Source organism: Rattus norvegicus, chromosome 18 (assembly GCF_021556685.1).
Source record: "Rattus norvegicus strain SHRSP/BbbUtx chromosome 18, alternate assembly SHRSP_T2T, whole genome shotgun sequence".
Taxonomy (NCBI): Eukaryota; Metazoa; Chordata; class Mammalia; order Rodentia; family Muridae; genus Rattus; species Rattus norvegicus.
This window is the reverse complement of record NC_141551.1, coordinates 36,301,198-36,445,376: the sequence shown is the minus strand read 5'-3', so window position 1 is coordinate 36,445,376 and position 144,179 is coordinate 36,301,198. Positions and strand designations below refer to the sequence as shown.

At 37.9% G+C, this 144,179-nt stretch overlaps 1 protein-coding gene and 1 non-coding gene across 5 annotated transcripts; both read right to left on the bottom strand.

Moving 5' to 3' along the window:
* Positions 1 to 30,593: 30,593 nt before the first annotated feature.
* On the bottom strand, positions 30,594 to 34,915 carry Spink14 (serine peptidase inhibitor, Kazal type 14). 3 transcript variants are annotated; one of them, XR_015642430.1, is made up of 5 exons: positions 34,629 to 34,915; positions 33,717 to 33,768; positions 33,026 to 33,069; positions 31,752 to 31,888; positions 30,594 to 30,763 (listed from the first exon to the last, which is right to left on the bottom strand). It is a non-coding gene; the product is annotated as a serine peptidase inhibitor, Kazal type 14 (transcript). The 3 variants fall into 3 exon arrangements; XR_015642429.1 differs by having other exon boundaries at positions 33,717 to 33,828; positions 34,629 to 34,895; NR_172952.1 differs by lacking the exons at positions 30,594 to 30,763; positions 34,629 to 34,915 and having other exon boundaries at positions 31,748 to 31,888; positions 33,717 to 33,786.
* Positions 34,916 to 39,864: 4,949 nt separating this feature from the next.
* Spink5 (serine peptidase inhibitor, Kazal type 5) lies at positions 39,865 to 112,338 on the bottom strand. Of its 2 annotated transcripts, XM_087593093.1 has the most exons (34): positions 112,172 to 112,338; positions 109,914 to 109,964; positions 108,449 to 108,600; positions 107,404 to 107,429; positions 103,203 to 103,330; positions 101,470 to 101,548; positions 94,127 to 94,254; positions 91,185 to 91,248; positions 90,037 to 90,164; positions 88,715 to 88,781; positions 85,866 to 85,993; positions 84,423 to 84,510; positions 82,854 to 82,981; positions 81,771 to 81,849; positions 80,180 to 80,307; positions 79,552 to 79,600; positions 67,056 to 67,183; positions 63,484 to 63,571; positions 62,408 to 62,535; positions 61,743 to 61,803; positions 58,828 to 58,955; positions 56,608 to 56,701; positions 55,319 to 55,446; positions 53,892 to 53,958; positions 53,093 to 53,220; positions 52,853 to 52,931; positions 49,735 to 49,862; positions 48,357 to 48,429; positions 47,527 to 47,616; positions 47,300 to 47,427; positions 46,636 to 46,732; positions 45,201 to 45,331; positions 42,835 to 42,925; positions 39,865 to 41,122 (listed from the first exon to the last, which is right to left on the bottom strand). In XM_087593093.1, the coding sequence occupies exons 3-34, from the start codon at positions 108,501 to 108,503 to the stop codon at positions 41,105 to 41,107; spliced, it is 3,060 nt and encodes a 1,019-aa protein (XP_087449219.1). In that variant the 5' UTR covers positions 108,504 to 108,600; positions 109,914 to 109,964; positions 112,172 to 112,338; the 3' UTR covers positions 39,865 to 41,104. The 2 variants fall into 2 exon arrangements, with proteins under 2 accessions (XP_087449219.1, NP_001164077.1); NM_001170606.1 differs by lacking the exons at positions 109,914 to 109,964; positions 112,172 to 112,338 and having other exon boundaries at positions 108,449 to 108,568.
* Positions 112,339 to 144,179: the final 31,841 nt, after the last annotated feature.

The window sequence follows — 144,179 nt, the reverse complement described above, 5'->3', positions numbered from 1 at the left end:
GTGCCCATGTGTTCAAGATGCTGCCCTAGTTTTTCTTCTATTAGTTTGAGTGTATCTGGTTTGATGTGGAGGTCCTTGATCCACTTGGACTCAAGCTTTCTACAGGGTGATGAGCATGGATCAATCTGCATTCTTCTACATGTTGACCTCCAGTTGAACCAGGACCATTTGCTGAAAATGCTATCTTTTTTTCCATTGGATGGTTTTGGCTCCTTTGTCAAAAATCACGTGACCATAGGTGTGTGGGTTCATTTCTGGGTCTTCAATTCTGTTCCATTGGTCTATCTGTCTGTCTCTGTACCAATACCATGCAGTTTTTATCACTATTGCTCTGTAATACTGATTGAGTTCAGGTATAGTGATTCCCACTGAAGTCCTTTTACTGTTGAGGATAGTTTTAGCTATCCTGGGTTTTTGTTATTCCAGATGAATTTGGAAATTGTTCTTTCTAACTCTTTGAAGAAATGGATTGGTATTTGATGGGGATTGCATTGAATCTGTAGATCGCTTTTGGTAAAATGGCCATTTTTACTATATTAATCCTGCCAATCCATGAGCATGGGAGATCTTTCCATCTTCTGAGGTCTTCTTCAATTCCTTTCTTCAGAGTCTTGAAGTACTTATTGTACAGATCGTTTACTTGCTTGGTTAAAGTCAAACCGAGGTACTTTATATTATTTGGGTCTATTATGAAGGGTGTAGTTTCCCTAATTTCTTTCTCGGCTTGTTTCTCTTTTGTGTAGAAGAAGGCTACTGATTCATTTGAGTTAATTTTATACCCAGCCACTTTGCTGAAGTTGTTTATCAGCTTTAGTAGTTCTCTGGTGGAACTTTTGGGATCACTTAAAAATACTATCATATCATCTGCAAATAGTGATATTTTGACTTCTTTTCTGATCTGTATCCCCTTGACCTCCTTTTGTTGTCTGATTGCTCTGGCTAGAAATTCAAGAACTATATTGAATAAATAGGGAGAGAGTGGGCAACCTTGTCTAGTCCCTGGTTTTAGTGGGATTGCTTCAAGTTTCTCTCCATTTAGTTTAATGTTAGCGACTGGTTTGCTCTATATGGCTTTTACTGTGTTTAGGTATGGGCCTTGAATTCCTATTCTTTCCAGGACTTTTATCATGAAGGGGTGTTGAATTTTGTCAAATGCTTTCTCAGCATCTAATGAAATGATCATGTGGTTCTGTTCTTTCAGTTTGTTTATATAATGGATCACGTTGATGGTTTTCCGTATATTAAACCATCCCTGCATGCCTGGGATGAAGCCTACTTGATCATGGTGGATGATTGTTTTGATGTGCTCTTGGATTCGGTTTGCCAGAATTTTATTGAGTATTTTTGCATTGATATTCATAAGGGAAATTGGTCTGAAGTTCTCTTTCTTTGTTGGGTCTTTGTGTGGTTTAGGTATAAGAGTAATTGTGGCTTCATAGAAGGAATTCGGTAGTGCTCCATCTGTTTCAATTTTGTGGAATAGTTTGGATAATATTGTTATGAGGTTTTCTATGAAGGTCTGATAGAATTCTGCACTAAACCCGTCTGGACCTGGGCTCTTTTTGGTTGGGAGACCTTTAATGACTGCTTCTATTTCCTTAGGAGTTATGGGGTTGTTTAAATGGTTTATCTGTTCCTGATTTAACTTCGGTACCTGGTATCTGTCTAGGAAATTGTCCATTTCCTGCAGATTTTCAATTTTGTTGAATATAGGCTTTTATAGTAAGATCTGATGATTTTTTGAATTTCTTCTGAATCTGTAGTTATGTCTCCCTTTTCATTTCTGATTTTGTTAATTTGGACACACTCTCTGTGTACTCTCGTTAGTCTGGCTAAGGGTTTATCTATCTTGTTGATTTTCTCAAAGAACCAACTTTTGGTTCTGTTGATTCTTTCTATGGTCCTTTTTGTTTCTACTTGGTTGATTTCAGCACTGAGTTTGATTATTTCCTGCCTTCTACTCCTCCTGGGTGTATTTGCTTCTTTTTGTTCTAGAGCTTTTAGGTGTGCTGTCAAGCTGGTGACATATGCTCTTTCCTGTTTCTTTCTGCAGGCACTCAGAGCTATGAGTTTTCCTCTTAGCACAGCTTTCATTGTGTCCCATAAGTTTGGGTATGTTGTACCTTCATTTTCATTAAATTCTAAAAAGTCTTTAATTTCTTTCTTTATTTCTTCCTTGACCAGGTTATTGTTGAGTAGAGCATTGTTCAACTTCCACGTATATGTGGGCGTTCTTCCCTTATTGTTATTGAAGACCAGCTTTAGGCCGTGGTGGTCTGATAGCATGCATGGGATTATTTCTATCTTTCTGTACCTGTTGAGGCCCATTTTTTGACCAATTATATGGTCAATTTTGGAGAAAGTACCATGAGGACCTGAGAAGAAGGTATATCCTTTTGCTTTAGGATAGAATGTTCTATAAATATCTGTTAAGTCCATTTGGCTCATGACTTCTCTTAGTCTGTTTACGTCTCTGTTTCCATAATCTGTCCATTGATGAAAGTGGGGTGTTGAAATCTCCTACTATTATTGTGTGAGGTGCAATGTGTGTTTTGAGCTTTAGTAAGGTTTCTTTTATGTATGTAGGTGCCCTTGTATTTGGGGCATGATATTTAGGATTGAGATTTCACCTTGGTGGATTTTTCCTTTGATGAATATGAAGTGTCCTTCCTTATCTTTTTTGATGACTTTTAGTTGAAAATTGACTTTATTTGATATTAAAATGGCTACTCCAGCTTGTTTCTTCTGACCATTTGCTTGGAAAGTTTTTTTCCAGCCTTTCACCCTGCGGTAGTGTCTGTCTTTGTCTCTGAGGTGTGTTTCCTGTAGGCAGCAGAATGCAGGGTCCTCGTTGCGTATCCAGTTTGTTAATCTATGTCTTTTTATTGGGGAGTTGAGTCCATTGATGTTGAGAGATATTAAGGAATAGTGATTATTGCTTCCTGTTATATTCATATTTGGATATGAGGTTATGTTTGTGTGCTTTTCTTCTCTTTGTTTTGTTGCCAAGACAATTAGTTTCTTGCTTCTTCTAGGGTGTAGCTTGCCTCCTTATGTTGGGCTTTACCATTTATTATACTTTTTAGTGCTGGATTTGTAGAAAGATATTGTGTAAATTTGGTTTTGTCATGGAATATCTTGGTTTCTCCATCTATGTTAATTGAGAGTTTTGCAGGCTACAGTAACCTGGGCTGGCAGTTGTGTTCTCTTAGGGTCTGTATGACATCTGTCCAGGATCTTCTGGCTTTCATAGTCTCTGGCGAAAAGTCTGTGTGATTCTGATAGGTCTGCCTTTATATGTTACTTGACCTTTTTCCCTTACTGCTTTTAATATTCTTTCTTTATTTTGTGCATTTGCTGTTTTGACGATTATATGACGGGAGGAGTTTCTTTTCTGGTCCAATCTATTTGGAGTTCTGTAGGCTTCTTGTATGCTTATGGGTATCTCTTTCTTTAGGTTAGGGAAGTTTTCTTCTATGATTTTGTTGAAGATATTTATTGGTCCTTTGAGCTGGGAGTCTTCACTCCCTTCTATACCTATTATCCTTATGTTTGATCTTCTCCTTGAGTCCTGGATTTCCTGTATGTTTTGGACCAGTGGCTTTTTCCGCTTTACATTATCTTTGACAGTTGAGTCGATGATTTCTATGGAATATTCTGCTCCAGCGATTCTCTCTTTTATCTCTTGTATTCTGTTGATGAAGCTTGTATCTACGGCTCCTTGTCTCTTCTCTTGGTTTTCTATATCCAGGGTTGTTTCCATGTGTTCTTTCTTGATTGCTTCTATTTCCATTTTTAATTCCTTCAACTGTTTGATTGTGTTTTCCTGGAATTCTTTCAGGGATTTCTGCGATTCTTTCAGGGATTTTTGTGATTCCTCTCTGTAGGCTTCTATTTGTTTATTTATGTTTTCCTGTGTTTCTCTAAGGGAGTTCTTCACGTCTTTCTTGAAGTCCTCCAGCATCATGATCAAATATGATTTTGAAACTAGATCTTGCTTTTCTGGTGTGTTTGGATATTCAGTGTTTGCTTTGGCGGGAGAACTGGGTCCGATGATGCCATGTAGTCTTGGTTTCTGTTGCTTGGATTCCTGCGTTTGCCTCTCGCCATCAGATTATCTCTAGTGTTACTTTGTTCTTCTATTTCTAACAGTGGCTGGACTGTCCTATAAACCTGTGTGTCAGGGGTGCTGTAGACCTGTTTTCCTGTTTTCTTTCAGCCAGCTATGGGAACAGAGTGTTTTGCTTTCGGGCGTGTAGTTTTTCCTATCTACAGGTCTTCAGCTGTTCCTGTGGGCCTGCCCTGAGTTCACTAGGCAGGTCACTTGGAGTAGCAAGGTTTGTCTTACCTGTGGTCCCGAGGCTCAAGTTTGCTGGTGGGGTGTTGCTTACGAGCTCTCCATGGGGGCAGCAACCAAGAAGATCTGCGCCGCCCTTTCAGGGAGCTTCCGTGCACCAGGGTTCCAGATGGCGTTTGGTGTTTTCCTCTGGAATCAGTAATGTGTGCAGAGTGCAATTTCTTCTGGTTTCCCAGGTGTGTCTGCCTCTCTGAAGGTTTAGCTCTCCCTCCCACGGGATTTGGGTGCAGAGAACTGTTTATCTGGTCGGTCCCTTCAGGTTCTGGCGGTGTCTCAGATGCAGCAGACCTGCTACTCCTGGGCCCTCCTCTAGGGGAACCTCTCCAGTCCATCTTCTTTCACCATTTTGTGGAATATCAGAACTTTCCTGCATATGTGAACATAATATTTTCAAGTATAGATAATTTTACTTCTTCCTCCATGATTCTTTTTTTTTTTCTTCTTTGAAGGATTTATTGCCCATTTTGTAGACTGGGTTTTTGTACATATTAAATAAAATATTGGCTTAGTGATTCTTATATTGATATAGCAGAACAGTAGCAAGAAGGAACATTCCCACCTGTACTCACAGGTAACCTAATCAATATCATATTTTATGTGAGGGCAGAGTCTGGATGTAGCATAAATAATTACACTTGCTAACTTACCCAGTGCTATGTTTCTCTACAACAACAGGTCAAACATTCAATCCTTTTGAAACAGCATACTAGTGATATATAAATAGTCCAAGGAATGAAGCAGAGACAAGAAACTATAAAGTCTCACAGGTTTGAATAAGCCAGGGTTTTCTTTTGGCTTAGCTACCTGTCTATTTGGTGTCAGATTCACTCATGCCATGTTACTTTAGTATACAGAGTGGTAGGGTGGGTTCGGTCTGTCACACTGCCCATCTTATTTTTTTTTAATTAACTTGAGTATTTCTTATATACATTTCGAGTGTTATTCCCTTTCCCGGTTTCCGGGCAAACATCCCCCTCCCCCCTCCCCTTCCTTATGGGTGTTCCCCTCCCAACCCTCCCCCCATTGCCGCCCTCCCCCCATAGACTAGTTCACTGGGGGTTCAGTCTTAGCAGGACCCAGGGCTTCCCCTTCCACTGGTGCTCTTACTAGGATATTCATTGCTACCTATGGGGTCAGAGTCCAGGGTCAGTCCATGTATAGTCTTTAGGTAGTGGCTTAGTCCCTGGAAGCTCTGGTTGCTTGGCATTGCTGTACTTTTGGGGTCTCGAGCCCCTTCAAGCTCTTCCAGTTCTTTCTCTGATTCCTTCAATAGGGGACCTATTCTCAGTTCCGTGGTTTGCTGCTGGCATTCGCCTCTATATTTGCTGTATTCTGGCTGTGTCTCTCAGGAGCGATCTACATCCGGCTCCTGTCGGTCTGCACTTCTTTGCTTCATCCATCTTGTCTAATTGGGTGGCTGTATATGTATGGGCCACATGTGGGGCAGGCTCTGAATGGGTGTTCCTTCAGTCTCTGTTTTAATCTTTGCCTCTCCCTTCCCTGCCAAGGGTATTCTTTTTCCTCATTTAAAGAAGGAGTGAAGCATTCACATTTTGATCATCCGTCTTGAGTTTCGTTTGTTCTAGGGATCTAGGGTAATTCAAGCATTTGGGCTAATATCCACTTATCAATGAGTGCATACCATGTATGTCTTTCTGTGATTGGGTTAGCTCACTCAGGATGATATTTTTCAGTTCCAACCATTTGCCTACGAATTTCATAAACTCGTTGTTTTTGATAGCAGAGTAATATTCCATTGTGTAGATGTACCACAATTTCTGTATCCATTCCTCTGTTGAAGGGCATCTGGGTTCTTTCCATTTTCTGGCTATTATAAATAAGGCTGCGATGAACATAGTGGAGCACGTGTCTCTTTTATATGTTGAGGCATCTTTTGGGTATATGCCCAAGAGAGGTATAGCTGGATCCTCAGGCAGTTCAATGTCCAATTTTCTGAGGAACCTCCAGACTGATTTCCAGAATGGTTTTACCAGTCTGCAATCCCACCAACAATGGAGGAGTGTTCCTCTTTCTCCACATCCTCGCCAGCATCTGCTGTCACCTGAGTTTTTGATCTTAGCCAATCGCACTGGTGTGAGGTGAAATCTCAGGGTTGTTTTGATTTGCATTTCCCTTATGACTAAAGATGTTGAACATTTCTTTAGGTGTTTCTCAGCCATTCGGCATTCCTCAGCTGTGAATTCTTTGTTTAGTTCTGAACCCCATTTTTTAATAGGGTTATTTGTCTCCCTGCGGTCTAACTTCTTGAGTTCTTTGTATATTTTGGATATAAGGCCTCTATCTGTTGTAGGATTGGTAAAGATCTTTTCCCAATCTGTTGGTTGCCGTTTTGTCCTAACCACAGTGTCCTTTGCCTTACAGAAGCTTTGCAGTTTTATGAGATCCCATTTGTCGATTCTTGATCTTAGAGCATAAGCCATTGGTGTTTTGTTCAGGAAATTTTTTCCAGTGCCCATGTGTTCCAGATGCTTCCCTAGTTTTTCTTCTATTAGTTTGAGTGTGTCTGGTTTGATGTGGAGGTCCTTGATCCACTTGGACTTAAGCTTTGTACAGGGTGATAAGCATGGATCGATCTGCATTCTTCTACATGTTGCCCTCCAGTTGAACCAGCACCATTTGCTGAAAATGCTATCTTTTTTCCATTGGATGGTTTTGGCTCCTTTGTCAAAAATCAAGTGATCATAGGTGTGTGGGTTCATTTCTGGGTCTTCAATTCTATTCCATTGGTCTATCTGTCTGTCTCTGTACCAATACCATGCAGTTTTTATCACTATTGCTCTGTAATACTGCTTAAGTTCAGGGATAGTGATTCCCCCTGAAGTCCTTTTATTGTTGAGGATAGCTTTAGCTATCCTGGGTTTTTTTGTTATTCCAGATGAATTTGCAAATTGTTCTGTCTAACTCTTTGAAGAATTGGATTGGTATTTTGATGGGGATTGCATTGAATCTGTAGATTGCTTTTGGTAAAATGGCCATTTTTACTATATTAATCCTGCCAATCCATGAGCATGGGAGATCTTTCCATCTTCTGAGGTCTTCTTCAATTTCTTTCCTCAGTGTCTTGAAGTTCTTATTGTACAGATATTTTACTTACTTGGTTAAAGTCACACCGAGGTACTTTATATTATTTGGGTCTATTATGAAGGGTGTCGTTTCCCTAATTTCTTTCTCGGCTTGTTTCTCTTTTGTATAGAGGAAGGCAACTGATTTATTTGAGTTAATTTTGTACCCAGCCACTTTGCTGAAGTTGTTTATCAGCTTTAGTAGTTCTCTGGTGGAACTTTTGGCATCACTTAAATATACTATCATGTCATCTGCAAATAGTGATATTTTGACATCTTCTTTTCCGATCTGTATCCCTTTGATCTCCTTTTGTTGTCTGATTGCTCTGGCTAGAACTTCAAGAACTATATTGAATAAGTAGGGAGAGAGTGGGCAGCCTTGTCTAGTCCCTGATTTTAGTGGGATTGCTTCAAGTTTCTCTCCATTTAGTTTAATGTTAGCAACTGGTTTGCTGTATATGGCTTTTACTATGTTTATGTATGGGCCTTGAATTCCTATTCTTTCCAGGACTTTTGTCATGAAGGGGTGTTGAATTTTGTCAAATGCTTTCTCAGCATCTAATGAAATTTCATGTGGTTCTGTTCTTTCAGTTTGTTTATATAATGGATCACGTTGATGGTTTTCCGTATATTAAACCATCCCTGCATGCCTGGGATGAAGCCTACTTGATCATGGTGGATGATTGTTTTGATGTGCTCTTGAATTCGGTTTGCCAGAATTTTATTGAGTATTTTTGCGTCGATATTCATAAGGGAAATTGGTCTGAAGTTCTCTTTCTTTGTTGTGTCTTTGTGTGGTTTAGGTATAAGAGTAATTGTGGCTTCGTAGAAGGAATTCGGTAGTGCTCCATCTGTTTCAATTTTGTGGAATAGTTTGGATAATATTGTTATGAGGTTTTCTATGAAGGTCTGATAGAATTCTGCACTAAACCCGTCTGGACCTGGGCTCTTTTTGGTTGGGAGACCTTTAATGACTGCTTCTATTTTCTTAGGAGTTATGGGGTTGTTTAAATGGTTTATCTGTTCCTGATTTAACTTCGGTACCTGGTATCTGTCTAGGAAATTGTCCATTTCCTGCAGATTTTCAATTTTGTTGAATATAGGCTTTTATAGTAAGATCTGATGATTTTTTGAATTTCTTCTGAATCTGTAGTTATGTCTCCCTTTTCATTTCTGATTTTGTTAATTTGGACACACTCTCTGTGTACTCTCGTTAGTCTGGCTAAGGGTTTATCTATCTTGTTGATTTTCTCAAAGAACCAACTTTTGGTTCTGTTGATTCTTTCTATGGTCCTTTTTGTTTCTACTTGGTTGATTTCAGCACTGAGTTTGATTATTTCCTGCCTTCTACTCCTCCTGGGTGTATTTGCTTCTTTTTGTTCTAGAGCTTTTAGGTGTGCTGTCAAGCTGGTGACATATGCTCTTTCCTGTTTCTTTCTGCAGGCACTCAGAGCTATGAGTTTTCCTCTTAGCACAGCTTTCATTGTGTCCCATAAGTTTGGGTATGTTGTACCTTCATTTTCATTAAATTCTAAAAAGTCTTTAATTTCTTTCTTTATTTCTTCCTTGACCAGGTTATTGTTGAGTAGAGCATTGTTCAACTTCCACGTATATGTGGGCGTTCTTCCCTTATTGTTATTGAAGACCAGCTTTAGGCCGTGGTGGTCTGATAGCATGCATGGGATTATTTCTATCTTTCTGTACCTGTTGAGGCCCATTTTTTGACCAATTATATGGTCAATTTTGGAGAAAGTACCATGAGGACCTGAGAAGAAGGTATATCCTTTTGCTTTAGGATAGAATGTTCTATAAATATCTGTTAAGTCCATTTGGCTCATGACTTCTCTTAGTCTGTTTACGTCTCTGTTTCCATAATCTGTCCATTGATGAAAGTGGGGTGTTGAAATCTCCTACTATTATTGTGTGAGGTGCAATGTGTGTTTTGAGCTTTAGTAAGGTTTCTTTTATGTATGTAGGTGCCCTTGTATTTGGGGCATGATATTTAGGATTGAGATTTCACCTTGGTGGATTTTTCCTTTGATGAATATGAAGTGTCCTTCCTTATCTTTTTTGATGACTTTTAGTTGAAAATTGACTTTATTTGATATTAAAATGGCTACTCCAGCTTGTTTCTTCTGACCATTTGCTTGGAAAGTTTTTTTCCAGCCTTTCACCCTGCGGTAGTGTCTGTCTTTGTCTCTGAGGTTTGTTTCCTGTAGGCAGCAGAATGCAGGGTCCTCGTTGCGTATCCAGTTTGTTAATCTATGTCTTTTTATTGGGGAGTTGAGTCCATTGATGTTGAGAGATATTAAGGAATAGTGATTATTGCTTCCTGTTATATTCATATTTGGATATGAGGTTATGTTTGTGTGCTTTTCTTCTCTTTGTTTTGTTGCCAAGACAATTAGTTTCTTGCTTCTTCTAGGGTGTAGCTTGCCTCCTTATGTTGGGCTTTACCATTTATTATACTTTTTAGTGCTGGATTTGTAGAAAGATATTGTGTAAATTTGGTTTTGTCATGGAATATCTTGGTTTCTCCATCTATGTTAATTGAGAGTTTTGCAGGCTACAGTAACCTGGGCTGGCAGTTGTGTTCTCTTAGGGTCTGTATGACATCTGTCCAGGATCTTCTGGCTTTCATAGTCTCTGGCGAAAAGTCTGTGTGATTCTGATAGGTCTGCCTTTATATGTTACTTGACCTTTTTCCCTTACTGCTTTTAATATTCTTTCTTTATTTTGTGCATTTGCTGTTTTGACGATTATATGACGGGAGGAGTTTCTTTTCTGGTCCAATCTATTTGGAGTTCTGTAGGCTTCTTGTATGCTTATGGGTATCTCTTTCTTTAGGTTAGGGAAGTTTTCTTCTATGATTTTGTTGAAGATATTTATTGGTCCTTTGAGCTGGGAGTCTTCACTCCCTTCTATACCTATTATCCTTATGTTTGATCTTCTCCTTGAGTCCTGGATTTCCTGTATGTTTTGGACCAGTGGCTTTTTCCGCTTTACATTATCTTTGACAGTTGAGTCGATGATTTCTATGGAATATTCTGCTCCAGCGATTCTCTCTTTTATCTCTTGTATTCTGTTGATGAAGCTTGTATCTACGGCTCCTTGTCTCTTCTCTTGGTTTTCTATATCCAGGGTTGTTTCCATGTGTTCTTTCTTGATTGCTTCTATTTCCATTTTTAATTCCTTCAACTGTTTGATTGTGTTTTCCTGGAATTCTTTCAGGGATTTCTGCGATTCTTTCAGGGATTTTTGTGATTCCTCTCTGTAGGCTTCTATTTGTTTATTTATGTTTTCCTGTGTTTCTCTAAGGGAGTTCTTCACGTCTTTCTTGAAGTCCTCCAGCATCATGATCAAATATGATTTTGAAACTAGATCTTGCTTTTCTGGTGTGTTTGGATATTCAGTGTTTGCTTTGGCGGGAGAACTGGGTCCGATGATGCCATGTAGTCTTGGTTTCTGTTGCTTGGATTCCTGCGTTTGCCTCTCGCCATCAGATTATCTCTAGTGTTACTTTGTTCTTCTATTTCTAACAGTGGCTGGACTGTCCTATAAACCTGTGTGTCAGGGGTGCTGTAGACCTGTTTTCCTGTTTTCTTTCAGCCAGCTATGGGAACAGAGTGTTTTGCTTTCGGGCGTGTAGTTTTTCCTATCTACAGGTCTTCAGCTGTTCCTGTGGGCCTGCCCTGAGTTCACTAGGCAGGTCACTTGGAGTAGCAAGGTTTGTCTTACCTGTGGTCCCGAGGCTCAAGTTTGCTGGTGGGGTGTTGCTTACGAGCTCTCCATGGGGGCAGCAACCAAGAAGATCTGCGCCGCCCTTTCAGGGAGCTTCCGTGCACCAGGGTTCCAGATGGCGTTTGGTGTTTTCCTCTGGAATCAGTAATGTGTGCAGAGTGCAATTTCTTCTGGTTTCCCAGGTGTGTCTGCCTCTCTGAAGGTTTAGCTCTCCCTCCCACGGGATTTGGGTGCAGAGAACTGTTTATCTGGTCGGTCCCTTCAGGTTCTGGCGGTGTCTCAGATGCAGCAGACCTGCTACTCCTGGGCCCTCCTCTAGGGGAACCTCTCCAGTCCATCTTCTTTCACCATTTTGTGGAATATCAGAACTTTCCTGCATATGTGAACATAATATTTTCAAGTATAGATAATTTTACTTCTTCCTCCATGATTCTTTTTTTTTTTCTTCTTTGAAGGATTTATTGCCCATTTTGTAGACTGGGTTTTTGTACATATTAAATAAAATATTGGCTTAGTGATTCTTATATTGATATAGCAGAACAGTAGCAAGAAGGAACATTCCCACCTGTACTCACAGGTAACCTAATCAATATCATATTTTATGTGAGGGCAGAGTCTGGATGTAGCATAAATAATTACACTTGCTAACTTACCCAGTGCTATGTTTCTCTACAACAACAGGTCAAACATTCAATCCTTTTGAAACAGCATACTAGTGATATATAAATAGTCCAAGGAATGAAGCAGAGACAAGAAACTATAAAGTCTCACAGGTTTGAATAAGCCAGGGTTTTCTTTTGGCTTAGCTACCTGTCTATTTGGTGTCAGATTCACTCATGCCATGTTACTTTAGTATACAGAGTGGTAGGGTGGGTTCGGTCTGTCACACTGCCCATCTTATTTTTTTTTTTAATTAACTTGAGTATTTCTTATATACATTTCGAGTGTTATTCCCTTTCCCGGTTTCCGGGCAAACATCCCCCTCCCCCCTCCCATTCCTTATGGGTGTTCCCCTCCCAACCCTCCCCCCATTGCCGCCCTCCCCCCATAGACTAGTTCACTGGGGGTTCAGTCTTAGCAGGACCCAGGGCTTCCCCTTCCACTGGTGCTCTTACTAGGGTATTCATTGCTACCTATGGGGTCAGAGTCCAGGGTCAGTCCATGTATAGTCTTTAGGTAGTGGCTTAGTCCCTGGAAGCTCTGGTTGCTTGGCATTGTTGTACTTTTGGGGTCTCGAGCCCCTTCAAGCTCTTCCAGTTCTTTCTCTGATTCCTTAAATAGGGGACCTATTCTCAGTTCCGTGGTTTGCTGCTGGCATTCGCCTCTATATTTGCTGTATTCTGGCTGTGTCTCTCAGGAGAGATCTACATCCGGCTCCTGTCGGTCTGCACTTCTTTGCTTCATCCATCTTGTCTAATTGGGTGGCTGTATATGTGTGGGCCACATGTGGGGCAGGCTCTGAATGGGTGTTCCTTCAGTCTCTGTTTTAATCTTTGCCTCTCCCTTCCCTGCCAAGGGTATTCTTTTTCCTCATTTAAAGAAGGAGTGAAGCATTCACATTTTGATCATCCGTCTTGAGTTTCGTTTGTTCTAGGGATCTAGGGTAATTCAAGCATTTGGGCTAATAGCCACTTATCAATGAGTGCATACCATGTATGTCTTTCTGCGATTGGGTTAGCTCACTCAGGATGATATTCTCCAGTTCCAACCATTTGCCTACGAATTTCATAAACTCGTTGTTTTTGATAGCTGAGTAATATTCCATTGTGTAGATGTACCACAATTTCTGTATCCATTCCTCTGTTGAAGGGCATCTGGGTTCTTTCCATTTTCTGGCTATTATAAATAAGGCTGCGATGAACATAGTGGAGCACGTGTCTCTTTTATATGTTGAGGCATCTTTTGGGTATATGCCCAAGAGAGGTATAGCTGGATCCTCAGGCAGTTCAATGTCCAATTTTCTGAGGAACCTCCAGACTGATTTCCAGAATGGTTTTACCAGTCTGCAATCCCACCAACAATGGAGGAGTGTTCCTCTTTCTCCACATCCTCGCCAGCATCTGCTGTCACCTGAGTTTTTGATCTTAGCCAATCGCACTTGTGTGAGGTGAAATCTCAGGGTTGTTTTGATTTGCATTTCCCTTATGACTAAAGATGTTGAACATTTCTTTATGTGTTTCTCAGCCATTCGGCATTCCTCAGCTGTGAATTCTTTTGTTTAGCTCTGAACCCCATTTTTTAATAGGGTTATTTGTCTCCCTGCGGTCTAACTTCTTGAGTTCTTTGTATATTTTGGATATAAGGCCTCTATCTGTTGTAGGATTGGTAAAGATCTTTTCCCAATCTGTTGGTTGCCGTTTTGTCCTAACCACAGTGTCCTTTGCCTTACAGAAGCTTTGCAGTTTTATGAGATCCCATTTGTCGATTCTTGATCTTAGAGCATAAGCCATTGGTGTTTTGTTCAGGAAATTTTTTCCAGTGCCCATGTGTTCCAGATGCTTCCCTAGTTTTTCTTCTATTAGTTTGAGTGTGTCTGGTTTGATGTGGAGGTCCTTGATCCACTTGGACTTAAGCTTTGTACAGGGTGATAAGCATGGATCGATCTGCATTCTTCTACATGTTGCCCTCCAGTTGAACCAGCACCATTTGCTGAAAATGCTATCTTTTTTCCATTGGATGGTTTTGGCTCCTTTGTCAAAAATCAAGTGACCATAGGTGTGTGGGTTCATTTCTGGGTCTTCAATTTTATTCCATTGGTCTATCTGTCTGTCTCTGTACCAATACCATGCAGTTTTTATCACTATTGCTCTGTAATACTGCTTGAGATCAGGGATAGTGATTCCCCCTGAAGTCCTTTTATTGTTGAGGATAGTTTTAGCTATCCTGGGTTTTTTGTTATTCCAGATGAATTTGCAAATTGTTCTGTCTAACTCTTTGAAGAATTGGATTGGTATTTTGATGGGGATTGCATTGAATCTGTAGATTGCTTTTGGTAAAATGGCCATTTTTACTATATTAATCCTGCCAATCCATGAGCATGGGAGATCTTTCCATCTTCTGAGGTCTTCTTCAATTTCTTTCCTCAGTGTCTTGAAGTTCTTATTGTACAGATCTTTTACTTGCTTGGTTAAAGTCACACCGAGGTACTTTATATTATTTGGGTCTATTATGAAGGGTGTCGTTTCCCTAATTTCTTTCTCGGCTTGTTTCTCTTTTGTATAGAGGAAGGCAACTGATTTATTTGAGTTAATTTTATACCCAGCCACGTTGCTGAAGTTGTTTATCAGCTTTAGTAGTTCTCTGGTGGAACTTTTGGGATCACTTAAATATACTATCATGTCATCTGCAAATAGTGATATTTTGACCTCTTCTTTTCCGATCTGTATCCCTTTGATCTCCTTTTGTTGTCTGATTGCTCTGGCTAGAACTTCAAGAACTATATTGAATAAGTAGGGAGAGAGTGGGCAGCCTTGTCTAGTCCCTGATTTTAGTGGGATTGCTTCAAGTTTCTCTCCATTTAGTTTAATGTTAGCAACTGGTTTGCTGTATATGGCTTTTACTATGTTTAGGTATGGGCCTTGAATTCCTATTCTTTCCAGGACTTTTATCATGAAGGGGTGTTGAATTCTGTCAAATGCTTTCTCAGCATCTAATGAAATGATCATGTGGTTCTGTTCTTTCAGTTTGTTTATATAATGGATCACGTTGATGGTTTTCCGTATATTAAACCATCCCTGCATGCCTGGGATGAAGCCTACTTGATCATGGTGGATGATTGTTTTGATGTGCTCTTGGATTCGGTTTGCCAGAATTTTATTGAGTATTTTTGCGTCGATATTCATAAGGGAAATTGGTCTGAAGTTCTCTTTCTTTGTTGTGTCTTTGTGTGGTTTAGGTATAAGAGTAATTGTGGCTTCGTAGAAGGAATTCGGTAGTGCTCCATCTGTTTCAATTTTGTGGAATAGTTTGGATAATATTGGTATGAGGTCTTCTATGAAGGTTTGATAGAATTCTGCACTAAACCCGTCTGGACCTGGGCTCTTTTTGGTTGGGAGACCTTTAATGACTGCTTCTATTTCCTTAGGAGTTATGGGGTTGTTTAACTGGTTTATCTGTTCCTGATTTAACTTCGATACCTGGTATCTGTCTAGAAAATTGTCCATTTCCTGAAGATTTTCAAATTTTGTTGAATATAGGTTTTTATAGTAAGATCTGATGATTTTTTGAATTTCCTCCGAATCTGTAGTTATGTCTCCCTTTTCATTTCTGATTTTGTTAATTTGGACACACTCTTTGTGTCCTCTCGTTAGTCTGGCTAAGGGTTTATCTATCTTGTTGATTTTCTCAAAGAACCAACTTTTGGTTCTGTTGATTCTTTCTATGGTCCTTTTTGTTTCTACTTGGTTGATTTCAGCTCTGAGTTTGATTATTTCCTGCCTTCTACTCCTCCTGGGTGTATTTGCTTCTTTTTGTTCTAGAGCTTTTAGGTGTGCTGTCAAGCTGCTGACATATGCTCTTTCCTGTTTCTTTCTGCAGGCACTCAGCGCTATGAGTTTTCCTCTTAGCACAGCTTTCATTTTGTCCCATAAGTTTGAGTATGTTGTATCTTCATTTTCATTAAATTCTAAAAAGTTTTTAATTTCTTTCTTTATTTCTTCCTTGACCAGGTTATCATTGAGTAGAGCATTGTTCAATTTCCACGTATATGTGGGCATTCTTCCCATATTGTTATTGAAGACCAGTTTTAGGCCGTGGTGGTCCGATAGCACGCATGGGATTATTTCTATCTTTCTGTACCTGTTGAGGCCCGTTTTTTGACCAATTATATGGTCAATTTTGGAGAAAGTACCATGAGGAGCTGAGAAGAAGGTATATCCTTTTGCTTTAGGATAGAATGTTCTATAAATATCCGTTAAGTCCATTTGGCTCATGACTTCTCTTAGTCTGTCGACATCACTGTTTAATTTCTGTTTCCATGATCTGTCCATTGATGAGAGTGGGGTGTTGAAATCTCCCACTATTATTGTGTGAGGTGCAATGTGTGTTTTGAGCTTTAGTAAGGTTTCTTTTACGTATGTAGGTGCCCTTGTATTTGGGGCATAGATATTTAGGATTGAGAGTTCATCTTGGTTGATTTTTCCTTTGATGAATATGAAGTGTCCTTCCTTATCTTTTTTGATGACTTTTAGTTGGAAATTGATTTTATTTGATATTAGAATGGCTACTCCAGCTTGCTTCTTCTGACCATTTGCTTGGAAAGTTGTTTTCCAGCCTTTCACTCTGAGGTAATGTCTGTCTTTGTCTCTGAGGTGTGTTTCCTGTAGGCAGCAGAATGCAGGGTCCTCGTTGCGTATCCAGTTTGTTAATCTATGTCTTTTTATTGGGGAGTTGAGGCCATTGATATTGAGAGATATTAAGGAATAGTGATTATTGCTTCCCGTTATATTCATATTTGGATGTGAGGTTATGTTTGTGTGCTTTCATTCTCTTTGTTTTGTTGCCAAGACGATTAGTTTCTTGCTTCTTCTAGGGTATAGCTTGCCTCCTTATGTTGGGCTTTACCATTTATTATCCTTTGTAGTGCTGGATTTGTAGAAAGATATTGTGTAAATTTGGTTTTGTCATGGAATATCTTGGTTTCTCCATCAATGTTAATTGAGAGTTTTGCTGGATACAGTAACCTGGGCTGGCATTTGTGTTCTCTTAGGGTCTGTATGACATCAGTCCAGGATCTTCTGGCCTTCATAGTTTCTGGCGAGAAGTCTGGTGTGATTCTGATAGGTCTCCCTTTATATGTTACTTGACCTTTTTCCCTTACTGCTTTTAATATTCTTTCTTTATTTTGTGCGTTTGGTGTTTTGACAATTATGTGACGGTAGGTGTTTCTTTTCTGGTCCAATCTATTTGGAGTTCTGTAGGCTTCTTGTATGTCTATGGGTATCTCTTTTTTTAGGTTAGGGAAGTTTTCTTATATGATTTTGTTGAAGATATTTACTGGTCCTTTGAGCTGGGAGTCTTCACTCTCTTCTATACCTATTATCCTTAGGTTTGATCTTCTCATTGAGTCCTGGATTTCCTGTATGTTTTGGACCAGTAGCTTTTTCCGCTTTACATTATCTTTGATAGTTGAGTCAATGATTTCTATGGAATCTTCTGCTCCTGAGATTCTCTCTTCCATCTCTTGTATTCTGTTGGTGAAGCTTGTATCTACAGCTCCTTGTCTCTTCTTTTGGTTTTCTATATCCAGGGTTGTTTCCATGTGTTCTTTCTTGATTGCTTCTATTTCCATTTTTAATTCCTTCAACTGTTTGATTGTGTTTTCCTGGAATTCTTTCAGGGATTTTTGCGATTCCTCTCTGTAGGCTTTTACTTGTTTATTAATGTTTTCCTGTGCTTCCCTAAGTGTGTTCATGTCTTTCTTGAAGTCCTCCAGCATCATGATCAAATATGATTTTGAAACTAGATCTTGCTTTTCTGGTGTGTTTGGATATTCCATGTTTGTTTTGGTGGGAGAATTGGGCTCCGATGATGGCATGTAGTCTTGGTTTCTGTTGCTTGTGTTCCTGCGCTTGCCTCTCGCCATCAGATTATCTCTAGTGTTACTTTGTTCTGCTATTTCTGACAGTGGCTAGACTGTCCTATAAGCCTGTGTGTCAGGAGTGCTGTAGACCTGTTTTCCTCTCTTTCAGTCAGTTATGGGGACAGAGTGTTCTGCTTTCGGGCGTGTAGTTTTTCCTCTCTACAGGTCTTCAGCTGTTCCTGTGGGCCTGTGTCTTGAGTTCACCAGGCAGCTTTCTTGCAGCAGAAAATTTGGTCTTACCTGTGGTCCCAAGGCTCAGGTTTGCTCGTGGGGTGCTGCCCAGGGGCTCTCTGCAGCGGCAGCAACCAGGAAGACCTGTGCCGCCCCTTCCGGGAGCTTCAGTGCACCAGGGTTCCAGATGGTCTTTGGCTTTTTCCTCTGGCGTCCGAGATGTGTGTGCAGGGAGCAGTCTCTTCTGGTTTCCCAGGCTTGTCTGCCTCTCTGAAGGTTTAGCTCTCCCTCCCATGGGATTTGGGTGCAGAGAACTGTTTATCCGGTCTGTTTCTTTCAGGTTCTGGCGGTGTCTCAGGCAGGTGTCCTGCCGCTCCTGGGCCCTCCCCCACGGGAGCCCAGAGGCCTTATACAGTTTCCTCTTGGGCCAGGGATGTGGGCAGGGGTGAGCAGTGTTGGTGGTCTCTTCCGCTCTGCAGCCTCAGGAGTGCCCACCTGACCAGGCGGTTGGGTCTCTCTCTCACCGGGTCTGGGAGCAGAGACTTCCTCCATGATTCTTAATCCTGTTTTGTTTCTTTTGTCAGATTGCTATTGCTAGTGCTTCTGTGCTATGATACTATGAAAATAAGAGTTTGCATCTTTGCCTTGTTTTGGAGTAAGACTTTTCGTATTTCTTTCTTGATTTAAATGTCAAGTTTCCATTGATGGTCGTTTTGTGATAAAATGTTTTTCTACTAATATTTAACTCTTCTGACATTCTGTCCAGAAAGAAAATTTTTATTTAAAAGTTTTTTTTATTGCACCAATGGACACAGCCATTTTATTTTCAGTTTTAAATTTTTAATATATAAAGTATATTGACATAATGTTAAAGGCTTACATGCTATAGGAAAAGAAACAACAATTTAGTCACAATGTATAATTTGTGATGTTTTGTTGAATTCCCTTATAGTATTTTATTCAATATTTTTACAACAACGTCTCTCAGACTTATTAACCTGCAATTTCTGGATCTTATATTATGTCTCTGCCTGACCTTTTTGTTACTTTACTGTACTAGTCTAGTACAATGTGTTTAGAAATAACTCCTCTGGTTCTATTTGGGGAGCAGAATTTAAGTTGTATTGATATTAACTCTTGTTTGGATATTTTGTAGACTTCAGTTTTAAAACAAACCCCTCTTGAGATTTTCTTTTTGGGTAATCCTAATTCAACTCTTTTTCTGATTGGCTGGATTTTTCTAGTTCTTCATAGGTCAATACTGACAGGTTGTAGTTTTCTATGAGTGTCATTGTATTTTAATTTTTTTGTCAACTGGATAGAGTTTAGGTATTCTTGCCACAGTTTTAACAAATAATTCTGAGTTTGCTCCACCAGGTTTTTATTTGAATTGTGCTTTTTGACTTATGGACTGCTTCAAAGTATATGAAACCACTCACTGTTGAAGATACACACTCATATATTTATTGTAAATTTAAAAAAGTAATCCAAGTTATGGGAACAATCTAAGAGTCTAACAGATAACAATTGGGTAAATAAACTAAGTTAAAAATAAAATGACACTCACCATAACATGGATGAGCTTGGAAGACATGTATCTCAATTGATATAAGCTAGAAATAGAAGGATAATATTGCACAGTCTGACATACAAGTGATCAAAAGAAAAAATACAAAAGGAAGAACTTTCAAACACTAAAGCTAGAAAAACAATATACAAGGTACTATGGGCAGGAGTGAGTGAAGGAAGTAAGGAGATGTAGGTCAGAACAGCAGATATGGTAAGGACTGTTGTTGAACACAGCACACACTAGGGTTAGAGGAGATAGAGAAATCAAGCTGACATTTACCTCCACGTGTCATTTTATCTGGTTAGCATTCATACTATCAGAAGTTATATCCTTTGCTACTGATGGCCAAAAAATCATCGAACATCTTACCCAGCTAAGAACACTACGATTCACAAGAACAAGCATTCTGGCAAGGTATGCCCATGGGTGCAATAGTGGCAAAGTCTTGGATGTGTTTGAAGGGGAAGGATTATAACCGTGATGTACTGTGGACACATATGGAAATCTCAAAAAATGAACTAAAGAAGACAACATGTGGTACACATACACAATATCTTACTCAGATATAAAGGGAAAATATGATCACTTAATATATCAATTGACCTCAAACTCATTACAATAACTGAAATAATTCAGAAATAGAATGAGATACTGCATGATATCATGCATATGTAGAAATGTCACACAAAAAACGTTGATTTCATGGAAGTTCAGAATAGAATAGTGGTTTATCAGAAAGCAGAGAGGCAGATACAGTGTTAGATAAGAAGAAAACATTTTCTGGCCTTATGTAAAAATAACTTAAAGGGTTGCCCATGAGACCTGATCATGGAAGCAGAGAAGAGACAAAGGAGAAAAGCTCTGTGCTATTGACCTGGGCCAAAGTAGTTTTGAATGGGAGCAAAAATCACAGGTAACAAAGCCAAAGGAGAAGAGGAGACCCCAGGCTCCAGAGAGACTGGGATGATAGGGAAATAGAAACATGCTTACTCTGAATGGAGTAGGGCATATGTGCATGTGTGTGAAATATGTATTTTCTATGAATGAATAAGAGTGCTAAATGTTTAAGGAGATAGCAACAGTCTTGTTCCTGTAACATTACTTACAAGGGATGAAGAGGAAATCAACATTAGAGATTGTTCACAGATAGATACAAAAGCCCTAAGCAATGATTTATTTGCTTGTCCTAAAAAGGAAATTCTGTCATTGGCAGTGGTGTGAATAAAGCTCTAAGAGTGAGTGAGATTGACTAGATAAAGACAAACTAAAGCTGTCAGTTCTTACTTCCATGTGGTACAAGCAGGTGAAACATGTAGAAGATAGGAATCCACAGGCTGGATTTTAGAGCGAGCATGAGATAGTCAGGAGACAATAATTTTTAGTTCCATAAGAAAATAAGAAGTTTATGGGAGCAATACAGGGGCAGAATTCCATTTACTGTTCTTTGAAACATATGAGATCAAATTCTAAATATCTTACCACAAAATGCTCAGAACATCATATTGTACCCTATAAGTGTATATGTTTATAAGTTATCGAACACTATAGAAAGAAATGTCAAATTAAAGAAAATTAACCGTTTTGTATGTTTTTCTTGTTGCTTGGATGTTATATTTGCAACAGTGGATGGTTTTATCTCTCTAAAAAAAGCCACATCTTAGTTATTCCTCGATTGCCTTTGGGAAATGCATGAGAAATGCTTGGAATTGACTTTCTAAACTTGTTGCCAACAGAGACTCATGACCAAACATTACATAAAGTTTTGAGAGTCTTAGGGGAGAGTTGGGACCCAAAGAGGACAGGGACTCCACAGGAAGACCAACAGAGTCAACTAACATGGACCCTTTGAAACATCCCGAGACTGAATCACCAACCCAAGAGCTGTCATGGGCTGGACCTAGGCGTCTCCACACATATGTAGCAGATGAGCAGCTTGGTCTTCAGGCTGGTCCCACTTCAACTGGAGCAGGGGCTGTCCCTGAGCCTGCTGCCTGCTTGTGGATCCTGTGCCCCCAAGTAAACCACCTTGTCTGACCTCAGTGGGAGAGGATACACCTAGTTCTACAGCAACTTCATGTGCTTGGAGGGGAGGGGCATGTGAGTGTGTGTGTCTGTGGGTGACACAGATTTGGCTTTCCTTTCTCAAAAGAGAAGGGGCAGGTGAATAGGGGGATATTTGGAGGAGAGGAACTGCTGATATTAGGTTGTAAAGTGAAAAAATAAATTAATTTAAAAGAACATAAACTAAAAGGAACCTCACAGATCCAGAGGAGGAACAATTTTAGAATTACATGCCTGCTATAGACCTTTCCCCATTATCCCATCCTTACTGTTAAATCTTAATGAAACCTAGGCCTGATGTATAAAAGATGTTTTCATCTTCCTGTAAAGAACTGCCCTGTGAAATTATGAGAAGTGTGTGGCTTACAGAGTGTGTACAACCAGACCTGCTCCAAGCCACTTTTATTGCACCAAGTCAAAGCAAATTTCCTCCAAGGTATTGGTCTAAACTACAGTACTTTACTGCCCCCTGATGGCAAGATGAAGGGTGGCCAGGTGAAGGTTGTTAAAAGTCTTTCAAGGGCTCATAACAGTTGATTATGCTTTTGTTGTTGTTATTACTGCATTTATGACTTTTAATTAATTAATTAATCTATTTATTTACTTTACATCCAAATATCAGCTTCCCATCTCCTCCACTCACTTCTCCCATTTCTCCCTCTCCTCCTCTTCTTTTAATTAATTAATTTATTTTCACACTCCAGATTTTATTTTCCTCCTGAGCCATCCCCCCAACAGTTTCACATCACATACCTCCTCCCAGGCCACCTATGACTCCAAAAGGATGTCCCTACCTAACACATCCCACCATACCTCTAAACTTCCTGGGGCCTCCAGTCTCTTGAGACTTAGGTGTATCTCCTCTGACTGAACCCAGACCCGGGAATCCTCTACTATATATATATATATATATATATATATATATATATATATATATATATATGTATGTATGTTGGAGGCCTCATCTCATCTGGTGTATGCTGCCTGGTTGGTGATCCAGGGACTGAGAGATCTCAGGGGTCCAGGTTAATTGAGACTGCTGGTCCTCCTACAGGGTTGCCCTCCTCCTCCTCACCTTCCTCCAGCTTTTCCCTAATTCAACCACAGGGGCCATCAGCTTCTGTTCATTAGTTGGGTGCAAATATCTGCATCTGACTCTTTAAGCTTCTTGTTCGGTCTTTTGGAGGGCAGTCATGATAGGTTCCTTTTTGTGAATGCTCCATAACCTCAGTAATGGTGTCAGGTCTTGGGGCCTTTCCTTGAGCTGGATCCCACTTTGGGCCTGTTGCTGGACTTTTTTTCCTCAGGCTCATCTCCATTTCTATCCCTGCATTTTTTTCAGACAGGAACAATTATGGGTCAGAGTTTTACTGTGGGATAGCAACCCCATCCCTCACTTGATGCCCGGTCTTTCTGCTGGAGGTGGATTCAATAAATTCCCTCTCCCCACTGTAGGGAATTTCATCTAGGGTCCCCCCTTTGAGTCCTGTGAGTCTTTCACTTCCTATGTCTCTAGTACATTCTAGAGGGTCCTCACAACCTCCTAGCCCCAAGGTCACCACGTGTTTCCATTCTTTCTGCTGGCCCTCAGGGCTTCAGTACTTTTCCCCCACCCAATACCAGATCATGCTCCCATCTTCCTCCACCCCCATCCCTTTTCCATCCTTTTTCTCTCCCTCCCCACTTATGTTTGCTTTCTTCTCCCTCCCAAGTATGATGGAGGCATCCTCACTGAGGCCATTCAGCTTGTTGGCAAAGAAGAAATAAAGCTATCACTACTTATCACTACAGTACTTATCACTACAGTACTGTATACTGACATAGTATACATCAATGACCCCAAAAATTCTACCAGAGAACTTCTTCAGCTGATCAACAACTTCAGCAAAGTGGCCAGATATAAAATTAACTCAAATAAATCAGTAGCCTTCCTTTATACAAATGATAAACAGGCTGAGAAAGAAATTAAGGAAACAACTTCATCACAATAGCCACAGATAATATAAAATATCTTGGGGTAACTCTAAACAAACAAGCAAAAGATCTTTATGATAAGAACCTCAAGTCTCTCAAGAAAGAAATTGAAGAAGATCTCATAAAATGGAGAGATCTCCTATGCTCATGAATTGGCTGAATTAACATATTAAAAATGGCCATCCTATCAAAGGCAATCTACAGATTCAATGTAATCCCCATCAAAATCCCAATACAATTCTTCAAAGACATGAAAAGAGCAATTATCAAATTATCTGGAATGGCAAAAAAAACCAACCAGAATAGCAGAAACAATTTTTTTTTCAGAAACAATTCTTAACAAGAAAAGAACGACCTGGGGAAATCACCATCCCTGACCTCAAGCTCTACTACAGAACAATAGTGATAAAAACTACATGATATTGGTGCAGAGACAGACAGGTTGATCAATGAAATAGAATTGAAGATCCATAAATAAAACCACACACTTATGCACAATTGACGTTTGACAAAGAAGCTAAAAATATACAATGGAAAAAAAGAAAGCATCTTCAATAAATGGTGCTGGTCTAAGTGGCTCTCTGTATGTAGAAAAATGAAAATAGACTCATATTTGTTACCATGCACAAAGCTCAAGTCCAAGTGGATCAAAGATCTCAACATAAACCCAGACACACTAAATCTAATAGAAGGGAAAGTGGTAAAGAGCCTTGAACTCCTTGGCACAGGGGGAAATTTCCTTAAACAGAACTCCAATGGCTCACAAGAATTGATAAATGGGACTTTATGAAACTGGAAAACTTCTATAAGGCAAAGGACATAGTCAAGACAAATCAGCATCTACAGATTGGGGAAAAAATCCTCATTAATCACACATCTGATAGAGGGCTAATACCCAAAATATATAAAGAGCTCAAGAAACTAGTCACCAAAATACTAAACAATCCAATCAAAAAATGGGGTATAGAACTAAACTGAAAATTCACAACAGAGGAATCTCGAATGGCTGAGAAAAGCCTAAAGAAATGTTCAAAGTCCTTAGTGGTCAGAGAAATGCAAATCAAAATGACCCTGAGATTCCACTTATATCAGTCAGAATGTCTAAGATCAAAACCTTAGGCATCAACACATGTTGGTGAGAATGTAGAGAAAAACGAACACTCCTCCACTGCTGGTGGGATTGCAAACTGGTACCACCACTCTAAAAATCAGTTTGGAGGTTCCTCAGAAAATTGGAAATAGACCTACCTAAAGGCCCAGAAATATCACTCTTGGGAATATACCCAAAAGATGCCCCACCATGCCACAGGAACACATGTTCCACTATCTATGTTCATAGCCTTATTTGTGATAGCTAGAAGCTGCAAACAACCCAGATATTCCATGACAGAAGAATGGATACAGAAAATCTGGTTCATTTACACAATGTAATACTACTCAGCTATTAAGAATGAGGACATCTTGAGTTTTGCAAGCAAATGGGTAGAACAAGAAAAATGTCATCTGGAGTGAGGTAATTCAGACCCAAAAAGACATGCATGGTATATTCTTACTAATAAGTGGATATTAGTCAAAAATGTACAGAATACCCAAGACACAGTTCACAGAACTCCAAAAGTTTAAGAACCTCCCCTCCTTCCTTAAGAAGACAGAGCCCCCCTCTAGGTATTACCCTCTGGCATTACCCCTCTAGGTATTACCCCCCCCCCCCAACTCCAGGACATCAGGTTGCTGCACTATTCACTTTTAGTGAGGCCAGTCAAAGTCTATTTAGGGAAACAGGATCCACGGACAAGCAGGCATCAGATTCAGGGAGAGCACTTGCTCCCATTCTTGGAGCCAAGCTGTTCATCTGCTACATATGAGCAGAGGGCTTAGGTCCAACCTGCGCTTGCTCTTTGGTTGGTGATTCAGTCTTCAGCAGCCCCCAAGAGTCCAGGTTAGTTGATTCTGTTAGTCTTCATGTGGAATCCTTGTTCTCTTCCAGTCTCTCAAACCTCCCAACGATTCTGTAAGACTCCCTGAGTTTAGCTGTGGTTCTCTGCATCTCTTTCCATTGGCTACTTGGTGGAGCATCTCAGAGGACAGTTATGCTAGGTTCCTGTCTGCAAACATAGCAGTGTATCATTAATAGTGTCAGGGATTGGTTCTTGCCCATGGGATAGATCTCAATTTTGAGAGGTCAATCGTTGGCTACTCCCTCCATCTCTGTTCTTTTTCCTTGCACATTTCTAGACAGGGCACATTTTGGACCGAAGGCTTTGTGGATGGGTTGCTATCCTTTATGCCTTCACTGGGAGTACTGCCTGGTTACAGAGAGTGGGAACATCAGGCACCATAACTCCCATTGCTAAGAGTCTCAGCTAGAGTCACTCCACAGATTTCATGGGGCTTCCACCACCACCACCCCCTGCCAAACTCCAGGTCTCTAGCAAGTGAAGAGATGCCCCACCCACCTCTGATCCTCTCTCCTCTTCTATCCCTACACCTGATCCCCCATTCCCTTCTCCATTATCCTCTCTTCCTCCCTGTTTCTTCCACCCATCCAACTCTGAAATCTATAAGCATCTTCCCTTGAATCCTCCTTGTTAATTGGTTTCTTTGTGTTTGTGGATTATAGGGTGATTATCCTATGCTTTATGGCTAACATCAACTTAGAGGTGATTACGTACCATGTGTGTGCTTTTGGGTCTGGGTTTCCTCACTCAGAATGATATTGTATAGTTCCATCTACTTGTCTGCATACTTCAGGATGTCATTGTTTGTAATAACTGAGTAGTATTACATTGAGAAAACAAACCACATTTTGTCTATCCATTCTTCAGTTGACAGACATCTGGGTTATTTCTAATCTCTGGCTATTAAGAATATAGCTTCTATTAATATTGTTGAGCTAGTATTATTTTAGGATGGTGGAGTATATTTTGGGCATATGCCCAGGAATGGTATAGTTGAGGTAGAACTCTTACCAATTTTCTGAGAAACTGTCAAATTGATTTCCAGAGTGATTGTACAAGTTTGCACTCCCATCAGCAATGAAGGAGTGTTCCCCCTTGCTCCAGAGCCTTGCCAGCATGTGCTGTTACTTGAGTTTTTGACCTTAGCCATCCTGACAGGTATAAGGTGGAGGCACATTTCTCTAATGACTAAGGACTTTAAACATTTCTTTAAGTGTGTCATGGCCGTCAGGGATTCCTGTGCTGAGAATTCTGTTTAGTTCTGTACCTCATTTTTAATTAGGTTCTTTTTCTGTTGGTGTCTAACTTCTTGAGTTCTTCATAAGTTTTGCATATGAGCCCCATTTGATTCACAATCTCTATTAGTTTCATCATGTCTCTGTTTAGTTTCTGTCCATTGGTGAGATGATGCTTTTGACAATTGCTATAGCGGAGCAAGCAATGTGTCTTATAGATTAGATTGAATGTTATAATTCACAGTGGGCAGGAATTTTAACAGGTTGTGTTCAACTGCTTAAGTAATGTTAAAAGAATGATAGCTTGAAGAAGAAGATTTAGAAAAGTTGTCATCTTAGCATCAGATGAGAGACAGGAGGGAACATAGAATATGAAGGAGCACAAAGAGGAGGGAAGGAAGGAGAAGAAGAGGAGGACGGGTGGAGAAATAGAAGGAAGGAGTCACTGTGGGAAGGGGAAGAAGGCAGAAGTAGATACTAGAGTTAATTCTGAAGGCAGACATCACATTCTGTGTTGCAGAGTTGAGAGATGAAGAGACATTTACTCTATGAGTTCCAGTAGGAGACAATATTGCATTTAGATGCATGCTGATCCCTCTTCAGAAATACATACACTCAAGTTACAGGAAAAAATATCATCAAAGTCATTACCAGTTATGTGTAGCATATTTTACATAAGTGTAATGTTCACTAGAATTATCTCTATTCTTTTTTTATCTTTATTAACTTGAGTATTTCTTATTTACATTTTGATAGTTATTCCCCTTCCCAGTTTCCGGGCCAACATCCCCCTAACTATCCCCTTCTATATGGGTGTTCCCCTTCCCATCCTCCCCTCATTACCGCCCTCCCCCCAACAATCATGTTCACTGGGGGTTCAGTCTTGTCAATACCAAGGGCTTCCCCTTCCACTGGTGCTCTTACTAGGCTATTCCTTGCTACCTATGAGGTTGGAGCCCAGGGTAGGTCCATGTATAGTCTTTGGGTAGTGGCTTAGTCCCTGGAAGCTCTGGTTGCTTGGCATTGTTGTACATATGGGGTCTCGAGCCCCTTCAAGCTCTTCCAGTCCTTTCTCTGATTCCTTCAACAGGGTCCCATTCTCAATTCAGTGGTTTGCTGCTGGCATTCGCCTATGTATTTGCTGTATTCTGGCTTTGTCTCTCAGGAGAGATCTACATCCGGTTCCTGTTGGCCTGCACTTCTTTGATTCATCCATCTTATCTAATTGGGTGGCTGTATATGTATGGGCCACATGTGGGGCAGGCTCTGAATGGGTGTTCCTTCTGCCTCTGTTCTAAACTTTGCCTCCCTATTCCCTGTCAAGGGTATTCTTGTTCCCCTTTTAAAGAAGGAGTGAAGCTAACCCAATCACAGAAAGACACACATGGTACGCACTCATTGATAAGTGGATATTAGCCCAAATGCTCAAATTACCCAAGATGCACAGAACACATGAAACTCAAGACGGATGATCAAAATGTGAATGCTTCACTCCTTCTTTAAAAGGGGAACAAGAATAACCTTGGCGGGGAATAGAGAGGCAAAGATTAAAACAGAGACTGAAGGAACACCCATTCAGAGCCTGCCCCACATGTGGCCCATACATATACAGCCACCCAATTAGACAAGATGGATGAAGCAAAGAAGTGCAGGCCGACAGGAGCCGGATGTAGATCTCTCCTGAGAGACACAGCCAGACTACAGCAAATACAGAGGCGAATGCCAGCAGCAAACCACTGAACTGAGAATAGGACCCCCGTTGAAGGAATCAGAGAAAGGACTGGAAGAGCTTGAAGGGGCTCGAGACCCCATATGTACAACAATACCAAGCAACCAGAGCTTCCAGGGACTAAGCCACTACCTAAAGACTATACATGGACTGACCCTGGACTCTGACCTCATAGGTAGCAATGAATATCCTAGTAAAAGCACCAGTGGAAGGGGAAGCCCTGGGTCCTGCTAAGACTGAACCCCCAGTGAACTAGACTGTTGGGGGGAGGGCGGCAATGGGGGGAGGGGAACACCCATAAGGAAGGGGAAGGGGGGAATGTTTGCCCGGAAACCGGGAAAGGGAATAACACTCGAAATGTATATAAGAAATACTCACGTTAATAAAAAAAAAAAAAGGAGTGAAGCATTTGCATTTTCGTCATCCCTCTTGAGTTTCATGTGGTGTGTGCATGTAGGGTAATTCAAGCATTTGGACTAATTGCCACTTATCAATGAGTGCATACCATGTGTGTTTTTCTGTGATTGGGTTACCTCACTCAGGATGATATTTTCCAGTTCCATCCATTTGCCTATGAATATCATAAAGTCATTGTTTTTGATAGCTGTATCTCTATTCTTAAAAACAGTTTTGTCATCTGGGATTCTCAAGAAAAAGTGTAACATTGTATTCTAATACAAACTGTATAAGATTCTAGAGGAAAAACAAATACAGTGGCATAATCAAGACAATTTCTCTTCCTTTCTGAGGACGTGTTCCCAGAGAACCTATGATATAGAACCTAAAAATTTACAAAACATTACACTAAATAACACAAGACATTGAAGGATATTGTTTTTCAGTTTCAAGTTATCTGCCTTAGCGTTCACATTATAGGCGATCATAGAAATAGGAAAGACACGGAAAAAAATTCTGAGCTAAGGACACAGAGCTGGAAGTAAGGAGAGATGAAATGTCTGCTTAGTACAACCATGCTATGGGAAAGGTTCAAGAGACTGCAGATTACTGCCCATAGAGGAACACAAATAAAAAAGATAACAGAGTCCAGATCTTACAAGGCTTCCAATAGTGCCTTATTAAGATAAAAAAGAAATTCACCGCGTGACATTAATGTGGGTTTAATAATCTTACAAAAACAGATCAATGAGTGTGATAATAAATCAGTAGCATTTGGAAACAACCCCTTCCCCAGAGTTCTTGATGTTCCTGTACCAAGTACGTGGAGTAATAAGAGTTGGCATGCTATGAAGGCCAAATACCTCCTTTCCCCCAAGGCTCTTTGCTTTTAAATTCTAAAGATGAGAGATCTAAGATGATTTCCTTTTCACTGTAGCTCTTTCTTTACACACTCTATAGTCATCAACCTGACCCAAGCTTACAGTGCACTGATAAGTAATAAAGTCATTTTTCTCCAAGGCCAGATGTAACCAAGTTACTGAAAGAAGACAGCAAACGAATGTGTATCAGTATTCTGAGTATTAGAAAACATGTGAGTGAATATGTGGCATGCACACAAATGAGGTATTATAACTGGGAGAAACATATATTCCTATATGTACCAGAGAATAAAAATGTATCTTTAGAATTTAAGAGAAATGACCCCTGAGACATTCATAGGTACAAATAATTTAATCTTTTTTTATTGAACAAAATTGGGGCCAGTGAAGACACAGAGCTATTTTAGACTCATATAAATGCCTCTGTATCGAGGCTTAGATAAAGATTGAAGATGGACACAGTGGAACACTAGTTATTGCTATTGCTTGGGAGGCTAAGGTAGGAGGATTTCAAGTTTGAGACCAATCTGTACAAAAGCCAAAAGGGGTAATAGTATAAGACTACATATGACAAAGACATAAATAGTAAAAGTGCAAATATTTAAGGAGAAATTTACAGAAACTATACAACAGGGCTTGACAGGAAGACAGCAATGCTCTCTAATTGGATTAATTTTTTAATGACAAAAAACATAGAAGAAATTGTTCTGAGAGGAGCCCTAGATGTTTTACCTAAAGAAGGTCACTGTTGATAATATTGGCTAGCTGACAAAACCTGCTTGGCTTTGGCCTATGATTTAAATGTTCCAATCTGTTCTACTACTAAGATATTAGACAGAGACCCAAGACACAAGATATTCAGGAAAGTTTGGTTTATTTGTACAGATTGGGATTGATCCCAGCATTCTTCAACCTGTGAGATGGTACTTTAAAAATGAGCTATGTCTCCAGGTCAGAATAGTTATTAATGAAAACACAGAACGACCATCCAGCCATCAGTTTCCAACAGGTCTTTGTCACCAGAAATCTGAGAATAAAAAAGGCAAAAGGAGAAATAAGGTATAATATGGAAGTGTCTATGCTGGAGACAAATGGGAAACACCCTCTTACCCATCCAAGTTCACTCGCCTAGCACCTTCCAGTGTGGTAATATCTAATCTGTCCCCCAGACTTCCGAAACAAAGGCATAATAAGCATTTCATTAAAACATCTTCCTTGGGGCAGTTAAGAAACAGACTATAAAGGTATCTAGTTAGGACAAGGGCCACACCTTTGCAACAGAACCTACAACCTCTTTAAAATAATCTCTCTGGGCCTGAGTTTGTGATGTGTGAGGTGGAGGAGCCATCAGTGATTCAGCCAACACTCTCAGCCTTTGGCTAAAACAGAAACTACTGTGAGGGACCAGGGTATATGCTGGTTTTTCTTTGCTCCTTGCACAAAATTACAAAGGATTATAGAGTAAGGGTTCCAATCTGACAGCACAAGGAACGATTTGCTTCTTGTGAAACATACTGCCTAACATAAACAAAAGCTAAAATCATGGTGGTATTGCAATCTGGGTTTTTAATGACTAATTTCCTGTCAGGTAAATCCAGAGATCTGAGTCACAGGCAGTGGACCAGTTGTGCTAGTGTGCTGTTGTACTAGTATAGTTCAAGGGTTTAGACATTGAGGCAACAGAAAATATCTAACAGAAGATAATGGTAAATTTTATTTTAAAATCAAAGTGGTGGGGATTGAAGAAGTTTTAGAATTTCTGTAGGTAATCCATTAATTATGGGAATATTGGGACTATGAGGAAGCACATAAGGGTCCCCATTCAGCCTAATGTGTCTACCTTATATGCCAGTAGAACCTTCTGTTATGATGACTCAACTAAGTACAGATTTCTGTTTCCCCAAATAGAAAAGACTTGCCTCATGGTTGTTGAACTTGGTTGGGGAAACATGGACAGAAATAGTCAATGAGCCTCTTCTCCTTTTTTTTTTCATTTCCCTCCAAAGAATACTCACAAGCTCTCAACACACAAGATGCAGGGATTATCATAGGTTACAAAATTGGTGCCACAGATGGGTTGTTTTAGGCCAGGGCAGGGATCCACTGTTTTATTGAACCAACTCAATTTTACTTTCTTATAAGGACATTTTATCTGAAATTGTGTGGGAACAAACAAGCAAAACAGGAGATAATTAGAACTGTGCTCAAATAACAGGAATCATGGATTGTATTAGGGGAATCCAGTCAAGTCAGAATCACATTCCATTATCACAGAATCTCACAGTATATCTATGTATAAAGCGAAGACACTAGATTCAATCTACACTCTGTCTGTTAAGCATCATTTCCTATGGCCAGGAACTCTTAGAGGCCTGGTAAGCTATAATGAGAGAAAAGAAAACATTTACATTCATGAAGCAAAGATAAAGTCACAAACACTGCAACGTTTTTTTGCTGCAAACATAATTTGAGCTTCTTCTCAGAGATTCCTCATTCCTTTACAGTTTCCTGCTTTCAGAATCCAAGAGATTGCTGCTTTCCATATTTTCAACCCAGAAGAATGTGATATGGTCAACTTGCTTTACAAAAGAAGAACTCCCTGACACTTTGTGAATGCTCAAGTTCATGGCCCTCTAAGAACCAAAAATTCCTCACACCTGGCAAGTGGAAATTGTCATTATGCAGAAAGTTTCCAAACACCATTGGGTACTCTTTTGTGTGTGTGTGTGTGTGTGTGTGTGTGTGTGTGTGTGTGTGTGTTAGTTCCCAGCTTAGATCACTTTATTTTAGATTCTAAACAACAGTAGGCCTGTAATTCTCATGTGTCAATGTACATATTGTCAGCTGCAGATTGAGTTAGTGAGTTCTGACAAGAAAACTGAAAGAAGACAGGAAATTGTTGGGGGAGCACGGGGAGTCTAAGAAGTTAGAGAGTGGAGTAGGCAAAATGAAGACACATTTTTGGCCTGTATGAAATTCTCAAAGAATAGGTAAATAAAACTTTTAAAATTAAAATATTATGTTCAGAGCCTGGAGAGATAAGTCAGTGGTTGAGAGCACTCCTTGCTCTTGCAGAGGCCCAGGATTTCATTCCTAGCAACTTCATGAAAGCTTATAACATTTGGGGACTCTAGTTCCAGAAGGTTCAGTGCCCTTTTCTGTCCCCTGTGATCACCAGACACATATGTAGTACACTTACACAGAAGCAGGCAAAACACTTGTACGATTAAAAATAATCTTTAAAAAATTGGATTCAAATTGAGTCATAGAAAATCTAGTAGGCGATTACCTTAATCAGTCCATGTGTAGGCCACCAAACTCTAGCACCTGGAGCTGTAGAATGCATAAATATATTGCAATAAATATATTTTAATCCCTGAGAAACCATAATCTAACCTGAGAGAACAAAAAAGCTCAAATTCCTTACAAAGTGACCTTGAAGTAATTGAAAGCATTGTTCCATTTATATATTGATTCATCCCTGTGTAAAATTCAGACTGTCATTCCTGCTTCTGTAAGCAATCAGCAGAGGGAATCATCATGGGGGGGAAGGGGGGGGACACTATGACAACATGACAACTGTGAGCCCAGAGTAACAAAGGGAGGCAAACAACACCTTGTTAAGGTGACATTCAGGAGTTCTCAGAAGATGTGTGAAAAACTGAGAACTCTGCTCTGTTTGGGATTCCCAGCATGATCTCTTCCCTAGGGGTCACAGAGATACCTTGGCACCAGGGAGATTACTGCAGGATATTTTCAAATATTTTTGAGAGACTATATAGGAAAATCAAAACTATGTCTCTGGATCTGACTTCACTGTCTCTCTAAGCATGTATATGGGAAAGCATGAAGGTAATTGTCTGTACCTACACTCATAGACTTTTTCACTAAAATCATTTTTAATTCAAACTATTTTCTTTACAGTACAGTGTAAACATCCACGAAGCATTATATTTTTAAAAGAAAAGCAAATTACTCACCAGCCAGGAGCATCGAATGAAGCATGATGGAGAACAAAAGTGACCACAGTACCTGGAAATATTTGACCATTTTTTCCTTCTGGTATAACTGTGGAGTGATGTCCTTGAGATGCTGTCTCAAGATATCACCCAGGGGAACATAATCAGAATGTTAAAACAACTTGTGAAAGTATAGCCCAGTGCAAACTCCACTTTAAAACTTATTCCATCCTGCTTCAAGAATAAATAGCTATGAAAAGTTAGACCTTTACTAATCACCTAAAAGATTAAAATTAATGAACTCAGTGACAAACTGAATGTGAATACTCAGAAGATAGATAGGGATCAGACATTTCTATTCTGTGTGCATCATTATACCATTTTAGTATGGAGGTGTTTTACATCCCCTGAAAAGGATACTTCATACCCTAAATTCCATTCACATTTATGTTTTGAAAAAGTTCAAAACCAAAATGGGTTACCTAGAGGTTTCTAGAAATTACTGGATCAATAGGGAGAAGGAAATCTATATTTTCTTATGACATAGAGATGGAATCTTTAAATCAAGAAAAAGGCAGTGACACTACAGGCAAACTTGGCTGTGCTAAGAATCTTCTGACTGAATATGAAAACTCTTTAGGGTATTCTGCGATCCTGGATAACCAAAGAAACCACCATATCACTGTCTCAGGGAAACTGTCTCTGGAGAATAACACTTTCCATGAAAATTGGATATTTTTGGCAGAATATCCAGGGCTCCTGTCTTTCCTCCTTCTGAGACAACCTTGTGCATCATGGTCTTGCTAAGAATATCACTATCTCATCTTGCCATCTTCCTCTAGATTCTTCAGGGATAGAGAAGCAGCAATAAAAGCCTTAAGTCTGCCCACATCAAATGAACTTTTTTTATCTTCTACGACAGAGTTGACCCACCTTAGAAGAAGGAGATGACGTTAATGGGCTCCTTTTGAGCTGCTCCTTCTTTTTAAAGCACACGTGTTGACTTCCTGAGAGGACAGTAGCTGTGTAGGAGAAGGCATTGGGACAGTGTGTGCCGGGCTGAGCAGGCCCTGGTAGGTCCATCATGATTCTAGTTAGGCCAAGGTCAGAACTCACTCGGCAGGGGATATTGAAAAGGACTTGTGGAGGGCAAGAACTATTCACTGGAAAGCGAAGCCAGGGCAGCATGTGAGCATATGTGCTGCAGTTGGAACACAGTAAGTGTCCCCTAGAATGAAGACTTCTCAGGCAAAATGAAAAAAAAAAACACAAAGAAACACCTAAGTTACTGGAGGCTGGAGCAGTGATTTGCAGTGGTACATGAGATCCACAGATATCATCTGTAGTGGTTATACCTTTGTCCCTTAGGCAACCTGAGCTTTTGCATTGTTAATGGAGGCAGTCTTAGCACGGTGGAGCTCTCTCTGTTGCAAGTTTTCTTTCTTTCTTCCTCTCTCTCTTCCTCTCTCTCCCTCTTTCTTTCTTTCTTTCTTTCTTTCTTTCTTTCTTTCTTTCTTTCCTTTTTTTGTGGTTTTGTATAAAAATTCTTTTATTTACATCTATGAAGAAAATACATAAGATAGACTTAAAAAAACCAAAATGACATGGAGGTAGGTGAGTGAGAAAGAAGTGTTAAAAATGTTTACCTTTTATTTTTTTATTGGATATTTTGTTTATTTGCATTTCGAATATTATCCCCTTTCCTGGTTTCCCCTCCAGAAACCCTCTATTCTATCTCCCATCCCCCTGCTTCTATGACGGTGTTCCCCCACCCAAATAATGACACATAATACACAGATTTTTTCAATATTCAATCATGTTTTGAGGTATACATTGTTTTTCCTTTGTTTTCAAATGAAACTGCCACATTTTCTTAGTTTCAAGTTGTCATTTAAAGCTTATATTTATGTTCTTTAAACCACAGCCCATCATATATGTGAATGGTAATTTATTAGTACTTTTAATTGTTATGGTGATTCTGATTTTAATTGTTACTAAAATTCTCTAATAACAAGTTTGTATCTGCATCTAATGATTTATCCCTTACTCCATTTTAATATTTTAATATGCTTACCTATAAGTGTACTGCAGAGTCTGTTAAGACTCTGGGCAATCTAAAATATGAAAGAGAATTCCATATGCAGAAGCTAGGTTAAAGAAATAAACATAGGAAAGTAGAGGAGAGACTATTGGTGAGAAGGGGGCTAGCAGGAAGACAACATGGGATGGCAATGGAGGGGATGTAAGTGCTCCAAACATACTATATGCCTAAGTGAAACTGTTGTAATGAAACCCATGGTTCTGTATAACCAGTGCATGCCAATGATCTTTTCCTCTTACTTGCATGTCATAGCAACAGTGCAGGCTATTTCGACAATAATATAATAATCTTAGATGAACAATGTATTTCTCAGTTCAGAAAGAAGAGGCATTCTACTGTTTAAGAAGGTTAACAGATATGGAAACAGATCTGGCAACAGTATTTTGTGAACATGAAAAATCATTAATTCCCCCGGCATTAGGGAAATTTCCCAGTGCTTTTATTTTGATGGCTTTTAACTATGGCTATTGATGTCGGTGTTATAGGGTCACAGTTACAAAATAACTCATTGTTGAAAAATAACAGTGAATGTGAAATTACTTTCCACTTGAAAGTAAACAACTCACATTTTCTGCTTTGATTTGCTGCAAAATTCATTAACAGATCATCATTGCTCTGGTGAGTTACAGAGGTCTTATGGAGTCAAGGATTCCGATTAGTCAAAATCAGTAAGGAAGACTGGCAACACAAGATGAAAGGAAATGGCCAACATCTTTCTCTAATATCATCAAAGCCACAGTCAGGCAAAGTCACTGAGAAATACTTATATAAGCTAAAGAATGTAACTGCTAGTACTCAAGTTTCCTGAATCTTGTGGTATTAGAGTATTAATAATGAGTACTTTATTTTCCACGTAAGCACTGGGAAATGAAAAATAAAACCCACAGATATGATGTGTCAATGGTGTAAAATTAAGTATCAACATTTTAAGATAAAGATGGTTTCATATTGCAACCTCACAATGTTAGTAAACAGTAGTCTGTAAACATTATTTAATCCTAAAGATCTTAGTAAAAAAAATAAATCCTATATAGAAAAAATCAAAATAATTTTAGCATTTTTAGACCCTTCCAAATCCCAGGAGAACTAATATTGAGATAAGAGACTAGATACTAATTAATAATCAGACCTTTCTCAGAGCACCCAAATCTTTGGTTCTTGTCACATTGCGTTAATGGACTACCTTTAAAGTAACAATATAAAAATGTCTGGAGGTATCACCATCCTTGATTTCAAGCTGTAGTATAGAGTGATAGTAATAAAAACTGCACAATACTGGCAAAAAAATAGGAAGGTTGATCAATGGACTCTAACTGAAGACCCAAAAGTAAATCCACAGGCCTATGGACCCTTCTTGATTTTTGACAAAGAAGCCAAAACTATAAAATGGAAAAAAGAAAGCATCAACAAATGATGCTGGTCTAACTAGATATCTGCATGCAGAAGAATGCAAATTAATCAATATCTACCATCATGCACAAAACTTAAGTTTAAGTGAATTGAAGACCTCAACATAAAACTGGATACTCAAAGTGATGGAAGAGAAAGTGAGGAATAGCCTTGAATGCATTTAGCACAGGAGACAGTTTCCTCAACAGAACACTAACAGCTCAGGAACTAAGATCAACAATTAATAAATGGGACCTCATGAAACTGAAAATATTCAGTAAGGTAAAAAACCATCAAAAGGACAAAATGGCAGCCTACAGAATGGAAAAATACCTTCATCAGGTCCACATTTGACAGAGGACTGTTGTACAAAATATGTAAAGAACACATGAAACCAAATGATTAAAATATAAGATAATCAACAAACTAAATAACCCAATTAAAAGTGGGTACAGATCTCAACAGAGGAATCTCTCATGACAATGAAGCGCTTCAATGTTCCATATCCTTAGTCATCAGGGAAATGCAAATCTTAAACTTTTCAGAATAGCTAAGATCAAGGACTCAAGTGTCAGCTTCTGCTGGTAAGGATGTAGAACAAGGGGAACATTCCTACATTGATGGCAGGAGTGCAAATTAGTGCAACCATTTTGGAAATAAATATGATGGTTTCTTAGAATATTGGGAATAGATCTACCACCTGGGCATAGACCAAACAGATGCTTTACCACAATGACACTTGCTCAACTATGTTTATAGGGGTTTTATTTGTAATGATCAGAAACTGGAAACAACCTATATGTCCCTCAACTGAAGAATGGATAAAGAATATGTTGTATATTTATACAATGAATTATTACTCAAGCATTAAAAACAGTGCCACCGGGGTTGGGGATTTAGCTCAGTGGTAGAGCGCTTGCCTAGTGAGCGCAAGGCCCTGGGTTCGGTCCCCAGCTCCGAAAAAAAAAAAAAAAAAAAACAAAACAGTGCCACCATAAAATTTGCAGGTAGATGGCTAGAACTAGAACAGATCATCCTGAGTGAAGCAACCCAGACACAGAAAAAAATTGTATGCATTCATTTATAAGTGGTTATTACTCATAAAGTACAAGATAGCTATGCTAGATCCCAAAGACCAAAAGAAGCTAAGCAGCAAAGATGGCCTAGGAGGAGATGTGTAAATATGCTAAGAAGCTGAAATATAGTAAACATTGATGGCCCAGGGGAGATGTGTAAATATGCTAAGAAGCTGAAATACAGTAAACACTGGAGAGGGTACATGGATGGAGGGAACTGGGTGGGGAAGGGGATAGGGTTGGAAAAGGGTAGGTGTATCTCTGGGGCATCTAGAAATGTAGTGTAGTGGAATCTCCAGGGAATCTATGAGGGTGACACTAGCTAAGACTTCTACCAATGGGGAATAGGCAGTCTGAACCAGCCATCTCTTGTTACCAGGCAAGACTTCCAATGGAGGGATGGTGACACTAATCCAAGCAGAAAACATTAGGTTCATGATTTGTCCTGCCTACAAAATGTGCAAGGGTAAGAGATGGAGCAGAATTTGAGAGATGGACCAACCAGTGATTGGCCCAGCTGGAGACACATGCAATGGGAAGGAGTCGAGCCCTGAAACTATATTATTCTATTGTACTTGCAGACAGGAGCCTAGTTTACGTGTCATCAAAAAGGTTTTACCCAGGAACTGATAGAAACAGATGCATAGCCAAACATTAAGCAGAGGTTGGGAAATCTTGTGAAAGATAGGGAGAAAGGATTGAAGGATCCACCTCTGGGTTTTAGTGTGCCTTCCATTCCAAATTCAGCTCACTTTCTAGGGCTGTAAATATAGGTCCTCTTTGTTTCTTTTCTTTTGTTATTGTGTATCATTTTCTTATAAAAGGAGACATCTTGGTAGTAAAGATTTAAATTTAAAAGTTGTTGGTGTGACTACAAGCTTGTGATACTGCTCTGGAAGTCAATCTGGTGTTTTATCAGAAAATTAGAAATAGTGCTACCTGAAGACCCAGTTTTATCTCTCCTGGGCATATATATACCCAAAAGGTGCTCCATCGTATCTCAAGGATATGTGTTTCTCTATGTTCATTTCAGCTTTATTTGTAATAATTAGAAACGTGAACCAACTTAAATGTCAGTCAACTGATGAGTGGATATGGAAAACATGGCTCATTTACACAATGGAATACCATTAAACTATTGAAAACAAAAAACAAAACAAAACAAAAAAAGTTAAACTCATCTGTGCCATCTGTGCCTCATATATTGCTTATAGGCCAATATTCTTAATACATTTGAATATGAGACAAAGCTTCATGATGAATATAATGGGTCAGCTAAATCAAGGAATTTTATGCATATTGTATTTAATATGAAATATTAAATTCCTGATTAGACATCAATAAAATATTCAAAATGACATGACATACAGTTCCCAAAAGCTCACAAAAGAGAGATATCCTACATATGAGCAAGAAAGAGATACATCAGATAATCCCTGTATCCATCCTGTTCATAGCAGAATTACCAGGAAAATACCCCACCATGCTTGACAAATGGATATAGTTCATCCATTCTTCGTTCTTGATGACAGGGAAAAATAGAGCATAAAGAATGACCAATTTTCATTCAGTTACAAAAGACAACAATCATAAAAATCCTATATTTAGTTTAGTGGAGATTTATTTATAAAAACAAAAGAGCAGAGAAAAAATACAAAAATAACTTCCTAGATCCAGATAGGTCAGTCTCACTCTGAACATGTTTTTTCTGTAGCTGAGAGTGGCTGGAGGTATGTAAGATTCTCTGAACTTTCTGGTGTGCATCTGGTACCTAAACCGCCACAGAAAACCAGCAACTAAACTCTGAGAGTAGCAGAGTTTCATCAGAGATCCTGAAGCCACAAGTTTGGTTTAATGTCATCCCTATCCAATACATGTATTCCTTCTCAGATTTCCCATCTCTGTTATTCCATGGTATCATGGTATAGCTACATTATCCACTATAGCCACCTCCATCTCCATGTGGCCAGTGAACACTTGAAATATGACTGGTCCACACTAGAGGTACTAATAGTGGAAAATACACATCAGTATCAAAGGTTTATTAAATAAAATAGTTGTATTAGTTGACTTAGTGAGTGATATATAGGGCTAGATAATATAATTATAATTATTTTTATCTAGTTGTTTTGTTAACAACTAAAAATTTAAATTATATATATATCATACAACATTTATGTTAGAGATTGACAATCTAGAGATTTACATATATTTGTAGATTCATTTCCTTTGTTTTTCCCACATTGTATGTAGAAAGCAATGGGATAATCTCAAAAATTAAAAAAAACAATTATGAATAGGTAAATAATTAGATATGAGATTATGTCAATTATATAATTGAGGTATGATGTTTATGGAAATACAGACACTAGTTAAGGGATATGCTAACAGGTAGCTTCACACATATATTGGCTGCCTGAGAGCCCATATTGCCCCACCTCTTCAATGATGGCAACAACTTGCCTACTACTGTGTTTCGTAAGACAAAGGGCACCATATATTCAGCTACTATTAAAAAATATTCCCATTTTCTAGCAGTGATAAACAAATCCCCAGAAGGATGTTCTGCTGAGTGTCTACTTTTATTAAACAGGCAGCTGGATAGACAATATTGTGATCAGATTTCCAGAGCATAGACTGAGTGGAGATTTCTGCACATCCTCAGATCACTGAGTCTAGAAGGAAAGAGATGGAAAGACTGAAAACCAGTTGAGTCCAGTACCAACAGCTCTGTATTATTGTCTATAGTAAAAAGATGAGTTTGAAGAATTCTTTATATACACAGTTGGTAAAGACAGGCAGTTCAGAATCGAAGCTTAGCTTTTTCTCTGTGATTTCACCAATCATTGCATCATTTTTTCCTAAAAGAGAAGATGGATAGGTTAGGTACTAGAACTCATTGAAACTGTAAGGATATGGTCAAACCATAAAACAGTGCATTAATTTGTGCCATGACCTAACGATATCAAATTCTGCTCACATTCCATGTGCTGTGATTGCTATTACCTGAGCATCTACTATACACCAAATATTGAGGTGAACACAAAACAAACATGGCTTAACTCTGCTGTTGATGTTCCCTCATGATAATAAACACTGTCATTACCAGTGTCCCACAGATAAGGATATGTGCGTCACAATTTAGTGACTTTCTAAATTGTCAAGTTAGATCATGCCTCTGGTGCAATCCTTCATTTAAAGAAATTTAGTTTTGTATAACCTGCAGATAAGTTTCACGTAAAGTAGTTTTTGTCAAGTGATCCACGCAGGATGAGAATTACAGAGAAGCATAGTCCAAGGCTATTCTATTAAATTGAACTTTCAGAAAATTACTGGAATCTCACTGTTCTCAGAAATGTATTTAAGTGGGATTACGAGGAGGAAGAAGAGTATTATTCTTTGGATACAATAGGAATCAAGCCACTAAGAATTAATATGCAATAAAATGCCAAACAATCAAAGATTAAAATTGGTTTAATTACTTTTATTTATGGGTATGTAAAGACTTACCATAGCTAAGTTAGATGCAAGTTCACGTGGAAAGGAGATAGAAGGTCCCAGTTCTCAGCCAATTACATTGTGTCTTCCCACTGTTGAACTGAGACCAGAAATCTCCCCACCTGTACTTTCCCACCTCAGGGAGCTGGCTTGGTTAAGGTTTGCAGATCAAGTGGATATTTACCGATTTTGTTATTTCTCAAGTTTTATGTGAAAGTATGACGGATTATAATAACTAATATTTCTGGTAAATATCAATATTAAATAGTATTTATTATATGTAAATAAATAATTTTCTTGAAATACAATTGGTTAAGCTAATTTATTTATTCATATTAAATAATATCTGTCCACTTTGTTTTTCTTCTAAGTTCATAGTTAAGACTTTTTCTTAAATTCCTTCTTCTTTGGGTTATTTATTCAGATAACAACAAAAACAACAACAACAATAATAATAAATGATAAATTACATTAATTTTAGGCACTGTGACAAATATTTTTAAGTCAATATATATTGAGTATTTTCAATACTTCATTGAGATATTAAGAGTTAAATGTGATTCACTAAAACTATCCTATATGAAAAACATCAAAAATGCAAAATCAAACTCATGTTTATCTAATTATAACACATTATTTTTGTTTAGCTGTTTCTACCTTATCAAGTTTTATGTCATCTGGCTTGGGAAAAGGAGACTTTAGATAGAGTAATCAGAGATAATTCCAAAGTAAATAATGTATTTTCAAATATACTGTTAGGTATTGAAATAAGAGGACATCTTCTAGCACCGAGGAAAATTAAATTCTTTGCAATATGGAGATTTGAGAATTGCAAAGAAAAAGTTTTGATCCAGCTGTTAATATCTGCCTCCCTTTGTCTCTGTCTCATTTTATGTTTATTACCACATGCCCCAATTAATATTTAATCATTCTGTAATAATGTGGCCAATTCTGGAGTCATATAACCTACTAGTGTGACTCCTCTAGTCAGACCAATTCTCATTTCCCAGTAAAATGGAACCAAAAGAGGACGCACAGCAACTACCACCTTAACCCTAAATGCCAGTGAACTCACAGAGGCAAGTGTGCCAGCAGACACTGCTTCCAGGTTACTGTTCTCCTCACATGTTCCTTGTTTATGTATGTGTGTATTAGTCTGACGCATCCTAAAAAAAGAAGAGATGTTTCAATGATAGGAAAATACACAGATATAATAAGAGACAAATGTAGGTAATATGGTAGGTAGTACCCTGCAAACTGAAATTAGGATAAAACCATTTCCCTGTTAGTACATCTACGTGTACTCTCTCTCTTTTCTGTTCCTAACATACCCTTGTACCTCAAAGCTTATTTCATCACATTTCAACCATGATAGAATCAATAGGTTCTTAATAAAAGATCTTTCATAAATGTTAATATCTTTAGACTTTGTGTGTGTCCCTGTGTATATGTGAATGTGTGTGTGTGTGTGTGTGTGTGTGTGTGTGTGTGTGTGTGTGTGTGTGTGTGTTTTGAGCACTGGCATTCATGTAGCCTGGCATAGATGTAAATATTAGAGGACAACTTTGGGGAACCAATTTGCGACTTTCACTGTAGGTTTTGGTGATTGAATTCAGGTAGGCAGGTGGAAACGACCAGCTGAACCATCTCACTTAGTCCATGTGACTGTATTCTTAGAAGAGAAGATTAGATCCTAGAGAGAAATTTGATTATATCATGTATTTATAATATCATTTTAGGGATAGACAATAGAACAAAATGATTATACAAGGTTATTTTTAGAACCTGGAATAATATTTGAGAGAATTTTACGATCCTTCAAAAGCCCTCACTTAAGAAATATTGTAAAGGAAGATTCCACATCTCATCTGTGACAATGGGGGCAGATCCATTGTCTATCGCAGAAGCAGAATTTGGTTTTGGACATTGCCTAATGTGAAGTTGCTCCACTATAGTTTCATCTAAACCCTTAGAAAAAAATTGGTCTCTCTTCTATGAGAAACATGTCTTCAAAACAAGCATCTCTTAGGTTCCTTAGCCACAGCATACACCTGAGGTGCACTAATTAACCTTATATTACATAAGTTTCTGTCCATGAAGCTTTCTTGATTAGAAGGTCACCCTGGGTTGGCATAGTTAATAAAAAGTTTGACTAAATAATATCAATGATAAAGGTCCTTAGGCTCATAATAAAAAGTCAATCAAGGATTTAGGGGTAGAATTCAGTATATATACTGAATTTCTGGAAAGGTCAATTCATTCCTTAAACAAATATTTAATTTCTATTGATGTATTCAGGAAACCCATGAACTGATAGATGTTGAATCCATACATTATGTCCCATTTTGATATTATCAAAGGAGGTTCCAGTCTCACAAATGGGAGTGGAATTACTACATTTGAGATGCCAATAATACACTAGGAAAATCACAATTATTTAGACTCAGAAAAGCAAGGGTATAATGAGTTTTGTGACATTTGATAAATCAGTTGAGCTCTCTATATCAGGCTCACCCATGTGCTAAGACAAACATGAATCCACATCAGGTTATAAAAACTTGATACAAGACATATCCCCATGGTGTATGTACAGGTACAATGGCATGTAAGCATAGAGTTCATATTCACACTTGATTATGAAGCATTGCCACCATACTTCCAAGGAAGACTGGTCACAGGAAAGCTGAGAGAATGTGAGTGATGTGTATAGGGACAATGAGAAGTTAATGTGTAGTCAGCATTTGAGAATAAAATTGACAAAGCTACAACAATTGGTGAAAGAATGAAACACTTTTTGGACTTAAACTATGCTTTCATATGCAAGTTCTGCTCAGTAGCCAGTGAACTAAGCAGCTTAAGGAATTGATCAAATTTCTTCAACAAATAAATTGATTCTCCAAGGGATGGGATAATCACCCAAGATCTACAGACAGTAATAAAGTTTAGAACAGACATGCTTTCTATTTCATGGTACTAGGTCCATTATGAGAAAGGTTTAGAGGCAATGGGAAAGCAATGACTGTCTTACAGTCATTGGTTTGTACAGTCATTGGTTTGCACAGTTATTGTAGATGCTGTAGGTGGTACAGAAACCATATGTGTGATGGCTCCCAAATGCTTTCTTCTTCACTGTGTTACACTCTCATGAATCTGCCTGAGTTTGAATGGGCTTATAGAGATGCTCTCCAACCATTATGATCTCATCACCATTCTGATCTCCTACTTTATAAAGGAATATATATAAAACAATAGTTCTAAAAGAAATACTATTATATACTTTGTTTTAAACATGAGAAGGATAAGTCACAAATTTTGAAATCTGGGCTGGTGGTTAATAGATACCTTTAAATAGATGTAGTTAATATCAGTGCATTATGTTGGCAGCATTATAGATAGAAATCCCTACTCAGGAAGTAGAGATAGTGCAATATGGGTACTTACAAGTTTTCATGACAGAGCATACAAGGGTTGGCATATGTTTGGCCATCATCACCACAGACAGGGTTTAGATTCTTTGGGCAAAGATATCCCACCCTGGGTAATATTCGGTAGTTTTTGCACATGTGAGAGTCCTGCACAGGTAAAACAGAGTATCTTTTTTATTGAATATTTTTTATTTACATTTCAAATGTCATCCCCTTTCCCAGTTTTCCATCCATAAACTCCCTATTCCATCCCTCTCCCCCTGCTTCTATGAGGGTGTTCCCCCTCCTCCCACCTCCACCCACTCCTTCACACCACCCTTCCCTGACATTCCCCTACACTGGGACATTGAGCCTTGGCAGGACCAAGGGCTTCTCTTCCCCGTGATACCCAACAAGGTCATCCTCTGCTACATAGGCAGCTGGAGCTATGCGTCTGTCGATGTGTACTCTTTGGATGGTGGTTTAGTCCCTGGGAGCTCTGGTTGGTTGGTATTGCTCTTATGGGGTTGCAAACCCCTTCAGCTCCTTCAATCCTTTCTCTAAATCCTCCACTGGGGACCCCATTCAAAGTACAATGATTGTCTGAAAGCATCTGCCTCTGTATTTGTCAGGCTCTGGCAGAGCCCCTCAAGAAGACAGCTATATCAGGCTCCTGTCAGCATGCACTTCTTGGCACCAGCAATATTGTCTGGGTTTGGTGGGTGTATGTGTAGGGGCTGGATCCCCAGATGGGGCAGTCTCTGGATGGCCTTTCCTTCAGTCTCTGAGAGCAGTTTCTTAAGAACTTTCAAGGGGTTGTTGGGATTAGAGAAGATTTGGTTTTCCTAATTGCCTCTGAGTCAATGATTAAGAAGACAGCTGTGATATATATTATTCGAATGCACATATTATTTGACATAATATTGGATGGACATAACTTACAAGCTTTGGTTTCTTTTAGCAAGAGAATATTAGAAGAATGCAAGAAGAAACCAAGAATGAATCAGTAAAAAGGACACTTTAACAATATGAGCTGGGGTATGGTTCTGGGAAGGATTCTAGAACATTAATCATGCTAGAATAATATTCACGTTTAAAAAATTAGTTACCTTCACAATGAACGTTTGTATTCTGTCTGCCACTTCAAGATACTGATTTCTCTAAGGGATCAGATTCAATACTCAAGGAATTAGGCCCTACTAACTCTGGCCTCTCTACCTCCCCAGGATCTACTCTGGTCTTTATCTTCTGTGATGACAAAAGAGATGTTTTTTTTTTTTAAGTGCTTCTTTCTCTCAGCCACACTACCTTCTATGCATATGGCAAAGACTTGTAAACAAAGGCTCTTTTTATGCTGCTCCAGTCAAATAACTATAATGCTTTCCCTCCAGCTGCTGTTGAGATACTGCCAGGCTTAAGGACCCCAGAGACAAAGGCAGCTGATGTGAGAAATCTAGGGAGAAGCTTCTTACCAGAGAGGAGCTGGAAAATTCTGGACCATCTTCTTTAGTAGATCTAATTTGTGATGACTTTTCTTGAAATCCTGACCTTTCTAAAGCTTTTTTTTCACTGGAGGAAGAAAGAAAAATATATTTAAAAAGAACATACAACTATTAGCTCTATATTCTCATGGAAAGATAGACAGTCTTGAGAAAAGATGAGGGAACATTCCTTCAGGATTTAACCAGAAATAGGTATTTTTAAAAAAAATGAAGGTGACTAATACTGAGCAACATTGATAATCCATCCTTACCTCCAAAGCCATTCTCTGTTGAATCCTAAGGAGTATTGATATTGTTCTCACAAGTGCTTCTAACCACCACAGTATCCACTTATCTTGAAATGTGTTTGTCCATCAATCAAATAATGTATCCCATGAGATCCTTATTATTAATATATTCTAAGGTATACAATTTAGTATTTTTAAATGGGTTTTCTTTTGGATCAAGGATTTGGAATGAGTGCCCTGGCAAGTACACACAACTTCATTTCCCATCTCCAGACTCTTTCTGCTGCATCAAGTATTCTCAACTTGTGGCTTTTGGTCCTGTTTTTGATTTCCTTGGACTCATGAATACACACAGTAAAAGTGTGTGTTCCCTGCTGTCTGGTTCAGAGGATAATGATACTACTTACAGGACATCTCTGCACATGTTGCACTTGTTCTGATAAAAGCTTCCATCAGCACCATGCAATGGATCATCCATTTCTGGACAGATAAGCTTTCCATTACTTATGAGATTTTGAAAATTGCTGCACTCATCCTAGTAAATGAGAAAGGGAATGGTGAGTATGAACTTTTCATTTGTTAATGGTGGTTTTCTCACTTTGGGAAATATCTGTGGGTCTGGGTTGCTACTCACTTCACTGATCCCACGTATGGAGGGCAAAGAACTCCTGGCCTGCCTGGGTTTGACATCCTGTGCTGTGTTATGAACTTCTCCACAGTTGTCCTGAAAGTCAAGGAAATATAAGACAAGACTTGATAGACACCCCTCATCTCTGACTGATTTTGCCCACCCATCATCCCTCCTCTGATAGTTCCACACTATTAAGCCAAAGAAACTCTCACAGCAGTTTATATTAAAAATGTGATGGTCACTGTGAATGATTGAACAAAGATGTCTATCTTCTTTTGAATATTGAGATGCAAAGAGAGAAAGCATTATAATACACATATACTGTTGATTCATAGATGCCTGGAAAGTCTTCTGGAGAAAACAGAGGAAGACATAAAAGAGAAGATGAACAGCAGGCTTAAGATGTCTGCTTGTTACATGAGTCATTAGAGTCAATATCAACAAGCTGTCTAGAGCCTCCTTACACATTTAAAGTGTCAAAGACAAGCATGCAGTTGTTGTGAAATAAATCTGGGTCCTTTGGTTTTCCAATCCACAATTCTGCTAAAACAGGAAGAAAATAATTCACATACACTATAGGAGAATTCTGTAAGAATTTTTACAAGGATAATTCATATGTATATGTACATACATATATATGCATGTATATATGTATACATACGTATATGTGTGTGTATGATCTTATATTAAGACAGAAAGTAAGAAATTCAAAACAAAAGTTTCAAGTAAAAAGTTAATATCTTTATTATTTAAAGACTATATGGAAAGGTAAAATTCTGAGGGTGAGTGATAAGGCCAACATTTTAGTATTGAAGGTTTAGTTAAAATACAACCTCTGCCTCATTTGTGGACTGGGAGCGTGAGTTTTCTTCATGTCTCATTTTTCTTTCACTGGCTTCATGCTCACTGCAGAATTAAAAAAGAAAACGAAGTAGTATTTCCAGGATTATATTGAATTATCTTTAAGCAAACATTTTTCTAATACTAAACATTAACCACTCTGTTATTGTCTCAGCCTTCAGAACATCTAGACATACATTATATATGTTGTTTCTTTTTTTTTATTAACTTGAGTATTTCTTATATACATTTCGAGTGTTATTCCCTTTCCCGGTATCCGGGCAAACATCCCCCTCCCCCCTCCCCTTCCTTATGGGTGTTCCCCTCCCGACCCTCCCCCCATTGCCGCCCTCCCCCCACCAGTCTAGTTCACTGGGGGTTCAGTCTTAGCAGGACCCAGGGCTTCTCCTTCCACTGGTGCTCTTACTAGGATATTCATTGCTACCTATGAGGTCAGAGTCCAGGGTCAGTCCATGTATAGTCTTTAGGTAGTGGCTTAGTCCCTGGAAGCTCTGGTTGCTTAGCATTGTTGTACATATGGGGTATATATATATATATATATATATATATATATATATATATATATATATATATATATATATGTTGTTTCTGATGGCTGGAACATTCATATTCTTTTGTGGCAACAGGCTCAACATTTACTGATTCCATTGCTTTACTATCGTCCCAAATCAAAGGGTTCTAAAGGACTTTGGCTTATTAAGAGAATATTGTGAGAGATAGAGATGGCTCAGCGGTTAAGACTGACTGCTCTTCCAGAGGTCCTGAGTTCAATTTCCAGTAACCACATGGTGGCCCATAGCCATCTGTAATGGGATCTGATGCCATCTTCTGGTGTGTGTGAAGACACCAACAGCATATTCATATTAAACAAAATAAATAAATCTTTAAAAGAGAATATTGTTTATTTTACCCTTTCATGTAGATACTTTTACAGTTGTATTCCACTCAAACCCCTAGTTTGGTTTGTTCTTCACATAGTTACAATGTTTCAAAATTTAAGAATGTTTTAGAGAATATTGTCTTTTTACATCTTCACCCATTGTAGTTCTTTCAACATTCAAGGTGAACTACAGTTCTATGAAATACATGGCTCTCATCAGTTGCTAAACTTTTTCTTTAAAGATCCTGATTTGGAAATGTATCACCATAGAAGCCTCAGGTATGATTATGTTTCTTGTTTAAAAGAATAGTTTCTCATTGAGTACATTGAAAACCTACTGAACTTTTCCTGAATGAGGATGTATTTATCTGTAATGTATGAAACCAAATGTCACAGGTTTTTAAATGAAACAGGTTGTTTCCTGGAAACAAGCTGTTTTATTAAACTCATTGGTAAGCTTCTCCACTTACAACATCATCTGACACATGGCACACTTGTTTACATGTGTCTTGCCATCTGGACCTCGAATGGGATCATTTTCTCGGGTGCAGATCAGCCTTCCATTTAGCTGCATGCTCCGGAATTCATGACACTGATCCTGACAAGAGGACAGGGAAACATATTACCAGTGTAGCCTAACATTTATCAACCAAAAGCATCAGGATAGTTAGAGAGGAAGAAGCCTATCACTGACTCACTCTAAACATTAACCATCTAAAGAACCATGATGTTGGGGCATGGACTCATAATAACTGGAAGAAAATTCAGAAAATGACATTTCATGGATTGACTTTGATTTACAGGTACTTTGTTCAATTTGTCTACTTCATTGGAATTCCCTTGCTGACTAATACAGCTCACCTCATTTGTACAAATTGTTTGTGAAGCTGTGTCCTGAATCTGCCTGTCTACAATTGTACTCACTGTTCCACATGTATAAAAGTCAAGTTCAAAGTACAGAGTTAAGCCAAGTGGTGGTAGTATATACTTGGAGGCAGCGGCAGGTGGATTGCTGTAACTGCCATGCCAGTCTGCTCTACAGAGCAAGTTCTAAGACATCCAGGGCTACACAGAGAAACACTGTCTCCAAAAACAAGCAAGCAAGCAAGCAAGCAAGCAATCAAGCAAGCAAGCAAGCAAGCAAGCAAGCAAAAATATAGAATAATCTAAAAATATTCACCTGGCTGGTTCTCTCATTTCACTATATGAATTCTGGGGATCCAAATCAGAGTTTCAATCATGGTGGCAAATACCATTACTTTATAATCTAGCTTGCCTACACAATCACATCTTAACATATTTTCTATCATGTGCATTGCATGTTGATTCATGCGATGTGCATCCATTATTCTTGTTTTACATTTTATAAAAGGCCCAAAGATTAAACCACTAGAAAGACATGGACTGACCCAGGGCTCCAACTGCATAGGTAGCAATGAATAAATAGCCTAGTAAGGGCACCAGTGGAAGGGGAAGCCCTTGGTCCTGCCAAGGTTGGACCCCCAGTGCAGGGGAATATGGGGGGCAGTAAGGGGGACAGATAGGGGGAATACCCATATAGGGGAGGGGGAGAGGGAGGGGATAGGGCTTATGGACAGGAAACCAGGAAAGAGATTAACATTTGAAATGTAAGTAAAGAAATATATCTAATAAAAAAGTAAAAGGCCCAGAAATATTAAATAATCAAAATAAATAGTGGATTTGTGACCAGGAGCCCACTGCCAGAGAGTTTCCTAATTTTTACTTCTTTCCTTTTACATGACAGAGAACAAAGTCATTAGTTTATAAGAATATAAAGCTGTTTTCTTCTGTAAATAAAAAATAACCTTAAGACATTGTCAAGGAAACTGATCCCATGAGATTTTACCTTGAACTTCCCTTAACTGCAAAGAGACTTTGGAGACACCATCTTTAAAATACTGACAGTGACTTAGAGTTACTTTTGTCTACCCACAGACAATCACATGCATTTTTAATACACTGAATTTTTAAAATTATCTCTGGAGTTGAACATCTATTCACTGTTTTTCGTGTCTCACAAACATTAGCTAGAATTATTTTCTTTTCTAGATGCTCACAGGACTGCATACATGAATATGAATATTAGCACCCACTTTTATTTTACTGCCAGCTTTCGGGAATTGATCTGATCTTGTTTGTGTCTAGTTTCTGTCTCTTGAGCTTTTCTTAGTTGTAATATTAAACAATGGGCAAGATATGGTTGTGTGTGTGTGTGTGTGTGTGTGTGTGTGTGTGTGTGTGTATCGGTTAGACATAGTCTTATTTTGATTGGCATACATGAAGAAATCCATTATTCTCCTTTAGCAAAATTAAAAGCTATATTTATATTTATGGAGAATTACAATTTCATCTTTCTGATGGGATTTCAGATTGGTGAGATAACGCTGTATAGTAATGAATATTCTGTGCTGTCCGTGTGAACAGGTGAGCACTAGTTACAAAACCCCAAACAGCACTACGTGGCAGTAAAGGGCCATACGGAGATGTTACCATGCACGCTCCAAATTTACTTGTTTTCTTGACTGAAATTTTTGGTGCTTTGTTTTTCCTCCCAGAATCCCAAGCCCAGCTCCTTCCCCTGGCCCAATTGAGTTTTAAAGCTTCAAATGATAGTCACTGTGTGGCTAGTCACAACACTTTGATAACTGTTGCTGGTCCAGTGGATTTAACGCAGTGTTGCTGTGTTAGTGTTGTTTTTAGGACTTCAAGTGACATGCTATATTCTTTTTTTTTTCGGAGCTGGGGGCCGAACCCAGGCCCTTACGCTTGTTAGGCAAGCACTCTGCCACTGAGCTAAATCCCCAACCCCGACATGCTATATTCTTGACAGAGCTAGTCATATCTTTTGTTTGTTTGTTTGTTTACTATCTAATACTGAAAAAGAATGGGGATTTCAAATAGCAGTTAAATGAATTCCCTTTACAACAAACCTTTGGGTGGTCCTGTGGTTTAAGATGGTCATTACCCTAAGTCATAGAGTCTAGGAGATCAGAGATTAGGCCATACCTCCCTCACTGGCTCTGGTATTTACCTCACATGAGGTTACTCTGGCCTTTTAACTTTTGTACAGGCAAATTAAATGTGTAAAATATGTGCTTCTTTGTTTCTGCATCTTGTCTCCTATGCATATGGCAAAAACTTTCCCATAAATGTGTGCCATTCCAACCAGACAACTCTGATACCTCTCCTGATATTGGCTTTGATAAGTGGCCAGGATTCCCAAACCTTAGAGCTGTCTCTACCTCTCTGGCTCCTATGGTCTCTTTCAGGTTCCTATCCTTAGTCAGCTAGCTCTCTCACGCTGTCTGATGTAGCAGGCTTCTTTGTAAGCTAATGGGTTGGTTTTAGAATGTCTGTAACTTTTTTCTACTTCACGGTCTGACATGAGGCATCCTCCCTCATAAGATTCACCTAGTTCATTGTGGCCTGACCGTGGCTCCCATAGGTGCATCTCTACTAATACAGATCATTTTCTGACAGATAATATCATGCCAGCTTCAAAGGCATCACCCATCTCTCCAAAGCACGAGCCACCCCAAATTCACATTAATATGTCTGAAATATTACCTTCTTATTGCTCTTGTTTGCTCCTGTGTTTCTCTTGTCTTCATCCTCTTTCTTTTTCTTTTCAGCAGCTTCTCTTTCCCTGAGAGAAAGGATTGGAAGAAACATTTCTACTAAAGTGAATAAATATCTCATTAGTTACAGGACTCACTTCTACAACAGTTGCTATTCTGCTCAACCTGCAGCAATGTGATTATTATTCTATCTGGATGCCCGGCACCCCTCTGTTGTAGAAAAACTTACAATCTCTCCTTGCACATGGCACACTTATTGCCATGGGTCTTGCCATCTGGACCCCGGGTAGGGTCGCTTTCCCGAGTGCACAGGAGTTTCCCATTTTTCATTTGGTTTCTAAACTGGTCGCATACATCCTGAAAATATATAAGGGACGATAATCAGACATACTGTGTTTATATAGTATTTTTACAAAGATTTCCATTCAAAGGTCTCACAGTCACTTAACCTTGCAGAGGTAGCCAGGACTATGTCAGGAGATCATTCATCTCCTGTAAATATGTTTGCTTTATCAGTTTGTAAATAGGTTGCTTTATCAGTTATGACTAACTGCAGAATTAAGAGTAAAAATCAGTAGTATTTGAAGTGGGGACACTTGTTAGGATTAACAGGGAGGACATATTGTAATCACAAAAGTTTGCGTTCAAGCAGAGGGATTGGTATCAGAAGGAAAATCAGATTGAGTAAGGATAGTGGCTGAAAGTCAGCCACAAATCAATGAAGGCAGATAGTTCCTGGAAGTCAGAGAGGGAGAAGAAACATCCTACCTGGGAGCTTCCACAAAGGAGCACCACTTAAACCTTGATTTTAGTGGGGTCATTTTAAACCTCTCATCTCCAGGAAGGAAGAGCAGTAGCTTGCGTTATTGTGAACCGTTATCTGTAGTAACTTTATAGCATCAACATAAAATCCTATGTTAGTCTGATATCCTAAATCGAAGATGTCCACTGACCATGTGGATAACTTCTTCCCATATTTTTGATGGCATAAACCACAAAGTCCCATCCAAACCTCAGCAATGACTGACCTTTCTTGTTTCAGTCCCATTTGACCTTGAGGCAGAATTTTTATTTTTTTCCTCCATTTCTCTCCGCCTATGAGAGAAAGGGTGGATAGTCATCTTGTTGGCACAAATGCAAGGATAAAGGGCCTGGGGCACTTTCTATAGCTATTCTTTGAGAGCTATAGCCTGTCCTATTACTAAGATTCTAGGGTAAGACTCCCTTCAACAAAAATTCAGTATCATATTCGGCTACAGTCTTTACAGTTAGTATCTAAACTCATCTCCAGCCTTAGTTCACATTCTTAGAGCAGTGTTCCATGATTTTGAGATAAAAAAATCATCATGTTATTATTTCTTAGAGCATGGCATCAAATAGATTTTACAAAAAAAAAGAAATCAGAAATTCAAACAAATGTAGGCCATAACTTTTAAACAAAATTAATCATTGAAAATAGAGAATACCTACAATGCCACAGCATGGAGCAATCCTAACTATCATTATACCTCTGGTCTGAAACCTTTAGTAATTCCCTAGAGAGTTGGCAAATTGTTGTATCACAGACACAAGACCAGAGTTCAAATCTCCAGCATTCATATCAAAAGGGAGGTGGCATATGTTTATAATCCCAGCAATGGGAAGACAGAGACAGGAGGATCTATGAAGGCCACTAGCCAGACAGCTCCAGGTCTCCCATCAACAATATATGTCACACATGATAATAACACAGAGTATGCTCTAAGCTGGTATACAGAAAAACTGGATTCTATGTTGAGCCCTCAAGTCCATTCTGCATGAGACTTTTAAGAAGGTAAATTCCACTTTTCTCATTAGAAGCATGTCAGCATTTGGGTAAGACTTCCTCACATAGTCCTGAGGAAAGTGAAGAATGCGTGAGTTATCCCTTGAGGATGGGAGAAACTACTTATTTATTAATCGCGTGTCAACTAAGTGCCACAACTCAAAATGTTCATGGTTACCTAGGATTATTTCAGTTTATACATTGGGCTAACCCTAAGAAGATGAATGAAAGTGGCTGAACTATGTCATAAAATAAAACCATTCACCAAGGGAAAATAGATAGCAGTAACCAACCCCTGTTTCTGTATTTAAGTATGTTTCATACACCTGACAAGAAACCAGCTCTCTTAAACACTGGTCAGCTATTCCAAACGATGATCATTAAATTTAACTAGGTTAAGGAAATAGACAACTTTCTATATTGATGGCATTTAGAGGTCACAGAATTATAATGGCAAACAGAGGACAATCAACAACTTAATTAACTGATCCCCTTAGGCTTATGCTTCTTAGGAAATATAAGAAACAAAAAGACCACCGAGGTTAATGCAAAGAATTTTCCTGTAGGGAACCATGGAAAAGAAGACATGTCTTTAATTCAGAAGAAATGTGTGGCTGTTTTTTAGACACACTTGCTCTGAAAAGCACTTACAGTAGTTCTTTACACATGACACATTTATTGTTGTATGGTTTCCCATCAGCACCACGTACAGGGTCACTCTCCCGAGTACAGCTAAGTTCTCCATTTTTCATGCTTTCCCAATATTGAGCACATTCATCCTGAAAAGGCAGAAGAAAACCGGCCACATAGTTATTCATTCTATTGTATTATTACTGAGTTCATAGAGTGACCAGCATCAGAAACACGCTTTCTCTCACTCTTGTAATTATTTCATCACCTAGTGTTCCTGTCCACAGAGAAAGGGGCAAAGCTGCACTCATTTATATTCTAATTGTAAGGGGCTGGTTTTCCTAGGTTTATTTACACAGGGAAAAGTGCTTAAGGTCTGATAGCACAGATCAAGTTTCAGAAAACTGTATACCAAAGACCAAGTCTGCTTGTTCACATATGTACGTTTCAATGAAACCGTCTTTCCTTTGTTTATTTAGGCATCATTTGTAACTCCTGCCCCAGAATAAGGCAACATGTTCATCAGACACATTCCACTGTCTGGGGAAGATACACAACCAGCCTGGACATGTTTACTTCCTAAGAGTGACAATTCATCGTCCTAAAGCAGAAGAGTTAGAAAGAAACAGAAAGGACAGATTTTATTACAGACAGTATATTTTATTACAGTAGTATACAGAGATGGCCTGGGTTTCTCCAAGGCCATAAAAAAGGCTAAATGGGCAGCAGAAATCTCATGAAATGGTGCTGTACCTCAGACAATTGTGTCATGCTGATGCTGTAAAATATCTCAAATGTGCTCATGGTACCTAAATTATTTTCTTCCATCTCTTTAAAAGAACATTGCGATAAGAGATATGTGGTAACTTCAAGTCTCACAAGTCCATATGGTAAAGGGGCCAATTGTACAAACTCTACAGTCTGCTCTGTTTTATCATACTGTCCTGCCTTGGAGAGTAGAAAAGTTAATTCAAAGACTTAGCTTCATCTACAACAATAAGAAATAGGTGAAAGAAAGTGAAGGTGTTGATGAACATGAATATTGTCACACGGATTAGAGTACTAACACAGGATCAGGAGACTGGGTAGGTTCATTGCCTTTAATTATTTCCAGATCTAAAGAAGCCAAGAGTCACACAGGAGCAGAAAGTGCTAATGTCTTGAGCCGGCAGGCGGAAGTGGAACACTGTTCTTCCAAGGACTTGTTTGGTCTCAGCACACCTGCCTTTCCCTTGACTTTGCGCTCTGGCACAGTCCCACTGTAATGAGTTTAGCCCACTCTGGCAGTGGAAGTCAGGACTAACTCTCACCTTAGCTTTCTGGTTCCCACCACCGGAACTCTGCCCTGCAGCAATTCTCTGGTTTTCCCCTTCTTTCCTCTTCCTTTCTTCATTTTCTTTCTCACTGAAAGTTAAAACGTTGAATGAACGAAAGTTTACTGAAGAAAGAACACATTTCTACCAACCTATCAAACACCTCAGTTGGGTCTAGGTGGGTTATCAGTGTTTATTTAACGTCTGTTAAAGGCTCTCTTCTCTGAAAACACCCCAGATGGATTGTGTGGAGTCCTGTGCTTGGCAGAGTTTTCATTGTACTTAGAAAAACATATTCTCAACTACTAGCTCATTGGTGTTTCCTAAATGTTTGCTCAGAACATTGAGCTTTATTTCTTAAAACCTTTTCTATGTACAAAAGGACTCAAATATAGTCAGGTTTTAGCAAGCAAGATCTTCCTATATTGTTAGCTTTTCAAAAACAAAACACTGAAGTCACCTGCAACTATATTCTTTCTTCCAGCTTGCATCGCTGTTGCCCATTAATATCTCCTTATCATCACCTGCCTTCACCTTGACCACTTGTGCCTTTTAGAAATCACTCTATGAGTTGCTGACTTGTATTTCATAAAATAATATTCAAATAAATTTTATCTTCAGATTAAAATATAATTTCCACCAATTCCAGAAATGACTACAAGTATACTTCTGCAATTTAATATTCAATATGCAAAACTACATTCTCAACATTTATGATTATAAAATCAAAATATTACCAACTTTGAAAGAAGTTTAAAATGTTTTGTGTCCTGCAATATGAACTCCTTATCCAAGATTTAATACTGAATTAACAGTCTAACAATATCGTCCATTTATTTGATTTTCTCTACTAAAAATGGTAACTAATTGTTCTATTTAAAGTTCTTTATGATAATTATAAGTGTTTGATTTACATATTTGTTTTCCATATCCAGAGACAAAATAAAATTTTCTCAGTAAAAAGAGGTTGTGAGTGGCAAAGGTTTAAGAAAACCAATTGTATGATTGCTGAAAAGAATAGATCTCATTCAGTTTTGTTTAATCATATGCACTGATTACTATAGGTGTTCAGTAAATGTCTCAAATGACTTACATATTTTAGATGGACTTCTAAACTTGGAGTGAAGAATCACTTATGTTTTCCTGACATGTGATATTTCTAAGAATATAGAGTGATCAATAAAACCTATGTATGTCTTTCCTCAATGGGATTGTAAGATAAATCATAGAAGAAATCTATTTGACAATAGATAAATGTTTTATCTGTAAAGATTGAATTATCTACTGAGAGAACTAATAAAAATTCAATAATCTAGTAGTATGCTATCTCTTTCTAGAATTATAAATATTGGAGATGAAGAAAAGAGATCCACCTGAATATACTTTATGAAAAGTCATTTCTTTCTCAAGTAATATCATGTACAGTATTACATATGTGTATGTTTACCTCAATTATTCCCTTTCCCACTTTTCTCACTCACAGTAGGAACTGCATTTGTGTGTTTCACATTATTACATATGTGTAAGTCCGAATACTTGTTGCCTTTCCCACTCTCTCAACTCATTGTAAGAACTGAATTAATTACATAACTCACACAATTATGTCTGAATGTTCTTTGTCTCTACTACTCTTCCAGCTCACAGTAGGGGCTGTCTTGTGTGTCTTTTATATACAATATTATAATATTGTATATACATATATACATATATATATGTATATGTAAGTAAGTCTGCAGGCTTGTTGCCTTTCCCACTCTCCTGACTCACAGTAGAAATCGCCTTAAGTATCTCTCATATATAAAATTATATATGTGTATTCTGCATGCCAGTTTCTCTCACTCTCTCAATGCACAATAGAAACAGCATTGTGTGTCTCTCATATACAATATAATATATGTGTAAGTCTGCAGGCATGTTGCCTCTCCCCATCTCTAGACTGCAGGAACTTCAATGTGTGTCTTGTGTGTAGTCTGCATGTTCGTTGCTCTCCCATTCTCCCAGCTCACAGTAGAGCTGCCTTGTGGGCCTATCATATACAATATTCTATGTGTGTAAGTCTATAGGTTTGTTGTCTCTCCCAATCTCCCAAATCACAGTTGGAACTGCACTGTGTATCTCTCACACACAGTATTATATATGCATAAGTCTGCATTTAGGCCAGTTGCCTCTTCGCCTCTCCTAATTCATAGTAGGATCTGCATTGTGTATTGTACTCACAAGACAGCCTTGCACATGGCACACTTGTTGCCATGGGTCTTGCCATCTGGGCCACGCACAGGGTCATTTTCTCGTGTGCAAAAGAGTTCTCCACCTCTTAAAAGAGTCAGAAATTCACTGCAATCAACCTAAAAGTAGACAAGAATTATAAGGGTCTATATATTTTCTTTGATAACATTTTGTTGGTTTCTTATTTGGCACTTCCTGGGAGAGGAAATAAAAATGACCAAAGGATTTTTTCCCTCTGTTGATTTTATTGTTTAATTCCTACCAAGCACACGGAACATATAAAAGGCTTTATTGGTTCATCCACTTTAAAATTGAGCCCTGGATCCACATGCATGTATGATTCTCTTAATAAACTGGATTTTTCTTTATATATTCTTTACATTTACTTCTTTAATGTGTATGCACATGTGTGTACATGGGAGATTTCAGAGGATAACGTAAAGGAGTCAGTTCTCCCCTTCTACCATACAGATTCTGAGAATTGGACTCCTTACAAAGCTAGGTGTCAACCACTTCTATTTGCTGAGTCATCTCATTATCCTTAAGCTACATTTTCTGAGCATTTGGGCATAATCCTTGCTCAGGGATCTATTGGTTATCTATATTCTCTCATAATGCAATTAAAGAGCATACATTATCATAAAGTCAAACACTTCATATTTCTAAAGAAAACCTCAAAGTTCCTCTGTCATTCCTATTTTCATGATTCTTTTGAAATAATATATGATAAAGATATTTTGAGATTTCTAGTATTTTAAGGCCTGCAGCCATTACATTACAATCCAGATGGTTCACCCGCAAAGGACATTTCTACCAGATAGTTGCAACAAGTCAGCTACAGAACTACTTTGAGATGTATTGGAAAAGAACCCTAACAAATCTTATAAGATTCCTATATTTTAGGTTTATTTTCCTAAATTGATAAAATAAGATGAGTAGGTTCCTTGAGACCAGCTTATGAAGATGAAATATTTTATTTCATTCAGAAAAATCAGGAGTATTTTTCTTCTTCCAAATTTGATTTTCTCAATATTTGGGAACAAAAAGCTTTTTCCCATTCAACTGTTTAAGTCCATTTATTAAAATAAATGACTTTGGAAACCTCTATAACTAGCTTAGGACTGAGGATATAATCTGCTTAACCATCTCAGAAGTACTGTGTAAGAGAAAGAGTCGCTCGTAGATTCTCATCTGGAAACAACTCCATATCTTAGACCTTGACACATTCCTAGTGGAGTTGGGGGAGTAGACAGGAATGCAACACCAAAGCATGTGCAACTGTATCTTAGAAAAGCAGGGTCTCCTATGACCCCCAATATTCTTTCTTAAGAGCCATGAATGTTCAGACACTGCAGTTTTTCTGTTTATGGCATGAGTTTGATATGATCTGTGGTGCTGATTGTCTGTCTTTCCTGAGGAGTGTATAAGACTGTCCCAAGTGTATTCTGACAAGTACTACTCTTGGCTACGCCATATTGTTAGAATTCCAGTTTCCAGGCAAGGAAGCTTAAATGATGGTTCTTGCCACAATTTTTTTGGTTGAAATGCCTCATTTATAGAATGGAAATAAGATTACCCTTCATGATTAAAATAATGGTCAGTATGAGGCAATATTTGTTTATAAATGCAGTTATGAGTGACTTTATTTTCCTCCTAAATCCTCATCTCAACTTGAAATGCAACAAGGATAAGAGAATATATTTTCCACCTAGCTTTTTCTTCTTCTGTGTTCACTGAATGTTCATTTAGTTGGTCATAACTAGAAACACAATAAGCAATACATCTTGTCTGCTGAAGTTAATGTGAAGGTGAGACCCACATTATACTGAAGGACTTTCTCTTGAAGACACTAGAAGCTTAAATCACTCACATTTTTTCAGTTTGGATTCACAGTTACTTGCAATTCAACTGTAAGCAAGTAATCCTATAGGTTGAAAGCTCAGTGGCTTTCAAGAGATTTGATTTTAGTTCTCGTGACCTTTGATGTAGGCAGAGAAATTAGCACTGACTGTAGTAAGTTAACTTGAGGTAGACATTCTGAACCAACAAAATATTTCTAAGGGATGCTGCATTTTAACCATTTTTCTACCAATCCTGACAAAAAGGGAAAAAAGTAAAGCAAAACTGTTTTAGGAAGAATGCTAGGTTTAGGATCAGGATCTCTACATTCAAATTCTTTTCCTTCTTTGTAAGAACTTTGAAATACAGGGGCTAATACCAATAAAACACCAATCTTGCAATCAAGATGTTCTTTCTCTCTACACTAAAACTTTTGTTGCAAATCTGAGAATGAAGTAAATATGAGGCTGTGTACTGTGATCAAAGTTTGGCCACCCATCTTCCATGACCCTGATATTTGTGAATAAAGATTCAAGAGAATCTAGACATACTAATGTGTTTGCAAACCTATGACTGTTTTTATAGCTACAACTGAGTAGATGGTAGTAGTGGCAGAGGTTACATGACCATGAAATGAACAGGATTTGGTGGCTAGATAGTTAGATAAAACTAAGGATGCGGGCTGGAGAGATGGCTCAGCGGTTAAGAGCACCCGACTACTCTTCCAGAAGTCCTGAGTTCAATTCCCAGCAACCACATGGTGGCTCACAACCATCTGTAAAGAGATCCGATGCCCTCTTCTTCTGAAGACAGCTACAGTGTACTTATATATAATAAATGAATAAATCTTAAAAAAAACTAAGGATGCATGGCTAACATCTTATGGAAACATACTGCTTCGTAAGCTAGTTTGAATATACAATTAGGTAAAAAGTCTTGTCAAGCTCTGAAATACAGAGCCTACATTTCCTTTAAGCCATAGCCTTCAATAAGTCTGTGTGTGACATTACAGCAAAATGGCAAAACTTGACCTTTCTCATGCATTTTGAGCATCCCAGGATAACTACCTTAACTTCTCTTTTAGCCTTTGCTCCGAAGCCAGCTTCATTTTTCTTCGCTTCTTGGTGGCTACAACAGAAGGGTGAATGAGAATTCATTCTAACATCAATGCATAATATCTTAAACAGAAAAAAATCTCATGTAGAATATCCTATTACTTCTGTGTCTCTACAGGCTTAGTTTGGTAATTGAAAGGTTAGTGAATACTCTATGTTGCTGTTCTTCCTCTTAACATGACTTAAAATTTAAAACATTAATGCCATCACAAATCAGCAAATGCATCTGCCACTATGTTCTGATGAATAAAGATTTATCTTTTTCCCAGAAAGAAATTAGAAAAATGATTAGTATTAACAAATTTCAACTCGTTAACATCTAATGACTCTGCTTTTGTGTTAATCATGGAAGTGACCTATAAACATGATGAAATCAAGACCCAGAAGTTTTCTGTCATAAACTCTAGGGATATCTGGTATTAGCACATGACACAACCATGATGATAATTAAGTATCTTTCAGAATACCGAAGCAGTAGAAGGAAAGTACTGTTAGTGTGTGGCTTCATGATAATATATCCCAAACCCAGCACAAAGAAAAACAGGCTGTGTTTTCAATATCCTGGAGCAAGCCACCTACATTTGACACTGAAGAGTAGTGGCCGCAGTTATACTCACAAGAAGGCCTCACACATGGAGCAGGTACTTGCATAGATCTTCCCATCCAGGCCCTCAATGGGGTCATTCTTTTTGGTGCAGGGGAGCCGCCCATTTTTTAGCAAGGTACGATATTTACTACATAGATTCTGTCAAATGAAGAAGGATTTGAGGAGCAAATCACTAAACACTCCAAAATTTCCCCCACCTCAGTCCTTTTGAAAACTATGATGTGATGCAAGAAAATAGCAAGAAAGTGATGTCAGATATCAGCGTTAGCTGATGTTCTGTGACAGGCTTAAGTACCATGTTATTTGGAACATAAGATTGCTGCTATTACAATGATTCAATTTAAACATGATTTTGACATAGTAACTATAAGAGACAAAGGAATGATAACAGTGTCTTATATGGTATAAGAGCTTGGGGTAGGCAGAATAATAGCACATTTTGACTTCTAGCTCTTGCATATAATGATAAGCATGTCTGTGTGTCTATAACTATAGTATTGGAAGAAGGGGTTAGGCTAATTCCCAGGATTTTCTGCCCAGCAAGCCTCCCTAACTGAAAGGGAAAGCATCAGGACAGCAAAAGGCATTGTCAAAGAGCAATGGGCACAGAGGAAGTGGTAACTGTCCTACTCAGCCTCCACTTCCCTGTACAGGAGATGCACAACCACACATTCATATGAGGGCCAACACACACACACACACACACACACACACACACACACACACACACACACACACACACACACACATACACAGAGAGAGAGAGAGAGAGAGAGAGCACTATCACCACCACCACCACCACCACCACCACCACCACCACCACCACCACCACAGCTACCACATTCACAAAAGAATGCTTCCAAATAAGGAAATGAGTATAGGAAAACCTGATGTCCAGCTTGCAGAACATCAGAAACTGAAATAAGAACAAATAAGTGCAACAAGAAAGACAGACAATTTGTTAGACCTGAGGATTCAAATATATGTTTTCACTTGGCAAAATCATTAAGGGTGTTGAGACTGGGGATCTAGCCCAGAAGACTGAAGACTGTGCATGTGTGAATCCTGATGACCTGAAGCAGTTACCTGCACTGCTTCTCTCTTCGTCTTTCCAGCCTCAGCCTTCTCCCTTTCCCCTTTGTCATCATTTTTCTTCTCTTCTTCTTCTAGTAGACTGCAATAGAAGACAAACTAAATTCAACTCTCCAATTTCTCTGATATGTATCCAGAAGAAAGAGAATGTCCTGCAAAAAAATTTGAGAAGTCTCCTGGACACTGGATGAGGAAGATGGCTCAGCAGGTAAACTGTTTTTTGTACAATCATGATGGCATGAGTTCAATCCCTAGAACTCATTATGGAAGAAGAGAAATAACTCCTGAATATTGTCCTTTTAGTCTATATGTGCACCATGGCACACATACGCATGCATGCATGCGCGCGCACACACACACACACACACACACACACACATACACGCACACACACAGACTACACACACATGATGATGATGACAATGATTCATGATAAAAATAAATATATAAAAGTTTTCAGAAATTTCCTGAACAAAACACCAATGGCTTATGCTCTAAGATCAAGAATAGGCAAATGGGATCTCATAAAACTGCAAAGCTTCTGTAAGGCAAAGGACAGAATTGCTAGGACAAAACCGCAACCAACAGATTGGGAAAAGATCTTTACCAATCCTACAACTGATAGAGGGCTTATATCCAATATATATATAAAGAACTCAAGAAATTAGACCGCAGGGAGACAAATAACGCTATTAAAACATGGAGTTCAGAGCTAAACAAAGAATTCACAACTGAGGAATGCCGAATGGCTGAGAAACACCTAAAGAAATGTTCAAAATCTTTAGTCATAAGGGAAATGCAAATCAAAACAACCCTGAGATTTCATCTCACACCAGTCAGAATGACTAAGTTAAAAAACTCAGGTGACAGCAAATGCTGGCAAGGATGTGGAGAAAAAGGAACACTCCTCCATTGTTGGTGGGATTGCAGACTGGTACAACCATTCTGGAAATCAGTCTGGAGGTTCCTCAGAAAATTGGACATTAAACTACATGCGGACCCAGCTATACCTCTCTTGGGAATATACCCAAAAGATGCCCCAACATATAACAAAGACACATGCTCCACTATGTTTATAGCAGCCTTATTTATAATAGCCAGAAGCTGGAAAGAACCCAGATGCCTTCAACAGAGGAATGGATAAAGAAAATGTGGTACATCTATACAGTGGAATATTACTCAGCTATCAAAAACAATGACTTTATGAAATTCATAGGCAAAGGGACGGAACTGGAAAATATCATCCTGAGTGAGGTAAACCCAATCACAGAAAAACACACATGGTATGTATTCATTGATACGTGGCTATTAACCCAAATGCTTGAATTACCCTAGATGCACAGAACGCATGAAACTCAAGAAGGATGACCAAAATGCAAATGCTTCACTCCTTCTTTAAAAGGGGAACAAGAATACCCTTGGCAGAGAATAGGGAGGCAAAGTTTATAATAGAGGCAGAAGGAACGCCCATTCAGAGCCTTCTCCACATGTGGCCCATACATCTACAGCCACCCAATTAGATAAGATTGATGAAGGAAAAAAGTGCAGGCTGACAGGAACCAGATGTTTCAGATCTCTCCTGAGAGACACAGTCAGAATACAGCAAATACATAGGCAAATGCCAGCAGCAAATCACTGAACTGAGAATGGGACCCCCATTGAAGGAATCAGACAAAGGAGTGAAAGAGCTTGAAGGGGCTCGAGACCCCATATGAACAACAATGCCAAGCAACCAGAGCTTCCAGGGACTAACCCACTACCCAAAGACTACCCAAAGACTATACATGGACTGACCCTGGGCTCCAACCTCATAGGTAGCAATGAATAGCCTAGTAAGAGCACCAGTGGAAGGGGAAGCCCTTGGTCCTGCCAAGACTGAACCCCCAGTGAATGTGATTGTTGGGGGGAGGGCAGTAATGGGGGGAGGATAGGGAGGGGAACACCCATATAGAAGAGGAAGGGTAGGGGTTAGGGGGATGTTGGCCCGGAAACCGGGAAGGGGAATAACAATCAAAATGTAAATAAGAAATACTCAAGTTAATAAAGATGGAAAAAGAATTTGTCTTAAGAGGTGTGATTATTTTGGACAATATTGCTAAGAAAGCAATCTATATTAAACTTCTCAAAAAGTAAAAATAATGGCAAAAGCACATATTTTCATCACTTTATAACCCTTCTGCTGATGATATTTTTGTAGGTCACTGGCTTCAATCTATAAAAAGCTATGATTATTTCAACACTTTTTCTAAATTATCGGATGTTTGTTTCCCTCCCAGAGAAACTATTATATCATTAATGATAACAAGATGGATATGGAGACATAATAACATAATAAGGCGGATATGGAGACATAATAACAAACAATCCACTATAAAACAATGACTCAAATATTTTAAGAGTTCATTATATTACAATTTAAATTTTAGTTGTAGCCAAGATAGATGCCCAATAAGATTCAACAGTGAACATTATGACATCTGTCACAAGCTGAATATTCTAGGTTTTGCTTTGGTTTGTGTTTGGTTTTGCTGTTGTTTTGAGATAATATTTTGCCATGTAGCCTAGGCTGGCCTCAAACTCATAATTTCCCTTCTATATCTGCCAACATGTTGAGATTCAAAGGAGCACCAGTAATTCCACCCCCTTTCTTGCCCTTTTCTACTGACATATAACATGTCAAAACTCATTGCTAGCCTCTACCATATCTGAGGATCACCAGCAACGAGAACAAATAATACAAAGCTGTTATTTCATGAACCTTAGGCTATTCCTTATTCTATGGATCTAAGTTACTCTTAGTCTCTCTTGTTAAGTAATTATAGGCATATTCTTAAGGACACTCCAATCTGTGAAGACTTAAATAATCAATAACTTTGTGTCTTATATAAATATACTTTGAAGATAAAGGGAGCAGAATGACACAGTGCAAAAATTCTAGGCCCATTACTCAAAGATAATCTTTCACCATTTATTTTGAAGTAATTCATGGGAGGATACTAGTTTTATGATCAATTCAAAAGGTAGCTCCTGAATCTTTGTGGGTTGTAATTATGCCTGTAATATAAAAGTGCAATAGGACACCTTTTATATTATCCCATGTAAGAGAACTCTGACAACAGGCTGATCCACAGCACTCGGCAAAAGAAAGTCCTATAAGGCCTAGAGTAGCTTGACTGACAGAAGTGTTTGTGCATAACTTCAGGAGCTTGTTTGTCTCTTAGGGGCTTTACTCTCCACCAAGTCATTTACCAAAGCATGCCTTTCACTGGTAGAGAGTAAAGATAGTCAAAAAAGGTTATTCAATTTACTGGTCAGGTATTGTAACAATTATGATATGATAGCCTCACAAAGTCTAACCACATGCCATAATTAGAAGGCAGAAGGATAAGTGAATAGAAAATTATGTCATCTTATTATTATTTTATAGCTTAGCATTATGTCCATCTGTTATGTTCATCTGCTTTTAAGATTTTCCTAGCATATAATCCATGGTGTACTTTGGAATCTCAAACCCAGGAAGGAATAATAGTGCATGATTAGGTGGAGATACAAGGGTGTATACTCACAACACACTTGCACACATTGCACACTTGTTTGCATGTGTTTTTCCATCTGGGCCAACAACAGGGTCATTTTCTCTGGTGCAAATGAGCATTCCATTCTTTGCTTGGTCCTGGAACTCACTGCACATTTCCTGGAAGTTAAAGAAAAATTGTAAAGTAGTCAAATGAATAGAACTAAAGAATAGTATCCCAAATAAGGTAACCCTAACCCAAAAGGACATGCATGGTATGTACTCATTGATATGTGGATATTAACCAAAATGTATAGAAAAACCCATGATATAATCCATAGACTGTAAGAAGTTTAAGAAAAAGGAAGGCTCAAGTGATGATGCTTAAATCCCACTTAGAAGGGGGATAAAATAATCACTGGGACACCCGCGGATCCCGGCCCGCAGCAGCTCTCTGCTCCCAGACCCAGTGAGAGAGAGACCCAACCGCCTGGTCAGGTGGGCACTCCTGAGGCTGCAGAGCGGAAGAGACCACTAACACTGCTCACCCCTGCCCACATCCCTGGCCCAAGAGGAAACTGTATAAGGCTTCTGGGCTCCCGTGCGGGAGGGCCCAGGAGCGGCAGGACACCTGCCTGAGACACCTCCGGAACCTGAAAGAAACAGACCGGATAAACAGTTCTCTGCACCCATATCCCGTGGGAGGGAGAGCTAAACCTTCAGAGAGGCAGACAAGCCTGGGAAACCAGAAGAGACTGCTCCCTGCACACACATCTCGGACGCCAGAGGAAAAAGCCAAAGACCATCTGGAACCCTGGTGCACTGAAGCTCCCGGAAGGGGCGGCACAGGTCTTCCTGGTTGCTGCCGCTGCAGAGAGCCCCTGGGCAGCACCCCACGAGCGAACCTGAGCCTCGGGACCACAGGTAAGACCAAATTTTCTGCTGCAAGAAAGCTGCCTGGTGAGCTTGGGACACACGGAGGCAGAATTTCTCTAGGACCGGCACGTTCTGTGTTTACCGGAAGTCCCACACCCGAGGATCCCGGCCCGCAGCAGCTCTCTGCTCCCAGACCCGGTGAGAGAGAGACCCAACCGCCTGGTCAGGTGGGCACTCCTGAGGCTGCAGAGCAGAAGAGACCACCAACACTGCTCACCCCTGCCCACATCCCTGGCCCACGAGGAAACTGTATAAGGCCTCTGGGCTCCCGTGGGGGAGGGCCCAGGAGTGGCAGGACACCTGCCTGAGACACTGCCGGAACCTGAAAGAAACAGACCAGATAAACAGTTCTCTGCACCCAAATCCCATGGGAGGGAGAGCTAAACCTTCAGAGAGGCAGACAAGCCTGGGAAACCAGAAGAGACTGCTCCCTGCACACACATCTCGGACGCCAGAGGAAAAAGCCAAAGACCATCTGGAACCCTGGTGCACTGAAGCTCCCGGAAGGGGCGGCACAGGTCTTCCTGGTTGCTGCCGCTGCAGAGAGCCCCTGGGCAGCACCCCACGAGCGAACCTGAGCCTCGGGACCACAGGTAAGACCAAATTTTCTGCTGCAAGAAAGCTGCCTGGTGAGCTTGGGACACACGGAGGCAGAATTTCTCTAGGACCGGGCACTTTCTGTGTTTACCGGAAGTCCCACACCCGAGGATCCCGGCCCGCAGCAGCTCTCTGCTCCCAGACCCGGTGAGAGAGAGACCCAACCGCCTGGTCAGGTGGGCACTCCTGAGGCTGCAGAGCGGAAGAGACCACTAACACTGCTCACCCCTGCCCACATCCCTGGCCCAAGAGGAAACTGTATAAGGCCTCTGGGCTCCCGTGGGGGAGGGCCCAGGAGTGGCAGGACACCTGCCTGAGACACCGCCGGAACCTGAAAGAAACAGACCTGATAAACAGTTCTCTGCACCCAAATCCCGTGGGAGGGAGAGCTAAACCTTCAGAGAGGCAGACAGGCCTGGGAAACCAGAAGAGACTGCTCCCTGCACACACATCTCGGACGCCAGAGGAAAAAGCCAAAGACCATCTGGAAGCCTGGTGCACTGAAGCTCCCGGAAGGGGCGGCACAGGTCTTCCTGGTTGCTGCCGCTGCAGAGAGCCCCTGGGCAGCACCCCACGAGCGAACTTGAGCCTCAGGACCACAGGTAAGACCAAATTTTCTGCTGCAAGAAAGCTGCCTGGTGAACTCAAGACACAGGCCCACAGGAACAGCTGAAGACCTGTAGAGAGGAAAAACTACACGCCCGAAAGCAGAACACACTGTCCCCATAACTGACTGAAAGAGAGGAAAACAGGTCTACAGCACTCCTGACACACAGGCTTATAGGACAGTCTAGCCACTGTCAGAAATAGCAGAACAAAGTAACACTAGAGATAATCTGATGGCGAGAGGCAAGCACAGGAACCCAAGGAACAGAAACCAAGACTACATGCCATCATCGGAGCCCAATTCTCCCACCAAAACAAACATGGAATATCCAAACACACCAGAAAAGCAAGATCTAGTTTCAAAATCATATTTGATCATGATGCTGGAGGACTTCAAGAAAGACATGAACACACTTAGGGAAACACAGGAAAACATTAATAAAAAAGTAGAAGCCTACAGAGAGGAATCGCAAAAATCCCTGAAAGAATTCCAGGAAAACACAATCAAACAGTTGAAGGAATTAAAAATGGAAATAGAAGCAATCAAGAAAGAACACATGGAAACAACCCTGGATATAGAAAACCAAAAGAAGAACAAGGAGCTGTAGATACAAGCTTCACCAACAGAATACAAGAGATGGAAGAGAGAATCTCAGGAGCAGAAGATTCCATAGAAATCATTGACTCAACTGTCAAAGATAATGTAAAGCGGAAAAAGCTACTGGTCCAAAACATACAGGAAATCCAGGACTCAATGAGAAGATCAAACCTAAGGATAATAGGTATAGAAGAGAGTGAAGACTCCCAGCTCAAAGGACCAGTAAATATCTTCAACAAAATCATAGAAGAAAACTTCCCTAACCTAAAAAAGAGATACCCATAGACATACAAGAAGCCTACAGAACTCCAAATAGATTGGACCAGAAAAGAAACACCTCCCGTCACATAATTGTCAAAACACCAAACGCACAAAATAAAGAAAGAATATTAAAAGCAGTAAGGGAAAAAGGTCAAGTAACATATAAAGGGAGACCTATCAGAATCACACCAGACTTCTCGCCAGAAACTATGAATGCCAGAAGATCCTGGACTGATATCATACAGACCCTAAGAGAACACAAATGCCAGCCCAGGTTACTGTATCCTGCAAAACTCTCAATTAACATTGATGGAGAAACCAAGATATTCCATGACAAAACCAAATTTACACAATATCTTTCTACAAATCCAGCACTACAAAGGATAATAAATTGTAAAGCCCAACATAAGGAGGCAAGCTATACCCTAGAAGAAGGAAGAAACTAATGGTCTTGGCAACAAAACAAAGAGAATGAAAGCACACAAACATAACCTCACATCCAAATATGAATATAAAGGGAAACAATAATCACTATTCCTTAATATCTCTCAATATCAATGGCCTCAACTCCCCAATAAAAAGACATAGATTAACAAACTGGATACGCAACGAGGACCCTGCATTCTGCTGCCTACAGGAAACACACCTCAGAGACAAAGACAGACACTACCTCAGAGTGAAAGGCTGGAAAACAACTTTCCAAGCAAATGGTCAGAAGAAGCAAGCTGGAGTAGCCATTCTAATATCAAATAAAATCAATTTCCAACTAAAAGTCATCAAAAAACATAAGGAAGGACACTTCATATTCATCAAAGGAAAAATCCACCAAGATGAACTCTCAATCCTAAATATCTATGCCTCAAATACAAGGGAACCTACATACGTAAAAGAAACCTTACTAAAGCTCAAAACACACATTGCACCTCACACAATAATAGTGGGAGATTTCAACACCCCACTCTCATCAATGGACAGATCATGGAAACAGAAATTAAACAGTGATGTCGACAGACTAAGAGAAGTCATGAGCCAAATGGACTTAACGGATATTTATAGAACATTCTATCCTAAAGCAAAAGGATATACCTTCTTCTCAGCTCCTCATGGTACTTTCTCCAAAATTGACCATATAATTGGTCAAAAAACGTGCCTCAACAGGTACAGAAAGATAGAAATAATCCCATGCGTGCTATCGGACCACCACGGCCTAAAACTGGTCTTCAATAACAATAAGGGAAGAATGCCCACATATACGTGGAAATTGAACAATGCTCTACTCAATGATAACCTGGTCAAGGAAGAAATAAAGAAAGAAATTAAAAACTTTTTAGAATTTAATGAAAATGAAGATACAACATACTCAAACTTATGGGACACAATGAAAGCTGTGCTAAGAGGAAAACTCATAGCGCTGAGTGCCTGCAGAAAGAAACAGGAAAGAGCATATGTCAGCAGCTTGACAGCACACCTAAAAGCTCTAGAACAAAAAGAAGCAAATACACCCAGGAGGAGTAGAAGGCAGGAAATAATCTAACTCAGAGCTGAAATCAACCAAGTAGAAACAAAAAGGACCATAGAAAGAATCAACAGAACCAAAAGTTGGTTCTTTGAGAAAATCAACAAGATAGATAAACCCTTAGCCAGACTAACGAGAGGACACAGAGAGTGCGTCCAAATTAACAAAATCAGAAATGAAAAGGGAGACATAACTACAGATTTAGAGGAAATTCAAAAAATCATCAGATCTTACTATAAAAATCTATATTCAACAAAATTTGAAAATCTTCAGGAAATGGACAATTTCCTAGACAGATACCAGGTATCGAAGTTAAATCAGGAACAGATAAACCAGTTAAACAACCCCATAACTCCTAAGGAAATAGAAGCAGTCATTAAAGGTCTCCCAACCAAAAAGAGCCCAGGTCCAGACGGGTTTAGTGCAGAATTCTATCAAACCTTCATAGAAGACCTCATACCAATATTATAAACTATTCCACAAAATTGAAACAGATGGAGCCCTACCGAATTCCTTCTACGAAGCCACAATTACGCTTATACCTAAACCACACAAAGACACAACAAAGAAAGAGAACTTCAGACCAATTTCCCTTATGAATATCGACGCAAAAATACTCAATAAAATTCTGGCAAACCGAATTCAAGAGCACATCAAAACAATCATCCACCATGATCAAGTAGGCTTCATCCCAGGCATGCAGGGATGGTTTAATATACAGAAAACCATCAACGTGATCCATTATATAAACAAACTGAAAGAACAGAACCACATGATCATTTCATTAGATGCTGAGAAAGCATTTGACAAAATTCAACACCCCTTCATGATAAAAGTCCTGGAAAGAATAGGAATTCAAGGCCCATACCTAAACATAATAAAAGCCATATACAGCAAACCAGTTGCTAACATTAAACTAAATGGAGAGAAACTTGAAGCAATCCCACTAAAATCCGGGACTAGACAAGGCTGCCCACTCTCTCCCTACTTATTCAATATAGTTCTTGAAGTTCTAGCCAGAGCAATCAGACAACAAAAGGAGATCAAAGGGATACAGATCGGAAAAGAACAGGTCAAAATATCACTATTTGCAGATGACATGATAGTATATTTAAGTGATGCCAAAAGTTCCACCAGAGAACTACTAAAGCTGATAAACAAATTCAGCAAAGTGGCTGGGTATAAAATTAACTCAAATAAATCAGTTGCCTTCCTCTATACAAAAGAGAAACAAGCCAAGAAAGAAATTAGGGAAATGACACCCTTCATAATAGACCCAAATAATATAAAGTACCTCGGTGTGACTTTAACCAAGTAAGTAAAAGATCTGTACAATAAGAACTTCAAGACTCTGAGGAAAGAAATTGAAGAAGACCTCAGAAGATGGAAAGATCTCCCATGCTCATGGATTGGCAGGATTAATATAGTAAAAATGGCCATGTTACCAAAAGCAATCTACAGATTCAATGCAATCCCCATCAAAATACCAATCCAATTCTTCCAAGAGTTAGACAGAACAATTTGCAAATTCATCTGGAATAACAAAAAACCCAGGATAGCTAAAGCTATCCTCAACAATAAAAGGACTTCAGGGGGAATCACTATCCCTGAACTCAAGCAGTATTACAGAGCAATAGTGATAAAAACTGCATGGTATTGGTACAGAGACAGACAGATAGACCAATGGAATAGAATTGAAGACCCAGAAATGAACCCACAGACCTATGGTCACTTGATTTTTTGACAAAGGAGCCAAAACCATCCAATGGAAAAAAGATAGCATTTTCAGCAAATGATGCTGGTTCAACTGGAGGGCAACATGTAGAAGAATGCAGATCGATCCATGCTTATCACCCTGTACAAAGCTTAAGTCCAAGTGGATCAAGGACCTCCACATCAAACCAGACACACTCAAACTAATAGAAGAAAAACTAGGGAAGCATCTGGAACACATGGGCACTGGAAAAAATTTCCTGAACAAAACACCAATGGCTTATGCTCTAAGATCAAGAATCGACAAATGGGATCTCATAAAACTGCAAAGCTTCTGTAAGGCAAAGGACACTGTGGTTAGGACAAAACGGCAACCAACAGATTGGGAAAAGATCTTTACCAATACTACAACAGACAGAGGCCTTATATCCAAAATATACAAAGAACTCAAGAAGTTAGACCGCAGGGAAACAAATAACCCTATTAAAAATGGGGTTCAGAGCTAAACAAAGAATTCACAGCTGAGGAATGCCGAATGGCTGAGAAACACCTAAAGAAATGTTCAACATCTTTAGTCATAAGGGAAATGCAAATCAAAACAACCCTGAGATTTCATCTCACGCCAGTGAGAATAGCTAAGATCAAAAACTCGGGTGACAGCAAATGCTGGCGAGGATGCGGAGAAAGAGGAACACTCCTCCATTGTTGGTGGGGTTGCAGACTGGTACAACCATTCTGGAAATCAGTCTGGAGGTTCCTCAGAAAATTGGACATTGAACTGCCTGAGGATCCAGCTATACCTCTCTTGGGCATATACCCAAAAGATGCCTCAACATATAAAAGAGACACGTGCTCCACCATGTTCATCGCAGCCTTATTTATAATAGCCAGAAAATGGAAAGAACCCAGATGCCCTTCAACAGAGGAATGGATACAGAAAATGTGGTACATCTACACAATGGAATATTACTCAGCTATCAAATACAACGAGTTTATGAAATTCGTAGGCAAATGGTTGGAACTGGAAAATATCATCCTGAGTGAGCTAACCCAATCACAGAAAGACATACATGGTATGCACTCATTGATAAGTGGCTATTAGCCCAAATGCTTGAATTACCCTAGATCCCTAGAAGAAACGAAACTCAAGACAGATGATCAAAATGTGAATGCTTCACTCCTTCTTTAAATGAGGAAAAAGAATACCCTTGGCAGGGAAGGGAGAGGCAAAGATTAAAACAGAGACTGAAGGAATACCCATTCAGAGCCTGCCCCACATTTGTCCCATACATATACAGCCACCCTATTAGACAAGATGGATGAAGCAAAGAAGTGCAGACCGACAGGAGCCGGATGTAGATCGCTCCTGAGAGACACAGCCAGAATACAGCAAATACAGAGGCGAATGCCAGCAGCAAACCACTGAACTGAGAATAGGTCCCCCGTTGAAGGAATCAGAGAAAGAACTGGAAGAGCTTGAAGGGGCTCGAGACCCCAAAAGTCCAACAATGCCAAGCAACCAGAGCTTCCAGGGACTAAGCCACTACCTAAAGACTATACATGGACTGACCCTGGACTCTGACCCCATAGGTAGCAATGAATATCCTAGTAAGAGCACCAGTGGAAGGGGAAGCCCTGGGTCCTGCTAAGACTGAACCCCCAGTGAACTAGTCTATGGGGGGAGGGTGGCAATGGGGGGAGGGTTGGGAGGGGAACACCCATAAGGAAGGGGAGGGGGGAGGGGGATGTTTGCCCGGAAACCGGGAAAGGGAATAACACTCGAAATGTATATAAGAAATACTCAAGTTAATAAAAAAAAAAAAAAAGAAAAAAAAATCACTGGAGGCAGAGTGAGGGAGTGACCTTGGTGGAAGAAAAGAGGGGGAGGGAGGGAACAGGTATAGGGGGCAGGAGAGAAGCCTAGAGGCCCAGGAGAATGAATGGAAATATGCAACTATTGGGGGGGGTATGAGAGACCTTCTAGAAGGTCCCAGAGATCTGAGATGGGAGAGGCTCTCAGGATTCCATGGAGATAACTGTAGCGGAAATGCCCAACAGTGAGGAGATGGAACCTGAAAAGACTATTTTCAGTAGTTAGAGAGGGTCCCCAGTGGAGAGATGGTATCATCAACACACGTTCAAAAATTTTGTCCCAGAATTGTTCCTGTCTATAAGAAATTCAGAGACAACAATGGAGCAGAGAGTGAAGGAAAGGCCATCCATTGACCAACCCAACTTGGTATCTATCTCATGGGCAGTCACCAAACTCTGACACTATTACTGTTGCTATGTTGCAGACAGAAACCTAGCATGGCTGTCCTCTAAGAGGCTATACCAGCAGCTGACTGAGACAGATGCAGATACTTACAGCCAACCATTGGACTGAGGTTGGGGAGCCCTATGGAAGAGTTAGGGGAAGGAATGAAGAAGCTGAAGGGGACTGCAATGCCATAGGATGGTCAACAGTGTCAACTGATTTGGACCCCTGGGACCTCCCAGAGACTGAGCCACAAACCAAAGAGCATACATGGTTTGTGGCCACTATCACCTATGTAGCAGAGGACTGTTTTGTCTGGCCTCAGTGGGAAAGGATGAGCCTAATCTTGCAGAGACTTGATACCCCAGGAAAGGGGGATGCCTGGGGTGGGATGGGATGGTGTAGGTGGATTGTAGAGCACCCTCTCAGAAACAAAAAAGAGGAGAATTGGGTAAAGAATTCTGATAGGGTGGCAACATTTTGAATGTAAATAAATAAAATAATTAATCAAAAAGCAGTTACTTCTTTTCTGGTATCCTTTATTACTATGAGTAATAAATAATGTTCAATGATTCAGAAAATCTTAGAGAGAAATAATATTGCAATAAATCATTAAGAACAAAGTGCTTTCAAGAGCACATACTCATGGTTTACACTACTGTAAAGAAAGCTGAAACCAGCTGGGTAAATGATGGAAGAAGAAAAATTATGTTGAATGAGGTAACTTGGGGCCTGAAAGACAAGTGCTGTATATTCTCTTTCATATGTGGATTATAGCATCAAGTCCATGATTCATACACAGACACAGACACAGACACAGACATAGACACACACACACATATGCACACGCACATGTGCACATGCATGCACACATATATGTTATATATATGTGTTATATATAACTTAATCATGTATCAAAAAAGAAACAAGGTAAACAGAAAGGGGCCTTTGGCAGGATTACACATTCAGGGAGGGAGGCAATATATTGTAGCAAAAGTAGAGTGGGTAAATACTGAGTGTTAAAGTGCTTTACCAGAAGGTCACAGGTGTATATGGGAAACTAGGGAATTGGGGAGTGCTAAATCCAAGGGAAGCTATGTGAAAAGTATATATAAGCCCACTACCTCACAACCCAATTAAACATACAATTTGAGCAATAATAGAATATATACAACAAGACAGAGAGGATGGATTACTTAGTGTTAATTAAGCATGCACAGGGGACTGAGGCTGAAGTTGGTGAGAAGGTGGAGTAGATAGGTTAAGCACAGAAAAATGTAAGACAGCATCACGGAAACCCAATTGTGAGTAAGCTAATTCAAAATACAACATTTTATAAAAGTAACTGGAATAGCATTACCTTGTATAACTAGACAATGTTGTTTCCATTATTATGTAAAAAATTTCAATTCAAAGCATGGGATACCTCTCTTTGAGTTATTGATTGGGGAGGCCTCACCTCAGACATCTCCAAATCAATACAGGCTATTGCCATTGTTCTTAGCTAAGTTTAACAACTTCATGGAAAGACTATTGCTAAAGATACCACTAAAAGAAACAGAAAATTAGTTTCAAGCTGACTTGGAAACTTCCTTCCTGTTGCTTGCTTTCATAGTACCAGAGGATGCTAAATGGTCTTTTGAAGAAAAATTTCAATAGTCTTACCCAGTGTTCAACTCACATGCTAGAATACACACCTGCCAGGCAAAATGGACCCATTGGTGCAAACAACAATGGCAAAACTATTATAGAATAACTAACTCCTTTCTGATTGGATTTGAAGCTTGCTCAACAGGAGGGAACTTTATGTTATTATCCTGGTCAAAAGCCAGTGGCTAAGGAAGTAACAGGATCTAGGTTAGAACTTGATTTGATACTTCATTAAGTGTCCATGCTGTTAAACTGGCCTCTAAACTGTTATGTTTATACTATAGTTCAAGCTAACTTCCATATTGGTAATAGAAGCTTCCTTTTGCAGCACACATACATAAATGTTCGAAGTGCCTACAGTAAAAGACTGAATGTTTGGCCCTAAATGAAACATCATCATTTAACTTCCTCCCTGCCACTGCTTGGGACACTCTACCAAAGAAGAAGTGGAAAAAAGTGTAAGAGCTCTCGAATGGGAAGGTCTACTGTGAAATGCTGTCTGCTGAATATACCAATGGTCCTCACATCCATGAATTCATAGCAGCTGTGGTTGCCTGCACAAGATCCAGTCAGTCAAAATTTCAGTATAGCTGTGCAAGGTTTTCTTTAGGCTCCACACTGAGTAAGGAGCAGTTACTGGCAATGGATAGTTCCTGAGGGAGAGATAATCATTCTTTGATGATCCAGCTACTGGTATATCTGTTCCTATGCACAGTCCCATACTCATGAATATATGGGCAGCCCCAACTGGATTTAGTGGATTATCAGAAAATGGAAAGGCATGAAGTTGCTAGAAGAATGTGCTATACAGCATACAAGGGGTGGTAGAGAGAGGAATAGAGGATGGGCAATATCATATTTCACTTTAAACTATATGAAATTCTCAAGAATAAAGGTAAATTATATTTTTAAAGAAGAAAGAGTTTGGGGTGGTCTTGGCCTTTGTAACAGTGTACCATCAGTGAGGATGCTTATAATTGGGCTTTAGAATAAAGGAGAACATTTAGATAGATACCAATAGCTACTCCTGTACTTTTGTTGTACTGTGTGTTACAACATATTAACCTGTAAGATCACAGGGGAAGAAATTCAGTGAGCTTCAGGATCAAGCTTTCGTACAGGAACTGAGGTCATTTGCTGAGCTAGCTTTTGTGTTCAGAATTATGAGAAAAAAATAACAAGTCTGACAACTGGAGATTCTGACACACCTTCAGGAGGAGCTCTTTATGTGGGCACGGAGCAAGTGGATGTGAACCAGAGCAACACATTCAGAGAAGAGAGGAGTGTATTCAGAGTAACAAGCATTGACCTAATCAAATACAATGTAGAGCCAAATTTTCAGACCTAAATTACTAATAAAATATAGTTTCAACTAGCATAACAGTTATTTTTAAAATGGATTAGTATAAAGGTAAACATTTAAACTATGCAACTTTCCCCAAATAATGATTTAGTTCATACATTCAGAGATGTTAGAAGCATACTAGGTCAATCTTGTAAGTGGCTATAGAAACTAGTCATAGAAAATATTTTCTATTATATATTATGTAATTATAACTATATAATATTGTTTTATATATACATTGATACAATATTAATACATATAAAATAAAATATATTACATTACATATTATGCATATAATTATATGATATTAACAAATACATAATAAAAGATATAATCATAATATAGATTATATATTATACAATATTATATAATTATATAATATCTAAGGAAAGTACTATTTTCTTTTATATTGGAAAATTGGAAAATCAAGGAAGTAGACTAAGAGTGATTATGATGTCAAAATAAACAATAGTGAAAATAGGGGTCAGGATTGCTAGGACTTCTCCATGACAAATATGGTAACACACATATATAATATTGCAAATTGTGATGATTGGAATCTTGTACTATCTATTTGATATGCTCTAAAGGTATAACTGATGTAAATTAATCCTTGTAGACATCACATTCTAAGTATCAACAATCTGTGGCCAACAAACTAAATCTAATAAAATACAAATGCATGAAAAAATCCTTACAGAGGATTTTTCACTCCAATTTTTCACTAAATGACCCTCAAATTTTGAACAGTCATGAAGTAAAATTGATACTTTGGAAGAATTTAATCAGGATCATTTTTGCATTAAGAGCTCTCTCTCATACACCTGCACTCTCTCCCACTTCCATCCACTAGCCACTAGTCTTACTTGTTTCTCAGACTAGTCTTTAACTTCTGTGCTAAAATTAGCCTTCTGAGAAGTGAAGCAAGGATATGTATTAATGTTTACAGCTGTGTTTGTTTCTATCAGGCATGAAAGTTAGAAAACAAACACACATGGTAGTGAGACAACTAGAATGTTATGCCATTTAACAGCCCAAAGATATGTCATGGGAGTGCAGAGAAAATTACCTTTGCAGCTTCTCTTTTAACCTTTGCTCTTGCTTTGTCTTCTTGAATACTATTGGAAAAAGGGGGATAGATGATGAAGAAACAAATATTGTCTTAGCAAAGATCCTTTACAGTTATGGGCTCATTGTTCAAAGCTTTGACTCTTTTCCAGTGACCACAAAGTCCTACAATATCAAACTTGTCATTTGTTTTCTTTTTAGATAATGAATTAGAAAGGCTCCAATCTCTCCAGAACATGTTAGGAAAGAGGAGCTTTTATACCTTTCAATTATACCCTCTACTCAGCATCTTCTCATTCACACTGTACACCTTCTAACACTCCAGGTATGAGCAACCACTTTTCTGTTGTGTACTGTAATTTGGATTATTTTGAAATTCTACATGCAAGTGACCTCACGTATTACTTCTTTCTGTGTTTCCTGATTAGTCCACACTGTTTCTATAATAATAATAACAATCCAAAACTCTCCATTTGTTTTTGTTTGTCTTTAACAAGTTAAATGTGACCTTCAAGGCTGAGAGATTCCTAAAAGAATATACATTGTTATCTTCACTCCCCTTGCATCTTCCAATGGTGATTTCCAAGCCTCATACCCTTCACAAGTCCAAAGGGTCCCACTATACTCACAAGAAAGACTGACACATGGAGCATATGTTCCCATGGATTTTCCCATCAGGACCCCTGACTGGGTCATTCTCTCTGGTGCAATATAGTTGTCCATTCTTTCTGACCTTCCGAAATTCATCACATAGCTTCTGTTTGACCAAAGAGAAAGTTGGAGCCAATGACCACATGATTGGCAAGATCATATAAGTCAAGGAAATACAAATATTTCTTTCTTAATATTCTCTTTAGTTTTAGGATATGTACTGGCTTACCCTAGAGTAATTCTAAACTTTGAAATATGCATAAACATTAAATGATAAAACTGGAAAAACTGGAAGGAAGGTAAGAATATTTAAATAGGGAGGTGAGGATATTTAAATACATCCTATAACCAATGAGGTGGTGTGTGTGTGTGTGACAGTCAAGCCACACATCATAGAAGTTAGAGGAAACTCTCGAGAGTTGATTCTTGCCTTTCTTCCACCTTGTCCAGGCAAGGTCTGTCTTAGATTCTATTGTGGCATCAAGGAGTACTCCAAACCATCTGATCAACAAGCCTCCAGGCATTTCTCCTGTCTCTCCATCCCATCTTGTATAGGAGTGTTGAGATAACGAAGGACCACATCTACCTTTAGATTTTATAAATGTAGTTTCCAGAGACAGAACTCAAGGTGTTAATTTTGACATCCAGTACTTGTTGCTGGGAATTATCTTCTCAGCCCGAAAGTGTGGGCTTTAAGAAAGACAGCTTTACACAGGTAGTTTCTATATTATCCTAATGGCAGTATAAGGGAAAGGACAGTCTAGAGGGAAAAATAGGAGACTTTCATCACCAAAAGAATAATAGGTGATGATAAAACATGTAAGTCTTTGAAAAAACCTTTGCAATATTTTAGACTTAAAAATTATGTTTTCTGACTTGAGAGAGTCTAAGTAGGTAAAAACAGTTGCCATTGAGCCTGGTGACCTGAGTTCAGTCCCCATAACCCACATGATAGAAGGAGAGAGCCAACTCTTCCATATTGTCCCCTTCAGATGTAAGCCTAGATACCTATGCACCTATACATACACAGGCACATGCATGGGTGCACAACACACACACACACACACACACACACACACACACACACACACTCGAGTGCAGCAGAGGGCAAATTCTAAGCTTTCTTTAAAATCGTGCTTTTATACATCTTGTTTTTATATAAATCAACTCAAATACTAAGTTTCAAGAATCCATAACAAACATGGACAGATTCCCCTGGAAAGTGATTTGCAAAGACTAAAATCTTTTTGTTGAAAGTAGTAGTAAAACTCAAATTCTTCCATCCTAGTAATTTTTTCCACTTTCCATTGTTGTCTCTTAAGAAGAATGAATCAGGGGTTGGGGATTTAGCTCAGTGGTAGAGCGCTTGCCTAGGAAGCGCAAGGCCCTGGGTTCGGTCCCCAGCTCCAAAAAAAAAAAAAAAAGAACCAAAAAAAAAAAAGAAGAATGAATCAGTTTCATATAATGTTCATTTCAATGTCATGCCAGACTGAAGGATTATGATTTGTTGCTAGGCTCTTGCAGATGTGTCCAGTTATAGTGACAGAGTTAAGGGTGAATCTCACTCACTGCATATGTTTCTGATTTTTCAGACCCTCTTCTGTTTCTGGTTCCAGCTTCAGCCTTCTTTTCTTCAGCTTCTGTTTTGCTGAAGAAATTAAAATGAAATGAAATTAAAGGAATCCACTGATTTCTACACATTGCTCATTTATGTCTTCTTCATTGTGTAATAACTAAAGGAAACTGCTTCCAATATGCTATCATCCTATACTATCTTCAGACTTTTCACATCAAAAGTTTAGAGTAGGTCTGTGAACTTGCTTGCTATTAATTATCTTTCTGCCCGTGGTGAGAAAATGATGGCCAAAGACCTGTCAAACTGGAATCACAGTGACCTCACACCTAAATAATGATAAAACCTTAAGAAAACACACTGACACATTTTGAGTGTCAGGAAAGATGAGAGGCAGAAGTGCTTCAGCCAAGATCAGAGTTCACCAATGCCTCTGTCCACACTTCTGGTCTATCTCCTACATCATGTACCCCTTGCTTTAATTTACACTTAAACATAGTACTCATACATATCTGTTTTATCTAAATGACAAAAGTGAGTCAGATGGGTAAAACCCAATGATTCCATACACTGATTAAACTAACAGAATCCAAATGTGCTTTGTAAACAAATTATATTGCATCTACAGTTAATTGATGGTATTTCAAACATAAAGGCTGTGAGTGAAAACAAAATGTTAAATATTTTAATATTATAAGCACAGACAAATACTTATTTTGAGTTCAGTAAAAGTAATATTACTCCCATTAGTCTAAATAGTAAAGGAGAAATAGTAATTCTAACTTTCTAAAACAAATTTATGGCATGTAAAGTAACATTTAAGGTAATTCCATAGGTGTTTGTGGTTCTGTATGGTATTTTTGTTTGTGGGCAACTTAACTCAGTTCAAGCCTAGTTACTGGGCCCTAATCATATTAGAGATGCCTATAAGGCATAGCATTTCAAATATTTATACAGGTTCACTTCATAACAAGATTCCAGATTGAAGAAATAGAAACTCATAGAAAATAAGGGATCTTAAAGCAGGTGCCGTGAGGCACCCACCCTAGCTCTGGACTACCTCCAAACTCTGTACTCACAAGAAAGCTTGGCACATGGAACACAAGTTGCCATGTGTTTTTCCATCTAGACCACGAATAGGATCATTTTCTCTGGTACAGAACAGTGTTCCATTCTTTGCACGATCCTGGAATTCACTGCATCGTTTCTGGACGAGGAAAATGAGGTATTTTAAGTTTAAGATTATGTTGTACATTTGTGAGTCTCAGCATTGCATATCCAAAAAGCTGGGCCAGAGGAATCAAAGGTGAAAAGCAATACTTTAAAGATTTTGCACTATTGAAAACATTATAATTCTGTCCTTGCAATGTTCATATGCGATAAGTGTATTCATAGGCATACATATTCAACAAGCATATTCATAGTTATCTAGATGATTACATTTCCTTTGCTAGACAAGGGGGAAGAGTAAGTAACTGCCTTATAAATGTTTAATGGGTGTAGCTAGGTCTGAGTTAAGTACATGCTAATACAAAGAAAAAAGTGATACAGAAAAGTTTCAAGAACTTTTGATTAAGCTCTGCTTTGAGGATATACTCAGGAAAATTGTATTGTTAAAAAAAATCATCCAGAAGACATTAACATCGTCATGGTCATGGAGGCAGTGACTAGCATAAAATCATGAGAAACCTACTATTTCAACGGATATGGCCACGTAAGAATTAGTTGTGTAAAGATAGGAAGGCTCTGAAAGTAGTTAAAAATGAGGTGAACTCTAAAACCACCTACAGTATACAGACACTGAGAGGAATTTAGGCTTTATTCTTAAATAAAACCAGAGCACAACAGATCTTTATAATAATGGATAACAGAATCAAATCTTTGTCATTGACAACCAGGTCTGTGGTGGATTTCAGTGACTAGAGATTAAATTTAAAGAAATTATTAGGTTATTAAAAGGCAATGAAGGGGTAAGGAAAGGAGAAAGGAAGGTAGGGAGAGATCATGAAGAGTTCAAGCATATATGTAAATTAGAATGTTAGAAGAATATGATGATCTAGAATTAAGAGCAAAATAGAAGGTGAAAATTAAGCCAAGCAGATAGTTACACAGAGATGGGAGGCATCTTAATGTAGTGGGTTGCCTCCTAGAACTGTGATCTCTGCAGCATAAAAGATCAAAAATTGCAGGAATCAGATTAAGAGGGATTACCACCAATTAATAATCATTCCTATTGCTGTGATAATACACCATGACCAAAAACATCTTGGGGAACAAAGGATTTATTTCAGCTTGCAACTCTCAGGTCACAAGTCACCACAGAAGGAAGTTAGGGCAGGGATTTGCAGCAGGAACCTGGAGGCAGGCACTGAAACAAAGCCCTGGAGGAGCACTGCTTTCAGGTAATATCTCACAGCTTCTGGAGAATACTTTCTCATGTAATCAGGACCAGGAGCTCAAGGGTAGTACCATCTACAGAGAGCTGGGCCTTTTCACATCAGCTTAGAACAGACCCCATAGACTTGCCCACAGCCAGTTTCATTATTGGGGATAATGTTAACCAGTATTGAAAATGCGTTCAGAAATGCTATGCTTACACACATCTCAGTCCATGAAGGGCACAGCTATATTGATTAGCTAATCCTTACCCTAATTTCCATTTTAGCTTTAGCCCTTTCTTCAGCATCTCTCTGTTTTGTCTCTGCTTTATCTTTTCCTTCTGTAAAACGCTTCATGCTAGAGAAAAAAATAATAAAAAGATTATTTTGAATCTTCATCTTGCACAGTATTAATTAGGCACAGACAGAGAACATGTTTTCCTGGTGCTTTTTAAAGTACCTCATATTTCTAAGAAGGCCCTTTCATTTTGCATGCACATACATGCATATATGCACACAAGTACATGCTTATGTGTATAAATATCTTTCTTTTAAATGTCCTCTTTTTAAACCATTCCTTTAAAAGGAGACTTTCCAGACTCTAAATAGAAATGATGCTTTTTATCAGTCAACTATTTTATTGTTTATTTTTTCTTATTGAACAGTTTTTTTTAGTATGTAAGTAAGTGTACATAGGCCCATGTGTTGCTTCACTGTTAGTTTTAAGCTCAAGAAAAGTAGCAGCATCTTCATCATGTACCCTTCTATGCACTCATTCATCATTCAGTTACTACCTACTTTTTGGGTCAACATTGAACTCAACCTGGAAGTACATTATAAAACAAAACAAGCCTATCCATTATTGTCTTAGTATTTATAGCCTGGGAGCGAACAGAAATATTCAACTGGTGATCATAGAAATAATTATATAATTACCAATTGTGACAATGGTTAATGAAGACCATAACTAAGGATTATGAAGATTGATTTTCAACTAGGAAATAGGAGGATTTTTCCTAAGGAGGGTATTCTTAGTGGGCAATCTACAAGAAGAAGGGATATCATCTATCCAAAATCCAGAAATGCATTTATTAGGACAATGGGTAGTAAAGAGTTTGTGGAGTTCTGGTCAATGGGATTGTTTACACTGGTAAGCTCAGAAGTTTGGAGGATAAGGCTGGAGGTTTGCTACAAGTTTGAAAGCAGTCTGAGCTAGATAATAAGTTCCAGTCTAACCTCATCTCAAAAGAGCAAACAGCAAAACACAAGTTCATAACTCAAAGCATCTGACAATGTAATGAAACCTGTCTGATTTTTGTTGTGGAGTCAGTCTTTTCCTGTGGCTTATTTTGCCAGATGATAACGTAAATGTAGAGAACCTTTGAAAGTGTCCTATCAACACTGCTACAAGAGTTAATTACTGAAAAAGCCATTCCACATATCATTCTGTTCTGTGACTACTTCACTAAAAGGTCACAAAACCATAGGACTCCCAAGTCCTACTGAGGATGTTGTAAGTCTGCCTTCCAACTTGAAAATAAATTTAGTTTATACTCAGACACAGGCACAAAACATTGACTAGGTGGGCTTATGGTTTTAGGAGGACATAAAACTGCTCAAATGCATCATAGTGGCCAAAGCCTCCCTGACTACTCTGTCATTCATCCATCAGTCTGCATCCCTGCCTTCTCAGTGGGCTGAGGGATAGCTCACAATATCTCAGCACAGAGGGCACACTTGTTCCCATGCATCTTGCCATCAGGGCCACGGATTGGGTCACTTTCTCGGGTACAAAAGAGTCTTCCACTCCTCACTTGGTTTTCAAATTCCTTGCAAAGTTCCTTTGGGAAAAGAAAAACAAATACAACCATTTGTCTTTGACATTTTCTGGTCTTTAATTTTGGCACTTTGCATAATAGACTTATAATCACAGAATGACACATCAGGGAATGATGGTAAACATAAATACTATCTAATTGAGAATTATCTAAACACCAATTATTTTACCATGTTCTTTGGCATTCTGAACATCTGTGTACTATAATTGTTGAAGGAAGAGAGCTGAGGAAACAGTAAGGCTTAGCAAGCATTTCCTAAAACTAGAAGTAATTCTTATTTTTCACATACTCAGGGGTGAGAGGAGGTATGTCATGACATCCCCACATAAACCCAACAGAATGAAAATATTGAACTTGCGGAAATAAGTATTTTAATGCTACACAATATGGATCAATTTAATGTCATTTATAAAGAGACAGGAGCAAGATAGTATTCAGCTACCATGTGTACTCTGCTTTTGTTGACTCTGTTCATTTCTGACTCTATAGATGAAAACTTCAGAGTGAAGGTAGCTCCCTTTACCTTGACCTACCTTGTGAACCCTACTTATCTAGAAATTCTAAAAAAAAATGATATACAGAAGTGGAAAGGAGATTTGGTGCCAAGCTTCTTGATAATTTTGTTCTAGTCTTTCAGAATGCTAGTATTTGATATAGAATAAACTTTATATATATATGTATATATATATATATTTGAGGACTTCATATGAACAAACATACAATGTTTTATTGCAGCTTAGTCTATAAAAACAACCACTAACTGTGTGACCTTAATCTTTGCACTTCTGACAAGATGGTGGCAAAGAGCAAGAGTCAGGAGACCTTGGTGACTGCACTGTGGCTCTACTCAGTGGGTGACTCACACAAAGTCACAGGACCTTGATGTTGCCACCTATGCAGTGAGACTTTTCTAGATAAGTGTGTATTGTGATTTGTATTTGAAGTTCAAATTTCATTCCAAGATGCTTTTTAAAAAGAACCATTTCTGCACGGCAATAAAAGATATCAGTTTTGAGAGGGGGAATGGGCATGTTCTACACTTTCTGCGTAACAAATTGGAATAAGATGTAGAAAGCAGACACTTTATAACAACCTGGCCATAAAAAGCAATGCTCCATGATTTCCAGAACACCAACAATGATAATTTCAGTGTATAGCTCATGATTCATCCAAGAAGATTCTGAAGAAGCACTTTTGTGAGCAACCCACTGACAGGTTAATTACAGGGCACACATTGAGCCATCATTGAAAAGTAGTCCTTCTTAGCCCAGTTGTGCCTAATGACCCTGGCCACAAAGAGGAAGAAGTTAGCGTGCTTGACACTTGCTGGAAAACAGCCCTGTTTACGCAAAATATATGAGAAATGTAACAGGCTAGCCCAGAGTGTCAGGCTGAAACATCCAAACTCCACAAAATGTGTTGTTTTCCATCTTTGTTTGGTGTTAAACAGCCCCTGGGTAAACTATGGCTAAACTCAAACTACTCAATTTAGTTTGGGAGTTTTGCTTCATTTTTATAGAATTGTTAAGAGAAAAGTCAACTCTTGATTACCAAAAACTCATCTTTCACTCCTATGGGAAAGCGTCACCAAACAATTCACAAACTGTGTGTCTGTATTATTCAAAAAGAACATTGGAGGTGAAAACACAACACGGAAAGAAGATAAGATTGAGTTCTTGTGTCTAATGTCCTTATGACATGAAAATTGGGGCCCACTCACAATAGCATGACCCGATAAAGACCAAAATCCACGTGTCTTTGCTTCCTCACAAAAGACCAATCATGTCCGCTAAGTCACTGTTATTCTTCTCTGTGTGATAAAGGTTTAATAACCTTAGTGTTTTAATACATCAAGGCTGCATTACTTACTTCAACACAAGAAAGAAATTTTTGTAATAAATTGAAATTTTATAAGATCAACAAGGTATGACAAAACTTAATTTTAGGAGTATTTTTAAAGCTACTACCTCAATATTTGTAATCTTCATTAGGGAGAAGCAAGAATTTTAAAAAGAAGAGTCTTATTAAATGAAATAAACACATAGAAAAGTGAAGCACTCCAATTGTATGAGCAGAATTTTAGAGTAAAGCACCACTAGCTATACCGCTTAAGAGACTAGAGAATTTGGAAATTTTCCTATCTAATTTATACTATGCCAAAATGTTTTTTTAAATGTATTCAAAGCAAACTGATTACACCATGTGAGAAAGAGGGCTAATAGAAATGGGCTGAGTGAACAAAACCAAAACATAATGATATATATATATATATATATGTCATCATCATCATCGATCATGCAACCCATTTCTTTGTATGCTAACCTGAAAAATTAATAAAAGGATAAAAGATCAACAGAATTTTGTGTGCATAATTTTTTCTTTCTCTTGTGAGGGAAGAAAATCAAGGGTAGAAATGGTATATTTGAAACCTTGGCTATGAGTGATTGTTTCAAAAGACTGTACTGATAGTTATACTAAGAATAATATATTTCAGGAACTTTAAGCAATATAAAGTAAATATAGTAGTATGGAACAATCACATTGTGTTTCCTCAAAGGTGCAAATATATATTTTTTTTTGGTTCTTTTTTTCGGAGCTGGGGACCGAACCCAGGGCCTTGTGCTTCCTAGGCAAGCGCTCTACCACTGAGCTAAATCCCCAACCCCATAATTTTTATTCATGACTATAGGCCCAACTGCTATACTGTGGCAGTGATCCATTTACCTCCTCGGCATCTCTCCGAATTCTGCTTTCTCTGTCACGTGTGGCATTTACTTGAGCTTCTTTTAAACTGTCAAGGAAACAGAATCCACATGGTCAAGTCATGTTTTCAGTGTCCACCCTGTTCTGAGCACTAAACGCTTTCCTATCCTTTGCAACAACCTGTTGAAACTGATCCACTCACAGGAGACAAGCACTTCCCTGTCTTGAATTCTCAAGACCAAGACATTACCAAAGATAAGGAAGGGTGTGAACCTGACTCAACTGCCACTCAATTAGAAGCTTTGTTCTACAGAGCCAGATGGGTGTGCCACCTAGAGTGACAAACAGAAGATTGTCAGGAAAATTCTCTCTAACAGGCAGAACCAAGAGCCTTGAAACAATGCTATGACAAGGGTGAAACCAAACTGAGCCATTCAGGTATTGCAATACACACCCTTCTATGCAACCTTTTAAACCATGGAAGATATTGGTTTGCCTTCATGTCAAAACAGGGTTATTCCTAAATGATAAATGATTTGCACCTAGGTTCTTAACCCCATCAATGATCAATTATAGCCTTATCCTGGTGTCTCAGGCTCATCCTGCAGGAAATCAATTTGGAAAACTCAGATTCTTTTTTTCTTTCAGGGCATAAAATAATGAGTAAATAAAGCAGAAAAGCTGCAGAAGTTGGGGCAGTTTGAACATTGAAGACTCATGCCTCTTAGATAAGAAAGCTCCTTACCAGGCACTCAGAGAAAAATGAAGCCAATAGTTCATCCTTTAAATGACACACATCTTCCATACTGAATCCAGACATTATATTATCTTTATTAATCTTCATTATTATTGGTATCTCTTTATACCACTATTTAAAATTAGATGACATTACTCAGGGAGGGTCGCTATAAGTCCCCAGAGAAAGCATTGCATGTCAAATGACTAGTTTGGATTATTCAGTGTTTAAGTGTTTTACTAGTTTGTCTTTATTCTTTCAATTAGCATTCAAGTTATTAGATACAATACATTAAACAAAGTTTTAGTCAATTCTTCCTCCCCTTCAGCTGCTCAAACCCATATCCCCAAGTCTTAAACTATTATATAATAAAACATTGAGCAATTTTTGAGGCATTATACATTTTTAAATAAAGTTTCAAATTTTTCTCTTATAAATATTATAGTAAAGTGAAGGAAAAAAAAAAGAAGCCCAGCTTGTAGCTAGATCTGTCTCACATTATAAAGGCAAAAGGTCACATGCATCATAAGGAAGACATTGTAACTCTAGGGCTCTGAGGGCAGGAAATACGGGCCTCCTCATAAATGCATCCAGAGACACTACTTACAAGAGCTCAGCACACATGGCACACCTATTGCCATGTGTCCTCCCATCAGGACCACGGATTGGATCATTTTCCCTTGTACATCCGAGTCTTCCATCTTGCACGTAGGCCCGAAAATCACTGCACATATCCTAAAGAAGAGAGAAACGAATACAGCAAACAGTGGTAGGAATGAATGATTGAACAACACTTTGAGGAAATATTGGTCACAAAGCAGAAACAGCTTTGTGAGTTTGGGTAATTCACCTTTAAGTTCAGAACTGTTTACTTTTTTATGCATGTATTCAAGAAACAGTGACAATTATATTAGTGGATCACTGTCCTCATAGCTCTCAACCTGCTCCCAATGTCATATCTGATGTAAAGAGGTCCTTAAAACACTATGTATGCTAAACCGTGATAGAGGCTAGCAACTTCAGGGATGAAAGTATCAAATCACTGAAATTAGGATCAGTTCTCCACTAGATAATTATGTGTGATATTCATGGTGTTTCTTGTCTTTCCCTAACATCAAAAACTCACAGAATCTTAGGTAGAAAGTAACAGCTTCATCTAAATCTTATTTCCTTAATCTATTGGTTCAGGGTTTCCTAACAGTGAGTGCCCAAGCTGAGGTTTCAACTTTAAGGTAATGGTTGACCTTAGTTCCCATTTACTTCTGAAATGATTGATTTATTTTTCTGTTTCTCTTCTTCATTATTAATTAATTATATTAACTTTATCAATAATGAATATTATTAAGAGAGCCTACTGGTCTTACGACCAAAGTAAACAAATCTGGTTTTAAGATCTTAACTGCTTTTTCCATGTGAACAAAAAGGATGCAGAATTTTAGTCAAGTAAAAATTACTCCTTTAGAGCATCCCAACCTATGGTGGAAAAACATGGCTACTTTTGCCTTTACTCAGTGGTTCTCAACCTATGGGTCGCGACCCCTCCAGGGGCTGACATTTCAGATATCCTACCTATCAGATATTCACAATAGGATTCATAATAGTAGCAAAGTTACAGCTATGAAGTAGCAAGGAAATACTTTTATGGTTCGGTTGCCACAACTTGAGGAACTGTATTAAAGTGTCCCAGCATTAGGAAGGTTGAGAACCACTGCTTTACACTGTTACCAGTGTCCCCACATTGGCATTTGTCCTTACCGTCTCTAGGTGGCTGCTGCCACATTCACCTTCACTTTTTACTTCAACATGGCTCTGGCTTTTCCTGGAATCAAAAAGTTCATTGACACAGAGATTAGCATGGTACAATTGCCAGTATGGCAACCTTCTGCCATTATTCTAACTGCTTATACACCTAAAAACAGTGTTACATTTTAGTCTTTACTTAGCTGGTATAATGAAAGCCCCTGTTTACAACCTTAAAGAATAGCAAAGAAATGTAGTCACATTGGGGGCTAAATTTCGAGTTTACAGTAGATGTTACTGCCTCTCCAAGACCTTAGTTGTTTGTGGTACTATTGTTAGTTTTTATAAAAAATTCATTTTTAATGTCTGTACTTTATATTATGAGATCCTTCTAGACTAGCTTATATTTTATTGTTCATAAAAGTACATAAAGCCTTATTATTAACTTTGTTCAATCTAATAGAACTTTAGAGAATATTTAGAACCATAAATGTAAATAAATGTTATTTACAGAAGCAGCTTATAATTTAGCATGTACATAACAATAGAAACAAATCTAAGAATGGAGGAGTAAGAGGACAAACAGATTTTCAGGATATATAGGCTGACAGAAAGTCATTTGGAATATTGTAATTTTTCTAGAAGTCAGAGCAATGAGTCACAATAGCACGATGAGTCATATGATATTCTGGGAGAAAATATCACATTGATCAGAGACTTAAAATTTAAACTATTAGCCTTCACTTATGATGTAGTACAGTCCAGTATATTTAAAGTAGCTTCGTAAAAATGCATGCCTTAGAGAACAGAATGTTCCTTATTCGTCTATTTAGCTTTTCTATTTAAAATCATATCGCATTATTTTATTTATTATTTATTTATTTAGTGTGAGGGGTAGGAAGGGGGGTTCTTGTCAAAACATGTAACTGGAAGCCAAAGTATAATCTACTAGAGTTAGTTCTCTCTTTCCGTAATGTGGGTCTCAGGAATGGAACTCAGGTTGTCATGCCTCATGGCCACCATACTGTCCCTGGGTTTTCTAGTTTTTAATTCTCACTCTCAGTGGCTGCTCTCTGAAATTACAGTCATGAATAGATCAGAAAGGTGAATTGGAATTCTGTTTATTGAGACCTCTATTATAAGAAAGGACAAAAGAAGGTCCAGTGAAGATCCCTGTACAACCCTGTGTGATACTCTCTGAAAACTGACAGTGAAGCCCCACACATACAATTGGAGAACCAGCAGTCTCAGTTTAAACTGGACCCCTTTTATCTTTCAGACACTGGATCACCAACCAGGTAGCATACCCCAGCTGATTAGAGGCCCCCAAAACATATACAGCAGAGGACTACCTGGTCTGGGTTCAGTCAGAGAAGCTGCACTCAATCCTCAAGAGACTGGAGGCCCCAGGGAGTTTAGAGGTCTGGTGGGGTGAGAGTGTGGAGTGGGGCCATCCTCATAAAGACAGGGATTGGTATGAGATGTGGAACAGTTGGAGGGTAAACCAAGAGGGAGATAAAATTTGGAGAGGTAAAAAAAAAGATTTGCTGGAACTTGTGAGAGTGACCAACCAATGTCTGATTTAACTTGAGGTTCACTCCACAAGAGGAAGTCCATCATGTCCTACACTGCTTGGATGTTCAGGGTAGAACCAAACAAAACTGGTCTAAAAAATTTTTAATGAAATGTTTTCTAGTAATATTCTGCTATACTCAGAGATCAGTGCCAGACATCATCAGGGAGGAGTAGATGAGAGCAGGCACAGAGACCCACAGCCAGAGTTTAAAAAGTCTAAACTCAATGTCTTCATCTGGTCTCACCCCTTGGAGATTGGTGAACCTCACAGATGGAGAGAAAAGACTGAAGGAGTCAGAGGGGATATAGGACACCAGGAGAACAGGCCCCACCAAATCAATTAAGCAGGGTTCACATGGGCTAACAGAGGTAGAAATGGAAAAACACAGAGCAGAGCTGGCATGGATCTGTTGTGGCTGTGAGCTTGAGGTTTTTATGGGACACCTAACAGTGGGAGTGGATAGTCTCTGACTCGTTTGCCTGCTCTTGAGACTGTTTTCCTCCTATTGGGTTGCCTTGTCCAGCCTTGACATGAGGGGTTTTTGCCTTGTCTCACTGTATCTTGTTTTATCCTGCTTGGCTATCATGCTCTTTTCTGAAGAGAAAATGGAGGGGGAGTGGATCTGGGGAAGAGAGGAAGTGGAGAGGGCTCCAAGAAGAGGAGAGAGAGAGTGGAAACTGTGGTTGGGATACATTGTGTGAGAGAAAAATCTCAAAAAGAAAATGTTCAGAATTTCAAACACTAACTATTGCCCTATTACCTTCTCAAACATTGGCTATTGTGTTTCCAGAAACAAAAGACCAGTTCATTCAAGTTTGAGGTCATAAACAGGCTGCAGAGCAGGTGTGCATCTTGTTGGTTAAAGAAAATTAACAACCAGAACAAGCTCTGAGGGTGGAGGAAGAACACAAGGAACAATGTAGGCCAGTGAGATGTGATATCTACTTGGCAAAGAAGTTCAAAATTCATACTTCCATTTACATACTACATAATATTATAATTTCTTGAGCATTTAAATATTATTTGATATGATAACATTCTATGCATGAAAGAATATAATCAGAAACTACATTGATAGATGAGAGAAGATAGTCATCCTTGTGTGTGTCTATGTAGCATCTGTTTATGTGTCTGCATTTGTATCTACATGTCCTGTTTACTTAACAGAGATTGTGATAACAACCCAAAACAATCGCACTCAGTAGAATTTCGTAATATATAAAATGTTTTACTGTGTACATTTTCCCCAAAAAATAGTAAAAGAAACAGTGTATAAAGTTTGTTGGAGATTAGCTGGTAGCAAATGAATTATAAATACTGTGGGGAAGAAAACATATCATTTAGTTGCATAGACACTATGTCTGCTTTATAGAGTACTCACGCATTCTCAGCACACAGGTGACATCTGCTGGGGTACGTTTTCCCATCTGTGCCACAAACTGCAGAAGCATCAGATGGACAGATGAAATCCCCATCTTTTCTTCTTTGCTTGAAGTTCTCACAATTCAACTGCAAGAGATATAATTAAAGAATATCAAAATGTCAAACTCCTTATTAGAAAAATAAGTAGGTTAGTATTTCAAGCACTGAACAGAACACTGCAGGAAAAACGAATGTAGATATGGATGAGCTAACAAAATAACAGACAATGAAATGTGGTCTGGAGGCAGAGACAGGGTTAGAGTTGAAAAAAAAAGATTTTGGTATGGTTTCAGCAACTTTCAGTCTGGGTGAGATAGGCCAAGCCCTCCTCAGTGAAACTGAGCACACTGTATCTCAGCCAAATTCTGCCTGTAATCTCAACAGAATGGTCAATAGCCCTTGCAGATAATAAACATAGAAACCCTTTGTAAACTATGAACCATAAGAAATGTTTCATTATGTCATATTAGGATTAGGACAGATTTCCAGCTTCTTAATTTTACTGTTTTTGACCAGATAATTTAACCTATCTATGCTAAACTGTCCTCATTTGAAAAATGGGTATAATTTTACCGATTACTGATGCCATGGGGATCTTAAGTTTTTAATGTAGGTGCAGTAACTAGAAAAGTCTGATCACAAAATGGTTTGTGACATTGTGGTTACTTAAAATGCTTTCCTGGTCTGAAGAGATGGCTTGGCTGTTAGGAGCACTGGCTATTCTCTCAGGGAACCCAGTTCCTTTCCAGCACACCACTGTTGTTTAAGTCTGTTGGAGCTCTGACACCTTCACACAGATACACAAGTAGGTGAAAAACATCAGGGCACATACAAAAATGCTTTCTCTAATGACAGCCAGGACAAGAAAACTAAATATCTTTCAAAGATGATGGCAGAAATCTCCAGGTCACCGCTGTCATCAAATGACATATGTTTAAGGACAAACCAGAATGTTGACAAAACAAGTCTGTCTGTCAGTAACTGAAGACAAGTGTTCTGACGTTGGATCTGCTATCTACTCACTTTACCTCTTTGAACCCCACTTTTTTCGTGTGAAAAATTGGAAGTCAAAGCCAGCCCACATTCTACATTCATGGTAAGGATCAAAGAAATAATTATGAAACATGATTTGGCAATAACTATTATGGTGTAAGTTAACAAAGAATATGTAGTGTAATTTGAGTTTAATGTCCAACTGAAAGCAAGCACTTCTAACTAGAGTCCCCCACTTTCTATAGCACATGGAAAGTCAAAGTTTGGTGCCTTTTAAATGTTTCAGTAGTGTATATGGAACATATGCTATGTGCCAGTAATGATTAATATGTCACCACAACATAAAAAGCATAACTGTTTATAAGTATACAGTAAATTTATCAAAGAATTACATCAGAGAATTGTCTTAGAGGGAAAAAGATTGAAGTGGTAAGAAAAACTATATCATAGTCCCACGAGCAGAATGAAAATAAATAAAGTAACATCTTACTTCACTCACATTCTCATTTATTACAGAAGATTCATTACTTATTTCAAAGACTTTGAATAGCCTACAGTTTGTGAACTGCATTGTAAACAGAGCTAGAATACTGTATATTCTAACAAGGTCAAACATAAACAACAGTTTTAGATCATGATTCCGCAACAGAAATTAATCAAAGACATCAACACAGCTGTAATGGACTTCAGTGTTTATCAATATGCCAGAAATATCCTTTTGCAAAGAGTATCTTTGTGGGGAGATGTCATTAGTGAGAAGGAGCCAACCCTTCCAGAGCTGACAGAAAAGCTAGAATAGTAAGATTGTGGTTGCTGGACAATGCTTTTCAAAAAGCAGAAGAAAGTGTGCTTGTAGCATAAAGAAACAAGCAGGTGAGTTGCTATTTTTCTTTAAGATGTCATTTATAGAGGGTGTGGAAACATCCATAGGAAATTATGAATCAAAGTGAACAGCCAAGGTCATTGCCCTTCACCTGAAATACCAAGGGCAGCATACTAGGTCACAGGTGTTGGCTGGGTGATGGCAGGGTGAATCAAAAGGCCAGCTGGGAGGTGACAGGACAGGTGCAGGCATTTTCTATCCCACCACCTTGTCCTCCAGACTCCAAGGTTGGTGAATCACATCCTACAGGAAAATACCTCTTCCCAAGGCTGACACCTAAGAGCTCACAGATGGACCATGACCTGGAAGAAAGGCAGCCAACTGGGCTAGGTTCCAGAACTTTCAGCTCTTGCCCTCATTTCTTGTCCTGGCAATCCATTCACCAGAAACTTGATCATGAACATTAGTTCATTAGGAAGAAAATAAGTCAGGGCTGCTATGGAATTTAATGTTTAAAATGTGTACATATCTCAGTACTAAGACAACATTAAAAAATGCTATCTACTGAAAACCATAAATCAAGTTAATTGAAACTGTTTGAAGAGAATTATTTATCAAAAGTGCAATATTCTTCAGAAAAATAAAGATACTTTCAATATGAAACAGGGTAAAATTCATATGGAAACAAACAATAGATAATAGAATGTTCTCACTAAATAGTAACAAAAATATAAAGAATAAAAGTGGGATATGTACAAATAAGGATTTTGAACTGAAGTTCAGGCAAAGGAACCTCCTCAAAGGTAATAGCAATGGAAACTTTTTAAACACAAAAGCGAAAGGAAAACAAAGAAGAAATTTCACAAAATGGGAGGAAGAAGTGGAAGTACAAATGTCTGAATAATAAAGGCAAATTCATAGAGTTTATGAAATAATGGAAGATAGGAACAGCTGTAACAACAGAAATTTGAATCTAGTTAATCTCAAAAGTGTGGGGCATAGCATACTTTCAGAATATAAACAGAAAAAAAGTTTACAATCTGAAGAAAGACAGAGAGATGCAGCTATTATCTATTATTATAAATATTTGAATATACAGATTTTAAGTTCAGGACAATCATGACAACATCAATGGTGAGTATATTACACTTAAATGATCACTATTGGGAAATTAAAAACAATGAACTAATTTGAAAATAATTTTTAAAACTGAAGATAAATGATAAGAAAATGTTAAGAAATGATAAGATAAATGTTAAGAAAAATGGTAAAATCAAGTTGTATTGGGGGAGAAGTACAGAGAGTAGCGAATAAACCCACAAGGGAAGATACAGGGATTGAGTCATTTAAAAATAATACTGAACCACATAATGATCTCAGGGAAAGAGTAAAATTAAAACTTTACTATGGTTAAACTCAGTGGGTCACAAATCAGGAGAAGTATAGGTGTGAGGAGAAATAGAGGTAAACATGGATGAGAGAGATCTGAGTGCATTATATAAACACACAGATTAAGCTCATTTAAAAAATAAAATTATAGGAAGCATTTTGCTAATAGGCTACTTCACTAAAAGATGTAGTATCAATTCAATTACATAAGTCAATTTCATGCTTCTTTTGCAAAATTTGGTAAATAGGAAAGAGATATAAAGATGTAAAAAATGAATAAGGTATACAAATATTTAAAATTAAATAAGAAATCACTCAAGAAAATAGGTATAGGCAGAAAGTAGATGTAATAATATTAATACTTAGAAAGTAGGCTACAGTCTGGACATATTATTAGTGACAAATTAGTTCATTATATAAAGCAGAATTAGGAGGAGAAGAATGTGTGTTCACTCACCTAACATAGGCCCACAGTCTCCCAAATAATTCACAATGTGTAATAACTTTAGATAAACCAACTAGAATGACAGACTTTAGAAAAGACTAAGAGAACTGCTTATTAAGAAAAAATAAAATGATTAGTGTTGTAGATATTTTGAAAAATATCACACAAACAAAATACAAACATTACTATTTTATGTAGCATATGAGACAAGTATCAAGGTAAATTCTACATGAGATTGGAAAAAAGCCAATAATTACTAAATAACTGATATCAGATGTTCTATATTTCTAACAAAATATTATTAAACCTTAAGCCTAATATAACAGCACTCATTCTAGTAGATAAATAATGAAATATGGTATTATGGTGAAGTAGATTGTATAATGGACCATTTAGTTAATAATGGCAAAATAAAATGCCTGAGGTAAGAAGCCTAAGACTGCCCATCACTAATGTTTTATATATACTTGCCTGCCAACAAATGTTAGCACAGTTAGAGGAACATTTTTTACATTCTTAGTAGAATGTAAATTAATACAACTATTATGGAAGTCATGATGTAGGTTTCTCAACAAACTAAAACTAGAGTACCATATAGACCCAGCTGTAATGACTCTGTTCATATACCTGAAGAACTTCAGCTCAATGGACAATGGGAATATTTGTACAGCCATATTTGTTGTTGCACTATTCACAGTGATTAAGAGACAGGATCACCCTAGATGTACATCAACAGATGAACGTGTAAAGAAAATGTATATATGCACAATGATATTTTATTAAGCTATAACAATGAAATTATCACATTTTCCAAAAATAAGAATGCAACTGGGCACCATTATGTTAAATGCTGTATGTATGAGTATATTATGTGTGTGTGTGTGTGTCTGGTGTTTATGTGCATGAGTCTCGTGTGTATATACATGTAGTGTCTGTATGCATGTGTATGTCTATATCTATGCCTGTATATATACATGTGTAAGTGTGTACCTGTGTGTGTTTCTGAGTGTGTATATATGTGTATCTGTGTCTATAGATGTCTGTGTATATCTCTGTGTGTGTCTGTTGGCATGTCTGTGTCTGTTTGTATACGTGTCTCTGTTTATATATTTGTGTCTGTGTGTGTGTGTTGGTGTGTGCCTGTGCATATGTGTGTCTCTGTATGCTGTATCTCTGTGTCTGTACAAAATTAAGGAATAAATATAATCAAGGTATAACAAATCTATATGTTAATATATGCAAAAACTAAAATGGATGTATTAGTAAAAATATCAAATGCTAATAATGATGCAATAAATATATGAGTTGATAAATAAACATAATTCTAATTGATATATTAATCTGTGAGAGAGACAGGCACACAGGTGAAGGTCAGAGCACTTTAACTGCCTTAGATCTATTTTGACTATGTATCTACTCATATATCTATTTCTTTGCTTTTTTTGTATTTTGTTTTGTGTGTGTGTGTGTGTGTGTGTGTATGCAGGTATACATGTGAGGGTCAAATCACATTTCATGAGCTATTTTAGGTCACAGTCCATCCAAGAATATTTCTTTTGTTGTTTTTGTCTGCCATTCCTATTACACATTTCTTGTCCCAGAAAACCTGCAAGTCTCAAAGCAGCTTCTCCCTGTTTCCGTTAATTTTATTTCTTTATAATTCAATAATAAATTTGCTTTTTGTTATATTCTATTTGCATTTTTAGGTGAGTCCTCAAATATCAAGTTTTTTATTTTAAAAATAATTTATTTTTAGTGAAACTGGGCTTGTTTCTTTTTATTCTTTCCTTTAAAGTTTTAACATAGTTATTTCAATATTTTGTGTACATTTTAAAAAACTATTTTAACTACAGTTGCCAAATTGAACAACTGAATACATTCAGAGACATTCTCATTCATGAATTTTTATGTATCTTAAATTCATACTTTGATTTTCCTCATTTAAATTTTAAAACTGTACATAGTATACGATATATTACACAGACAAATGATTGCCATACTCCTTTAAAGTTTATATTTGTTCTACTTTTTCTTACTTTAAATGCACTAAAGTTTTGAGATCTTGATTCATATGATGGGAGGCTGAGACGCCTGTTTTGAAAACACAGGTAGATGTTATTTGCAAGCCTGATGATCAAGCTAAAAGAATTAACATAGCAGGCACAATTACATAATTTTATATCTTAAGATATCTACTTAACATTTAGCAAATTTCACTTTACAGATGTGAACACAAATTCATAAATAAATTTGTGAAGATTGGTGTGTGCGTGTGTGTGTGTGTGTGTGTGTGTGTGTGTGTGTGTGTGAACACACTTTGCTCATTTTTTCTCATTTACTTGAGTCTTATATTTTTGAACACTGTTGATGATGTCAGAGTTTTAGTCAAGGAGACAAAAGGAACAGAAGAAAGGATATTTCAGAGTGGCCCTGTCTCAGAAGAGAAACTTGGATTTCAATGTAATGATCAGACCTTTTCAGTCCTCCTACGTCAAAAAGTAAGTCCTTTAATTATAGACAAAAGATGCACAGGTATTGGCTAGCTGTGTGACTGATCTGGCATTGTTTTAAAAGTGAGACTGACTGAGCCCAGGGAAAGAATTTAGTCAACTATGTTTATGGCGGAGGCTGAGTTTCTCAGACATTCTTGAGTTGCACTGCCAAGAAAGATGGTAGCTGGACTAGACCATGTATGATACAAGTAATTAGGGTGTGCCTACCTTGACTGATCATTTTAATTATATGTCAGGGCCAAAGGAGAAGGAAGAGAAGGAAGAAATTAAAGAAAAAGCAACACAGGAGACTTGGAGGTGATGTGGCTGTCAGCTTAGCTGCTAACAGACCAAGTCTTGCCAACTAAAATTATGTGATTTGGTTAAGACAGACATTTCCATCAATATGGAATGCTTTTATTTCATTTTTATAATATTTTAAATTTTATTTTTGGATATTTTTCTATAATAAAATGCACTGGTCGAGTGAAATAGTTGTGTGATGCTTCTTACCTGTTCAGTCATTTTTTACCACCTTTTATTTTATGATTTGCCTTTCTTTTAACCATTAGATACTTAGCTCATGCAAAATATTAAGTTGAATCTCAACCCACAAAATAGACATAAATGAGCCCAGTTGAATTATGAGAACACTCCAGGTGTCATACAAGAAAAATTGGAAGAAAAAAGAAACCCAGGAAAATAAAAGGTAAAGAGAATAGATTCGAGACCTGTTGACACATGTTAAACAGTGTGGCTAGCTTTTAAAATTTTAGTTGATAAAATAAAGACACCCAGAGACACACAGATTGCCCAGATTACACAGACAATAAGAGTTCTGAAGTGTGTTATTATCTCTATTGTCCAAGAAAGGTTCTTACAGGAACTAGACAGACTGGAGGTAAGAGAAGTAGTCCGGGAAAGCTCACACCACGTGGCTTGCTCCACCTCTCAACACCTCACATGTTTTCAGAGTAGGGTCATGGGCTGGGCCTATGGACAAGCTGTACTCGATACTTAGCCCACCCTTGAACTAAGCCACATTCCCTCCCTTCTAAGTGGTTGGCTTCATAACAGGTAATTAGGAAACAAACAGATAATTTTAGAGTCTAGCGTCATCTTAGCAGCAAACATGATTGGTTAACTCCAGATAGTCTCACCTTTGCTGGGGCAGTGGCCCTGGTGGCTCTTGACAAAAACCTCACCATCACCATGTCCTTGGTATTTGTTTCTTGTTCTCTGAGCAAGAGAAAGGAATAGTATAAATTAAAATTAAAATTGCTTGCCAACCTTTATGAATAAAATCCTCATCTTGAAGGTTTTTTTTTCCTATTCTGACATACCAAAGTGAAAATAGGCCCTTTATTGCATGGGAAATTCTGTAATCTCCACAACACTGGGGAAAAAGTCTCAAATATAGACTAGAAGAGGGAAGACACTTGGTGTTTAGCCACATACCTGACTTTTAATACTTCCTGTAGCAAGATAACTATCTTGCTACTCTAAACACTGTCTGTGTCATTATTTGCAACATTTGAAAGACTACACTGAATTACACAGCCCATTCTCAATGGGAATGTAAGCAGACTATAGACCGTTCTTCCCAGCTAAGCCAATTACTTTATCAATAGGTAAAAAACAAAAATAACAATTTAGCAAGTGGCCCTATTAATAAACTATCTTGTAAGTCTTAGATCATTTCATTCTTGTTTAAAATTATCAGTAATATTATTCTATTCATAGATTTGGCTTCACATATATAAAAAAGGATTAAAATAGTTGATGGTTCTCATGTAGCTTTCAAATGAATGAGAAAATGTAATTGCCCATGTATGTTCTTCCCTCATCCATAGTCCTTTCCTGTCATTTTTCTTTATCCCTCAGTCTCTTCAGTAGAAATAAAACATACTTTCAGTGTTTTTTCTATCAATATTATTGAATATGTCACATTAAAACCTTGACATATACCATCATGACTTTTGAAAAAAGTTATAGGATAATTACCTTAAATGAGTAAGTTTAGCATTGTCTTGGTACCTGTGATAATATTCGGAAATTGAAGATGGGATACCTGTTAAAATCACATGAGAGGCCTGACAATGTATGTCAGTCATGCCTAGCATTCAGGAAGCCCTAGGTTCAATCCCTAATAGCAGGAAAATATCCAAAAAGAAACCCAAAAAGAATTGTAATACGCTGGTTTGCGAATTTAGAATCGACAACTCAAACCTTCTACTGCCTTCTGCTTGCCACTGAAGAGAAAGAAATCAAGTTAGGGAACATTGGGTAAATGCCAAAGCATTGAGTAACATCCTGGTAAATTTCCAGTATACTTACTCTTTCTGAGCATGGCAATGAAAGCTACAGGCAGATCTTTAGTCCACCGCACCCTTGTGTAATCCTAGCGGATTCTCTCCTGGCACCCCAAGTAGTCTAAAAGCACTCTGCATAAATCTCTCTGCTAGCTGGCGACCACCAGGCACGCATGTCAGTTTCTTGGTAGGGAATCTTCTTAGGCTCTCCGAAAGAGCAGAATCAAGTCTTAACAGGCCCAAAGGAATCTGACTTTCTTAAGTTCTTTTTATCTTAGAAGCAGGAAGCTCAAAGTGGAATCACATTCTGAGAAGACTACAGAGAGTGCTGGTTAAGATATTAACAGAGAGCTCCCTGAAAGGCCTTTGAAATCCCATTGAGTGATCGTTTAAATCATTCTATGTGGGCGGCAATTATCAAATTTTATGTTATGGTATGTGGCACAATGGCCTGCTCAACATGTATATTTACTCTTTCAGGTTTGGAAAAATATTGAGTTAAAAGAGAAATTAAAAAACAGGCTCTCAGAGACTAGTTAGCTGGTAATTTGGACATGTGCAAGGAAATGGATTTTACTCACAGTGTTTTTTTGCACAAGATGCATTCACTTTGGAAAATAATGTCATTGAGACTTTGAGAAGAATTGTTGCCTTGTGGACATGACAGTGTCCCATTTTTCATCAGTGCTCGAAATTTCATGCATGGGTCCTGGAAGAAATACAGTTATATCATCGAAGCACTACAAACAACTTTGTTTAATAAAAGAAGAAGGTATACAGCCAGTTCAAACAACACAAAAATAATGACTTTGGCTTGTGTGTTCAAAGCAGGAAACTCACCTAATAAGTGTTTATCTGATACAAAAGGTATGGAAACAAAGGATACTTGATGATTTCCCATGGTGATACCAGTGACCTCAAAGAATCTTTGACATTTCATTTACTACCCTTGTTATGGTGACAGCATTTTTAACACCAACAACAGTAAGCTAAACTGATACATTAAATTGTAGCACATAGTAAAACAATAGTAATAGCTAACTAGACTGGGAGAAGAGAGCTAAAATGTATTAACTCCGGACACTGCCAGGGAGCCGACTATATGTTCTGGAATGTGAGCTCCTTTTCATAGAGCAATATTGACAGTTATTAAATATTTACAAAGAGCTCCTAAATACTAAGAAAACAAGTTTTTTATAATGATTCATTCTCTGGGCAAGTTACAGCTCCTTTGGCACACCATTAGCCTTATATCAGGCACTTCGGATCTAAAAAAGCTGAAGATTCAGGGCTCTTTCCCAAAGGCTTAGAACAGGCCAAGGCATGATGACTTCCAGTTTAACCTTTGGTCTACTACTATAATCTGTGTAACATCCTCAAAGACATATTATGATCCTCGTGATTTGGACTTCTTTTTTAGTAAATGCCAATGGTCGTTCCTTTCTCAAGTTTACAAAGGAGTGCAGAGATCATTTTTAATATTACAATCAACAGGAACAGCGTCTGAAGTGCGAAGAATCTGTGTATTCGTTCCTATGCTGAGCATGACAACCTGTTCTCTCTGTCCCTGTGTGTTTCTGAGGACTGAAGTTCATCTTAAAGTGATGTGCAGTAGAAGCAGGTAGTGATTCAAAATGCTATCTTCACTACCAACCGAGAAAGTTTTCTAGGCCCTAGATCAACCCTGCCAAATTTATGGTTAATACTTTCTTTTGATTTTTCACTAAACAACAACAACACCCTATTTCTTACATGCTTCAACCAGAATATAAGTAATAAAGCATTTGTTCCAGCTATCAAATGCACCTCTTCCAAGGAATTGACCATAGGAATCTACAGACTCTTAAAAAAGCTGTATAATAACTCAGTCTATCAACAATCATTCATTGTGATTCAATACCATAATGAGTTAGTAAAGTAGCAGAAGAAGGACAGCTTGAGTAGCTCCTAGAGACTAATGAGTTTCACTGTGTCTAACCCACCTTCTTAAATGAGTTTGGAAGTTGAAACTACCAACAGAATGACTAGTATCAGGGACCAGACGATCCCTAGGAAATTTTGCTAACATAAATATCTTTGATTGTTATCACTGCTCAGTGATCTTCTCTCAGAGAGAAGTAGCAATTTTACAGATTATCAGCTGGTCTCTAGATCTGGTATCTGGTTCTGTGTTTTCTTTTCTTTTCTTTTCTTTCCTTTTCTTTTCTTTTCTTTTCTTTTCTTTTCTTTATGCCAGTTTAGAAACTTACTTCCTAGGTTGACAAATGTAAATGATTCCTCAGGACTTTCAAAGCCTTCTAAGAGAAAGGCTACATAATCTAGGGTTTTTGCAGTAAAATCATAACGCTTGTGAGGTAGATATTAGACAACATGTTTAGGAAAAAGAATCATGACAATACTAGAATAAACCTAAATACTTCTGATCGTTAAATCATAAAAGAACAACATCAATCCAGAGCAGTTTTGACTAGACTCCATAATGTCACAGTACAACTCCACAATGCCACAATTAGATGTGATTCATTAAAAGATCCAGTCTTTTTTAAAGAAAACACTAGTAGTTTAGAGAGTGAGTTAAGAAACTTGCTCACAGTGCTCAGTATGCTCTAACATGGGTCACTCACTAGTGTTTTTCTGTGGTTTAAATAACAAAGCAAGTTTCCTGAGATGCAGTGAAAAACAATAGAGAGCACTAGATATGTTTCTCTTTGGGGAACACCTAGCACCCCTGATTATTCACCTATAGGAGGCAGACTCAGGGAGCACAGCTAGACTTAGTTGTCATCCATTAGAGACATGGGCGGTTGATTACTCCAAGCCCTCAGCTTGCTTTTGTTTCTCCAAGGTTGCTCTTCTTGCTTTGTGCTCATCTCATCTCAGAGAACACTAGATCCACCTCAGGTCAAGTGTTCCTTAGCCCTCCTCAAGGACGTCCTGTTGTTATCTTTTGTCCATCCACATCACTTGCCATTCAATGCCCTGGGAGATAGCATTGCTCTTTTTTCTTTTCTTTTCTTTCTTTCTCTTTATTTTTTTTGTATTAGAATGCTAACAAATTTGTTTGGGTTTTATAATAACCCTTCTCTAATGACAAATTTCAGCCTGTACAGAAGATCCTTTCTGGTAGCAGCAGTGTCAGTCCATGGTGTTCAGGCTCATGTTTAAAATACTCAGCAAGATTCTATGGTGCTAGGAAGACATGAAGCTTTGTGGGACAATATTCAAAGAGTGTTCTTGGAAACCTTTTCAGAATGATGACTGCTTCCTTGTGGGCCTTTGCCTTTCATGACAATGTAAGAAAGTAGCTAAACCTGTGCTTTTCAAGAAAACTTTCAATGCGATCAAAATTTCTGATATGAAAGAAATTCAGTGCAATGCTCTGAGATTTCAACACGTGTCCAGTGCTCTAAAAGTCAGACTCTACCATATTTTCTTGAATTCTCATTTAGTAGTCAAAATTGGGTGAAATAATAGAGACTATACTTAAATAAGTCCTGTTGACATATTTAAGAATATATATATATATATATATTATATAAGAATATATAACAATGTTTCTTTTAAAGAACTTGTTACACTAAGATACAATAAAATATTTTAATCATTTTAAAAGAAGTTTGGTAGAAAGAAAAAGCTGTTTCATTTCTTTCTTTATTGAATGTTCATGACCTTTGAGAGATAGAGCAAATTTTTCTACACACGCAGTATTGCTTTACATGATAACCAATAATATGCACAGCAGCCTGAGACCAAAAAATAAAATAAGTACTTTACAAAGACACAGCTTTTTAATTATCTTTCAAATGCATATAACATGTATTTCTATACAAAATTGTTCTTTGATTTCTCAGTACCAGGCTTATCAGAAATGGCTGGATACCTTCTGGAATCCAGGGCTCTGCCCTCATAGTTGCTTCTACATGGGCTGCTATAAGATGCAAATATCTCTTTTGGTTTTTTTTTTGTTCATCTTTCCATGTTTTCTCACCATATAAAACTTTGTGTATTTAATTAGTTTAGAAATAAAGACAAACTTTAGTTCCTGGAATATTCTGTATCTTACTCCTTTTCTTCCTAGTACTATTATTTAATGTACCACATATTGATTTCTTTGTTTACTGTTGCAAAAATTAATGTTTCAGAGAGGCATGGGTTTGATGTCTTTTGTTTACTTTAGAATACTCTGGTACTTTAAAATAAAATTAGAGGGGGTTGGGGATTTAGCTCAGCAGTAGAGCGCTTGCCTAGCAAGTGCAAGGCCCTAGGTTTGGTCCCCAGCTCCAGAAAAAAAATTAGAAATATATTAGCAATTAAACATTTATTTAATTTTGTGTATGCATGCACATACATGTGCACATGTGTATGCTATGTGCTGTCTACAGACACATCTTTCTTTGCATAATAATTACCAGAAAATATGTGTTATATCTTTTTTAACTGCTGAAAGGAACAAGAGTAATTATTTTAGTTAATTTTTTTGTGCTTGTCTATGGTGTTTTAAAGCATCATTTTAGCATGATAGATTGCCTCTTGAGAACACCTTATATCAATAATATAGAGAGAGGAAGGGGGGACAGAATTACAGAGAAGGAGACAAAAAGACAGAGAAACATAGAGAGAAATACTCATGCTTGATCCATAAAGACTTGTTTCTTTGTTTTTAACAGAAGCTATTAGTGCCTGTCAGTATGCTGTCTGTGTAATTAATATGAAGGTGTTGGCCACAAATCAGTTTTCTTTAGGAAACTTGGAATGAATTCAATGAGAAGAAGCAGGACTGACCTGATTTCCTTTCCAACTGGAGGCATCTAGAACAAAAATGCAGAAACCAAAGTTAAAAGAGTATAAAATATATAATAAGCTAGACATATGATTCACATAATGGAAGGATCTTATTGCTTTACTGACAGTATACTCTAAAACCACAAATTATCTTGAATTTATTAAGATTCGTGGTGGCCTATCAAATGAATGCAGTGTGCAAGGAGTCATAGAGGCTCAATATCTTAGGAAGGTTCATCTACTTTGGAAAATAATACTATAGTATAATCCCACTCCTACCAGATTATCTACTTCCTCTAAAACCTTATTGTATAATAAAACATGTCATTCTCCTTTGAAAGGTGATTAGCATGAAATACTTTATACTAAATTGAATATAATTTAAAACACTCAGACAATATGAAGGTAAAAATATTTGTGTATAAGTATAGTCTTGTACCAAGGTTCTGTGTTTTAAAATGCACTTGTCAGAGAAAGGTAAATCTGTGTAGCCCATGTCATCCAAACAACCAAAGTTAGAAAACTCATTTTCTAGCTCTCACAAAATTACTTCATCCTCAGCTACAATATTTCTGATTCATTTTTAAGATATTTTAGCAAGCTGCATATTTAAAATTTTTAAGATAAAAATATAAGAAAATATATCTTATAGATCTTAAAAAGGAAGTCAATATAATTTGTTATATTTTATTAATTAATTTTTAATATTCTTTTATACATGTATTATCAAAGTACATGTATTATTTAATACATGTCAGTTTTAAATATCTCATATCTAGAAGTAGTAAAAACTGGATGCTTAGTGAAGGGAAAGTACAAAATAAACTACTGGCTTTTCAGAACTAATGTAAAGTTGTTAGGAGGGACTCTCAGAGAAAAAAGTCCTAACACCTTTCATTTTTTAAAGATGATTTAAGACTTTAAAACACACACACACACACACACACACACACACACATTTTCTAAGTGGAATTGAGGAAGAAAAGTCCCTTTCCCAGGCTCTGAGCTGTGTGATAAGAAACTTCAGTTTATTCAAATTGCTCACCTTGTGTGAGATAAAATGCCAGGGTGAGAAGCATTGGCACCGTGGCTGTCTTCATGCTGAAGATGATGTAAGTTGGTTACAGGACTGCTCTGTGCATTGCTCAGCTGGTGCTCTAAGACTGACCTCATGAGATGCAGCTCACTTTTATACATCTGGTGACACACAGAAGAACCAGTTGTTCAGGATCATGTTAGATAGACTCCTTAGACGACACCAGTTTAGTTTCCATTTTGTGAGATCCTGCCAAGGTATCAGATTTAAGTAGATAATGTCTATTTCTAGAAGAGTAATGAATTTTTATAAAACTCATTCTCAAAAGCCTATAGAAAGAACCCTACCTAAAGTTGATCATTTCTAATTCTATGTGATTAGAAATCCTATGTGATACCAAGTACCTCCTAGTCAAATATGCCTCTCTCTAATTGACCTCCCTTCATAAGTGAGAGGGGGAAGGGGAAGCAGACAGATTGATTGCCCTACACAGCAGGGAAAAAAAGTAAAGATTTCTACATCTGGGAAAAGTTGTGTGTAATGAGAACCTAGGCTTCCCACTGATGTTATCTACAGTACTTCTGAAGTGTGCGGTTTAATTGCGACTACAAAGTTGGCATCCTTTTCGGTGCACACACAGGTAAGGGCAGAAACTTTGTGAAAATATGCCTTGTACATAACTACTTATAAACCTTCTCTTAGGGTTGCTGAAGTCGTCAAGCAATGAAACACTTGCCTAACATGGGAGATACTGATCTTCTTCCCTACCTAGAACTACAGAAATAAATCTCAATCAAAACAATATGCTATCCTAACCAAATACCACACAAGCATTAGAGACTCAAGATTGAACTTTCTATAATCCGTGATATAAAAATCACACTCTATGCCAAATAAATTTATTCTTTTATTACTTGGCCTTCCTTCAATAAAAAATATAATTAAAAGTTACAAATACATGAGTATAACCTTTTTCTAGTATTGTTGTTTCTTTGTTTCATTCTACAAGTAGCACATTATGGATGTCAGCACACCTTCCAGTGTTGGCTTAGGTCTCTCAGCTAAAGGACATTTTAAAAAGTAACTGAAGCCAGAACCAAGTAGTTTGATTTCAGTAATTCTTGGAGTCCCTCCACATACAGAAAAGCAGTCCTGAAACGAAAGGTCTTTTTATAATATCTGCACTATCAAAATCCAAATAATCAGATTTTTCTCCCATTTCTCTCATGAAATAACTTATCAGTTACAAAACAACTGTTGACTACTAATTTTGTAATAGTTTTATTAAAATTCCATTCTTTAGTAAAATAGTGACCTTGGAGAGCAAAGAAAACCAAGGTCTTTCATAACTTAGTTGAAGGAATACGGGCAGGGAGGCTGGCAGTCTGTTTCTATTCCTGTCCATGTGACGACAGCATAATGGAAATGAACCAGCTTTGGAACAAGATCTCACTGGGTCCAACATTTGACTCACCAATTGCTCTGCTGCCTTGGGCAAATCACTTCTTTCCTCTGAGACTGTTTCCTAACATGTAAAGCAGAGTAAATAATGCAATCATTTTACACTTGTTGTAAGGCTCAAATGTTACCTGCATATTGTGATTGTGTGTTTGCATAACTTTACTACTTTTATCAATATCAAGAATAAATGGTGAGTTTTATAGCTAGTGATATCTTGTCTCCCAGTAGGTTCTCAAGAACCTACATTTTAAAGTCAACCTACTTGAACCTGGACCTCGACAACAGTTGCAAGTTTCCTGAGCATCCACATTCCAAAGCTTAATTGAAATCAAAAGTGTCCTTTTCATTTCATGATTGTGTTCATAAGGGTACCCTTGTTTCTGTAAAAGCTTTCTTTAATTGAATTATTTTATTTATTTACATTCCAAATAATGCACCCTCCCAGTTCCCCCCCTCCTTTTACCTCTTCCCCTCTCCTTTGCCTTGAGAGGATGTTTCCCCACACTCCCAAACCCTCATCTCTTCCCCCCCACCAATCTTATCCTTCCCCCAGGATCCTCCTTTTCTGCAACATCAAGTCTTTACAGGATTAGACACACATGCTCTCCACTGAGACCAGGGCTGCCTTGCCTGTAAAGTATTTTAAATATTGGTGTAAAAATATTAATATTTTATTTTGTATATGCCAACTCAGACCACATGAAACCTGTGTGTGTTGGTAAGCAAATTAATCTGCACAATAGAAGCAGTGACTGTGTAAAAGCTCTGATGATCCCAACACTAGATCAGATGAATACTATTCCCAGGGTTGGATTTAGAACCAGGCAGGAAAAAACAAAAGAGCCAACAGGTGAGTCTCTCTTTGAAGAATCTCTGCTATGAGGAAACATGAAGGAGGTGGACTCCTCCCTCCTGGCCACATGCTCATCACTGACAGCCAGAGCCTCCACTCCCAGGAGGAGAACACCCAGTTCCCCAAATACTGAAAGATCCCAATAGCTGCCCCTGCCATCAAGGCTTTCTCTCCAGTTCACTTCAGGAACCTTGCAAATCTGGAGGTGATTAATCCCATGTTCTGTCAATCATTCCTTGTTTCTTTTTTTTCTTCAGGGTTTTTTCTTTCAAGTTTGTGAAATTTAACATTTGTGAGTTACATAGGCACCCTAACCATTTTTTTGAAGGATTCGTAAAGTATTAAGAGGAAGAGAGAAACATACGAAAGTAGTTTTCTGGGGAACAGATGTTTTGGAAATAGACATGCACCTATATGTAAATGCCTACGGGAGAAAGAAGAGGAGCATGAAAGACCCTTCCTGCACAGCACAGCATAGCTCTATTCTGTAGTGCTCACCGAGGCAGAGCACACCTCCTTGTTTCTTAAAACCATAATTATTAAATTAAAATGAATGAGGTTGAAGCCAGGCTCAGATCACTGCTAGGCTTCCAGAGAATATTTCCCAAATTCACAATTCCATCCTTGTCTTCTGAACATTTAGTTTACTCATCACAGACATAGAACTATTTCCTTCCTCTTTCTAGAAAGGAAAAGGATTGGATGAGAAAAGGTGTGAGCTTTCTAATCCTGTTCATTTGTCAGCCAGATTCAAATTTGAACCCACATGATAGGTACTAACAAGGAGAGAAAAAGGGATAGAATATGCAGCATTTTATAGAACAGCAATATCCCCAGAAACAAAAAATATTTCTCAACATCAAAATTAGTTTTCTCTTTTACTATGCATTGAGCTCCTCGATGTTTTTAGTGATTAATTAATAGCTATGATATCTTATAACTCCCCAGCTTTCACCATGATTTTTAATTTAATACTCCATTGGTTTGATTTCTTTGTTGGTTCTCTATGATTTTCTCTCTTCACACACACACGCACACACACACACACACACACACACACACACACAATTATAAGTCTCAATATTCAAATAGACAATGATGAAAATTCTTTTGTTGGTATTGCTTTTGTCACTATGAGAAAACACTAAATCAACTTGGACAGAAACGAGATTATTCAGCTTACATGTTCTATTATGGACCACTGTGAAGGAAAGTGAAAGTTGGAATGCGGAAGGAGGAACTGAAGGAGAGGTCATGCAAGAATGTTGCTTACCGATTTGTTGTCCAAAACCTCCTCGACTTGCTTCCACATACAACCCTCGACACCTGCCTAGCAGTAGTATTATTTCCCATAGTAGATTGCCCTCCCCCTCCCCCATCCATCATTAATCAAGTAAATTCCCAATGGCCTTACTCACAGACAATCTGGTACAGGCAATCCCTAAATTAAGGTTCCTTTTTATTCCACCAGTGAGTGTAGCATATGTCATGTAGGGAAAAAAAACTGAACCAAATTAAAAAGCAGTACAAGTATAAAGGTCTTCCTTCAACTTGAGTGTGCACTTGCAGTCTTCAACTGTAAATCAGACTATAATCCTGTAGCCACTCAGCTTTCACCTTCAGTACATGAATTGCTCAATAGACTCCTGGGAATACTCACTGCTTCATTGCCAAATGGATTGTTGTTAGTTTAGTTTTCCCCTAATACTATAATGGAAGGACTCTGGGCACATTTAAGATAGATTAGACTAATGACGTCCAGTAGGTTAGAAGTATTAAGTGCAATTTTGGTGGTAATGTATGCATAGCAAAATAACTAGTGGAGAGTTAGGTGACATCTGCGTTCTCTTATACAATCTTTACCATTTTCTATCTTCTGTAGTTTCATTAATTCTTTGAGAATTTCATACAATGTAATTTGATCCTATTTATCTCCTCTCCTAAATCATCCTGCATTCTACCCACCTCTTCACTCATCTACCTTCATCCCCACCACCCTATATCCTTTTGAAGCTAATTGAGTCCCATTTCTTCTAGACATACAGCCTTCCCTGGAATGTAGGCCATATACCTGTTGTCTCACCACTAATAAAAACGGACTTTCCTTCTCCTAACAGCTATCAAACATGAACAGTTACTGAGGTATGAATAGGAGTTCTTTCCCTCTCCCTGCCTCCACGCTAGGATTCTGTCTTGCTTGAATTTGTGCAGATGTTGTGCATGCTGTCACAATATCTCAGTGTTCATATGCTCACCCTGTTGTGTCTGGAAATCATTGTTTCCTTGAAGTCATCCAGAACATCTGGATTTTACCATCTTTGTACCACCTCTTTGATATAAATCCCTGAGCATTAAGGGTGTGGTGTTATATTTAGACATCTCATTTATGTTTGAACATTCAAAGTCTCTTATTCTCTGCAGATTGTCCAGTTGTCAGTCTCTTCATTAGTTGTCCACTGTGGGGGGGGTTCTCTGATGAGGGTTGACTAATGCACTAATAGATGGTATAGTGATACATCATCATGAGTTGATTTAATGCTATGTATCAAGGAGGAGGATAGCAGCAGGTTCTTTTCTAGGGTCCATAACCTGTGACCTATCTCGTTAGAGTTTCTTGGCTTTCTTGACAGAATTTGCCTGAGTTCCATTTTTGGAGTACAGTAGTGTCAAATTTTATGGATTTCTTGGGACCCCAAAAATTATTAGTTGAGGAGTATCTACATTTCTTAATAAATCTTTAAAGACATAATAAAGCGGTTATCTTCTTACTTCTTAATTCCTTTATCATATAATTCTATTATTTCCTCTATGTATTTTATTTTTTGATACTTCTTTGGGAAAGATATCAACTCCAAGTGGAAGACAGCCTTTATTTAACTTCTTATCTAGAATGCTTAATTAGCAAACCACCTCACTCCCTGTTTGAGAATTCCTTTCTGTTTACATGGAAAGACTAAGAATGAGAGAGATAAGAATCTATTTGTATCTGAGAATAGAACAAATTGTTTGTTTAGTAAATATATAGACTGCTATTTATAGGTCTGATTATTGCTTCCATTAGATTATGGTTAAGAAAACAGGGAAGACTCATGTCTAATTTGTATGTATTAAATATGTGAGGTTGCAATGCATTGCTCTTAAATACAATATCCATCTTCTCCCTACAGTTACTATTGGTAGAATCCCTTCATTGTCCATCATGTGAAAATTTATAAATTCCAATGAATCTTAGAATTTATTCCTATAATCTAGACACGAAGGTTTGGGGAACTATCTTCCTTAAGACAAACAATTACCACAAAACATAATACATTAACTCAGGAACACTACATAAGTAGTGAGTAGTGGTAAAAGAAATTGAATAGTGTGTGTGTGTGTGTGTGTGTGTGTGTGTGTGTGTGTGTGTGTGTGTGCATGTGGGTGCTGTGAGCAAGAAAAATATTAGGATGCCTGGAGAGCACTAGCTGCTCATACAATTTTGTTCTTTTTTAGTAGAAATTATAGTTTGCTATGGTCCTGTAACTTTCCTGAGATCATTCTTTTTATAAGTAGTTCTCTTTGTACATGGCATCATGCACTCAAGACAAACTCCCAGAATCCATCCTCCTAAGCACTATTGACATCACTATTATCTTTTACAAAACTGAGTATCCACTGTAACTGGTCCTATACAAATAGTTATAAAATGTTTGGAAGTAATATACTATCAGCATCTGAAAATCCATGAATGCTGGGCCCAGCATGGCTTAAAAAGGGGAGTTTCTGCCCCTCAAGTGTTACCAGGTCATTGATTCCAGGCTGTGCCGATGGTTGCTGTTGCCCTGAGGCTGATTTGCTGTCTCTTTTATTCTAGTTTCTTTGGTTCTTTTTTTTTTTCCGGAGCTGGGGACCGAACCCAGGGCCTTGCGCTTCCTAGGTAAGCGCTCTACCACTGAGCTAAATCCCCAGCCCCTTATTCTAGTTTCTATCCCCTTCTGGTGAATATACTTTCCCCCATTACACAGAGCTAATCACTCCATTATAAATGAAACAGATGCAGTTCTTGGGAATGAGAAATATAGGTGGTCATAAGGCTGTGGAGGACAAGTTACAGGCCTCCTCCTTGGTCTTTAGGGGCATAGGAAAGGATCTAGACGCCATAACCACAGAGGCCATAAAAGCCTACACAGTCCTTTGTTGAAATTGTTCATTGTGCTACTTAGCCTTGATCTTGGAATTATTAGGAGATGCATGTACTCTCTGGTTCAGTGACTGCTGCATTAATTAGCCAGGGTGAACTTGAGGACATCAAGGATAGACAGTTAATGTTGTCTCAAGGAAAAGAAGAAATCAATAAAAACCAAGCAAATGATAGATGGGTTTATCTTGTAGGAAGAAGGTTTGTATACAATCAAGAAACAAATAGAATTAGATGTAGAGTACCTGAGGCTATGGAATTGCTAGAGTGTGCAAATAGGCTAGAGAATAAAAAATGGTGTATAAGTGTATAAATGGTTAGTACTTCATTCTGGCTACTTCGGGAATTGGAGATGACAGTGCCTAGAAAGATATTAGAGAGAGCTAGCTGCTTTACTTGCATACATTTTAAAACTTTCTAAGGAAACATTTTAACTTTACTGTTCTTCACCTTTGTATTGTTTAGATAAAGCTACCAATGGTACCCAGCTACCTGTGAAGAACAAGCTGTGTAAAAACTATAAGAAAATGGACTTTTGCTTTGTGTTTAGTTTCTTTTTTTAAGGAAGTAGGGGTTGGAACTAATGATCTGGGGTTCATAAAATTTATATAAATTTAAAAATTTTTTAAAAAATATTAACAATATTCAAAGCCTTGATGGTAAAACTTTAGTAAACTTCAGGCTTTCTAGTCAGAAGAGGGAAAAGAATGGGAAGGAAGAAGGCAAAAGAATGAGAATGAAAGGGAAGAAAGGAGAAGGAAGAGTGATGAGAATTTTTGGACAAAGAGAGAGCCTTGAACTGACAGCTTACATCCACTATGAATATATATATTGAGCATAGTTAAGGTGTTGTTCATTCTCCGTATCCTTTAGTGACAGTGAAACATGCACATGATGTGCTTTGTAAAAATTATGGTCATCTCTCAATTATATTATATTATCTTTCCTCACTTCTTGTAAAAAAAAAAGAATTAATGGGAAAAATACAATTTAATACAATCCTGAAAATTAAATTCTGCTTTATAATAACAAGCTTCTATAAATAATAGTTTATTTAATCTCAGTTGCTTTTAGAAAGAAGATCTCATTTTTTGGTTCATGACTATGATTCAAGACCTCAGAAGACCAGGGAATGAGAGTCATAAGTCTGAGGACAATGTGGGGCTTTGCAGTGTGAGTCAGTGATATGTTACCACAAATTTTAATAAAATAAAATAAAATCTGGCCTAAAGGAAGTGTGACCAGTGACAGATAACACCTCCATGACTCATATGTGTTGACTATGAAGCTCGTTTATAGAGCTTTAGGCTTTAAAATTAAGAATGAAGGCCTGAAATTAGTAATTAGTGCCTGTTTAAAATAAACTGGTGGTTGTAGGTTCTCCTCCAAGATCTATGACTTCACTAATCCTGAGGCATGATATCCTTCCTGTTGAATGGGTTTCAAGGCCAATCTAGAGTTGTTGGATACAATCAAGATATAGGTGCCACTATGGCACCTTTATGGTTTTCTTGACATTCTGGTAGTAATTGCTGAAGTTCATAGACATCATAACTGGGTAGGACTTTTGGTTGTTTCCCTTGTTTGGAATCTTACATAGAACCTTTTGGTACCATGAAAGTTAATCCTCAGGGAGAAGCCATTCAGGTCAATTCCAACACAGAGGTCAGGAGACCCTGTTTCTAAAGACCATGGCATCTTCAATAATAGGAACCTGATTTCCACCCCTTGGAGGAACCAAGGATGATATCAATAGACTATAATATTTTGAGCATCTTGTGGACATCCCTGACCAAAAACATAAAAGAGGTCATGATGTTGCTTTTGTTGGATATGCTTTGGCTTTTGTAGAAAGTATTTTCCACCCAGATAGAAAATTTTTTTAAATTACATAAGTATACTTAATAACAGACTCACATGTATTATGTGAGTTTTTAGGCAGTTAATAGTATTATTTCTTATGACATTTTCAGACATCTTTACTAAAATCTATGACTCTGCATTTTTAAACTTTTTATTGATTCTTTTTAATTTCATATCATGCATCCAAGTCCCACTTATCTCCCCATCCCCTCATCATATCTGCCCTTTGCCTTTGCAACCTCCTTCCAAAGTAAAATTAAAAACAAAAACAAAGCATAGAAAACATCTTGTCATGGATGCTGTAGTATGTCATGGTGTGTCCTACAGTATATCCCTTTATCCACACTTCTTCACTTGCAAATGTTTATTGCAATGAGTTATTGGTTTGGTTCAAGGTCTATGGCTTCTGTGACTCCATCATTATTGGATTCTCATTGAGATACCTCCAGTTATCCTGTTGTTTCCCTGTATCATGGAGATCCTGCAGCTCTCTTTCAGTTGGACTGGCCCTTTCATTTTTAAATCCCTATTGTAAAACCACATGATTGAAGAAAGCACTTTCTAGAAAGTAATATATTTTCTTGTCTAAAATTCTATATCAAGGAAGTGTAGTTTCCATCTTTAAATAGCCTTGGAATGGAAGACCCAGGACAAGTCAAAAGTATAAAATATGCATGTTTTTATTTTTCTCTTAGGAAAATAGAAAAATTATCTAACGAAGGAAAGTAATTTAAAGATAGATGTATACTGGATAATTTAAGTTCTCTTTATAGTTACTAGAATTAATAGGATATTCATCAATTTATTTTTATCTATTATGCATATATTTTGTTACAGAGCAATATGTGATCATAGAATAACTTATTGAACAAAACAGTTATTTTATTTTTCAATTTTAAAATTATTTGACCACTTAATACATTTGTATAATGAAGTTAAATATTTTAAACAAGATTGAGTAATTTTCCTCATAATGATGGTTTTTTATTTCTATTTCCTGGGAAAAGGAATAAAAAATGGTGCTCTCTTATAATCAACAGAACAGTTGAATCCATCCAAAGATACTCAGTGTTATATAGCTTGTCCTAAGGAGACTTTTTTAAAGCTTTATTTTTAAACTTAAAGTAGCAACAACCGACTAAAAAAATCATTCCATTCAAGTCTAGTTTAGTGAACTTATGAGTTTACCAGGAAAAAAGAATAAACTGTAGTTATTTACAGGAGCATGGATAACCCAAGTAGTTCTCTGTCCCTCAAAGCCCCCACTCTGGGGTTCACTGTGTAATTCAAAGACAGCTCCAATGAAGATTCTCTTCTACTGTAGAAAAGTTTTAATCCTTCTGCAACTCTGGGGTGAGGATCATGAGTGTTCAACACTCATCTTTTGAGCTTCTTGAGTCTCAGAAGTCATCTTGCTCCTTGCAGGAGAAAATGTCTCAGTTTGGAAGACACAAATACAGCACGTACCACTTTTTTGCTCCTACATTCTACTGCCATTTTTTCCTGTTTCCTTGAGTTTGAAAAGTGTGATAAAGATGGATGATTATTTTCTCTTCTTATGGAGAGACCTTAGTCACCCTGCCCCTCCATAATCATATATTCTCAGCAGCTTCTATGAGTTCCTGTAATAACTACCACCTACTCCAAATAAGAATTTTCTCTTCATGACCAAGGATGATAGAAACTATAATCTATGGGCACATACTTGAATACTTAGAAGATGTTTTGATAGACAACAGTAAAAAAATCCTCCAGCTACATTGTTTGTCCTGTTACAGTATCAAATATGAGTCCCATCCTAGAATTATGCTATCTGCTCTCCTCAGGATTAAAGAGATAGAAGAACCAGCAATAAAATAAAAACCAAAGAGGATAAATGGGAGAATCCAGTTATCAAAAGTATACATACCAGTTTCTCAAAACGAAGTTAAACGAAGTTATCCAGTCCCCTAGTGACTGGATAAACCACACAGTGTGCTAATATTGCTCCAGGCTTCTGGCATGAGAGTATCTTCTAGTTGCAGGGTGTGGAGGAAAAACCCAAGGCCAGCTACTCAATGTTTTGGAGTAGCCTGGCTTGCAGGAAGAATAAGGTTTCAAGAAGTGAGAATTCCCAGGATAAGAGAGACAGGAAGTAAGAACTCCAGAGACCTGAGTATCACCCAAGTATTCAGCAGCATGCTTACTGTTGACTTGGAGGGCAGATCTGGAGACCTGGATCTGCAGTTAAAAACTCTTCCACAAGACCAGGGTTCAATTCCTAGCACCTACACGGTGGCTTGTAACCATCTGTAACCCCAATTCTGAGGGAATCCAGTGCCTTCCTCTGGCCCCTGAGTGCACCAGTCACAAACAATGTGCACAGACACACAGGCAGGCAAAGTGCCATACATACAAAATCCACAAAATATGATAAAAATTTAAAAAGAATATAGGGAAGCAAATTAATATTAAGGAAAGGCCTGTTCTACTTGAAAAGACAGAGAAAGCAGCGTTTATTTCCTCACATGGTCAGTAACGGCGCTTTCCTCACCTCTGGGGTGAACAGCTAGCAAGACCTTGGACTAAGTATTCAAAGGGGCTTTGCATTAGTGGAAGATAAGTTGCCATAGACTGGATACTTATCCCCCTAATCCCACCCAACAGAACTTACTAATAAATGATAAAATCATTACATGGTCCTGGAGAACAAAACAAACAACAGGCACACACACACACACACACACACACACACACACACACACACACACACAAATTCACCAACCAAGAATGATGCATTGATGGTGTCTGCTGTTAATCTAATTTTCCAAAGGCCTGTTAACAAACAAAAATCTATGTCCCAAGGGAAGGAAAGGTCAGTCAGAATATTTTCAAACCAGTTGTGCAAATGTGAGGGGTGTTACAATGCTAAGAAAATAAAATTAAAACGATTACTAGGAATATGCTTTACATACTCAACCATATAAAATGTATACATAAAAGATTAAAGTTTTTTGAAAAGAATAGAAGTTAAACTTTGACCTTAAGGTGAGGATGGTTTAAGTGTAATTAACATTGAATTCGACAATTTAAAAGAAAAAGTAGTGAGTTTCAAAGTACAGAATATGGGAACCAGGCAAAATTTTTAAAAAAAGGCTGAAGGAGAACTAGAAAAGGTTAACTGAATGCAGCTGTGATCTCCCAGTTTACGGTTTGGGAACCAGAAAAAAAAAATCATGAGACGGAAACATCACAGATGTTTCCACACTGGTGGGTCCAAGAACCTCCAGAAATTACCAGCAGTAAAATGCAAACAAAAGCTGAGAAGCTGTGGTAAGGTTCTGTTCCCATAAAAATCAGAATTTTCCAGATTGCTCTTTGGAAGTAAGGTCATCAAAGAGGCAGTATACAAACTTCCTTAAAATGACAAAAGGAAAAGCTGTCAACCCAGACAATTCTATGTTGAAAAAAATTGCCTCTTAAGGTGAAGGTTAAATACAAAACATTAGGGAAAGTTATCATAGGGAAGTTAAAAGAATGTATTAATTGTTAGGATTTGTACTACAATAAATATTGAGTCTTCTGGACAGAAAGTATACACCATAAAGAAATATAAATCTCCATAAAGAAAAAAAACACTAGAACAGGAAACTTTCTAGTTAAATTTTCTAGATAAACTTTCAAGTTAACTCACCTGTGTTATTATGTAAAACCACATTTACAATGACCTGGCTATTTCATTCTCTGGAGAGAGGAGAAAACAATTGCACAGTTGTGGTTCATGTAAATAAGTACCCACCTACCGGGCCACCAGAGAAATGAGTAGATTTAAACTGTAGAATGTAAGTGCTACATAGAAATTAACCAGAAGTAAAGTGTTGTAGTTAAGAACACAATTAATGTAGATATTAGGAACTTAACATTTTCCTCTTCTTTAATTCTATATATTTATCTGAATAAATTTAGGTAATCTTAATATTGATATGTAGGAAACATGTTGAATATCATTAGTGAAGATGAGAACCTGGCACATGTACATGTTTTTTTCAGAATATGTGAACAGACTTCTGTTTACATCAGATGACGTACCAATGACAGATGATACTGATGACATACCAGAGAATCAATGTGACCTAGTCGAGCTTGCTAGGTCAATGGATGCACTGAGTTACTTACAGGAACCTGAGTAAGGGGTTTCTTACAGGAATATGTGTGACTCAGAGATAGATGCAGCATCAGAAGTTCTACCTCAGCAAGCATAACGACTCACAAAATCTGCACCTCTCCTGCTTCCTGCCATCTTGCATACAGCTCCACTAAAGAGTCAAGTGTCCCTCAGCAAGAGTTTATTCCTTTTATTACATTGAGGGGTAGAGGGACTTGAGAACCTTCTAACTTTCTGACTCTATGGTTCATTAGCCTCTCTCTCTCTCTCTCTCTCTCTCCCTCTCTCTCTCTCTCTCTCTCTCCCCCCTCTCAAACAAATAACCCTATTAAAAAATTGGGTAAGGCTTCTGGTTTCTGCCTGTGTCCAGAGCAGACCCAGTCCACAGATCTCAGATCCCATGGGGGAGAGAGCTGAACTCTCAGAAGTGAGCTAATCCAGAGAGCACAGGGGAGACCACCACTTCTGCTAACACTCCTGGCTCAAGAGGAGCCTGCCTGGACCCTCTAGCACAGGAACTGAGGAGCAGTCTGGGACAGGATGCTTCCAGTTTCCACCTGTGTCTGGAGATGACCCTGTGACATAGACTCTGTACCCATATCCTGCTGGGAGAAAACTGGTCTCCAGGAGTGCTGTCACAAAGGCTTGCAGGAGGGTCAAGCCACTGTGAGAGATAGCAAGACAAGCTAACAACAGAGACAACCAGATGGCAAGAGGCAAGCACAGGAACCTAAGCAACAGAAACTAAGATTACTAGGCATCATCAGAGAGCCCAGTTGTCCCACCAAAGCAAATATTGGATATCCCAACATGCTGAAAAAGCCAGATTTGGATTTAAAAATCATACCTCATGATTATGATAGAGGACTTTAATTTGGACATAAATAAATACCTTTTAAAAGTACAGAATACTTTTTAAAAAAGTAGAAGTCCTTAGAGAGGAAACAAAAATCCCTTAAAGAATTCCAGAAACACAACAAAACAGGTAAAGGAATTGAATGAAATGATCCAGGATCTAAAAATGGAAATAGAAACAATAAAGAAATCACAAAGGGAGACAACCCTGGAGATAGAAAAACCTAGAAAAAAGATCAGGAGTCATAGATGTAAGCATCACCAATAGAATACAAGAGACAGAAGAGAGACTCTCAGGAGCAGAAGATACCATAGAAAACATTAGCACAACCATCAAAGAAAATGCAAAACACAAAAAGCTCCTAGCCCAAAACATCCAGGAATTCCAGGACACAGTAAGAAGATCAAAACTAAGGAAAATAGGTATGGAAGACAGCAAAGATTCCCAACTTAAAGGGCCAGTAAATATCTTCATCAAACTTCCCTAACCTCAAGAAAGAGATGCCCATAAACATACAAGAAGCCTACAGAATTCCAAATAGATTGGACCAGAAAAGAAATTCCTCCTGTCACGTAATAGTCAAAATACCAAATGCACGAAACGAAGAAAGAGTATTAAAAGCAGTAAAGGGTAAATGTCAAGTAACATATAAAGGCAGACCTATAAGAATTATACCAGACTTCTCACCAGAGACTATGAAAGCCAGAAGATGCTAGTCTGATGTTATACAGTCCCTAAGAGAACACAAATGTCAGCTCTGACTACCATATCCAGCAAAACTCTCAATTAACATAGATCTAGAAAACAAGCTATTCCATGACAAAACCAAATTTACACACATGGAAAATGGCCCCAAGAAACAAGCTGGAGTAGCCATTCTAATATCAAATAAAATCGACTTTCATCCAAAAGTCATCAAAAAAGATAAGGAAGGACACTTCATATTCATCAGAGGAAAAATCCACCAAGAACTCTCAAACCTGAATAGCAATGCTCCAAATGCAATGGCACCTGCATTCATAAAAGAAACCTTATTAAAGCTCAAAGCACACATTGCATCTCACAGTAATAGTGGTAGACTTCAACACCCCACTCTCATCAATGGAAACAGAAACTAAACAGAGACACAGAGAAACGAAGAGAAGTTATGAACCAAATGGATTTAACAGATACCTATAGAACATTCTATCCTAAAACAAAAGAATATACCTTCTTCTCAGCACTTCATGGTGCCTTTCTCCAAAATTGACCATATAATCAGTCATAAAACAGGCCTCAACAGATACAAGAAGATTGAAATAATCCTACGCATCCTACTCAGATCACCACGAACTAAGGCTGGTCTTCAACAACAACAGAAATGACAGAAATCCCCCACATACACATGGAAGCTGAACAAAATTCTACTCAATAATAATTTTGTCAAAGAAGAAATAAAGAAAGAAATTAAAGACTTTATAGAATTTAATGAAAATGAAGGCACAACATACCCGTACTTAAGGGACAGAATGAAAGCAGTGCTAAGAGGAAAACTCATAGCTCTGAGTGCCTCTAAAAAGAAAATAGAGAGAGAGCAAATAAGCAACTTGACAGCACACATAAAGCTCTAAAACAGAAGGAAGAAATACACCCAAGATGGCCGGAAATAATCAAACTCAGGGCTGAAATCAACCAAGTAGAAACAAAAACCACTATAAAGAATCAACAAAACCAGGAGTTGGTTCATTGAGAAAATCAACAAGATAGCTAAAGCTTTAGCCAGACAAACCAGATGGCACACAGAGAGAGTATCCAAATTAACAAAATCAGAAATGAAAAGGGAGACATAACAACAGAATCTGAGGAAATTAAAAAATCATCAGATCCTATTACAAAAGCCTATATTCAACAAAATTTGAAAATCTGGATGAAATGAACAATTTTCTAGACAGATACCAGGTACAAAATTTAAATTAGGATCAGGTAAACCATCTAAATAGTCCCATAATGCCTAAAGAAATAGAAGCAGTTATTAAAAGTCTCCCAACCAAAAAAAAAAAAAAAAAAAAAAGCCCAGGACCAGATGGGTTTAGTGGAGATTCTATCAGATCTTCAGAGAAGATCTAATACCAATACAGTACAAACAGTTCCACAAAATGAAAACAAAAGGAACACTACCCAATTCCTTCTAAGCCACAATTCTGCTTATGCCTAAATCACCCAGAGACCCAACAAAGAAAGAGAACTTTAGACCAATTTCCATTATGAATATCTATGCAAAAATACTCAATAAAATTCTCACAAACTGAATCCAAGATCACATCAAAATGATCATCCATTAAGACCAAGTAGGCTTTACCCCAGGTAAACAAGGATGGTTCAATATACATAATCCATTATATAAACAAGCTCAAAAAAATAAAAACCACATGTTCATCTCATTAGATGACAAAGAAACATTTGACAAAATTCAACACTCCTTAATGTTAAGTCTTGGAAAGATCAGGAAATCAAGGTCCATATACCTAAACATTGTAAAAAGCACTATACAGCAAATCAGTAGTCAATATCAAACTAAATGGAGAGAAACTTGAAGCAATCCTACTAAAATCAGTGACTAGACAAGGCTGCCCACTCTCTCCCTACGTATTCAATATAGTACTTGAAGCAATCAGACAACAAAAGGAGGTCAAAGGGATACAAATTGGAAAGGAAGAAGTCAAAATATCAGTACTTGCAGATGGTATAATAGTATATTTAAGTGACCCCAAAAGTTCCACCAGAGAACTACTATGCCTGATAAGCCACTTCAGCAAAGTACTTGGATATAAAATTTACTCAAACCTTCCTTTACACAAAGGATAAACAGGCTGAGAAAAAAATTAGGGAAATGACACCCTTCATAACAGTCACAAATAATATAAATTACCTTGGTGTGGCTCTAACCAAGCAAGTGAACAATCTGTTTAACAAGAATTTCAAGTCTCTGAAGGAAGAAATTGAAGGAGATCTCAAAAGATGGAAAGATCTCCCATGCTCATGGATTGGCAATATTAATATTGTAAAAACGACCATCTTGCCAAAAGCAATCTACAGATTCAATGCAATCCCTATCAAAATTCCAACTCAATTCTTCATAGAGTTAGAAAGAGCAATTTGCAAATTCATTTGGAAAAACAAAAAACCCAGGATAGTGAAAACTATCCTCAACAATAAAAGAAGTTCTGGGGAATCACCATCCTTGGCCTCAAGCTTTATTATAGAGAAATAGTGATTTAAAAAAACTGCATGGTGTTGGTACAGAGAGAGGCAGATAGAACAGTGGAATAGAATTGAAGACCCAGAAATGAGCCTACATACCTATGGTTACTTTGACAAAGAGCTAAAACCATCCAGTGGAAAAAGGATAGCATTCCCAGCAAATGGTGCTGGTTCAACTGGTTATCATTGTGTAGAAAGAATGCAAATCAATCCATTCTTATCACCCTGTGCGAAACTCAAGTCCAAGTGGATCAAGGACCTCCACATAGAACCAGATACACTGAAACTAATAGAAGAAAAAGTGGAGAAGAGCCTCAAACACATAGGCACAGGAGAGCAGCTAATACCAATACCTCTCAAACTATTCAAAGTATTTCACAAAATAGATACAAAAGAAATGCTGCCTAATTCATTCTATGAAGTCATAGTCACAGTTACTCTGATACCACAGAAAGATCCAACACAGAGAACTTTAGAGCAATCTCACTTATGAAATTGCCCAAATACTCAATAAAATTCTCACAAACTGAATTTCAGAACATATCAAGAACATCATTCATCCTGATCAATAGTAGACTTTATCCCAGTAATGTAGGGATGGTTCAATATATTAAAATACGTTAACATAATTTAGTATAGATACAAACTCAAAACAGTTACATGATCATCTCATTAGATATTGAAAAAGTATTTTATGTAATCCAATGCCCCTTCATATTTAATGTCATGGAGAAATCAGGAATTCATGGCACATACTTAAACATAATAACAGCATTATACAACAAATTGACTGCCAACATCAAATTAAATGGAAATAAATTGGAATCAACTCCACTAAAATCAGGGACAAGATGGGGCTGCCCCTTTCTCCCTATCTATTCAATATAGTACTTGAAGTTCTAGCTAGAACAATAAGAAAACAAAAGTAGATCAATTGGAAAGGAAGAAGTAAAGGTATCACTACTTGGGGTTGATAGGATAGCATATATAAGTAACCCCCAAAACTCTACCAGAGAACTCCTACAGCTGATAAAAAAACTTCAGCAAAGTGGCTGGATATAAAATTAACTCAAATAAATCAGTAGCCTTCCTTATACAAGTGATAAACAGGCTGAGACAGAAATAGGGAAACAATACCCTTCATTATATCCACAAATGATATAAAATATTTTGGTGTAACTCTAATCAAGCAAGTGAAAGAGCTATATGGCAAGAACTTACAGTTCCTGCATAAAGAAATCAAAGAAGACCTCAGAAGATAGAAAGATTTCCCATACTCAGGATTTGGTAAGATTAACATAGTGAAAATGACAACCTTATCAAAAGCAATCTACAGATTGGATGCAATCCCCATCAAAATCCTAACACGTTTCTTCATAGACATGGAAAGAGCAATTCTCAACTGTATATGGGAAAAACCCCCATAGCCAAAACAATTCTAAACAATAAAAGATTCTAAACAGTTCTAAACAATAAAACTGGGCAAATTACCGTCCCTGACCTCAAGGTAATGACAGGTAATGACAAGGTAATGCAATGTTACTAAAGGGTAATATTTACAAAATTGAATGATATTGGTATAGAGACAGACAAGTTGATCAATGGAATAGAATTGAAGAACCAGAAATAAACCCACACATCTACGGGCTCTTGATCTTTGACAAAGAAGCCAAAACCATGTAACAACAAAAAAGAAACCATCTTCATCAAATTGTGTTGGTGTAACTTGCTGTCTGCATGTAGAAGAATGCAAGCTGACTTATATTTATCAACATGCACAAAGCTCAAGTCCAAGTGGATCAAGGAAGGACCTCAACATAAAACCAGATACACTGAAACTGCTATAAGAGGAAGTGGAAAATAGCCTTGTGTGTGGGTACAGGGAAAATTTCCTGAAAAAAATACCAGTGGCTTATATTCTAAGATTAACAATTAATAATGGGACCTCTTTCTGTAAGTCAAAACACTGTCAATAGTAAAAAAACAGCAACCTATAGATTGGGAAAGATCTTCACTAACCCTACATCCAGCAGATTTCTTTTTTCTTTTCTTCTTTTTTTTTTTTTTTACTAACTTGAGTATTTCTTATATACATTTCGAGTGTTATTCCCTTTCCCGGTTTCCCGGTTTCGGGGCAAACATCCCCCTAGCCCCCCCTCCCCTTCTTTATGGGTGTTCCCCTCCCCACCCTCCCCCCTTGCGCCCTCCCCCCAACAATCTATTTCACTGGGGGTTCAGTCTTAGCAGGACCCAGGGCTTCCCCTTACACTGGTGATCTTACTAGGCTATTCATTGCTACCTATGAGGTCAGAGTCCAGGGTCAGTCCATGTATAGTCCTTAGGTAGTGGCTTAGTCCCTGGAAGCTCTGGTTGCTTGGCATTGTTGTACATATGAAGTCTCGAGCTCCTTCAAGTTCTTCCAGTTCTTTCTCTGATTCCTTCAACAGGGGTCCTATTCTCAGTTCAGTGGTTTGCTGCTGGCATTCGCCTCTGTATTTGCTGTATTCTGGCTGTGTCTCTCAGGAGCGATCTACATCCGGCTCCTATCGGTCTGCACTTCTTTGCTTCATCCATCTTGTCTAATTGGGTGGCTGTATATGTATGGGCCACATGTGGGGCAGGCTCTGAATGGGTGTTCCTTCTGTGTCTGTTTTAATCTTTGCCTCTCTATTCCCTGCCACGGGTATTCTTGTTCCCCTTTTAAAGAAGGAGTGAAGCATTCACATTTTGATCATCCATCATGAGTTTCATGTGTTCTAGGCATCTAGGGTAATTCAAGCATTTGGGCTAATACACACTTATCAATGAGTGCATACCATGTGTGTTTTCTGTGACTGGGTTACCTCACTCAGGATGATATTTTCCAGTTCCAACCATTTGCCTACGAATTTCATAAAGTCATTGTTTTTGATAGCTGAGTAATATTCCATTGTGTATATGTACCACATTTTCTGTATCCATTCCTCTGTAGAAAGGCATCTGGGTTCTTTCCAGCTTCTGGCTATTATAAATAAGGCTGCGATGAACATAGTGGAGCACGTGTCTTTTTTATATGTTGGGGCATCCTTTGAGTATATGCCCAAGAGAGGTATAGCTGGATCCTCAGGCAGTTCAATGTCCAATTTTCTGAGGAACCTCCAGACTGATTTCCAGAATGGTTGTACCAGTCTGCAATCCCACCAACAGTGGAGGAGTCTTCCTCTTTCTCCGTATCCTCGCCAGCATCTGCTGTCACCTGAGTTTTTGATCTTAGCCATTCTCACTGGTGTGAGGTGAAATCTCAGGGTTCTTTTGATTTGCATTTCCCTTATGAATAAAGATGTTGAACATTTCTTTAGGTGTTTCTCAGCCATTCGGCATTCCTCAGCTGTGAATTCTTTGTTTAGCTCTGAACACCATTTTTTAATAGGGTTATTTGTCTCCCTGCAGTCTAACTTCTTGAGTTCTTTGTATATTTTGGATATAAGGCCTCTATCAGTTGTAGGATTGGTAAAGATCTTTTCCCAATCTGTTGGTTGCCGTTTTGTCCTAACCACAGTGTCCTTTGCCTTACAGAAGCTTTGCAGTTTTATGAGATCCCATTTGTCGATTCTTGATCTTAGAGCATAAGCCATTAGTGTTTTGTTCAGGAAATTTTTTCCAGTGCCCATGTGTTCCAGATGCTTCCCTAGATTTTCTTCTATTAGTTTGAGTGTATCTGGTTTGATGTGGAGGTCCTTGATCCACTTGGACTTAAGCTTTGTACAGGGTGATAAGCATGGATCAATCTGCATTCTTCTACATGTTGACCTCCAGTTGAACCAGCACCATTTGCTGAAAATGCTATCTTTTTGCCATTTGATGGTTTTGGCTCCTTTGTCAAAAATCAAGTGCCCATAGGTGTGTGGGTTCATTTCTGGGTCTTAAATTCTGTTCCATTGTACCGAAGTTAAATCAGGAACAGATAAACCAGTTAAACAACCCCATAACTCCTAAGGAAATAGAAGCAGTCATTAAAGGTCTCCCAACCAAAAAGAGCCCAGGTCCAGACGGGTTTAGTGCAGAATTCTATCAGACCTACATAGAAGACCTCATACCAATATTATCCAAACTATTCCACAAAATTGAAACAGATGGAGCACTACTGAATTCCTTCTATGAAGCCACAATTACTCTTATACCTAAACCACACAAAGACCCAACAAAGAAAGAGAACTTCAGACCAATTTCCCTTATGAATATCGATGCAAAAATACTCAATAAAATTCTGGCAAACCGAATCCAAGAGAACATCAAAACAATCATTCACCATGATCAAGTAGGCTTCATCGCAGGCATGCAGGGATGGTTTAATGTATGGAAAACCATCAACGTGATCCATTATATAAACAAACTGAAAGGACGAAACCACATGATCATTTCATTAGATGCTGAGAAAGCATTTGACAAAATTCAACACCACTTCATGATAAAAGTCCTGGAAAGAATAGGAATTCAGCCCATACCTAAACATAGTAAAAGCCATATACAGCAAACCAGTTGCTAACATTAAACTAAATGGAGAGAAACTTGAAGCAATCCCACTAAAATCAGGGACTAGACAAGGCTGCCCACTCTCTCCCTACTTATTCAATATAGTTCTTGAAGTTCTAGCCAGAGCAATCAGACAACAAAAGGAGGTCAAGGGGATACAGGTTGGAAAAGAAGAAGTCAAAATATCACTATTTGCAGATGATATGATAGTATATTTAAGTGATCACAAAAGTTCCACCAGAGAACTACTAAAGCTGATAAACAACTTCAGCAAAGTGGCTGGGTATAAAATTAACTCAAATATATCAGTAGCCTTCCTCTACACAAAAGAGAAACAAGCCGAGAAAGAAATTAGGGAAACGACACCCTTCATAATAGTCCCAAATAATATAAAGTACCTCTGTGTGACTTTAACCAAGCAAGTAAAAGATCTGTACAATAAGAATTTCAAGACTCTGAAGAAAGAAATTGAAGAAGACCTCAGAAGATGGAAAGATCTCCCATGCTCATGGATTGGCAGGATTAATATAGTAAAAATGGCCATTCTACCAAAAGCGATCTACAGATTCAATGCAATCCCCATCAAAATACCAATCCATTTCTTCAAAGAGTTAGACAGAACAGTATGCAAATTCATCTGGAATAACAAAAAACCCAGGATAGCTAAAACTATCCTCAACAATAAAAGGACTTCAGTGGGAATCACTATCCCTGAACTCAAGCAGTATTACAGAGCAATAGTGATAAAATCTTCATTGTATTGGTACACAGACAGACAGATAGACCATCCACCAGATTTCTAACATCCAAAATATTTAAAGAACTCAGGAAGTTAGACTCCAGAAAACCAAATAACACAATTAAAAATGGGGTAAAGAGCTAAGCAGAAAATTCTCAACAGAGGAATCTCAAATGGCCAAGAAGCACTAAAAGAAATATTCAACATCCTTAGTAATCAAAGAAATGCAAATCAAAATGAACCTGAAATTCCACCTTACACCAATCAGAATGGCTAAGATGAAATATTCAAGTGACAGCATATGCTGGCAAGCATGTGGCGAAAGGGAAACACTCCTTCATAGCTGGTAAGATTGCAATTGGGTACAACTGCTCTAGAAATTAATCTGTTAGCTCCTCAGAATATTGGAATTATTTTTACCTGAAAACCCAGCTATACTGCTCCTGGGCATATACGCAAAATAAGTTCCAGCATACCACAAGGACACATGCTTTTCTACGTTCATAACAGCCTTATTCATAATGTCCAGAAACTGTAAACAACTCAGATGTCCCTCAGCTGAAGACTGAATACAGAAAATGTTGTTCATTTATATAAAGAAATGGTATTCAGCTATTAAAAATCATGACACCATGAATTTTGCAGGCAAATTGATGGATCTAGAAATTATCATCCTGAGTGAGCAAACCCAAACCAAAAAGGACATGCATGGTATGTACTCACTGTTAAGTGGATATTATCCCAAAAGTACAGGATTCCCATAATACACCCTACAGACTGTAAGAATAAACAAGAAAGAAGATGCAAGTGAAGATGCTTCAATATCACTTAGCAGGGGTAACAAAATAATCACAGGAGGCAAAGGGAGGGAGGACCTGGAGCAGAAGAGGAAAAAGGATGCATGATCTGGTATGAAGGAAGACATGGGAGAATCCCAGAGAGTCAAGAGAATGAATAAAATTTTCTAGCTACCTGGGGTTGGGGTGGGGGTTCTAGGACTCAATGTGGGTGACCTTAGCTGAAATGCCCAACAGTGTTGAGATGGAACCTGTGGAGAACATCTCTAGGAGTTATTCAGGGCCCCTAGTAGAAGGATGGGGTTATCAACTCACCTTCAAAATTTTTGCTCCAGAATTGTTCCTGTCTAAAAGAAATGCAGAGTCAAAAATGAAACAGAGACTGAAGGAAACTCCTTCCAGTGACAGGCTCAATTTGGGATCCAACTCATGGGCAATGACCAAACCATGACACTATCACTGCTGATGCCCTGTTGTACTTGCAGACAGGAGCCAAGCATGACTTACCATTAAGAGCTTCTACCAGCAACTGACTAAGACAGATGCACATACTTACAGCCAACCATTGAACTGAGGTTTGGGACCCTGATTGAAGAATTAGGGGAAGGATTGAAGGAGCTGAAGGAGTAATCCCGTAGGAAGATCAACAGTGTCAACTAACCCAGACCTCTCAGAGTTCCCAGAGACTAAGCTACCAACCAAAGAACATATGCAGTCTGGGCTGAGGTCCTAGGTACGTATGTAGCAGAAGACTGCCTTTTCTGTCCTCAGTGGGATAGGTGAGTAGAGTATGTAGAGACTTCAGGCCCCAGAGAAATGGGATGCCCTGGAAAGCCTGTACAGCACCCTCTGAGAGGTGAAGATGGGAATGGAGTGAAGAACTCTTGGATGAGGGACCAGAAAGGGGGCAACATTTGGGATATAAATAAATAAAATCATTAATTAAAAATAATAATTGAACTCCAGTGAGGGGGGAAATTCTTTCCACAACATTATTATCACTAAAACCCAAGAAAGTTCATATTTTTGTGAACTGATAATGGGCAAACAATACTAAATCTTTGCAATGGATTGGTATTGAAGAACAAAAATAAATGAACTGCCAAACCTGCTACAACATGGATGAGCTTCAGTAACATTATTCTGTGATTATCAAGGCATAAAAATCTGCATGGTTCCATTTGTGTGACAGTTCAACATGAAAATACTTAAAAGGCAATAAATATGTTAGTGATTGTCATACCGAAGTTCATAGGAGGAGGACACTTGGAAACATTCAGGTGAAGGAACTACTGAACATCTGGATTACAGTGGTGGTTACATAAGTGTGTCACAACTCAGCCCAAAAACAAAATCTGCCTTCATAAAAATATCATAGCAGTGTTGACTATAGAAAAAAGTACATTTACTATTAGACCATTTTTAAAGAACTTGCATATTATATACTAAAGTATATCATATAGAAAGAAATTCCTCTCTTAAAAATCCAAATATTTGTCACCTTTGGTTGGTAAATCTACTTGTATATTTTACGTTTCTCTTCCTATTTTTGTCTGGCAAGATTAGTATATGACATGAATGTTATTTTCAAGACTAGAAATGTTATTTTTAACACAGTAACTAGATATTTGGAGCATTTTGTAAGGCATTTAAATGCATTGGGTTCTGTTTCCTCAGTATTAGGCAAGATTCCTTAGAGAAAGATAACAGATATTACATATGGATAGCAAATACAAATATATTATAGATATAGATACTTGATAGATAATTTATAGATAATATTGATACATAGATAAGTTATGTATAGATGTTTCATTTCGTGGATCTATAAATAAATATATAAATAGATAAGTAGGTATATAGATGATTGATTTGATTTTAGATAATACAGAGAAGGAGATAGATATATGGCCATAGATACATCTTACTCCAGATTCTCCAAGGAAAGCATTTTTAGATTTCCTGATTCACCCTCTGCTAATATGTCCTTCAATGCCTGATGGAGATCAGTTCTCCAACCTACACATACAAGACAAATGACTTTTTATAAATGTTGTGTTGCAAACATCTTTATCTGAATGATCAATGATTACAATACTTTTCACCTGTCAAAACGGCTAAGCACATTCTGAGGATGGTGTGAGAACACTGTAGCAGTCGATATTATTGGCATGGGTAACTGCAAATGTCCGCTTGAGAGCCAGTTGGATGTGAGTTCTGGAGCAATCAACTAACGTCTTTGTCATATGACCACTGGATAATTTACCTGGAGTTTCCATGTCAGCCTACTTTGTCATAATTAAATTGAGAATTGTTAATAATGACTGTCTCAAAGATTAAGTAAGTAAGTCATATGAAGTCTTTAGGTATATTTGGAAGTATGGGACATGGCCAACCTTAGCTGTAAGAAATCTACTTGCTTATACGACATTGAGATCAAAATGGGAACATCTACTTCTAGGTTTCTTTGAGGAATATAACCTGGGAACTACCAAAAATAGTGCTTGCTTTTAAGGAAGCAAACTTATAGCCTCCAGAGCACTGAAGTCATTCGCTCATCAATACCCCTTCCCTTACACAGCTAATGTTTTCCAGATGGCGAAACCTTTGTAGGGAACTGGGTCACTTTCAATGAACAATAGTCACACATGGCTGAGTAGGCTGACAGGTCATTTAGTCTGTGAAAAACAGCTCCCTCCAAGCTCTGAACTGTTCAAACATTTCCCCTTGTTTAACAAATAAAATTTGGGGTTCTCAAACTGGAGGTAAAATGACCTTTCCTGTTGTTCTCAGTTAATTCACGAGCAAGGTCATGAATTCTGCTAATATTGAATTGCTGTGGTAAATAGGAAGTCTATCTTTGAACTGTTGCCTTCACTGTTGGCTGACATGAGTCTCTCAGCACAGAATCATTTTTCAGATTACTCATGAGGTGAGCCACTTAAATGGAAAAAGCCAAGGAGAAATTAGATAAGTTAATCTGTTTTTGTGACTGCTCGTCAATGTAATGGTTTCAGAAACATAGTATCTAGAACACAGTAGTACGAATATCATAGTGAATTAAATGTTGACTTCTCTGACTGGAACATTACAGTATAAATGAGAGAGAGAGAGAGAGAGAGAGAGAGAGAGAGAGAGAGAGGAGAGAGGAGATTTGAAATGAAAACACAGGTCCTCACTAACAGCATGTGATCTTTAGATATGTTTATTTATATATTTAAAGCCATATTCTTTTATAAAAGAAATAAGGCAAGTTCTAAGTCTACTAAGAAAAAAATAGAGAGAGAAGGAAAGAAAGAAAAAGGTAAAGAGAGGGATTATTTTAAGGCAAGAAGGAGCTGATTCTTTTTTGCATCTAGATTAACTAATATACATATTTTTAAATTAAAATGAGCTCTTAAAAATACAATGTGCTGCTGTGTCTGGGCGTGGCTGCAGAAAATGGCCCTACTCTGAGCTGAGGGTGGTTTGCAGTGGCAGCAGGCCAAATCTACTGTGGGTGTGGAGACAACCAGTATCACTCCACCCTGCTGTCATGTTGCCTAATTAGCTGGTGTGTGGAAAACAATCTTGGGAGGCCGAGTAATCTCTCATTTTAGTGTCGTGATGCAATGACGCAGTTACATCCTACTTGTGGCGGAAATGCTGAGTATCCTCTGACATCCGTTTTCTGGGAAGAGGCAAGTGCAGAGATCCGAGGACTGCAGTTCTCACAGAACCTCATGCTAGAGCCCTTACTGGCTTTACAGAACATTTTGAGTTCAACAAAAAGTGTCACAACACTAGCTTAGTCTGTACCCGCTCTCCTTTCCAAGAAAAGTTAATGCCATTTTAGGACAAATAAAGTGCCTTTGCCAGATCCTTTGTTTCTCATTCATCGGTTAAGATGGTTCAGGAAGACATTCATGTTTCAGAAAAAAAGAAAGAAGAAAGAAGAAAAGCCATCGAGGTTATACTTGGGTGACAAAGCACATTTGGTCATCATTAACAGAGCTTTGCTAGATTCTTTAGAAGTTCTTTAGAAATTTATTGCCCTCAAAGAGCCATAGGTTCACAAATCGGACTTAAGCTGGTAGGAACCTTAGTATATTTGAATATATTAATAATCATTTTCTTCTCCCAGTGGCTGCCAGGTGGAAGATACTGATTCAAGGACAAATGGATAGAGAGAAGCAGGGGGCCAGAAGTTCCAACTTTCCCAGGTGCCAGTCCTGTGTATATATTTTTTCTTTAGATATTTATATTTTATTGGTTCTGTATAGAAGTTTCCATCTTAATATGTGTGGTACCCTCAGGAGCCATAAAAGAGCATCGGATATCTTAAAACTAGAGTTACAGATGTTGTAAGTTTCCATGTTGGCGCCAGGAATAAAACCTAGTCTCTGGAAAGAGCATCTAGTGTCTTCAACTGCTTGCTAACCCACCTCTCCAGGCTCTGTAATTTTTTTTCCCCAACACATTTACGAGTGGTTTAGGAAATTGTCATTTATCATTTTATATTCCCCAGAACATACTCAGATTTTTGTAATCATTTAATGCAGAATTTGTCTCTAAATTAATAAGGTATTAGTGGATTAAATGTTTAATTTTTATTAGCTTTTGTTTCCAGTAGCTGCCACTAGGAGGCTTTTCTGATCCAAAGGACCTTTGGCAGTGTATGCAGATATTTTGGTGGTACTTAGGAAGCTGCTATCAAATCTGGAGGAAAATGACTTGAGATGCTGTTAAGTATCCTACAGAGCGTACAATACACATTCACACAATATATGCTCAGCAAGGAATAACCCACTTCTAAAAGTCAATAGAGAGACAGAGCCCATGCTGTGTGCTTTTTAACCAAAATTGGCTTTAAAGACTCATTAACTAATTATCTTGATGACTGGACTACCATTCTGTTACCAGAAACAATACTATAATATTCAAATGGGGATATGGATACTTATCAGAAGAGTAAATGCATACTTTGAATTTGTTAATTACTTAAATTTTGAAATGAAAACATAATTTTATCATTTCCCACTTTCCCCTCCAACCCTTTCTACATAGCCCATCTCCTTGCTCATTCTTCAATTCACAGCTCTATTTGTTTATTGTAACATATACAGGTGTCTATTTTTAAACACATAAATACAACAGGCTCTTTTATGAATATGATTTCAGGAATGACCACTTTGTATTCAATAACTATGGAGTGATCTATTTTGTCCAGTTTCTTACTAATGATTTGAAACATCAGTCTTGATCAACTGTGTGCAGGTGCATAAACAAACCTGCTGGAGCCCATAATCCACCATAGCCAGAGTCTACACAGCTTCCAAGATATGTAGACTTGAGTTTTAACTTGTCCTTTCTATCCCAGGACAAGTTAAATCTCTCTTTAGTTTTCTACCCGGTTTATCAGCTAACATCTTAAAGGCTGTTCTCTATGTCTAACTGCCAGACCCCTCTTTTCCCAACAACTTTTTTTCATGTTAATTGTATAAAATAAGGAGCTTCGTTTTATAGTTTTCATGCATGCATATGTTCACACACTCTCCCACCCCATCTTCTCTTATCAACTCCCATCCCATGCTTTCTCCTCCCATATTCCAAACAGTGCTCTCTTTGTAGTCTTTCTGTTCTTATTACATTCTTATTCAAATATGAGAGAAAACATATAATACTTGTCTTTTTGAGCTTTATCTATTTTGATTAATCTGAATTTGTTTGTTCTTCCTTCCTTTCTTCCTTCCTTCCTTCTTTCCTTCCTTCCTTCCTTCCTTCCTTACTTCCTTTTTCTTTCTCTTTCCAACCATCTCATTATAAAGCCTAAGCTACTGGGGAACTCATGATACTCCTGGCTCTAGCTCCAGATTGTGCAATTAAAGATATATACCACTAAATCCAGCCTATTCTTTTTATTTATGGTTGAATACAAATTTGGTGCATCTGTATTCAACTTACTTATATGTGTGTTCACTGATAATACCAAGACTGTTTGCCTAATATCTAATAAACAGAGGTAACAAGATACCTCTACAACAAGCTAAAATTTATCCATTTTTACATATACTTAGGTTAAAATCTTTACCAACCAATCCAAGGAGGCTTGGTTTGTCACATTTTAGAATTTGTCTTGATATTCTGAGTCCTCACTCTTCTGAGCAAAGTCTATCTTGACTTTACAGTACAAAATCCATATTCCTAACTCCCTCTCTACTTTCTTCTTTAGAAACTGCCTAGGTTTCTCTTTAAACTTGTAAGGTTTATCTTTACAATGTCTGAAAAATTGCTTAAATAACAAAATCTTTCAACTGAAATCTTGCTTGTGATAACACATACATAAGATCCAAGTGTGTTTTGTTTCAAGGAGAGAAACAAGAATCTTGTATGGCACCCTTCTTCATCTTAAGGGCAGGAAGCATAACTCCTGAATTTTCTGTGTATGCAGCATCAAGCATAATAACATCAACAGAGAAGTGTAAGCCTATTTGTTGGTGAATTAACTAATTGATGATTCTAATGAATGAAAACATCAAATCTCAATGATGCCAAGTATGGATTCTTCTACTTCTCAATCACAAACTCTGAGACTTGTGATAACTTGCCCTAGTCATCGCTTGTTAGAGAAGTGTATGTTTTTCTGTGGACCATGTTATCCAGATGTACTACTCATTTTTTAGCATCTAAAGGCAACTTATTTCCTCATCTGTAGTTCTATCAAAATTGCTATTCATTCAAACTACACATCAATTTCATAGCACTGTGGAACATATTGGAGATGAATCAAGAACCTTGTCTTTGGGGAAACCTGTGATGCAATAAGGTAGATAAATCATATTTTCAACATGAGTCATCTTCAAACATTAATTTGTAACTTCAGAGATATAAAACCCAGTGGGAAATTCTACATATGAAATACACAATCAGGTGAGAGGTGAAGACTGGAATTTGGGAAAAGTGAAATTTGACAAATACTTGATAAGATAAATACCTCTGGATTTCTCTTTGGATATGGGTGAATTTGGGTGTGATATTTTAAGGAAAAGTAATATTAAGGAGTTTAGTTTATTCCCAGCAAGATGGATGAAAATGATTCTAGAACTCAAAAATGCACCTGATCCAAAGAGGACACCATACCTAGACTCTGCTCTGAGCCTAATTTATTTGTAATATCTATCCTACTGAGAAATCACCAACATCTAGCCTTTTCTTTACAGAAGGCCTATGGGGTCAATGTTATACTTAAATAAGTATTCTCATTTACTTTTCTACTTCAAATAATTGTTGAATGCAACTATAATATATTATGCCAAATTGGAGTGCAACTCGACATATTAAAAACATAATTAACAAAAAATAATGATTTGATATAATTAATAGTAATATGTCATCAAACTTTGTCCAAAGTTTCCAAAATAAGTTATTAGATGAAAGTACATAAAATTTTATCAGATGAGTAGGTCGTTTGCTTATAATGTGAACAATCTTGGAGTCGATCCTGAAGGCACACACACACACACACACACACACACACACACACACACACACACAAACACACACACAGAGGCAGAGAGGGGGGAGGGAGGAAAGGAAGGGGTGGGGGAGAGAGAGAGATAGAGAGAGGGTTTTACTTGTAGGTATATACCTATATATCTATATTCATCTATTCCCATCTCTCTTTATGTATACAAACATCATTTTCGGATGATAACAATTGCTTTCACAAATGTAACAACAAAAACAAAAAGGTCCCTGTCAATGAACATGTCAGCTAGTTTTCTTTAACAAAGATGATTGCCAGACTGTCAATATTTGACACAGAAGAGACATTTCAAAATATCCAGATATCATACACTGACTAGGTAAGATTGCTTGAATACCACTTTCAAGCCATCTGCTTTAGGGCAAAGCCCATATTCTCTCTGTCAGAGATTTTTTTTTATCATTCCACATAGAGAGAACCAAATGTTCTTCGTCTCAAAAAAACAAGAACAATAAAAATGCTGTCTTCCATGATGCCTGCCAGGTCTGCAGGGAGTTGTGCCATCAGATTTATTTAATGAAAGAGAAGCTATAGACTTTTCATTGGTCTTGAGGAGGAATAGCCAATAAATGGCCTCAGATAGATACCCAGATCCCAGCTGTCTATCTACTGGATGAGTATACTATGCAAAAAGACATTTGCTAAATAAGGGTTATTGATATTATTTTCACTAAACAATTGCATTGCTAAGGGTCAATGGAAAAAGAAATAAAACTAAATTTTATCACTAAAAGCAAGAATATTGGTAGCAAGAGAGCTCATATTTCCCAGAGATGAAGGAAAGGCTTCTCAATCAATATTCAGTTTATATAAAACACTCTTTTACATGACACAAAATTCAAAGTTGTAGATTTTCTAAGCATCAAATAAGAGAACAGCCTAATATGTTTGAGTTAGGCACATATTGCAATGAAATATCAAAATATCAGAATTTCTAAAAAATTCTGTCTCTAGGACTTTCAGCATATTTCTGGTCAATTATTGAACTACTTGCTTTGTCTGATATTGGTTTCAAACTAAAGCCTTTGTAGAATTTCTTTAGGACCCTTCTATGTTTCCTTCTTATTATGATCCAAAGCATATAACCTGAAACCCACCCATCAACAAGCATGTAAGTGTATGGTAAAGGTTGTTCTTTGTAAGTCTATTTATATAAGAAAGACTATATCTGCAACTTTTCTGATTAGAACTTTACCCCTGGTACACAGCAATCTATACTTCCTTATGTTTCAGAACTGAGAACTGACATTATTTCTGTCAGTTCTGCTACTCTACAGCCTTCTTATAAGTGAAGTCAAACTGGGTTTGTCTACAATTAGCTTTTTTTACTTACTATAGTGTCTTCAAACTTCATTTATGTCACACCATGGCAAGATTTCCTAATTTTATGGCCAAATAATATTCTATTTTATGGATGTAGCAACCTCTCTCTGAAGTCCATTTTATCTTACTGCCACATGTTGTCTTATTAGATTCCTATTTGATCAACTACTTAGAGAAAAAAAACTCCTTAGAACATAGAAAGAAATGTGTTGCTGCTACCATCTGGCGTAGGGGGTCACAGTAAGCCTACACAGTAGCACCAGCTCCATGTTAAAATTAGAAATGTAGACACTGATGTGAGAACTAGCTTACTCCAAATCTTAAAAGCATAAAATAGCACAGATCTCAAGTTAGAGAGATGCACCAACAAAGTCATGTCATCATACTTGCTTTGAGATTTAAATTCAGGGACCCATTATAATGCTTACTATTGACTGTTAACTTGACCAGATCTAGAATCATCTAGAAGACAAACTTCTGACTATGTCTGTGGAGGGGTTTCTATTAGGCTAGGCAAGGCAGGAAGACTTTTCCTAAGGGTGGCCAGAAGTTGATTTATCATTCTCTACTTCAGGAGCAGCAAATTTCAAAGATACTAAAACGTTCACTATCCCACATCACTAATTGAAACGATACCAATCTATTACTTTCAAAAATTAGCCATACCTTTAACTTATATTTTAATTCACTGTTTTACTTTTTCCTTTGTGGAAAATAGATGAAAAATGGCATATGGTTCCCACTTTGTAAGAAATGGAGCAGAAGAACTCTCTTGTTGTGAAGATTTCAGTGGGAAGAGTCCATACTTTTGTGGCCACTTTCTTCACTAACCAGGAGCATGACACCAGAATAAGGACAAATGAAGCAAATGGTACCATGAAATCAAAAGAGAATTAAAGAGGAATGAAAGTTGGCTTACAATTGGCAAATCAATTTGAATAAATGACTTTTCTCTTCCTTTCCTTTTGATCCCACTTATAGCATTTTAAAAACCAACTAAAATTAACACTTGCTTTCAAAAAAAAGTCTCTAAGACAAAATTATAATGGGGATCACAAGAGATATGATTCCTCTTACAAGTTTTCTGAGAGTTGGAGGGTGTCATTTTCTGTAGAAGCACCCATATCTATTTAACTTCACTTAATCATGTGTTTCCTCCCCAGCTTTGTCTACTAAGCATCCAAGTCAGACAACAGCTACTTCAAAGTCTCTGGATACAAAGAGCAGCATAAAAATGGGGTAGTCTACTTATTTAATATCTTTCCAAGGAGACAGAGATGTAGAAAAAAGAAGTAGGGAGAGAAAGTAAGATAATGAAGTCTGAAAACCATATGCATTTAGAATTAAGCACTGACTATATTATTTTAAAAAGCTAGACTTAACCATTATTCTCTCTGTGATCTGGATTCTATTGTTGTAACAATTACAGTAATCGTTCCATTATTTTATTATATTATAGGATTAGAATAGCAAACAAGCAATTTGCCTACTGCCTTAAAATTGACTGGAAACTGAGATCCATGTTACAAGGAACCATTCTGTCATCCTGACTTCAAGAACCACACTATCCTTGGCATTCTCTTGTATGTACACACACTCTCCCAACTCAATTCTCTACAAGAAAGAACACACAACCCAATAACATTTGATCCAATTGATAAGCTATAATTGCCCAGCTAAACATATAAAGCCCTGTATACATCCATCCCTTAAGAACATTCATAACAACCTGTAAAGGTACAGTGTGGAATCTTAACGTCAGCTTCCATGTTCTCTTTGCAGCTTCTCCCCCAGTCTCCTGTCTCTTCCTCCTTTCCATTCCAGTGTCCTCCTCTTCCCTCAAACTTTTCTCCTGCTCATACTTCCTTCTCATCCAATGACCAGCCTCATTCTATCTTGTATCAGCCTCACCTGTATGACCTCATCTCACATATCCCCAAAAGATAGTCTAACATATAACAGACACATACTCCACCATGTTCATAGCAGCCTTATTTATAATGGCCAGAAGCTGGAAACAACCCAGATGCCTTTCAACAGGAATAGATACAAAAAGTGTAGTACATTTACACTATGGAGTGCTACTCAGATATTAAAAAAAATGACTTCTTGAAATTTGCAGGCAAATTGATGGAACTTGAAAATATTATCCTGAGTGAAAATTTAGTTTATTTAATATGACTTATTATGACTATATTCTGGCTCAGATAGAAAATCATCTTTATTAACCAGGTCAGAACAAGACATTATTAACTATTAAGATTTCATATACTTACACTGGGAAGTAATTATTTTGCTTGCATTTAGCTTCTAGGAGTTTATTACTAAATAAAATCTCCAAGAAATCTCACATTGAAGGCTAAACCACAAATATTCTGTATCTCGTTTTCTTTCTATGTATTAATTATTTTAACGTTAACATCCATTTCTTGCCACATCTCATTTAAATCTGTTTTTTATCACAGGACCAAATTGAAGCTGTAAATTTTACTTATATAATTTCATCTCTAAGCACTTAACAAGTACATTCATTTCATATTCACACACCATTCTCACAAAATACACACAGGCATATATACCACATATCACAGCCACACCCATACAACACCACTCTCACAAACACACAAGTGGGTTTAAGTTGGCAAACACTAAAATCTTTATAATTAATTATCTGTGGCTTTTTCAGAGAGAGGAAGGGGAGGGAGGGAGGAAGGGAGGGAGGGGGAGAAGGAGAAGAAAGAGGGAGAGGGAGGAGAAAGAAGAAATGAAATTATTAAAGAATAAAGAAAAAAGACCAATCAAACAGTGCACACATTTCTCTATATTCTCCTGTGAAGAGAGCTTTATGTTGAGTCTTTTTACTTAAGGGTGACTCATTGCCCTGCCTGCTTCCACCATTCTCAATTTCAAGTGTTGTCAGACTGCATTCCTGCAATGTTAAAGCATTAAAACAAAGCAAAAGCTTTAAATTTTTAGCTCAGGGCCTGGCTCCTGGCTCCTGGCTCCTGGCTCCTGGTTCCAACACAGATTAGCCATAAAAATGTCAACTCCTCTGTTCTAGAATTTTATAGTTATTGTATTAATAAGGCAAAGCGTGAATATTCCTACGATTCAGTATTCTTAATAAATGATATCTCTTTGAATCTCCTTTTAAAGCTCTTATTTTGTGTTTTTCCTTTAAAATTAAGAGTAATCTGATGTTTCTATACTTTTTTGTATTTTGAAATTTTCATACACACCTGTAGTACATTTAGATCATATCTGCCTCTCTTCCTTCAACCTCCCTAATTGTCTCCTCCAACACATCCCCCAATGTTATAGCTTCTATTCTTGTTCATAATCCACCCAACCAATGAGTCCAGTTAATACTGCCTAAATAAGTATGGGTATGGGATCATATATGGGGAGATGGACAACCCACCAGAAAAGTTCATAAAGTTGCTGGTAACCATCAATGTTCAATAATATTTAAGCTTGGAGTAGGGCTTTGATCTTGTGTAGGTAACTGCTCTCTATGTGAAACAGCCACGTTGTGTCCAGGGGACAACTTTTCACAGCATTTCTTCACATCCTCTATTATCTTCAAATACCTTCCAAAAGCTTTCCTTAGTCAAGATTGTTTTCTATTTCTCTTTATTTCTTCCAAGACCACATAATATGATCATTGGAATACACGTAAATAAGCACTTCATCCTCGACACTGGCTGTTCATTGCTCTCATTTGCCGCTGATGAAAACTTGTGATTTTGAGGCTAGACACAGGCAAACTTCAAATCCAGTCTTATGCGTTTCATACTTATGGGATCCTGCGGATTTGACTTAGCCTGTTCCATCTGTGAGAGAGTAAGTTGTATATGAAGATTGTGACTAATCATAAAGTACTTATACATATGGGCATGGTACATAGAACTTCCCAATAGTTGTTAATAATGTTGATGACTGTAACTGGCTTTCTCTACAGAAAAAGAAAAAATCAGTTAGGTTTTCCTCTCAGGTCTTTGACCAAGTCCCAGTCAGATCATCCTTAAGCAAGCCATGACTTGTTGAAGATCAGAAGACCATGGTAATAAGAAGCTTCTCCTAGTAGTTCTTAGTCTCTATCTGCAAATGTAGGCAAGTTATATTGCTTGTTCTCTCCAACTGCTCATAAATTTTAGAGTTGATATCTCATGATTAAACAAATCAAAATAAAATAGATTAATACATACACATTGTTTATGGCCTTTCCTTTTGTATTGAGGCCTCAATGG

What these genes read in the sequence shown, in the direction of transcription:
- Spink5 (XM_087593093.1), bottom strand. Translation starts at nt 108,503, where the DNA reads ATGAAGACAGCCACGGTGCCAATGCTTCTCACCCTGGCATTTTATCTC. An exon ending in GGCATTTTATCTCACACAAG is followed by an intron (nt 107,430 to 108,448) that starts GTGAGCAATTTG and finishes TTTTTGTTCTAG; the next exon opens with ATGCCTCCAGTTGGAAAGGA. An exon ending in TCCATGTGTCAGTCTTTCTT is followed by an intron (nt 79,601 to 80,179) that starts GTGAGTATAGTG and finishes TTTTTCCAATAG; the next exon opens with TATTCAAGAAGACAAAGCAA.